Raw genomic sequence first — 140,643 nt, 5'->3', positions numbered from 1 at the left:
AGAGGGCAGGTGAGCCTGATCAGGGGGGCACTGTGAAAGGACAAGGTTTTGAGGTGCTCTGGAAACACACCAGGAGGAATTAAACCAACACCCCATCTCATGTGCTCTGCTCCATCAGTCACTTTGGCACCCATTGTACAGGCTGGGAAAATAGGGCAAAAAGTGTGGGGAGTGAGGTCCAAAGTGCATTTCTGGGCACTCCCAGCACACCCCGTGTCCCGCCTGAGCTGGTCCTTCACTGCAGACACTGAGTCTGTGGCAGAGCTAGGAATAGAATCCAAGCCCTTGTTCCAACTCCCAGATCCTCAAGAGTATTTTTAGGCACTTAATACCATTAATTTCATACTCTTTTTGGCCAAGGATCTTAGAAACAAGATCATGCTTCCTTCTGAAATAATTTTTAAAATCCTACTTGTGTGCTCTTGGACAACTTTTTTTTTTTTTTTCAGGGATCATGTACAGTTTAGTGCTATTTAGGAACAAATGGGCTTAAAAATTAGTTTTGGGGAGAGTTCTGCATGGACTGTGCTTTTGCAGAGTCTTTGTGTTCTGCAGGGCAGACAGTGCCTGTTTGGCAGAGGCAGCAGGGGCTGGGGCAGCTCATGTTGGCATGTTCAACCTGACTGAAAAGGAGGAGAAAAAGTTTTATGTCTACAAATTTCTACACACAATCATATTTTTTCATTGTGCTAACTCAGCAAACCCCTTTAAGCCCTGCTCCTGCATCCTATCCATTATTAATTAATTGATTTCCTATAGGCTCGTTATTTAGTTTGCCCGAGTTCCTGACAGGGTGCTCAGCTGCAGGCAGTGGAACAGCTCCTGTCACAAAGCACCCACACATGGAAAAGGCCAAAGGGGAGGGTGAGACTGGACACTCAGGAAGTGCTGGGAAAAGCTCTCAGGCTTTTGGGATGGGATTCTTGGTGTGGTGGGATTCTTGGGTCTGTCCTGTGCAGGGCCTGTAATTGCCCTCGATATTCCTTGTGGGTTCCTTCCAGCTCAGGATGCTCTGTGATTTAGTGATTAGGAAAAATTTCTACACTGACGGTGCTGTCCAGCCCTTGCTGTGGCTGCCCAGGCCAGCGGTGGAGCCACCACCCCTGGGGGGGATTTAAAAGCTGTGTGGATACAGCACCAGGGCTGTGGGTTCCCGGTGTCCTTGGCAGTGCTGGGGGAACTTTCTCAACCCAAAGGATTCCACATCAGGGTGGGGGAGCAGCTTCCCGTGGGGCAGCCACTGTCAGGTGAGGGGATGAGCAGAGTGTGGCTGCCCTGTGGCTGCTCAGGAAGGGAAGGTCTCGATGGGGCTTTGGGGACCATTCCCAGGGACAAGGACCTGTGGGACAGGCTGCAGTCACTGCTGCAGGGCAGGGAGGCAAGAAGGGCTCTCTCTCTCTCTGTGGCGGTGCTCTCCATCCTCTGGAGGGGCTCCTGGCCCTGCTCCATCCTCTGGAGGGGCTCCTCTCCTCTGCTCCATCCTCTGGAGGGGCTCCTGGCCCTGCTCCATCCTTTGGAGGGGCTCCTTGCCCTGCTCCATCCTCTGGAGGGGCTCCTTGCCCTGCTCCATCCTCTGGAGGGGCTCCTTGCCCTGCTCCATCCTCTGGAGGGGCTCCTTGCCCTGCTCCATCCTCTGGAGGGGCTCCTTGCCCTGCTCCATCCTCTGAAGGGGCTCCTCTCCTCTGCTCCATCCTCTGGAGGGGCTCCTGGCCCTGCTCCATCCTCTGGAGGGGCTCCTTGCCCTGCTCCATCCTCTGGAGGGGCTCCTCTCCTCTGCTCCATCCTCTGGAGGGGCTCCTCTCCTCTGCTCCATCCTCTGGAGGGGCTCCTTGCCCTGCTCCATCCTCTGGAGGGGCTCCTCTCCTCTGCTCCATCCTCTGGAGGGGCTCCTCTCCTCTGCTCCATCCTCTGGAGGGGCTCCTGGCCCTGCTCCATCCTGTCCCGGCTGGTCCAGCTCGGGTGGTAAAGGCGCTTATTGCGGCGCTAATGTCCTGCAGTGGGATCCCACCTCCAGGTATATTGGAGTAATGAGTTCACACCTAACTAATGGAGACTTAATAGAGTTACTAATAGGCTGCCTTTTTCCCCCCACGGTTTATGACCCGGGCCGGGGCTGCCGGGGGAGGGAGAGCAGAGAGAGGCGCTGTCAGCCCCGGCCCGTCCAGGGACAGCGTCCCTCCACCTTTCCGCGAGGAAAAATAAACAGTTTGAGGCTCCTGTGTCTTTATTAAACATTTCCTTTGAGCTGCATACTTTGGCTCGCTGCCCAAATGCACCAAGAAAAGCCTCCACAGACAGAGCGGCCCGGCCCGGGCTGGGGGAGCGGCCCGAGGGGACGGACGGGCACCTGGGGACCGAGTGCCCCCAGCCCCGAGAGCCCCGAGCCCGGGGGAACCGAGTGCCCCGAGCCCCGAGTGCCCCGAGCCCCGAGTGCCCCCAGCCCCGAGTGCCCCCAGCCCCCTGTGACCGGCCCCGAGCCCCGGGCGGCCGCTCCATGGGCGCCCCCGGCCCGCCCGAGGCTGCGACCTGGCAGCCAGGTGTGTGGGCAGAGGAGTGTGGGCACGGGTGTGCGGGCACAGGTGGGGGGGCACAGGTGGGTGGGCACAGGTGGGGGGGCACAGGTGGGGGGGCACAGGTGGGCAGCCCCTGTGCCTGTGCCGGGCTCGGGGCAGGGATGGAGGGAGGGCAGGAGGGAGGGGGCGCGGCGGTGATGTCAGCGCGGCCTCCGGCCGGCCCTGCCAGGTAAACAGCCGGGAACAGCCGGGAACAGCCGGGAACCGCCGGGGAGGGCGCGGGGCGGGCCGGGCCGGACCAGCCGCCCGTAACCCCTTCGCTCCCGGCCCGGCGGCGCACACAGCCCGGTGTCACACACAGCGCGGTGTCACAGCCCGGTGTCACACACAGCGCGGTGTCACAGCCCGGTGTCACACACAGCCCGGCGTCACACACAGCCCGGCGTCACAGCCCGGTGTCACCGCGGGGCGCCCGGCCGGGGGGTGCCGGGGGTGCCCGGGGGTGCCCAGGGGTGCCGGGGGATGCCCGGGGGTGCCCGGGGGTGCTGGGGGTGCCCGGGGGTGCCGGGGGTGCCCGGGGGGTGCCCGGGGGTGCCCGGGGGTGCCCAGGGGTGCCGGGGGATGCCCGGGGGTGCCCGGGGGGTGCCCGGGGGTGCCCGGGGGTGCCGGGGGATGCCCGGAGGGGTACCGGGGGTGCGGTCCGGCCCAGGGACCCCCCGCCCAGCAGGGCACAGAGCCGGGCGCTGGTGGCCGCAGCATCCCCGGCAGCCCAGCCCCAAGCCAGGTACGGGCAGCGGCTGAGAATGTCCTCAGCCTGCTCTTGCCTCATTCCCCAGAAATGCGCCTTCTCTGCGCCGCCCCCGGAGCAGTTCAATGAGTAACTACGATAAAAGCCACCAGGGCTCTTTGGGAACAGGCTCTCTAAATCCCCGTCACCCCAAGAACGTGTGGATGGGGCCGTCCTGGAGCCCCCGGCCCCTCCGGCAGCACATCCCGGCACAAGGGATGGATCACAGCTCCCTGCAGGCTCTGCGGGACTGGGACTGGATCTGGATCTCGGGCAGGGCAGGGCGTTTTCCCAGACATTGTCTGGTGAATTCTGTGCATCCTCTGTGTGTCTGTCCTGCCCAGAGAGGAGCTGCAGGACGGGGACCCGAGGAAACCCCCCGAGGCGCTGCTGCGGGCCAGGGGCTGCTCCTCCCTGCCCAGAGCTCTGCCTTCCCCAGAAAACAACGCTGCCGTCATCCCGGTGCCCATAAAACACGAGGCATCCCGAGCGCAGAGATTAGCGGTAATTTTACAAGGACTCGAATAACGCCGGTCTGCAGGGCGCAGCACTGCCTTGAAAGGGAACAGCAGGCATTTCCCCTGGAAGCAAGTTTCCTCTTTGGAGCAGTTTACGGCCGAGGTGCAGTGTCACATCGTGGCACAAACACACTGTCAGCCTTCGCTTTGGAGGATGGACATTCGATACCTCTTTCCGCTGCCAAAACGCGCTGCCCGGCCCCGGCTCCCCGCACGGTTATTTTTTGAAGCATTATGTAATTGGATTGCATGGTCAGTAGTGCTTCCTTAACAAGGCTTTCAGCAAACCCTGTGCCTGCTGCAGCCAATCCTCAGCCCTTACACACACACTCACTCACGCAGGCTCAGTCTGGAGTAAACCCGCTGCTAAATACAGTTAGGAACAGGCGAGCCCAGGCTGGGAATAGCTCATCTCCTTCCCTGTGCTGTGTGAGCCCAGCTGGGCCAAGCCCCGGGTGCTGCTGCTGTGAAAACGGGTCACACTGACCTGTCCCCGCTGAGGGGTCACTCTGCTGTGCCTCTCCCTGACGGGGTGAAAAAATCTGATTTTTGGAGCACAGAGAGTCTGCTGTCTGCGCTCACCCTGCCCTGAGCACTGGGGCCAGCTCTGGGATTCTCTGAAGGCGCTCAGGCCCAGGGCACCATGGCCTTTGTGCCGGGTTTGGGGTGAGCTGAAGGGCTGAATTGGGAGCCAGGGCTCCTCACGGCTCCCCCGGCCTGTCCAGCACCATTCCCCGGGTCCGGCTGGGCCCTGGCCGTGTTTTCCAGGAGTGTCCATCCCTCTCCTCCGGCCGCTGTCAGCCCACGGGTTGTGGCTCTGCTGACTCACGGCTTCCTGTTTGTGATTGCTGACTGGTGGCAGCAATTGCAGAAGCAATAAGAGATATTAAAAAGCGTGAACTTCCACTGGGACCAGGAGATACAATTAGGGCCGTGCCAAGAAACACACTGCAGCGAGCTGCGGAGCCCCCCGTTCCCTGGCTGCAGGAAGTAGGAAAATGAACATCGCTGGCCTTTTATCATCTCTGAACCCAAATAAAAATTGCATTTGACTTCTGAAGCTCGCTCTGGCTCTTTTCCATGCTCCTCCTCAAAGCCTTTGATCCAGCCTTCTGTCTGGGTCTCCTGTACCTGCTGCTGCTGCTGAGATGTGGGGATCCTGTTCTGTGCCTCCACCTGACTGATGCTCTACGAAAAGCCTGCATGAGGCTGTGTAAAGAGGCTGCTTTAGAAGGCATGCACAATGTAATATTATTTCCATTCTTTTTTTATGGGAAATATCTCTGGGGAGAAGCATGAAAGTGTATGGAGAAGGTGCTCTTTGATCAGTGAGGTTTAAATGCAGCATCCAAACTGCATGTCTGTTTCTTCGTATTGTGCTGAAATTCATCTTAAAGTGCTACTCCTGGGTGGGCATTTTCCTGTTTCTTCTTCCTTGGCTTGAGCATTTGGAAGCATTGCCATCAGTTTTGTCTCCAGCCCTGGTGGGGATTGTCCCCAAAATTATTTCGCCACCCCATTGTTACTGTACATATCAGTCTTTCATTGTGTATTTTAATTCCAATTTTAGTCTGATTGTCAGAATGTAGGTTCTGGTTATTCAACTGAGGACAGGAGGTGGAGGATGGTGTTCTATGAACTGTGTGTCACTGGAGGACAGAACATATGCTGAGACTGGTCTTTGATGAATTGGAGCTACAGTAGTTTGCAGCTAAGAAAAAACCACTTCACTTTTGTACAGGCATTAAACTGACTTTTAATATTTTTTTTAACTCTGTGACAGACATAGGGCCGAGAACTGGTACAGAGAACAGACATTAGGGGAGGAAAAAAATCCACCCCAAAACCTCAGTTATTTCAACACATACCAAAAGTGGATTGACAGTGGATGAAGAGGAGGAGGAGGCAATAGTGAACACACAACACAGTTCAAGCTGGCAAGGAGCCCTTTCTTGAAGAATGTAAGTTTAACCTTTAGCATTCAAGTGTCTGGGCTTAAGTGTCATTATGAGCAATACTTTCCTCCAGCACAGCCTCTCCTGCTTGGAGGAGGGTTCTGTGCAACCTCTTCCATTTCCCCCTTTCCCATATATATAAAATATGTGTTTCTGGTTGTGTGTGCTCTGCCCAGGCCCTTGTGGTGGCAGAGCCTCTGGCACAGTGTGGGTGGCCCTGGATGGGTCCAGGGGAGGGTCTGTCTGGCCATGGGGCTGTGGAGACTCTGCCACAGCTCTGGGCTGATGGACTGAGGGCTTTGGGGTTTGCTGGTGGAATTCAGGTTAGGGGTTTTGTGCCTTGCAGTCACAAGTGGAGGTGGCTGTGCAGGAGGCCCCCAGGGCAGGGCCTGCAGCAGCCCGTGCCCAGGCACAGCACACCAGGTGTCTGTTTGTTGTGACACGGGAGGAAAGGGAAGTGCTGGCAAATGGCTTTGGGGAGAACCAAACTCAGAGGAGGAGGGGGAAGGGATGGACCTGGTGTTGCCATTGTCGTCATCACCCCCTCCAGTGCCCAACCTCACCTTTTGATGGAAAGACAGAGAAAAAAAATTACAGAGACAGCAGCAGATGAACATCAGACCTGGCTGTGGACAGGCTGCATGTGCCCCCTCCCTCCCCCCCTCCCAAATCATCTCCAGCTGTAAAACACTCCAGGGCTGACAGAAACCACACGCAGCCCAGCCATAACCCAATCTGCAGAGCTGCATTCCAATAAAAACGCAGCATGGACCTAAAAGGAACAGTGTCCAGGATTCCCGCAGCAGGGAAGGGTGCTGGGGTGGGAGCGATGCCCGGGGCTGGTGCTGGGGGCACATCCAGACCCCTGTCCCCAGCTGCTGGAGGCACTGGCTCAGCACAGCCCTCCGGGGCAGGAGAGGAGGCTTTGCTGGCTGGGGATGCTGCGGGGGACACGACCCAGGCCCCGGTTCCAACAGGCGCCGCCGCAAATGTCAGATTGTTCATGTCCAGTACAGGTGATGCCGCAGCTCCCGCACATTCCTCCCTTGTCTGGTGAATTTTGCATCTCGTGTTTGTGATTTTTTTCTGTGCAAAGTACAGGTTTTAGAGGAGTAAGAGCAGATATTTGCAAAGAGATAACGATGAACTGTTTGATTAACTGCAGCAAAGATGCCATGTCAGGTCTGCTTACAGCCCAGGGGTGGAGGACCTGGGTACTGTATAGTAAGTGCAGCTGGTGCTGGTGCTTAACTTGGTGAATAATTCAATGCAGACTTTCCTGCAAATCTCCAGCTTAATTCTGAAATAAGTCGGAGGGAAAGAAGGCTGATGGAGTATTTTCTAAGGAGAATTTGGTACCTGGCTGGCAGGGAGATGAGAGGGTTGCGTTGCTGTCACTGCTCCTGGCCCCAGCAGGGGATGAGCACAGGAAGGGCCAGCCCTGGGCCGGGGTCCCTGCACAGCCTGACAGACCCTGACCTGCCCCCAGACAGGCCAAGGGAGCTTGGTCTCCCTGCTGACACACTCTGAATTATGTGGAAACCACCCTGTAGCCCAGAATTCTTCTCAAGGCTGAAAATGTGGGGTTTTTCCCCCTAATTCTGGGGGAACTGTAATTTTATTTTGTAACTTATTTCCGTCTTTTTTTTCCCTTTAAGATGGTTCCCAAACATTTATTGTGGGATTTTTCATTTAAAATAGTTTTCTAGGGAAATTACTGTGACAGTGATTTAATTGTTTAATTAAAATCTGACATTGATGACAACATAAATACAATAGGCACGAGGTGATGCAGGCATTAAATAAGTGCAATTGTGGAATACATCCATAGAGTACTCTGAGCACATGGAGCTGCTCACAAAGAAATGATGTTCAATATTTATCAGGTTAGTGCCTCGTAATTAAATGCCAAGACTTTTTTCTTCATTTCTCTCAAAAAAGCCAAGAAACGTATAGATGTGTTCCAAGTGTTTATTTCCATGGCAAACACATCCACTTGTGTTCTGGCCTGCAAAACAAGCAAACGCACGTTACAAACCTGCTGTCTGACTGAGGGGTGTTTACTCAGCCTGACTGCAGCAGCCTTGCCAGGTTTGGGGACAGCTGGAATAGCCCACAGAGGTCCTGTCACCCCCACTGCCTAGAGCACGGTGTCTTTTAATAATCAGGTAAAACCCTGAAATAGATTGGAGACAAAAGAATAAACGTTCCTTTGAACATCCCCCCCAGCCCAAACCTCCCCAAATCCTACAGCATTTCTTCTAGAGCAATAGTCTGTCCCCTCCAGCATCCCCCTGTCTCAGGAATAAGGGCAGCAGCCCCTCCCCAGTAACTGAGGAGTCAAACATGACTCCAGAAGAAATCCCTGCTCTCTGGCTGAAATTGCTCAGCAGTGTGGCTCTCCAGCCGTGCTGCATTTTTGCATCCCAACAATGACTGTGCTGCTGCTGGAATATCCCTTTCCATGCTTCGTGCTGGGCGTCTCTAAACGGTTTCAACTCAGTTGTGCGGCTCAGCGAGCCCCGTGCAGTCCCTGCTGCTGCCTGCCTGCCCTTTCCCCTTCCCAGCCCAAACAAACGCATCTGCTCCAGCTCCTTTCCCCGCAGCCTTCCCCCCTTCCCTGCTCAACTCCACACAGAGTAACTTTCCCAAGGAAAAGCTGGCTTACCTGGCCAGTGCTTTGGGCAGGGAGTCATACAAACTGATCAAGGCAGACATCCTAACTCCAGCACAGGGATTTGATTGCAAATTTCCATTGCAAAGGAGCAGAGGGAACTGGAAATCTGACAAATGCCTTCAAATTGACCTGTGTTTCCACAATGCACGCAGTGTTTAAAATGAATGGCAGACTTTATCATTTGGAGCTCCTTCAAGGACTCTGGCCTTCCATGCTTTGTTCTGATTCTTCAGACACATTTCCAAGAAGCATACAGCTATGGAAGCGGGTGATATTATGGAGACTTTTTCTAAGCTGGATCTACCCCCTCTCAACAATAATTTTTAAAGCCTGGATTTTAAAAGAAAACCTGGAACTTTTTTTTTCAGCTCTCCCCATACATCAGCCCCCTGTGCCCGTCAGCCTCGGGCACGGCAGAGCCTTGGCCCAGTCCCCCCGTGCTGGGCGGCCAAAAACGGGATATGGATCCCTAAAAATTCAGCCAAGCCCAGGTCTGTCACCACAGCCCCATGCAAATCTGGCCCACCCCTGCCTCCTGAGCCCCTGGCAGCCAGGTCGTATCTCCAGGGGAGGACCTGATCTCCCTGCAGGACCCAGGGAACCGGAGCTGCTCACCCCCATTTTGCATGTTCAGCATAACAACCGCTCCTGCTGAGAGTCCTGTCCAGAAAGCCATATCCACTGCCTTGGAAAAACATTTTGCTTCAAAGTTGTTCCTCTTAATTTGTATACATTTCTACAAATAATAACTTCCCTTTAAAGCGCCGCTATTCGTTCCGTCTGTTCGAAATAACATAGAAATGAAATGATACAAATCTTTGCGCAAATACATCAGATATGCCGTGAGACAAAAAAAATGGGTTAATCTAATAATTCAGCTGTGTCTTTAGCAAGTTTCCTATGGGAAAAATCAGTCTTATTTTCCCTGCAGATCTGATACTAAGAGCTTCTTTCTGCTAAGCACATTAAAAGCTATTTGAACCCAAAATCCCATCTATGCCTATGCAGAGATACACATATAGAAACAAGAGGCACCCACACAATTGCAGATGAGGCTGTATCAAAATTTCTAATTTAAAGTAAGGGAAGCCCCTTTTTTACATTTTAGCAACCAGATTGTCTTTTTGCCTAGAACAAAGAAATCTTATGGGAAGTAAATATTTTAGAGGACACACACGTGCACACAGATGTAGCCATACCTAACGGTTTCTGTAGGAATTATCCCCCAATTCCTTGGCCGTGTTTCGCTGTTGGCGCGGTGGTTTATCCGCCGGTCCTGCCGCCGTCACTTGTTCCTTCCCTTCTTTTCACACTCAGCCTCCCCTCATCACCTCTTTTTGCACCCTGGAGAACTGGGAACTCTGTCATTCCCCCAGCCTCCAGCCGTCCAGGATGAGGGGCCAAACCCCTGCCCTCTGCTCATCTGCTGTTTCCCTTCCCAGCCCGAGCTCTGCCTCGCCAGGAGGGGAGGGAGAGATGTCCTAGGACTTGACCCCGGGGCAGAGCCTGCTCGGGCTGGAGCAGCTCCCGGGAGGGTGGGGGGCCGCAGGGCGCAGCCCCTCTCCCCGTTTAACCCCTCCGCTGCTCCGGCCCGCTGCCCTCCTCCCCCGGGGCCGGTCCGGGAGCATCCCGGGGAGAGGAAAGCCGGAGGGGCTGCGGCAGGAGGGTCCGCGCAGCGCGGCCGGGGAGCGGCGGGGTCTCCGAGCGGGGGATGTTTGGTTTGTGTTAACTACCCAGACAGATGCACTTCGGCATGTTTGCCTTTATGGGATCCATATGTTGTCACGGGCAATGGGAGGACAGCGGTGCACGGCTGGGATCCGCGGTGCGAGCGCACAGAGCATCCCCGGCTGCAGCCCGACCCTCTGGAGGTGCCTGTTCCTGCAGCCCGACCCTCCGGAGGTGCCTGTTCCTGCAGCCCGTGCCCCTGGAGGTGCCTGTTCCCGGAGCATCCTTGGCGCTCCTGGGCTCCCCAACTGCCCCACGCCTTTCCTTTTGCTTTGCTCTGCAGAAAAGTGCGGCCAGAGGCAGCGCCCGCAGCCCGGGCCGGCAGAGCCACAGCCTCGGGGGAGAAGAGGCACTTTTCCAAGTTATCCCAAGTGCTCAGACAAGGGTTACTTTATTCTCGCCTCAACTTCTTCCTCAGCCCACGGCTGGTTCACGTTCAGCAAGAACAACAGCGACAAATGACATGCACCTTTCCCAGGCAGCCCCGAAAAATTCTGAATTCCCACAGGGCTCCATGATTTGGGGCTTAGTTGGTTTTTGATGTGGTGTTGTTTATTTTTTTTAATTTAATTATTTTTGCCTTTTTTTTTTTTTTTTTTTTTTTTTTTTTTTTTTTTTAGGGCTCAGGGTTTTTTTGTTTTGTTTTGGTGGGGGTTGCTTGGTTTTCTTTTGTTTGGCTTTTTTGGGTTTTTTTAAAAAAGATGAGTACATTAACAATTATTCCATAAAGCCAGACAGACACGCATCAAGCAGGGACCGACAGATTTTTAAAGCAGCTTTTAAAGGCAAAGTGATCCCCCTGTGGGGTCAGTGCGAGCACCAGGACTGACAGCAGCCCTGCTGGGCCACCGGGCACACCAGGGCTGCAGGTACAACACCCACAGAGCCCTGACCCCAAACCCTGCGACTCCCCCCAACACAAGAGACACTCCAGCAAAGCATCCCCAGCACAGCAAACCCCTCATCTCCCCCATCCCGCCGAAAGGGACTTGTCCAAACCCCAAATGTCAACCCCCACGATAAGAAACAAGGAAAGCTCAAGACATTTCATTATAATAGGTGCTAACAAACATGCAGTTTATTACCTTGCAGTATAAAATACATGTACATTAAGGTTCTCCCAAATGGAAAAAAAACTGACCGCAACTGCATTCCTTGTTCAGAGCTATGGAACAAACCAGGAAGATAATTATTTGAGTTATTATGAAAATTAAAAAAAAAAATAAATAAAACAAAAACCAATCAAAAACACAAAAGGAAAAAAAAAGGTTTAAAAAAGGAAAAAATAATAATAATAAAAAAAAAAACAAAGCAAAAAAGGAGCTTCTTTAGATTTTCAAGACATGATTTAATTTAGATGCATTTCTGCTAATAATAAAAATCGCTTCTTAAGAGAAAGATGAAAAAAAACATATTCCTGAAGGCTGGATAGAGGTTCTTTACTGGTTCACCTCCTCCAAAAATTCAAATCCCACGTTCCCAGCGATCATCTACATTTCTCACTGGGGCTGGAACGGGGAGGGACAAGCTCCTGGAAATAAAAATTTTAAATAATAATCGGACATGGAGACCCGAGCAGAAAGTGCAAAACGTTACCGTTAGGATAGAGAAATATTTATTTAATCAAAGCAGAGGTTCTGGTGGGACTGGAGGAATGTTGCATCCTCTCCTAAAAAAAAAAAAAAAAAAAAAAAAAAAGGAAAAAAAAAAGAAGGAAAAAAAAAAGAAAAAGAAAAAAGGGGTAAAAAAGAGGAGGGGGGTGGGGGGAAGAAAAGAGAAAGCAAGAAAGAAAAAAGGCAGAGGCACAGCCGCCTCCTGGAGTTCCCCATTGTCCGGGGCCATAGAGAGCCCCAGAATGGCATTAAACTCACAAAAGCCACATTGTGCGGGGGACAAAAAAAGCCCCTTCTTCTACAATAACTTTTAGCTTCTTATTTTTAGAAAATGACAAAGCTGTTGCCAGCGATGGCTGGTGAAACCTGTAGCCGGGGCTCCCGCATTGATCCGCCGGCCCGCGCGGAGCGGAGCGGAGCGGAGCGGTGACCGCCGAGTCTGAGCGGGGCCGGGGAGGGGACACGGGGGGACACGGGGGGACACGGGGGGACAGCCGGGCGGGGACAGGCGGGCGGGATGCGCCGGGCGGGGATGATGCGCCGGGCGCGCAAACTTGCGCTCGCTGCCGGACGGAACTTTCCCGGCGCCTCCCGGGGAAACTCCGGCGGTACCGGGGGGTCGGCCCTGCCCTGCCCTGCCCTGCCCGGCCCGGCCCGGCCCGGGGGCAGGTGGCCCCGCGGAGTCCCGCCGGCGCGGAGCGGAGCGGTGCGGAGAGGAGCGGATCCCCTGGCCTGGCCTGGCTCTGTGCGCGGGGCAGCGCGGCGGGGCGCGGAGCGGAGCGCGGAGCAGAGCGGGCCGGGGTGGGCCCCCCCGGGCTGGGGGCCGGCCGCTCGCCCCAAGTTTCGGTGCGCTGCCGCCGCCGCCGCCGCTCCCCCCGCCCGCTCCTGCGCGCTCGCTCCCTCCCCCGCCGCCTGGGCTGAATCTTATTGATCCAGAAGGTGGCTAATTAGCCCTTCCCGTCGTGCCTGGGTAATGAGGCACATGCGCACTGCACTAATCAGCCATTTTTTGCAGGAAACTAATTAGCAGAATAAAGATCCAAAGAGTTTTTTTTCTTCCCAATCATCAGATCTGAGTCCGGGCGCTTCCTGCTCCGGCGACCGCCAGCCCCGCCAGCCCCGCCGCCCGCCCGGCCCCGCCGGGCTCCGCTCCGCTCCTGCGCCGCGCTCCGCCCCGACCCGCCGCCGCCGCCGCTGCTGCTGCCGCCGCCCGCGGCCCCCTCTCTCCGGGGGGCTGCAAACTCCCCGACAACGATGCTGCTGCTGGGCAGCGGCGGCGGCGGCGGCGGCTCCCCCCGCTCGGCTCCGGCTGCTGCTGCCCCCCGCTCCCCGCGCTGCCGCCGCTGCTGCCCCGGGCCCGTCCGCGGAGCCCCGCGCTCCTGCCGCAGCCTGCATGGGATCCGGAGCCCCCGCGCCGCCGCCGCCGCCGCCGCCCGGGATTAAAGAGCAGCGCCGCCGCCGCCGGAGCAGCGACCGCGTAAGTGGCAACTTTTTTTCCGCCCTGTCGTTCCCCGCTCGGGGCTCCTCCTGCTCGGGGAGCAGCCCGGGCTGCTTTGCATGGGGCTGGTCCGGCCCCCCCCTCCCTCCCGTTCCCGTCCGCTCCCACCCACCGCCGCGGATCCCCCGGCAAACTTTGTGCCGCCCGCTCGCCGTCCCGGGGCCGCTCCATCGCCGTCCCAGGGCTCCTCCATCGCCGTCCCGGGGCTCCCCCATCGCCGTCCCGGGGCTCCCCCATCGCCGCCGCAGGTGCCGGGCCCGCGGGGCCCCCCCGCCGCTCCCGCCCGGGCCGGCCATGGCCGCGGGGCCGCTTTGTGCGCCGGGCCCGGCCCCGCTCCGCCCGCGCCCCCCGGGACCCGCCGGGCCGCACAACAAAGGGCCGGGGAAAAGTGCGGAAAACTGCCCCGGCGGCGGGGCCGGGCCCGCGGGGAGGAGAGGAGAGAGAGGAGAGAGGAGAGAGGAGAGGAGCCCCGCGGCCTGGCCGCGCACACACACACACACACACACACACACACACACACACACGGCGGGTCCGGGGCTCGGGGCGCGGCGGCGGCGCAGGCCGGGCCCGCCCGGGGTCAGCGCATTCACCGCCCGGGGCCGCACGGCCGGCGCGGATCGCCCCGGGAAACGCGGGGCCCCGCCGCTCCCGAGTCCCGCTGCCGCACGCCCCGTCCGGGGAGCGTGTCCGTGTGTCCGTGTGTCTGTCTGTCCCCGTGTCCGTGTGTCTGTCCCCGTGCCCGTGTGTCTGTCCCCGTGCCCGTGTGTCTGTCCCCGTGTCCGTGTGTCTGTCCCCGTGCCCGTGCCCCCGCTCTCCACGCCGTCCGCGGCTGCCACGCACACGCGGGATCCGGACTCTGAATTATTTATAATTTGGGTTGCGTTTGTGTCTTTGTCTTTTTTTTTTTTTTTTTTTTTAGTTTAGTTTATTTTGCGCCCCCCCCCCTTTTTTTTTCCTTTTTTTTTTTTTTAACAAACAAACAAACAAAAATTGGTTCCGAGCAAGGTTCTTGTTTCTTTCCCCCGCGGTGTTTGGGGCTGCTCTCGGTGTGTCCTGGGCTCTCCCGCAGCCGTGTCCCCTCTGCGCCGGCTGTCTGTCTGTCTGTCTGTCTGTCTGTCTTTCTCCTCTTCTCACTCCTGTTTAATATGGAGCAATTTTCTGGAGACTCGGTGACTCCCTCCTTAGGGTCACATTGAGTTCGAATACGACTGAAGGTGCAGGAATCCTGCAACGGAGGAAATAAGAGAATAGAGAAAATGGGGTCAAGTTGGCTGCTTAGAGGCCAAAACTCCCATAGCTGCCTTTAAAAATATATGTATAATATTTGGCTTTCCTCGCTGTATTAGGGATTGCAGCTTCCCCTTTCAGGTATTTTCCTTACAGCTTAAAGCCCTCGCTTCCTTTTGCCTCCCCCCACACCCTCCCCCTGGTAGGGGAGAAAGGGGAGGGGGGGGAGGAGGGAAAATAAAAGGAAAAGAAATGGGGGGGGGGAGAGAGGGGAAAAAATAAAACCCATTGAGTTTAGGCAAATAAGGTTTGGTCTCCGTATCCTATTACAAAGCACTTTGAATATGCAAGACATCACACAAGACCAGTTATTCCAGTTACGACAAACTTAAAAAGAGAAAAAAGCGAGGCATGTTTAGATTGTAATTTGTTAGAGCAAGATCCGTATTTAAAATTCCGTCTTTTAAATATTTTTTTTTTTTCCTAGCCTCGCTTTATAAACCAGCCTTTTCTGATGTCTGGGCTGGGTTTTTGTTTTTGGGGTTTGTTTTTCTGGGGTTTTTTGCATTATTATTATTAAAATCTTTCCATCGAGTTTAGGAAGAGCGCTGCGAGCAACACATTTTCTGTATTTTTGTTCCTGTATCTCGGAGGAGAGTTGGCAGGGATTCTGTGGTTTGCAGTTACACAATATGTTATCATGTTTTTAATCACTAAATCATTGCAGTGGTTATAGATTTACAGTCTTAGGGTATTAGCGAGCGGCGCGGCGCAGCCCGTGTGCGCGGGGACATACGAGAGCATGCCGTTAACATGCTCGTGAACTTTGCTTTTAAATCATTTCCCGGCCGAGCCGCGGCGGAGTGCGGAGCCAGCGTTTTGGCATCACCCCTCCACGCACTTGAGGAAAGTTTGTGCAACCCTCCCGGCAGGGCAGGAGCTCCGATGGGCGTCGTGCGCGCCCCGTCCTGCGGCGCTGGCGGTAAGCGGCGGGTCAGGGGGTGCCAGGGGTGCCAGGGGGGATCGGGCTGCCCCGCCGGCCGCCCTCTGCTCCCCTTCCCCCCTTTATTATGTAACAGAGCCCTCGGCAGCATTAAAAATTCAGCATTACAAGCTGATTGTAATGCTCCCTCATTAGGGAGCACTGTCTGGTCCGGCACCGAGCGAAGACGGAGCGTGGCTTTTCGGCTGCCGCAGCAGCGGGGCCCAGGAGAGGCCGGGAGGGGGGCGAGGGGTGTCCCAGGCCCCCCAGAGCAGCACCACGCTGGGCTCCCCAAGGCCGTGGAGCTCCGGCCCTGTGGCCAGGCCCAGGGCTCGCCAGGCTCCTGCTCCGTCACCGGCCAAGGCTTTTCCCTGCGCCGCTGCCTGAGCCGCCTCCTGCCCGGTCCCTCTCCGCAGGCTGCCTTCCACTGGAACAAAAGCAAAGAAAAGGCACGTTTAGAGGGGAGTGAAATTCTGCATCTGGCCCCAGAAGTTGCTTTGCTGTATTTGTATTTTTTTTTTTTTTTCCTCCTCCTCTTTTCTTTTTGACGCGGTCATTCTGGGAACAGAGGGCAGCAGGAAGTTGGCTCCAGCCCCTGTCGCGCGCAGCGGTGCCGGCCGCACAGCGCTGGTCCTTTGCTGCAGAGCCTCCGGACCCTCCCTCCCACCCTGCCGCTGCCTTTTGTTCCCACAGGACCCAGCCAAGGTGCTGCTTGGCAGGGCAGGGCCATACGGGCGGCCCCGTGTGCCTGGCACCGTCGCCTGGCCTGGTGCTGGTGGCTGTCACACCGGGGCCCAGCGGTGGCTGCTGTGACAAAAGCGGAGGCGTGTGTCCCTCTTTCATCTCCCTGCGCTGACCCCCCGCCCCGGCTGCTGTCGGTGTCGTGCCAGAGGCCGGGAGAGGCAGATTTGCTTTGGGCCTGGCCAGTGGTTGAACGGCTTCAGCAGGAATCGCTGAATCCCAGACTGATGGACGCACAGCTGGCTGTGTCAGCTTCCCTGTTTTAACACCTCCTTCCGCTCTCCAAAATAACAGTAATAGCAGTAATAATAATAAATTAAAAAAAAATTTGGATGGGGAAGCAGAGAAAGGACTAGTGGGCCTTTTACATCAACTTTATTCACTGTTTTGTTCTGCGGGGGCTCGATCCCTCGTGGGAGCGTTTCCCTGCCAGTGTTGCTTTCTCGTCTGCGGTGGGAGAGTTTTCGGCAACCATCTTCTGTGGGCGCTGGCGGCGGCGTGCGCCGGCCCTGCTGGGGCTGGAGGTGTGTGTGTGCTGCGGGGATCGATCCCGGGGGGACAGGCTGGGGACAGCTCAGTGTCTCACAGCTCCTGTGTCCCTTCACCAGAGCGCGGCCAAGGTTTGGCCTTTGTGTGGCTTTGGGGGCCGTGTACCGGTGGGTGCGCCCGGCTGGCAGGAGAAGTGGGCTGTGAACAAAGCTGGGTCATGACAGGTCCCTCCAACCCGGCATGGGCAGGACCCCTGTGCTGCTCACAGGCTCCTGCAGCTGATGGCTGGGGGGGCTTCGGCCTGGGAGAGGCCTCTGGGGCCACAGCAGGTGCCTGTGGGGGCTGTCCCCGCTGAGCTGCTCCCGTTCCCTAAGGGTGGGTCATCCCCCACGCCGCCTGGGAGCCCTGCGGGAGGCTCTCCATCCCTGGGGAGATGATGCAGGGGGAGACTAGAGAGAGGAGCTCCTCCCTGGGGAGCAGGGCTGCCCTTCTCTCCCGCCTCCCTCCTCGACAGCCAGAACCCAGGCTGGGTGTCCAGCGCATGGCGGCAGCGCTGGGGCTGTCGAGGGCTGTCGTGGCAGGAGAGTGGGAATCAAAACATCTGTGCGCAGGCCTGGGCGCCGCAGCCTCTAATGGTTTTGACGGAGCTGTTGTGGTCTGTTGTCTGGAAAATCTGCATTCTGCGCCGTGCCCGAGGGGGCCGCGGCACCGCAGACCGTGGCGGTACCTAAATATAACCGCCTCGCGCCGAGGGGTGAGGTGAGGGCAGCCCGAGCAGGCCGCCCGCTCGCCTTCTGCTTTGTCTCTGATCTGCGATTCAGGCATTTTTGTTTGCTCCCGAGGTTGGGTTTGTGTGTAGGCAGGGATTGGAGAAATAGATAAATTCCAGCTAGTTTAAAAAAAAAAAACAACAAACCAAAACAAAGCAAACAACCAAACAGGGCGGATGAGCCGGGTTTCCCTCGCTGCCGGCAGCGGTTCTGCTGCTGGGCTGGGGATCCCACCAGCCCTGGCCACCCCTGCGTTCCTCTTTCCCCTCGGAGATGCTGCGGGTCTTGCTGAGGTCTCGCGCCGGCAAGAAGCCAGAGCTCCCAGCGCTCCCTCGCTGGCTGTGCCGGACGGACAGACAGACGTGTCCATCTGTCGGTGCGGGAGGTGGGTGCTGGTCGCCACAGCAACGCCGGCTGCGCACGGTGCGAGCGCCAGGTGTGTGTTGTGTGTGTGTGTCAGAGGTGCCTGCCAGCGCTGGCCAAGTTTGTCCCCACACTAAATTGTTTTTGAGTTGGGGATGTCAGGAAGGGGCTTCAGCACAGGCCACGGCTGGCGGTGGCTGCCACCATGTTCCAGGTGGAGGGACAGTGGCACGATGGCGGGTGCTGCTGGCAGGCTGCGGCCACCCGCCTTTGCCCTTGAGTTTGCTGCTGGGAGAGACACTTGGCTGTTGATTGTAATTTCATTATGTCACAAGTGCCAAACATGCCTCTCACTATGAAAAGGCAAAGAGGGCCGGCAGTATTTTTCTTTTTTTTCCCCCCAGAAAACAAACATTTCGCAGTGTGTTCTGAACTGTGTGGTGCATGTTGCTGCTGAACACGAGGATGCTGGCCCTGTGGTAACCAGGCACTCGGGTATTAAACCTGGTGAGGGCTGAGCTGTGCGGGTTCCTTGGCTTGGCAGTAATGCTGGAGCAGACAGTGTGCCTGGCAGCTCTGGGATAAGGTTTTTTCCCGTCCTCCACCTGCCCCGGTATCCGGGAAAAGCGGAGCCTGCAGCGCCTGTAATGTGTTAGCTCGTAGTGTTTGTTTTCATGGCCCAAGCCATGTGCCTGCTGAAGCATCGGGTCTCTGCCCAGGGAAGATCAGAGTTACTCCCAAAGCTTCAGGTCCCAACAGCAGTGTACCCTGTGTCCTGCCTTGGGCTCACCTCGAGCTTCCAGCCACACTCTCCTGGCTGGTGGCAGCCTGGCTCCAAAATGGCTGGTTGGTTCAGTTGGGTAGCAGGAGGTTTACCCGTCCTTCCACACTCCTCCAGCGGCGTCCTTGTGCAAACAGACCGACACTGGGTGCGGAATTCAGCGCGCAGATGGAATTGCTGGTGGTGACATGGCAGCGATGTGCTCGGTCCTGCTGGGTCGGGCCCTGGGTTTCCTGAGTGACCGTGATGTCTGGTGGTGGGCTCGGAGGGTTTTGGTCTTCGTGCTGTAATGGAGTTGAGTGAAGAAGGGGGCGGTGAGGTGGGTGCAGAGGCACAGCTGGCTCGGCTGCCATCAGGTGCAGGTTGTTTGAGATGATGCAGAATCCGGGGCTTCTTCCCCAAGGTGTGTTTGCTGAGGTACCATGTGCTGAGAAAGCATGTCAGCAGGCCTCAAGGTTGGCTCAGGAGACTGAGCAGGGGAAGTGCACGGAGCTTACTCGGTGTCTGAAGCACAGGTTTGAGAGCTGCAGAGTCTGCAAACCAGCCCTGCTCCTGCAGTGTGAAGGTATTCTGGATTCAGGCTGTGCACAGCAGCTTGTGCATTTCAGCTGTACCTCTGTTGTTGTTGCAGAGGCTGGTGCCCAGCCCCTTGGATCCCTGGAAAGCAGAGCAGGGCTCTGCCGTGCTGGGTGCAGGAGGTTCCTGCACGAGGGCTGCGGAGGCGATGCTGCAGGGCTGTGGCTCCTGGGGTGTGCAGTGCTGGACAGTGCTGGGTGTCAGTGCCAGCGCAGGGGCTGGTCCTGGCTGGGCTGTAGCACTGTGCTGGTGGCCTCTGGAGTGGTGCTGCCGGGCGGATTTTGCTCCTGGTGCTTGTCCCCTGATGGGGCTGAGGCTGCTTTGTGCTGTGCCGTGTGGCTGAGGCTGCTTTGTGCTGTGCCGTGTGGGTGAGCCAAGGCCGGGGAGCGGAGGGCAGCCGGCCACCACGTCCCCGTGTCCTTGCACGGTTCCCACCGCAGCCCCTGACTGTGCCAGACAGAACTGTAGATGTCAGGCTTTGCACAGAAAGGAGAGCGGGGAGGGAGGGCGAGGAGGAGGCACAAGCGCGCAGCAGCAGGGCTGTGAGGTTCAAATTAACCTTCTGCTTTGTTGGTGTCGGAGCGAGGCGCCCCGGCCGCCAGCACAGTGCAGGCCCACTGTCACTCATGCTCAGCTGCGTGGAGCAGCAGGGCTGGGAGCAGGGCATCCCTGCCAGTGCTGCTGGGGACAGCAGGTGCCCAGGACAGTGCTGGGCCCAGGCACTGGAGATGAAGGCACCCAGTGGCACTCAGGGGCTGGCAGGGCTCACCCTGTCCCCAAGGTGCTGCAGTCAGTGCCTTCACATCTGGCTGGAGGAATGGGTGCTCTGGCCTTTCTTCTGCAAGCTGGGTCTGCAGCACCCCGACGTGTGCTCCTACACAGATACTTCAGATGTCAGAGCCTAAATTTCTCCTCTTTAATTTTCTCCTGTTAATTTTGTCTCTTTTAGTCTTACATACTTCCTTCCCCAGTTCCTTTCTTCTTGCTGTTTTTCATCTTCCATAGAGACAGTTAAAAGCAGCTTAACACCGTGAGCTTGTTTGGAAGTCAAAAGATCCGTTTCAGCTCTGACGCTGACTTTGGGCAAGACACCAAGTGTTTGCCTCAGCTGGAGGATGAAATGGGATGATGCATAGTTCGCAGGCAGGGACTGTAAGTGGGGGTTGATTGTGAAAAATCATAACGTGTTTCAAATCCCCAGAGCATTGTTGCATCCTTAAATTTTAAATGGGAGTACTTGCTGTGCTGGGGGCAGCTGTGGAGCAGGGGGATTGCCCAGAGCACCTCAGCACCTCCCAGCAGGGCATCATGCTGGAGACCTGTGCTGTGGTACTGGAGAAATGGAGCTGGTTGGTCCTTGTTTTGTGACATCATCTCGTTCCTCCTGGTGTTGCTGCTTTCTGGGGCACAGAGCACTGGGGTGGAGGCCTGGTTGTGTTAGTGAGGGTTTGTAGCCCTGGGGAGTCCAAGTCTAGGTGGAGGCACGTGTGAAGGTGTAGGCAGGTGCACAATCTCAGCTCCTGTGGGCACAGCCTTGGGCCTGCAGCACAGCTGGAGGAGGAGCAGCGTGTGGGCTGTGCTGGCTGGGTTGGGTGTGTTGTTGGTCAGGGGTCAGGATGGTGGACAAAGAGCACACACTGCCCCACAGCAAGCTGGTGCTGGAGGAGGAGGGCTGGCAGGGTGGGCTTGGGGCAACACCTCAGGGCTGGCAGGGGGGAGAGCAGGTGGTGAACTGGACATTGCTGCCCTTTGCTGGCCTGGGATGCCCAGCCCTGGTGGTCAGCACCACGTGCCCCTCTGCTATTTCAAAACCAGCTACTTGGCAAAAGGCAGTGCCTGTCTGAAGGAGCTGCCACAGATTTTTTTTTTTTTTTCCTTGCTTGCTTTATTTTAACCAGCCTCTCCTCTGTTTCCTCTTTATTTTGGGCGACGTGGAAGTCCCGGAGGTTTGCATGAGATCCTGGAAATGACCCAGGTGGTGGGTCTGGTGCCAGCAGAGCCCTGTGTGAAAAGCAGCCTTCATGGCAGGCTTGCAGCGGTTTCACCTGGAACTGCAGATGTGTGAACAGCAGAGCCAGGCTCTGGAAGTGCCCGGGGGATTGCTTGGAGCCCATGCAGGAGGAGGAGGAGGGTTGAGCTCTGCTCTGCACAGCAGTGGCTGGGGTCAGCCTCACAGGAGGAGCAGCACCACTGACTTCTCTTCTCTTGAAACCTCCCAGCTGTGCCTGGGGCTGCAGACCTGGTTGCCAGACACCCCCTGAAAGGTCTTCTGGCTCTTGGCAGGGCAACTGGAAGTGTCCAGCCACTTCTCTAGCCATCTAAGCATCCCTTTGTGTCTCTGCAGTGATGGGATGCTCTCTTGGGACTGGAGGTTTTCATTCCTTGGGTCCAAGGAGCCGCTGTCTGTGTGGATGTCTGTTTACTTTAGGCAGGAACTGCATGTCAGGACTCTGGCTTTTATCCCCCCCAGCAATCTTTTTCTTGGCCCCTTCTTGCTTCTGGGTACAAAGCCCATGAAGTAGCAGTGGTGGGTGAGATGCATTTGATAAGATTCCTCAAGAAGCACTGGCTGTCCTCTGGAGATCTGAGGTTCTCTCCCACTGGAGAAATGAGTGGAGGGGTGTCAGGCACAGGCATGGGTACTTTGCTGTTGGTGCTGCTCAGTGGGTCTTCTGCATTTTAAAAGGAAAAAAAATGTGGAGAAACCAAAAAAGCTCCAGCTGCCATTGAAGCACAGCGTGTTAGGGGGTGGAGGGGAGGAGCATTTTGGTCACAGTTTTCCCCTATGCAAATATTTGGGATGTTAAAAGCTCTGTGTGTGTCTTGTTGAAGGCCTTGCTGGACTATGGAGCAGGACTGGGTGATTTCTCAACCATTGGCTTGAATTTACTTTTGTTGAGACTCAGCTGTCTCCATTAATGGCATTACCTGGGTGTTGAACAGTTCCAAGTGATGCCCTTGGCTGTGTGTGACCAGCACAGAGGGGGATGGGGACCTGAAGTCAGCCCCATGTCCAGGTCACTGTGAGGGGGCTGGGGCAGTTCTGAGCCCAGAGATGGCTCCTGGCTCCCTGGTGACTGGAAATAAAAGGACTGAGAGTCTTTAGTGTGCAGGTCGTTTACAGAAGGGGAAGAAAATGGTAAAATAAAGCTTATTTTAGTAGAAATAGCTACAGTGAGTACTGTGGGAGAAAGGACAGAGCTGTTGTTCTTCAGTGTTCTCACGGTGTCTTGAGTGTGAAAGTTTTTTTGTTTGGTTGGTTTTATATTTTAAAGTTCCTTCTTCCTTGTACGAGCCTCTTGCGCAGCAGAGGAAGAGAAACACTTAACAAAAATAGAGCCTGTGTTTGCCTAAAATGAGGTTGCTGTGGCATGTTTAGGACTCGAGACTGTGACTTTGAAGCTGGCTGCATTTCACGCTGCTGATACTCTTTTAACTGTCTTAGGTAAACAGTGCAGTTGGGCTGTGAGAAGTGTCTGGTGAAAACTGTGCTTGGCTTCTCATTCTGACTGTTTCAGAGGTTTTCAGAACAAATACCCTCTGCTTTCCAGCACTCTTCCTGCTTAGAAAAGTTTGCGTTGATTTATTATTATTTTTTCAAAGGATTTACTTGCACATTAGAATGCCCCGTGGACATTATTTTCAGTTCAAGGAGGGTTTATTTTAGTTTGGCTTAATTGAATTGGAAACAGTTACGAGCTGTACCAAAGCAATTTGATTTCAAACCAAAACAGGAATGTCCTGTTCACACGAGCAGGTTCACACTGCTGTGTGCAGGCGCCTGCCCTGAATTCCTCTTGTTTACCTGTGTGTGGGGACTCTTGGCAGGTAAATCACCACTGTGAGGGCTCAGTGGTGCTGAGGCAGAGGCAGGGCCTGGAGAGGCTGCAGGGGCTGGTGTCCTGTCTGTGTGTGACCCCAATGCTGCTGCCAAGGCCAGCCTTGCCCTGGCTGCTTTTTCCTTTTGCTGACACAGAGCTTTGGGGCAGTGGCACAGGGAAGTAGTTTAGGGAAGGGACCTGGGCTAAAAAAACTGCTAAAGGATGAGAGAAAAAAAAGCTTCCTCAAAATGTTTTTATTTTTAGTTGTTTTTTTGCCAGCTTCCCTTTAATTTGAAATAATTCTATGATACGGGTTGAAATGGCTTTGCTGGAGCAGAGGGGAACAGGCAGGAGGAGCACTGACTCTGCTGCTGCCCCAGCCTGAAGCTTGGTCCCAGTGTGGGGCTGGGACATAAGTGTGCATTTGGTGTGAAAGGCACTGCTTTTAATCATCTTTGTTTCATTACTATTTTGCCCTTTCAGGAGTACAGCATGGTTAAACTTAAAGGATCCCTTTGCAGCCCTTTCACCCAAGGAAACTGAGCTGTGGCTTAGGCTTAGGCTTAGCTGAAGGATGAGCTCCTCCTGCCATGGAAGGACAGGCTGGTCCCTGCAGTGCCCTGGCTCATTCTGAGCATCCTGGTCCTTTTGGGAGCTGTGGCATGGGGAGCTGGGTGGAAATTGCTGTGCTGTGGGTGAGCAGCTGTGGCTGCTGGCAGCCAGGGCCTGGTCCCTGGGCTCTGCCGTGTGCTGCTCTGGCACAGCTCCAGGGCTCCATGCCCCGCTGCGCTCTCTGTGTTCCCTGCGAGCCCAGCACCTGCAGCTGGCAGCCTGCATGGCTTCTGGCTGGAGTTTCACCTGCTTAGATAAACAGACAGTCTGTTTGCTCCCCTTCCACCCCCTGTCCCTCTGCAGCACCACTGCCCAGTGCTTTTCTGAAGGGTCTGGATCCTCTCCTCAGAGGATTCCACACCTGGCCTCAGGTGGCTCTTTCTCCTCCCAGGGCAGCTCCCTCCTCCCCTGTCCAGTGCTCTTTGCAGTTCCAAACCAAATATTTGCTGCAGTTTTTGAAACTGATTTTGGTTTTATTTAAGCAATTGCCTAATCTCATGTCCAAGAGGTCTCTTTTGTGTCTTTCTTACTTTGCAGAGTTCTGGGATGTAACGGGTGGCAGAGGGCAGGGTGGCTGGGCACACAGTGTGCCCTGCCCAGGTGCAGCTTGTGTTGGGTCTGGGTGCGCTCCTGGTTCTCAGCTCTGTGTGTGTGGAGTGTTCTCTGTGTGTGTTTAGGTGTGTTTAGACTTTGCACTGAGGTCTGTCTGCCCGTCCACATTCAAGCACCAGAGCAATGGGGGCTCTGCTGGGAACATCTTTGTATGGAGGCCCCTTTTCCAGAGTGATTCCTGGGCAAAACCTCTGATTCTGATTGTTCCCATAGACTGATGATTTCTTAATGGTTTATTCTCTGTAAAGTCATTAGTAAAGCGAAATATCATACCCCAGAGTGAAAATGTGATCTTAGCTGGCTCCCAGGTGAGGACAAGCAGAAGTGATTCCTCCTGCAAACAGACACTCAAAAGCCAGAGTGATGGTTTCTCAACCGGATGCTGCAGGACCTGAGTGTGGGAATAGCTGTTAGAGCTGCTGGGATTTCTGCAATAATGTCTTTTCTGAAACTTTGCATTTAGGAGTAAAAAATCTAGTCCCGACTATTTCTCCTGTGATGCTGTTTCAGTTCAGTCCAGGTTCAGCTGTGTGTTGTGCTGGGAGCTCCAGTGCTGTTCCTGCCTGCTGGCTCAGGCTTGGCTCCCGTTTGGATGTGTCATGCTGCAGCCCAGCCCCGGCTGCTCCTGACTGCAGATCCAGGGCTAGTGCCTCCAGCTCTGCTCTGACACTGCGCCCTTCCCCTGTGCACAGGGCTCCAGGTACCCACAGCAGGGCCAGGCTGTGCTCTCTGCCTCAGCTGATGGGCTCTGCTCAGAGCTGCAGCCATGAGAAACTTGCTTTTAATGAAAGTCACTGTGGAAGCATTCTTGGGATCTTGCCAGTGAGAGTTTCCTATTTAAAACTAGAAATCAGATTTTTTTTTCCTTCTTTTTGTTAAGCCCTGATGTGAACTGGTAGTTGCTGGGGTTTTCTTTTAATCCTGAGATCCCAACCGAGGGGACTGGGGGGGAAGAACACACAGTTAAGCAAAACCCCAAACAGAAAATGGCAGGTTTTGTCTTTTTGCAAGAGGAAAAATGGTAAATTTTGTGTAATACTGAGCCCTCCGCAGTAATAAGTGACTCCTTAGGCAAATGCAAAGTGTATAAAGGCAGGGAGCTCTGAGTCCATCAGGGTGCTGGGCAGTGTGCAGGCAGGGCCCGAGCTGGGAGGCTTTGCCAGGAACACCTGCAGCCTCTGCTGGGCCAGGAGGAGAAATCTCCAGAGCAAGAGGCTGAAATGTCTGATAAAGCCTCCTGCTGTACTGGCTTTTGGAAGGCTGGACTTGTTGAACTGCGGCACTAGCTGGATTTTGTTCTGCTCAGGTCACTTGTTTCAGGCTTTTTGCTGCAGGCAGGTGTGATTTGTTCTTTGTGATGTGGGTCTGTCCATCCCTTCACTTCCCACCGTGGAGGGAATCCTGCCCTGCCCTGCTCTCATCCCTGGTGAGGAGCAGCACAGCTGCCAGAGTGAGGAGCTTCCAGTTCAGGTTTTCTCTGGCAGCTCTTACTTCACTCTTGCCTGGGATTGAAGAATTCATCCCATTCCTTTGTTTCACATGGAAGGAAACCTTCTCCCTGTGGCTTCTGTGGCTGCTGTTGGAGGGGTGTTGGTGGAGATAAGGGCAAGCTCCCCGTGCCCCCCAGAGCAGCTGCAGCCCCCTGCCATCACCCACAGGAGCAGGGCTGCATCCCTGGGCACCAACGGGCCTGCCTTGTCCTGCCTTGTTTGTCCTGATTTGTGGCTGCATTTGTATGCAAATACTAACAACTTGCTGCTGAGTTAATTAGTGTTTTTTTTCTCTTTGCTTCCTGGAGCTTAAGCAAAAGGTCTTTATTCTCCCCATTTCAGTGGTGTGAGCTCTCCCACTCCTGCTGCCTGTGCTGGGTGTCCTTGGGGGGGCTCAGGCCCAGCTGCATGAATTGGACACCTCAGGACAAAGGTGTCTGTTGGGGGCTGAGGTGGCCACTGTAGCTGGATGCTCTGGATGTCCAGAGGAATGTTTGCTCCCTGACTCTGGCAGTTGCTTTGTGGAGGAGCAGAACCAAGCCAGCCCCATGTGTCCTGGAGGTGCCAAGTGTTTGCTTTCTGATGTGGGTATTGAGCACCTTAAATGCCATGGGATGGGTGGTTCTCACCAGATGAGAGGCTCCAGGGGTGGCTCTGGTGACCTGGACATGGCAGTGATGGTGGGAATTGCTGTCCTTCAACACCAGCTGGGTGTTGGTTCTTTGCTTTGACAGAGGGGAGGGCAGGCATTTCTTCCCCTCCCAAGAATGGTATCCTTGTGTCCTTGTTTGGGCTCAAGGATTTTTTACTCATTTTAATCTTCATTCCATCGGATTTTCTGTGGGCCCTGCAGGTGTTTGGGTCTGGCAGAGCTGCCCAGAGGTTGGCAGGGGCTGGAGGGGTCAGCAGCTCTGGGTGATGCTCTGGGCAGGTGGGGTGGGCACCAGGACACCCTGGGCAGGAGCTGGTCCTGGGCTGTGGTGGTGGCTCCCGGCCATCCCATCCATGTCAGGAGCCCAGGCAGTTGTGCTTGTCTCACCCTGCCTCCGTCTGCCCTCCAGCCAAGGCTTTTTCACAGTTATTGCGTCAGAACTTCTGTTTAGTTTTTAAGCCTTTGTTTTCCCCCTGAAGGCAGGGCTGTGGCTTCTCAGTAGCAGGGGTGACAGCCTCCAGCCTGAGGCCAGGGACTGGAAACCACCTAAAACCAGAGACCCTTTGCCCCTGGGTTGGTGCTTATCACCACCTTATTCATTTGGAGCCTTGGTGCTCCTTTGTGTGAGGCTGGACTGGAGCTGAGGTGCAGTGGTAATTTGTGCAGAATTGCATCCAGCTGGAAGAGGGGATGTACCCTGAGTGTGCAGCTCCCCATCCTGTCAAGGGAAGTTCCCAGGAGTGGCAGCTCCCTGGTCAAGAGACATTTCCTGGTCCCAGAGCCCAAATTGTTGCATGTTTTCCAGTCACCTGAGGACTAATGAAAGAGAGGGGAGTTTGGAGTATTTTATTTTGGTTTCCTGTTCCAGCGCCCCTCTGAGGTGAAGAAACGCTTCTCATACCTGGCAGTGTTTGTCATCGTTGGATATTTAGACCTGGGAGATGTGTTTTTTCCTTTCCATTTCACACCCTGCAGGGCAAAGGGATGTGGCACTGCAGACCCGTCCTGCTGCCATGCTGAATTTCTCTGGGGAAGTTCAGAAATGCCGATTTTTCTGCAGTTCCTCTGAGCAGATTCCCAATGCTGTAGTGGACTTTTAACTCCATAAAGCTGAGACTTCACAGGAAGCCCAGGTGAGCCTGGGCAGGGTCCAGGCAAGGAGGGGTTCAGTTTAGGACCTTGCGGAGTGAAATAGGAATTTTTCCAGTTCTGTTTGGGCTGGTGGGATTGTGTCTGTTCCAGTGACCGTCTCAGTGCAAAGGTCTGAGGTGAGAAGCAGCTTGAAAAGGCTGTGTGGCATGTGAGGAAGCAAGTTAGCTCTTAATCATATCATATTGGCCTCCTTTGCGGCTGATACATCTGCTGTAAAACGCTTAGTGCTGAGTGCCTGATTGGGCAGCCCATGCTAAGTGTTCAAACTCCTGCTGCCTTTTTTCTTCAAACAATATCTTCTGGCTTCCAGATTTCTGATAAATTGATAAGAGGAATTGCGTGAGTCAATAGAGTTGTAGACACTTTGCCAATATAACCCTAGCGCTATTGATCTGCCAGTAAATTAAAGTCTTACTTAGAGGCTGCCGATATTTCTAATCTCCTGCCTCACCAATTACACCCTCCCAGCTACCTGGGAAAGACAGCGAGGGGAGACGAGGCTGCTGAGGCTTTTCCTGGCTGATGGGGCAGGGGGTTTGGGGCTGGGGGTTTGGGGTTTGGGGCTGGGGGTGGCACTGGGGTGGGTTCCTGCTGGGAATGCTGCAGGAGGGATGCCCTGGGCTCCTGGACACAGCCCTGGCTGCTGCAGGATGGGGACAGTTCTAAGGGCAGTGAGCCCCTGTCCTGTCCTGTCCTGTCCTGTCCTGTCCCTGGGCTGTGTCCAGCCAGGCACCTGCCCCAGCCCTTCCCTGGCGTGGGGTGGTCTGTGCCATGGAGTCCTGATGCCCCTGGGACTGTGGGCCTGCAGCAGGGACTCTGAGGAGGGATCTTGCTGGAAGACAGGGCTGCAGGGAACCCCACTGCCCTAGGGCTCCTTCCCTGCTGCCTGCCCGGGGCTCTGCCCCTTGGCTGCTGGGCTGGGGCCTTTCCCAGAGGCCATGGATCAGAGAGCCCCCCCATTCCCCCCACACACCCCCTCCCCTGTGAAGTTTCAGTGGATTCTTGCCAGATAAGCCCCTTTCAAGTCTCATTTACGTTTGAAAGTCCATAGCTAGCTTTGGGAAGAAATCTCCAGATAAATGCTGTGTTCTTTCTAATACCCCAGAGCGAAAATCAATGGGAGGGATAATTCCTTCCCTTGTCCTACATGGACTTTCATGTGTTTCTACCTCCAGCAGCACCTTTTAAATAAAGAGAAGCAGCAGCCACTCTCCCCTTTCTACTCTGCCCCTTGGGTCCCAGGCCTCCTGAGTGTAGTGGGGTGCAAGGTTTGGGGGTCTCTGTGAGGAGGGGGGTACCCAGCTGGGGGGTTTCTCTTGGCCCCTTAGGTCAGTTTGGGCTTTTACTGGGAGAAAACTGTGCACCTGTCTGGATTTACAGGGCTGGCAGCAGGGATGTTTCTGGGAATTCACATGTGGAGTGGTCTGTAGCTGGAGCAGAGGACTCAGGTCTTGGAGGTGGTGACAGTGATACTGTGGTGAAGGGATGTAAAAAAACATTCCTTTCAGTAAACCCAGTGAAATCCAGTTATATCAAACTGCTGCCAGGTAGAAGATGGGCCTTTAGTGTTACAATTTTTTTATCCTAAGCTTGTGCAGAGCACTCTGAGCAGTGATGTCTCTTCTGCCTGGCAGTGCCTGCTATGAGGCAGATCCACTTTCCAGAAATACCTTGTAGGAATTCATAGCTGGGACTGCTCTGAGACAGCTCTTCCAGACTGCCCTGGAACATGCTTGTAGCTAAAAGCTGCATCCTCCAGCAATGAAGTTCTTTATCTGGCCACTTCCTCGCTGGCTGCACTGAGCTGCATTTTCCCTGATGTTGTGAAGTTATCATATAGACTGTACATTAAAATTTGTAACTATTCCAAGTCTGCTGTTCTGGCAGGGAATCGCTGAGTCCCGTGATTTGTAATGGAGTGGAGATGCTGAGCTGCAGCAGGATATATTTACACTGAAAGCTTTTTCATGGAGGAAACGTCTGAGGGGCCAAACAGCCCAAATGATGTCTTTAGATTCCTGGTACAGTCCTGGCAGTGCTGGGCAGCTAAAGAGGAGCAGCTGTGCAGGTTGTCTCCCCTGGTTAGAAGAGCTGAGGGAAATCCTGTGTGGACCAGACCCTCAGAAAAGATGCTGTTAAAAAGTGACTCAATCCTTACTGTACTGAGGTACTTAACTCCTGTTTGTGCCTGGTTTGTGCAGGTTGGAGCAAGGCTTTTCTACTGTTTCCAGGGAAAGTTTTCAGGGTTTCCTTGGGGCTTTCTGCTCCCTCCTGGCCACAGCTACGAGTCCCACAGTCCAAGTTTGCATGAAGGGTTTGTGGAATTTTGTGGATGACAGATAATTCCTCACTCCTTTTAGCTGGAGAATGTAAGGGATCAGGAATTCAGCTTGTTTTTCCACCCATTTCTGTTGTCCAGGGCTGGAGCTGCTCTCTGTGGAGCAGGGCATCACCCGGGGTGACTTCTGTCATAAATAGTGCCCTGCACTCAACAGGGGCTGACAGCATCAGGGGGGAACCCGTTCATTAGCAGCATCTCCCTGCCTGCCCAGGTTTGCCTTTGGGACTGAGATCAGCCAGAGCTCTTCCTGGTGGGTCACTGATGATTTCTCTCCAGCTGTCAGAGACAGAGGTGACTTGGCCACTGGCCCGTGTGTTTCTCCTTTGCACCCTGAAATATTTAGTGTTCTGTATGTGAACTTTAATGACTGAGCAGGAATATTAACGGCTTACAGTCTAAAACCTCTAATTCAAATGTCTCTTGACTTGCAGGAAGTCTAAGTTTGGGATTTTTGTGCTTTCTGCCAAGGCTGGCATTCGGACAGTGTTCCTTAATTTATTTCCACAAATTGGAGAAGGCTGTAATTTACTATTTTAAGAAGCACATGTTTCAATAGACCTTTAATTAAAAAAAGAAAGTTCGGTGCATGTCTGAAACTGTAAGAATCACTAGACTGAAGCAGAACAGTAACGTAGTAATTTGACCTTTGCAAAGTGGACAAATTCTTCTTAATTTTCTCCTCTGACCCGTCTGCAGAGCAGTGTGTTTATAGTCACAGAAGCTCAGACTCAAAGGGGGCTCTTGCTGTACCAGGAGGGATGTTGCTGAGCCCATGGTGGTTCTCCTTAGAATTTGCTTTTGGGATTAGGGACCCCGTGCCCATGCTTCATCATCTGTAGTTAACAGAGGGGAAAAATTTAACTGCTACCCTAAAACTTGGCCTGCAGTGATACAAGAATGTGGTTTTCTGGGTGGATAGTGAGTAAAATAGGTCACAGCTATTTTTTATGTGTTTGGAAAACTTACTACTCTGTCTTTTCCAAAGCTTTACAAGACCAATTCCCACATAACCTTCAAAGCAAACCTTGAGGTGTTTTACTCCACCTCTCCAGTAGCTCCAGTTTGGTTGAGCCTGTGAGCTCCTGTTTTCAGGGGTGAGTGAGAGCTGCCCTGCAGTGTGGCTGAGCATTGCTGTGGTTGTGGTGGTGTGAGGCAAGCTCACAGGCAGCTCCTTTGTGTGTTATCTAGCAGAAAAACAGCACATGAACCTCCTTTCCAGACATCTCTGCATGTGGTGATGTAATTGTTTAAGGTACAGGTTTTGCTCCCTGGCTGTTGAGCTGTGCTCAGGCATCACTGGTGTATTGGGAACAAACCCCTCTGGATTTGGGGCACACAGTTTGTGGCACTTTGCTGCCACGTCGGAGCACGTGGCTCACTGATAGTTCCTGTATTAGTCACCCAACTTTGTGTTTCACCTCAAATATTAGAAAGGAAGTTGAGGCTAAAAGTAAAGTGTTGTCTCTGTAAAAGAGTAAAAGTTGTGTTAAGGTAGACACTCCCAGAGGAATAACCTCAGAGGGCAGGTGCTCACCTCGGGTGCAGAGTGGTGACTGTACACAGGCTGTGAGGCCATGTCACACACTGTCCACTGTTGGAACACCCCTCTTCACCCCAGGTGTTCCAGGGCAGGTGTATAACACCCTCTGGAGCACAGGCCCCTGGTGGGGTGCTGGGGGTGCAGACCTGCCTTTGCCCCTCAGGCTGGCTGGTGTGTAACCCAGACACAGCCTGACACACACTGTCCCTGCCGGGCCAGCAGGGCTGTGCTGGGAGCTGCAGCCAGTGCCAGGTGCCCAGCAGTGTATTAAACACTAGTTGAGTACAGGAGGGCATATCACAGGAGAGAGATAAGCAAAGTTCTCTGATTGTGGATCAATAAAGGTTAGTGACATCATATCTCAAAGTGAGAGAACCTGCTTTCTGCAGACCATTTATCAGATTGCAGGCAGGAGCAGTGTTAACCTCTTCCTAACTAGGGGTCTGCTCCTCATCTGCCTCCAGACCAAATCATCTTCCCTGTCTCCCCAGAAGGCTCCTGACCCTGCCTGTGAAATTCCAGCAGTGGCACATTGTGTGGCCATGCCAGAGGGGCTCTCTCTCAGACCCTTGTGCTCAGCTCCTGCACCATGCCTTGTCCAGTGGGAGAACAGGGTGCCTGGGAGCAGGGCTGGAGCATCCACTGCTGTTGGAAGTGCTTCCCATCTCAGTTTGTCTGCTCTTCTGCAGTAACTGGATGCTGTTATGGCCCTGATGAGTGGAAGATTGCTACGTGTCAGTGCTGGGACATGATAGGGTTGAGTTGGTTAAAGAGCTGGCACTGTGCCAGCCACGTTGGGATGTGGATGTAAAAGGCATCCCTAGTTTCCTGGTTTGGTCCTTAGATTATCCATTTTTCTGTGGCAGTGGAATCGTTGTGGATGTCTTCAGAAAGTCGTGTGGGGCAGCAGGAGGCCCTGGGCTGGGTGTGCTGCCCTCCTGGAGGTGTCTGTCCTGGTGGGTCTGCTGTTATTGTTCCCAGAATGGATTAGAGCCAAAGGAGGGGATCAGCCCATTCTGCAGCCCCGTTTGTGTGCTGTGTGCACTGGGGCACCAGCTTTCCACATGAGTGCAGGCTGTGAATGTGGGAGTGTGGAGCTGTGGGTGACCCCAGCTCTGCAGGGACCCAGCCCAAGGCACCCACAGTCCCCACCAGCTTTGTTAACAGTTTTCCCTTTTTGATCTTGTCTTCAAGTGGCTGGTAACACGAGATACCTGCAAATGAGCAATCCTCCCTCTTCTCCAAATGCCAGAGGAGTATTAAGGATCTTCCAGAGCATCCGTGCCCTGCAGTAGGGAGCACGGTGTAGGTTTTTGTGCTGTGTAGGTCTCTTGTTTTCCATGAATGAAAGGATAAACTGCTGCCTGGAGGAACGTGTGGTCAAGGTTTAGAGATAAGATAGTGAGGACTGGATGACAGGCAGAGGGTCAGGGGCAAGAACAGAGTTAATTCCCTGAATGAACTTCTCTTGTCTAGCAAGGAAATACCAATTTTTTCCAGAACCTACAGAGACTTGAGCCATAAAGACTTTCTGATTAGCTTTCATCCTTTTTCCATTGGTGATTTCTCATGGCAAAGAGCCCTTTTCTGTGGTGCCCTAGGCTGTGCCCCAGGAAGTGTCAGGAGGCCACGCTGCTGCATGTCCTGGTGGGCTGGGGGGACACCGGTGATGAAACCCGTGCTAATGGGCTGGTGTCCAAGTAGAGAGTGTATTTTCAATGAGGAGGTGCTGAGATATTAGTGGGGCCTGGATTACCCTGTGATTGTGCTGTCAATACTGCTGTATTGAGTCAGAGAGAGCCTGCACGACACAGGGAAACACTTAGCTCACTGCTGCTGCTTATTGAGAAGCCAATAGCAATTTACGTGCTGACACTTGACACCGAATCCATTCCCAGAGGTGCAGCTCCTGCTGAGCCACTGCTGGGCTGGCCCTCACACCTGGGCCCTGCAGCTGCAGGTGTGAGGATGCTGAGGCTGCTCCAGACACACCCCTGGAGCTCCAGTGGGACAGGCAGGGGGGACCAGCTCGTGGAGAGGTGGGGAACCTGCACCCCAGAGAGCTGGTCTCACATGGGATTAGCTCTGCTCGTGTATTCAGTGAGGAGGAGGAGATGTGGGTGCCCGAGGTGGCTGGAGCAGCTGGATTCCTTCTGTCCTGTTTTCCTGGGATGAGCACAGCTGAGCCTGATGGCCTTTCTGGCATACACACACACCTTTTAAGAAAAACTTAAGATCATCTGCTGCCAAATACTTTCAAGAGAAATAACATCCAGGATATTTCTCTGAGGCTGAACTCCCCAGAGCAGGAACTAAGCCATGAAGGAGTGAGGATGGGATGAGAACAGAGCTGGAGACTGGAATGAGGTGGCTGGAGGTGGGAAGCAGAACATGGGGAACCTGTGTCCTGGTGATGTGCTCAGCAAGGAGCAGCAGGTGCTGGTGCTGGAGCACTGCAGGAGGCCTGGGGAGTTGTAGACCCAAGTGGATGGTCTTGCCAGCCCCAGTGCCAGGGCAGTAAGACTCCTACTGGTTTTTAAGTGCAGCTCTTCCCATTCTGCTGCATTGCCTGGCAAACAATTTTACACATTCTCTGTTGGCTGTGGTGTTGCTTTTTGGTCACCTTCCCTTTGCAGTTCCCCTGTGTGCCTGAACCTCTTGGGAGGGCTAGAAAACCTGTGTCCTAAATCTGAGAGGAAACAAAGTAAGTGCTGCATTGAGGGAGGTGCTTGGAGTGACTCTTCCTTTGGCAGAACTAGAATTTAGGTCGTGTTCCAGGTGGTGTTTCAAGTGTCTGTGTTGCTTCATGCTGCAAGTGGCTGTAGCCAGTGTGTGGTGTCAGGGCTCTGCAGAGTGTGGGGAGAGGAGGGAGCAGGCCTAGAGCAGTGGGAGTTGGGCTGTATCAGCCAACTGGGACAGGTACCAGCCCAACAACTCCCCGGGATCAGCCCAACAACTCCCAGCTATCAGCCTGCCGAGGCTGGGGATGGATTCCCTGCCAGGACACCCTGGGCACACTGTGCCTGTCCCCTGCTGTGCCAGGCTCTCCTCCCAGCCCAGGTGTTCCCCTGGGCACTGCAGAGCCAGGACAAGCACCAGGTGCCTGTCCCAGAACTCTCTGCTGTGTGTGGTGGCTGTAACCAGAGCTGGGACACGCTGTGGCTGGGAGCCCACCCAGACCCAATCACTCCATGTTTGGGCTTTCTTCAGACACTTCAGAAAGTGGCAAAAAACAATACGAAAATAGGTTTGGTGAGAGTGTAACCAGGGCAGCAGTGGCACACGATGCAGGGGAGCAGAAGGAGGAGGACATGTCTGCATGCAGTGCCTGTTGAACCTCAGTGGAGGCAGCAGGCATTTCTGCTGGGATGGCAGGTGTGACACCTTGGCACGTGCTTTTGTAGAGGTCCCTATTGCTTATTCTGCTTTGTTCTAGTCTATTGCTAATCTTGTTCAGCAGTTGCTCCTCTTAATTATTGGAGTACTTTTACAGAGATGTAGCAGATTAATCCTTTTAGTTCTGCTTGCTGCCAGCAGAGATTGCCACCATTATTCCTGTGCTATGGAAGGAGAGGTTGGAGCAGGAGGAAGCAGGGCTAAATTTAGAAAGCTTGTGCTCACACATGCTGCTCTGCAGCTGTAGAGGAGCCTGTGGTGGCAGGTACCAGTGTGGGCAGTGAGCAGGTATGCAGGTAGGTGAGGCTGGGGCAGCCCAGCAGGGCTCTGCAGGTGTCACAGCTGGGTCATGACCTGCTCCCAGAGCTCCAGCAGCTCCAGGCACGTTTCCAGCAAGGATGGGCAGCTCCAAGGCATCGCTTATCTGGTCCTTGCCATGCTGGAACACAAATATTAACTGACAAACACTTGCATAATGCATGGCACAGTCACTGTGGCCTGTCCTTATCTTCCTCTATAAGAAATAAAGAGGGAAAAGTAGGAAAGTTAACTTGCAGATGAATAAGCCTCTCCTGAGCTGGCATTAGTGAGGCCTGAGGCTGTGTGAGGCCTGATGAATTTGTGTCCCAGGAGCTCAGCTTGGAGGACATGGAGAGGTGTTACCCATGCAGGGCAGAGGGGCGTGTGGGCACTGTGGGGTGGCACACACGAGTGCCTGTGCCAGCTGCCTGACACTGCAGGGCTGGGCACTGGGAGCCTTTGGTTTGTGCTGGAGAGCTCTGCCCCAGCACCTGCTCTACCTGGGACCCCTCTCTGCTCCCAGCTCAGGTGTTCTCTCTAACATGGTCACAGTCATACATGTCATTCCAGCTGAGACCTTGCAGTGCTGTGAATCTGCCCTTTATTGCTTCCTTGTCTCCACAAACAATCTGAGCAACATCCTGGAGGTTGTGTGCCACTTTTTCAGCTGCATCCTTTGGTTCATCCTGACCAGTGCATTAGTCTGTCTCCTCCTGTGTAATTCCCGAATTTACTGCAGAAACTCAGAGTTTTCCTGTCATAACCTTGGATTTAGTTGCTTTCTTGTTATTCTAGACTTCATATCCTTGCTTTTTCCTATGTAACATTCTGATCTTCCAGTGTGTTGGATGTGCTTCTCGATTTAATTTCATCAAGGCTCAGTGGTCTCTGCTGATTGCAGCAAGGCCAGCAGACACGTTAGTGCAGAGGCTCCCAAGGCCTTTCAGGAGGGGAAACCTTTATCCAGGGCAGTGTTTTCTTTCCATCGTTTTGGTGTCAGCTGCTCTTGGCCTAGTTTTCTGCCTTTTTTAGATCACAGCTACTGCCCATCCTCTCCAGCACAGCTCCCCTGTGCAGTGTGGAAGAAGGGGCAATAGTTCTTTCAGTCAGGGGAGACACAGGGTTAGTTTTCACAGCGTTTGATAAATGCACTTTGTGTTTGATCCTGGTCTTCATTTATTGCTCTCTGTTTTATTCTTCTTGCCTTCACAGTGCTACCAGCTCTCTGTGTTAGGACAGAAATAAACCCCACAGCAGTGTCTCCCCAGCCCTGTGTGAAGCAAACTGGTCTGGTGGAAGGTGTCCCTGCCCATGGCAGAGGCTGGAACGAGCTAAGCTCTAAGGACCCTTCCAACCCAGTCTGTTATTCCATGACAGCTGCTATTTTTAGCTCAAATCGTGAAACATTAAGAGAAAATGCAGAGGTGGGGAAGGTATCTTGAAGGCTGAGGTGAATGGTCCCCTGGGGCTGGAGCTGCTCTGTGTGTGCTCGTGGGTTTTGGTTGTCTGAGCTGATCTCCCTGGCTCTGGGTGCTGCTGCTTTTGGGGTGGTTCCAAAGCCTTCATACCTCTGTGTTTTGGAACAGCAGCAGGTCTGTCCTTGTGCTGCTGTGCTCCCAGTTTCCATTCAGTCTCCCTCTGAGAGCTGGGGGCATTCTGGACCTGGGTGGTTCTAGTTTGGAAAGGCTCATTCTTGGGTGACAGGTCTGAGAGAGCAGTTGAATGTGAAGTCATCTGTGGCTGTTTCACAGTGCTGGCAGGTGCCAGTGCAATGACAGCCAGGTGTGAGGTGGGAAGAGGACAGTGCCATGCTGCTGTGCCTCAGGGTTCAAAGGGCAAGTAATGATTTGCCTTTTCTCTATACTTGGATTTGAGTCTTTAAACTAGCAGTAAATTCTTACAAAGAATAATGGAAACTGAAATGAAATAGATGATTATTACTGAAACCTTTGATAGAGTGCAGAGCATCCCAAAGCAGACATTCCTCTGCAGGGCTGTCCCAGTCCTGTGCTGGAGGTGGCTGAGAGGCAGCAGCAGGTCGGGACCAAAGAGATCCCACTTCACACCCCAGGTTTGTTTTGGCACGTTCAGCACCAGCTGTGGTGTTGTGCAGGGCAAGAACGTGAGCACTAGGGGTGGGTGGGGAGCTGCTTGGCACAGCCAGCAGTGCTGGGTCTGCCCTGACAGCTTGTCCTACTCTTCCTTTTACCTTTGTTTCATTTTACTACTGCCTGACTAGAACTCTGTCAAATTCACCGTCTGTGATTTCCTGTGCTCAGGGCCAGGGGTGTCTGTCCCGGTGTGTGCTGGTGCCCTCTGCCATGCACCCTGACGAGGTGTTTGTGGAGCAGCATGTTGTGCCTGGCCCGTGGGGCTGGCTGGCCCTGGCAGCTCCTGGCAGGCACCAGCTCTCGTTTCTGCAGGAGCTCCCAGCAGTGCGTGATCTGCAGGCTGAGCCGTGGCTGTGACGGGTCATTCTGGCAACTGCAGCTTATGATTAAAAAGAAAATCAGTCACTGTCATCTTGGACCCCAGCACCGGTGATCTGACAGTCCACGATGCATCAGCTTCTTCCTCATCAGAGGATCTTAGACTCAGGACTGCCCCAAGGGTTGTCCTCTGACTCAGGCTGATAGCAGAAAGCTCATCTCATTTCATGACTAGCACAGCCAGCTGCACCATTTCACTGCCTGAAGATGGGAGACCCAGGGGATCTTCAGTCCATTTCTCATCTTCTCAATCCATTTGGTTGGATCTTCAGGGCCTCCCCCATGTGCGGCTGACGGAGCACAGGGTTGGACTCTTAACTGCTGCTGTGTGGTCACACCCTGGAAATTCCCTTCTGTCCTCGGGGAACTTGGAGGCTTCACATTGGCTTTCAGGCAGGGTGGGAGTGCCTGCCGTGGCCTTCAGCCTCACAGTTCTTGTGCCAGACAGTGGCTGCTGCTGAGATCATCTTCCCTCCTTCAGAAAAGGGAACTGGTTTGCAGCTCTGCTTTGGGAACCCCTGTCTCCCATGGCCACTGCTGGGGGCAGCCCTTCCCTGGCTGCCCGAGCTCTGCCAGGGGGGCTCCTTCCTTCTCCCTCTGCACACCAGGGACCCTCCTGCAGCTCTGGTGTCTCTGAGGGCAGTGCCCATGTGTGGGGTGAGTCAGGGCAGAGGGGCTGATCCCTCATCCTGCCTGTTTAAAGGTCCAGGTGTCCGTGTATCTCACACAGAATGTGCATCTCTGTGCAAAACAAAAGCTGATGTGTTTTCCAGACCTGTGTCCCTTGGAAGAAAGGTAGATGGGACTGAACTCTAGGGAGATGGTGTGTGGATGCACACAGAGGAGCAGATTTTAGGGAGCCTGGAAAAGGGGTCTGGCATCATTTGTGGCTGTGTAGTCCACCAAACACTGCTGTCATGGGCTGGGCAGGTTTTCAGAGGTCTCATGGCTGATTTTATGTTCTCATGGAGCCTGGAGCTCAAATGACAGCTGGCTGGGCTCCAGCTCCTCCTGCTATGGTTTGGCTCATTGTCACTGAGAAGGAAAGACCTGAACTCATTGAGGATGAGGGGAAGGATATTGTAGAGGACCCTGGAACTCAGAAAGCTCAGGGACATGCCTGTAGAAACCTGTGCCTTGAAAATCATGTACTTAGTATTTTTAGTGATAACCAGAGTGTACAGGGCTACTTCTCAGCCTCCCTTCCAGACTGATCCTCTTGGATCAGCTGATGGAGAGTCAGTCACTCAGCTTTTGATGCTCTAGAGGCTGGGCTGGATGAGTAATGATTCCTTTAGGCCTGGAGTTATCTCTTGTCCTGCTGCACCCAGGTAATTACAACCTTGTCAGCGCATGCCGTGGTGTGGCAGGGTGCCTGCTGCTGCTCCTGGCCCTGGGGGAGGGATGTGCGGGGAAGAGTTTGTGTGTCAGACACTTGTTGTGTAAATGAGCTCATTCTTTGTGGCTGGGCCCAGGGCAGCAAGGGAGAGGAAGGAGCCCTAGACAGACATTGTTGTGAGGTGGCAGGCTGGGTGGTGGGGTGAAGGATCAGCTCCACAGCCCTGTGTGGGCACAGGCTGCACGTGGGTTGTCGGGATGCAGAGCAGTATCTTTCTGCAGCTCAAACTCTTTCTTTTCCCCCATCTTTTCATGTATCCTCTGCTGCAAACCTTTGAAGAAGGCCTTCATAATTAAGTTTTTCCCAATTGGGGTTTTGCTTTTGAAAGAAAAATCACTGCATTTGGGATTTTGAATTTGAAAGAAAACTAAGGAAGAATTTTCCCATTTAATTTCTGTTCAAGCTCTTTTAAAGTCACTTGGTATTTACCATATTGAATTTTCTCTTAAACCTCTGTTCCTGTTGGTCTGTATATTGCCCCTTTTTATTTTTTTAAAATAAAATCAAGCATGCACATTCTGGTACAGCACTAATTCTGCTCTCAGCATGGGCAAGACGTGGTTCAGTTGGGCCAGTGAGTCCTCAGTTTTCCTGAGGAAACTGTTAGAGAGCAAATGCATCTTCACTGGCCTGCAATAATGAAGCTGCAAGTCCTGGAAAAGCTTCACATTGTTCCAGACTATTTTATGACTGAGAGATTTTTATTTTTTCCCGTTTGGTAAAGGTGACCTGTCTGACTTCTGCCACTGTCAGGAGTGTTGGCCATGGTCACCGTATGTACATAGCTGTGTTGTCCCTGGAGCACACGGGCAGGGCCAGCAGTTGGGTGTGATTCAGGCAAGAGTGTTGCTCGTGCTATTTGGAACTTGGGTGAAGAGGAAGAAAGAAGCTGCCTTTGGAAATGAAGACTGGATTTCCAGCCTCCTTTTCAGATGGGCTGTCATGTAGAACTGGACAGTTTCTCATGTCATTCTCTTCCTGCGCCTTCCATTGCCGACTCCAGTGTGCACATCAGTTGAGAATCAATTTCTTCCTTTCCTACCTACACACAGACCTGGTCACAGGAGATGGATTTATCAGATATGGCTCAGCCCTGTTCTCTCTCTGAGGGGTTTGGCATGGAAGAGTCAGACTAAATCTTGCAGTAGAGGCTTTCCCCGTTGCTCTGCCCAGGAGCTGCCGGAGCTCTCACCTGTTGGAGAGCAGCCCTGTGTTTGTGGGGTTGGGAGCCAGCGCTGTCGCCCCTGGGGCTCTTGGAGCACATCCCAGCCTCTGTCTGTTCCAGTCTCCTCTCGCTCTATTGTGCACCTTCCCTTGCCCAGAGCTAAATCAAGGAGCCAAGAATTAATTGTTTTGTGTCGTTTTCCCCCTGTGTTGTGTTGTGGTCTGATCATATCTGGGCCCATTGGGCACTGGAGGCATTTGCTTCCCCTCCTACGGAGGCAGCTGTTGGAGAGCTGAGCAGAGGCTCCCAGGCCCTGCTGATTGCAGGTGCTGAGCAGAAGAAAGGCTGTTGGCAAGCAGGGATGCCCAGGGTGTGGGTGGGAGGGCAGGGGCTGTGGGTGGGCACAGGGAGCACCCTGGGCACGTACAGGACACGGGGCTGCTGGACAAGGTTTGGCTGTTCCAGCCTGGCCACAGCTGCCCTGGCTGCCCTCTCTGGGCTCCAGGGCAGGCCACAGGATCCTCTGGTGCTGGTGTTCTGTCCATTACCACAGGCTGCACACTGCAAACCATGTCCCCCCGAATGGCTTAGGTAAACTGTCCATGGCAGGAGGTGTAATCAAAGGTTAAATAATTAAGTAACATTTGTTTGACATTCATGTGAAATTCACTGCTGTGGAAGTTAACTCAGTGCTGGCTGTAAAGGATGAGGAGGAAGGAAAATGTTATGGGGCATAGGGGAACCAGGGTGACTTAAAGGATTCCAAACTGGAGTGGAAATTATAATATTGGTGTTATTGTAAGCCATGTCATTCATCCAGCCATAGGATTTCTAGAATGGTTCTGGAATGTCTCTTGAACACAAAGCTCAGATTCCAAGTCCAGCCTTGGGAGGTGGAAAATGCAGCTCTGCTGGGTGGCTGCAGTGGGACTCTGTGGGGTGCAAGGATTTGGGGATGCTGAGAGGGAAGTTCTTGGTCACCTTTCCGTGTTCTGCACTGCTGGGGCAGAGCGGGTGCTGGGGCTGAGTCTCACGGCAGCACTGAGGGAACAGCCAGGGGTGCAGGAGATGAGGTTTTCATCAGTGTTGACTGAAGAGTTTTGGAGCTTCATGGCTGGTTCCTAATTAAAGGCTGCAGTGTGTGGGTGCTGTGCTCGCAGAGCTGCCGGGATGGCAGCGCTGGCCCTGGGATGGCCCTTTCATCCTGACACTTCACCTCTCTGTCCTTCTGCTTTCTTTGGAATGGCTGAGGCTGTCTCTGGGGGCTTTTATGTGCATGTTTTTCATTGTTGAGTTTCAGAGAAGCACTTGATCAGGAGTCCATGTTTCTAGTAATTATGCTTCATAGGGACCTATTTCCTTATGCATTTAATAGGGCTCTGTCTTTCAGCTTATGCTTGGCCTGAACTCTTGAGCAGGGGCCTTGCACAAGTGAGATGGGCATTAAAGTCTTTGATTTTCTGCAGGGCAATTATTGTGGCCGGGTGAGGAAGAGGAGCCATTCATGAGCAGTGAGGGTAGAGGTGTTGAGACCCTGACATGAGTAATCAGTTCAGTGTTTCAGGTTCCTGAGTACAGTGGCCGTTCACGCCGCAGGGATCCCCAGGTGACCTGCAGGCTTTGAGCCCTGCCTGAAGAGACCTCTTCAAGGGAGTTCCTTTAACCAGATGGTTTGTCTTTGAGCTCTGCTGAAAAACTGGGTTCTGAAGATGAGAAAAAAATTCCCTTAGTGCACCTTTTAATTGTTCATTTAGGAGCAGAGCTCTCCTCCAGCTGGGAGGGCTCAGGGCTGCTGTAAAGTGCTAATTAAAAGTAATAGTGATAATGAAAACAGATGTTTTCAAGAAAAGTAAGTGCTACTGGGGCCCCAATTCTGCTGTCCCTGCCTTCTCTGCAGGAGGAGAGTGAGTTGTGTCTTCAGAGCTGCAGGTCCAGGGGGCTGTGGAAGGGGACCAGATCCCAGGTGGCTCCTGCTGCATTAACAGCCAGGGATGGCTCTGGGTAAAGCACAGAGGTGCACCCAGGATTGCCTCAGAGCACCTGCTGCCTCCCTCCTTTATGGAGGAGTAGAACAGAATTGTTGAAGACACTGAATTGTTTTCTAGAGTGTTGTTCTACAACAGGAGGGGGAAAACTCTGATGGAAGATGGCTCATGAGAAGGGTGGCAGGGAGGGAGATAATTTCCCTTGTCTAGATTTTAAAAAGAAGGGATGGTTTTAATCTTGTTTATAACTGATTTACTGATGAGCATTTGAAAGAACAGCCACAGCTCTCCAAGACCTCTGGAATAAGTTTCATTGGGCACTACAGCCCATCACCAATGTTTGGGCTGAGAGGGGACAAATTTTAGAAGCTCATGTCCAAATCTCCAGCCTGTGAGGCAGCAGCTGTGTGGCATGACGTGCTTGTTCCTTGGGCTGCTGGGTTCAGTTGTGCTGTCAGTTCCATCACTGCCCTTCTCATTGCTCTGCAAGTGAGCTGGACAGGTGTGACATCACCCTCACCATGTCCTGCAGTACAGGTGTGCAGGGGAAAGAGCAGCTGAGAAAGGAGGGGTTGGTTCAGCATGGGAGGATGAAGCAGTTGTGGAGGTGTAAGGTTTTGTCTTTCACCCTGAAAAACTTGGCTTGAGAGTCTTTGGCTGACCTTGCTTGTGGGAGAAGTGGCATCTTTTAGAGGGTGGGAGGCACCAAGGCAGAGGGGGATGAAGGAGGGACAGCAGGGTGGGTTATTCTGGTCCTGGCAAGAGGAGGCATCAGGAGAAGGAGGAAGGGCCAGAGCATCAGCCAGAAGCACTTCCTGTGGTCTTGTCCACATTGAGGCCAGTCCACACACAGTAAGGCTGCTGGTGTAAAGTTTGTTTTGCAGATGTCACCAGTGATTAGTTAGAGAAGGCAGTTCAGCTGCACAGGAGCAACCAGCCAAGGCAGGGGAGGTGGCACCGAGTGCTGCCTGCAGCCCACAGCAAATGGTCCTTGGGGTTAACACTGAGATGGAGCTGTCAGAGCCTTGTCTTACTGGGAGGTAATGGGACCCAAACTCCTTAATTACTGCCCATGGAGCTGCTGACAGAACCCTGGAGCTTCAGCCCTTGTTAAACTCATTTTCAGCTGTCACTTGGCTGTGGTGGCAATGGAGCCCCGAGTGTGTTACAGGTCCTGCTCCTGTGGATGGAGGAGAGGAGATGCTTTTCCAGAGCATATCCCATCGAGCAGTTTGGCATCACTTCTGGAGACTGGGGCATACCTGTTACTGAGTTAATCCAAGATAAACTGTTTTGATATTTGAAACTACTTCAGAATGAAAATGTTGCCTTGCTGTGTGCTGGCTGCTGGCCCTGCAGACACGCAGTGGCAGGTGACAAGCTGCAGTGTGTCACCTGTGCTGAGGTATGGCCTGCATGCACATACACCTGCTGGATCTTCCACACTGAGTGTATCCAGAGTTCAGTCTTCTCAAAAAGAATTCCTAATGCATTGCACAAGAATTTGGGTTCCAAAGGGATAAATTCTGTTAAATCTCATTAAAACGATGTAGGAAACTGTACAAAGTCCTGAGGAGAGGTAAAATGAGTTGAAATACTGAAGGAAATGTTTTAGAGTGGGAAATGGAGTTTAATTTTCAGCTGATCAGGAGGAGGATCCAGAACTGAAGTTACAGGTTTTGGTGTTTGAGCACTGGAATGGATGCTGCAGCAGGAGGGGCACAGGGGCTGTAGGGGTAAGCCCTGATGGGGTGTGTGTAAGATAAACACTTCAGGGGCTGTGTCTGATAATGTGCCCCTCTCCATCCCAGTGGTCACTGGGCTCTGGGCGTGCCTTGGGGTCAGTGTGTGGGCAGGGTGGGGTGTGAAGGGTCTCCCTGGGGCTGCACACAGGTGATGCTCTGGCAATTCCTCTTTTGGTAAAAAGCTCAGGACAGCACCAGGAACACCTTGGAGGCACCCCACAATTACCATAATAAACAGTTTTATCATCTGCTTGGCAGTCAATAATGTGGCTTATGCTGCTTTAGTATCTCACTGGTATTGATCACCTTAACAACTGTGCCACGGTCAGCTCCCGTTAACCCTTGCACTGCCGGCAGCCCCGGCCATCCTGCCAGGGCCTCGGGCTCACCTGTCACCCAGGTGTGTGCAGCAAGGGACAGCAGCATGGGCAAACCCAGCTTTCAGTCAGAGGCCTGATGATGGGATTTTGATGCAGGAACGAGGGATTGAGTCCATATCCTGTGTATGGGGGGGTTAAAATAAAAGGTTTGATATCTGGTTCCCAATTTGGGCTTGTTTGGTGTTGTGTGGTGTGTGGTGCTCTCTCAGAAGGGGGGTTCCCTGACATCCCTGTGTGCTCCCAGGGCTGTATGTCCCGAGACAGGGGCCCTTGGAGAGGGAGGGCTGCTCTCTGCAATGACACTGTACTGCTTTACTGTGGCCTCGGGCTCCAAATGGGGCCATGCCCTGGACATCCCCTTGGCTTTGGCTGGCCCTGCTGGGACTGGCTGAGGCATTGGCACACCAGCACCACTCACACCTGCCTGGCCTGTGGGAACACAGACTGTGGAATGGGCACATGCTGGGAGGCAGCCTGGGCCCTGCAGCAGCTGCTGGGCTGAGCTGGGGCAGTTGAGTGCTGCAGGCTCTACCAAAGGCACTGTCTGGGCTAAGTGAGCCCTTGGGGGTGCTCTGACAGCATTGCCTCCGCTTCTGGCAGTGCAGGCAGCAATTAGGAATATCAGGTTAGTGGCTGACTCCATTTTGGGAGGAAGAAAGATGATTTGCTGTCCACATCCCGATGGGGCTTTGAGGAAGGATGGGACATTCTGGGATTTGGTTGTACCTGGGTAGTTGGGTCTTGTGGCCCAGTATTTCTCCTAATGGAATTTCCCATCATTTACTGCCCTGCTGATTCCTGATCAATGAAAATAAAATTGCATTGCCTCCTGAGAGGCTCCATGTATGGCTGCAGCCTCCAGCTGTGTCAGTTCCGGTAAGATAATCTCATCAGGCGTGCAAGAGGGTAATAGGAAATAAAAATAAAACCCACAATTAGCAAGAGGCCAGGCAGCTGAGTAACACTTTCAGTCCTGGAGGTCTGGAGACGTGCGCTTGGCAACTTCCTCATTGCAGGGGTGCCAGTGTCCCTGTTCACAGTGTGCTGCTCTATGGGGCTCACTGGGCTGGGAGTGCCTGCAGCTGCATCAGGCACATCCTTTGGCACCCCCATTTACCTGGCTCTGTGTCAGCTCTCTCAGGTTGAGGTAGTTACATGTTTCTCAGGTGGTGGTTCTGAGGTGCACCAGAGATGAAGCAGCTGATGGAGAGACTGCGCGCGGTGCACGTGGAGAGTGTGAACTTGAGACTTTGAGCTGTCAGGTGGTCCATGGGTGTTGAATCCTGATGGTTGCTGCAATCAGGAGGGTTTATTTTGGCCAGATAAGGAACATGCTTAGGCTGCATATGAAGTCTGGAGAAGGGTGCAGTTTTGGAAGCAACAAATGTGGATGCTGTTGACAGGAGTACGGAACCTCTTGGATCTGCTAAAAGTTGGCCTAAAGGTTGCTCTAAATGGAGTGGTTTCCCACCTATACCAGCGAGTTTAAATAAACTGTTTTAGGGGTTTTTTAGATTATCTTCCAGTGGTACGGCTGTATCATCCCGGTGACCTTCGTGATGGGACTGTGCAAGCCCAGTGTGTAGCTCAGAGCTGACGTATCAGCCGTGGTGATTGTCTGAGCAGCCAGTGGAATGGTTACAGAATGACCTAATACCTCTAAGCCTGCTCTCCCGATCCAAAGCATCGGCTTTCCCAAAGGGTGGGAAAGAGCAACTGAGCCCAGAATGTTGCAGTGAGTCTGCTTCCTAACAAGGACTGGATCTGAGCCCTGGCAGAGGAGATCTGCATGACTTACGAGTCTAACTCTTACCCTTGGCTTGGCCCTTGACACTAGTCTGGAGCGCACATGTTGTTTGGGTAGACCCGCAGGAGGAAGGAGCCTTGGCAGGGTGTGTGGGTGAGTCCCTGTGAGTGTGGAGCACAGCCTGGCAGGGGAGCAGCAGCTCTTCCACCACAGGGGCCACGGGGGCTGGCTGTGTCTGATCCCAAAGCCTGGCAGGGCTGCAAACCAGAGCATTTCAGGGCCTCTCAGTTCACAAGCATCACCAGGGCTCGGTGGGGGTAGGGGTTGCCCAGTGCAAGGTCTTGTGGATGTTCCTTCCCTCCATGGAGGGACATGGGGCCCAGACAGAGCTGTAGCAGCTGGAGCTGGTGCAAACCACTGGACAGGCAGTGGGGAGACAGGATAAACTGCAATATGGCCAAATGGGGGCACAGGCATGGGCTGTTTCCTGAGGCACTGAGGCTTGGGGGGGCCATGGGGTCTGTGTGACAGAGCGAGGCAACTTGTCCTCAGCAGCTCTTTGATTAATTTTGGAGTTGGATCAACAACGGTGCACTGAAAATGCAGACCAGATGCAAATGTAGTCAGTTGTGCAGCAGCATAGGCTGAGAACACCATTTAACAAGATTGGGGGTTTGGAGTGAAGGGGTGAGTTGCACAACAGCAGAATCGTGAGATGTGTGACATTTTGAAACAAAACCTTGAGCTTCTGTGGTGTTGTACTCGAGGAGAGGATCCTGCAGAACCTGGGAACAAGTTCTGTGCCCTGGGAGTGTATGAATGCCTTGTCATATATGAGCTAAGCAAGTGCTTCTGTTTGCTGTGTAGAGGGAAATGTGACTGAAGCCAGTTTACCTCTGCTGCAAAATATTCTTAGTGCTGAGAGTCTCCTGGAGGAATCAGCACTCTTGTCCCCAGCTGCTCTCAGAGAGCCTCCTGGCCCTCCGTGGGATCACTCCACTCTCAATGGCAGCAGGCTGAAGATTAGATAAGTATTTTTGTGTGTAGTGCAGTAGCTGGCTCAAAGGGATCAGCAAACTTGGAATAATAGTTCATAATAAAATGCCTCCTGAAAAGCTGCCTGACTTGTGTTACTCCCATTGGCTCAGTTTTAGCTGGTGTGAGGGGCAGAGGGAAAACATGGATAATGCAGAAGTTTCACCTTTTCAAGGAGCCCCTTTCTCTCCGTTTCATGCCAAGTGCTTGAGCCCTGCAGCTTCCAGCCCTGTTCTGTTCAGCATTTCCTTTGCTTCCTGCTGCTTGAGAAGCTGTTGATGCTGCTGATGCCGGGAAGATCTGAGGGGCCAGCTGTGCCCTGGGTGTGAGCCCGTGTCAGCCTGGCACCCTGGCCCTGCTGAGCCTGTTCTCAGCTGCAGCGCTGCCAGGGCGACCCCTCCACACGCCTGCCCTCCTGCAGGGGAGGAAATCCTGCCCTTTTAGGTGCCTGGTGATCTTCTCTTCCAGCAGGCCACTCTGTGCCACATCATCCCCTCCGGGGACCTTGGGCCCTTCACGGTCTGTGGGTTAGAATCCCTCAGAGGGGAAAGCTCATAGTGTTCATGGAGAATTCACAGAGGCAAATTTTTTTCATTCAGAAGGTGGTCAGGCACTAGCAGAGGCTGCCTAGGGCAGTCACCACCCCAGGGAGGGATTTAAAAGGTGTGCAGATGTGATATTTGGGGACATGGGTTAGTATGGCCTTGGCAGTGCTGGGTTAATGGTTAGACTTGATGATCATAAGGGTCTTTTCCAACCCAAATGGTTCTTCAATTCTATGAATTCTTGGGTTGTTGGGATAACAACCAGTTTGTGAGGACTTGCAGCCCCAAGACTCTTTGGTCAGTGTTGTTTGGCTGTGTCTTCCTTCCACCAGCAGGCAGGGCTGGCTTGTTAATTCTGCTCCCACTGCAGAGGCACTGAATGTGGCCAGATGGAAATAGTCTGGCACAGAGCAGAATGCTGGAAGAAGTCAGAACTGAACCTGGGCTTTCAGTTGGTAAAGCCTCACTGCAAAAGAGGAAGAGAGATGTGAAGTGTTCAGGATTTGGCAAGACTGGTATCTTCTCATCAGGCCGTGTTTGCCACTGAAACAACTCCACCATGATCAGAGTGTGTGCTAAAACACAGATTGGTCTCACTTGGAGAGGTGCAAAATATGACTTGCTATGTGAAAAGGAAATCTTAGTTTGTAATTGCTTCATTAAAATGTTGAACTTGGCAAATAAATATCAGTATTTTCAGGTGGGTTTTTTTGGTTAGGAATTGCATAAGAGGAATCCCTAGGTACTATGTTGTAAAATACTGGCAGGAAAACCCCAGCTAGAAATCATTCTTCACACTGAGTGTCCGTGTTCCCTGTTGTGCTCAGGTTTTGGCACATAAATACCGTTTTATCCTAATATTTCAAGTCTTGTTGCAGGGTTTTCAGCACTTCCCTTAGGCTGGCAGGTATCTTGCTGCTTTCTGGCACCTTAATGAATGTGAGAGAGCTGGGATCTGTGTCTTCTGTTTAACTTAAAAGGTAGAAGCATTTTACGGAACTGAGAATTGAAACTCTTGGTATTGCCACAAGAATCTCCAGCCAGTGTTGCTGAGGAAACTTGAAAAGATCTTTCTATTCTAGGAAGTAACTCTTCACATATTTGTGTGATAGCAGCTGCTGTAGAAATCACATAAAGTGACAACATGCTCCTGCCACCTTGTTTTACCCTCTTCTGTGACCGTCCTGCTTGCCAAGAGAGGCAGCGTGTGCTCACCTAATTGCAGGAAGTAGCATAATTCATATGCATAAAGGAGCAAAATTAAAGTTGCTTTGGCAACATACGTTCTGTTCTTCCTTAATTTTGGAATCCTTTATCCTAGGCAATTATTTTTATCATGTCTTCCCATTTGCAATTTCCTCAGTGTTACCCGTGTGCTGTGTAGGGGAGGCAAGACAGAAAGCTTTGGTGCTCCAGATTCGTTGTGTTGCCACTTCAGAGGGTCACAGTGGCTGCCTTGCACCCCTTGGCTGGGCTCCTGCTCTTGGGAGCTTTGAGCAGACCTGTTCCCAGGGATCTCCAAGGGCCCTTACCAAATATTCTGTGTTTCTATGGCCGTGAAGTTGAGCTGGCTGCTCACTCACCTTTGGTATGTCCATCCCCAGTTTTCAGGCTGGAACAAGTGTCAACGAGGGCCATTGCTGAAACAGGAGCTTTTTGGCTGACCTGGACACCACACTTGCCAGGCATTGTCCTTGTGAGGATGCTGCAGAAGGCCAGGCTGAGTGTGTGAGGAGGGGTGTGGGCAGAGTGTCTGAGCACACCGTTAGTCCTGTGCTGTCCTTGTCCTCCCCACCTCTGTCCTTTTTGGCTTTCCTGAGCCACTGGCACCCTGGAGCTGAGGGCCTGAGCACTTCTCTGTGCCATGCAGCTGGGCAGAGGGAGGGCAGCCTGCAGGGACTGTGGGCCAGGTAATGGCTGCGGGTGTAATGCATCTGCCTGTATCTGCTCCCTGTCCTCAGCGCCCTTTTTTCCATGGTGCCATGTGGGTCATTAGCTGAGGGAACAGTTTCTCACTGTCGCTTTCTCCTTTTGTTTTCCTCCTTCCTCATTGCTTCTAGTCTTGGTTTACTGCCAAACAGCCTCTTGTGAAAGGGCCGCCTAATTAACCCTGTGCTAATTAACAATTTAAAATTACACAGCACGGCTGTTCATATTTAATTCTCGGGAAGCCTGGGCAACAGCAGGAGCCCCCTCCTCCCTCCCGCTCCCTCCCTGCTGCCCGCGCCGCTGCCAGTGTCCCCAGGGGAGGAAACAGCCTGGTGCTGTGGGCTGGGGGTGCCCAGGAGCCACAGCTCACCGGGGATTGCAGGGTGCTGCTTTAGGACCTGCCATCCTTGGTGGAAGCATTGCTGGAAGGTGGAATGTCTGTCCCTTTGAGGATGGGGCTGAGGGCTGGGAGGAGGTGGCAGGACACAGGGACTGACTCCACGCGTGTTCTGCACAGTGTGGCTGCCAGCTGCCAGCCTGGTTGGTGGGAACATGGCACAGGCATGGGGGACACACTGCTGTGCTGTCACCTGCATCTGCCTTCCAGGCACAGCTCCATTCTGGGCCACCGTGGTGCCACATCAGCCCCAAGGGACTGTGAGATGCACTGGGGCCATGAGGAAGGGGCAGGGGCTGGGATGGGCCAGGGCCAGAGCAAAGTGGGCACAGCAGTGGTGGGATGTGAGGCTGCAGAAGGGACCAGGAGAGCCCTTCTCTGCCACTGGGGCAGTGTGAGAGCGCAGAGTCTCTGACACTCAGGCTGTTCTCTCTGTAACTGGAGTTCATTGATTTTACGGGAAACCATGTTTACAGACAGAGTGCTGATCGACCTGACGAGTTGACTTCTGCCTCCTTAAGTAAGAACTACCTTTTCTTATTGACTGGCTGATAAACAGCAGAGAGGGCGGCAGGGGGAGCGAATGGGAGGTGTGGAGCACACCACAGTCTGTCCATCCGAGCTCTCACACACTGTGTCTGTCCCCACGCAGATGGCCTAGGGGCAGTCCAGGGTGCTGCAAGACACAGGGCCCAATAGTGGGCTAATAACTGCATTGTGCTCCTGCTTAGAACCTGGTTTGCTTTAGCAAGGAAAATTGCTGGTTTCAGTTTAAAGAAATGATTCCTGCAGCTTCTGTGTGAATAGAAACAAATATTTTCATGCCTTGTGCTCCCTTCAGGAACAGCTCTGATGGTGTCTGAACCATCAGAAGAGCTTGGGCTTGTGCAGGGGCTCAGCCTGTGTCTGGGACATGGGCTGGCCATTTTGGCTCTGGGTTTTTCCCATGCCCTCTAAGGGCTCGTCTGTGTTGAGGAAAGGGAGAGGAGAGAAGATTCCTTTGGCATAGCACATCTCGAGCTGGTTAACTTGGAGTGAGTGGGAGAGAGCTGTTAAAGCAAGCCAAGGCAGAAAAGCCCACCAATTAATTGGAGCGTGCGGGTCTGCCTGGCCGGGCCAGGCCGGGAGAGAGATTGGCTTTCCTGTCAATAAACAAGTCCCCAGTGCAGCATCAAAGCTGCAGCCCTTTATCAATCGCGGCCTCCTCTTCCCGCATGTTCCTGTAACTTACCAAGCATTTATTACATTGATTTTCCAATCAGGCTGTTAACCCTCCCGCCCCTCCAGCCCTGCTAACCCTTCCAGCCTGGCTGTCAGTCAGGCATCTCCTGCCAGTCAGGAGCTCCTGATGGCAGAACTGCTGTGACCCTGCCTGTGTCTCACCTGGCTGTGTCTCACCTGGCTGTGCTGGCCCACAGTGCTCCATGTCTAAAAGAATTGGTAGGGTGTTGTCATTCCATTTTGCGCTTTGAAGTCTGTATAGATATTCCTAAAACTTCACTTGGCAAAAGTGTGAGGCTTATAGAGTTTCTTTTTCCTCATTTTCCCCAAATGAATCTGTTTTGGTTCAATTTGGATTGCAGTTGCCAGTGCAGAAGTAGCAGTGAAAAGGGAGAGAGAGTAGGTGTGTTGTGGGAAGGTGAATGTGCAGGCTCAACAGAGAAGGATATGGATCAGGGATCACGGGAAGGGAGCTGGTGCAGTAGGAGCCATTACATGGCTGGAGCATATTTTAGGCTAAGGGAGCAAAACCGGCTGACTGAGGACCCAGAGCCTTTTGGCAGTGGGATTCTGCTTTTCCTTCTTTTTCTGCTCAGTGCACCAGATTGCTGTTACTGCAGAGCAAATCCCTGTTCATTCCCAGTGCCACTGCCCAGGCAGCTGTGTATGGCATAGAATCCAGGGAAGGTGAGGCTGGAGGTGCTGTGGAGTAATGTTGTATGTGATCACATTGGGTGGTGTCTCCCTGTGTGTCCTTCTGCAGGCATCCTTGCACATGGGCTTTGAGAGTATGACTTTGCCTTCAGTGCTAGTTGTAAATGCTTTTTCTTTGAGCTTCCCCAGAAGTCAGATGTAAAGAGAAAGCACAAACACATTACAGAAATCAGCGGAAGCGCAGATGGCTTTGTGTAGTAAAGGAAAATAAACTGGGAGATAGTGAAACCAGAAAAAAAATGCTGATTGTCACTCAGTTTTTTTTTTTTGCTTGAACTAATTCAGGTAGTTCACACAGTGCTGCTGTGGGATGTCACTGGCTTTACAAGTGGTCGTGCCTTCTCTGGCAGGTTTCCAGTTCTCTTCACACTTTCTGTACGAGCTGAAGAGGGCTGTAGGATTGCAGTATTGGAGTCATTGACCAGATGCAGCAAAAAGGGTCAGGATTACAGGGGGCCCTGGATGTTGGCCATGGTCAGCAGCCCAGGCCCCCTGACTGCCTGGCAGTTGGTTGGAATCCTCCAGTTGATTTGATGGAATGTTAGTAGTGGGAAGAGTGTGCTTCTCTTCCAGGACCTGCACCCACCGTTTGTCTCCAGGGGTGAGAGGAGGCAATCTGTGCGCAGAGGATGTGCCTTGCAGGAGCTCTGGGAGGTTCCTGGAGCATGGTGGGCTGACTGCTTTCCAGTCCCCAGGATGCAACCCTTGTCAGATCTGGAATTTCCTGTTTGGTTCCTCTCCTGACATCTCTCTGTTTAAACTCTGTCCAGAGCGGAGCAGTTATGTCTCAGTTATGCATACTGAGCCCTGTTACACCAAAATCGCTGTGAGTTGCTGGGGTCACGTGGTGTCCCATTGAGGTGCACGTGTGGTGGTGCTGGGTCAGAGCTTCCCAAGCCATGAGCAGAAGGGCGACACCCAGAAGAACAGCATCTGCCTTAGGGGGAGCCAGAGAATAAGAGTTTTACCAAGTTGTAAAGCCACAGAACTGTTTTCTCCTCTTATCTTGTTTCTGTCACAAGCTTTCCCGTGATGTTTTGTTTTCTGAGGACCCAAGGCCTTGGTGGTGACACTGCAGGTCCTACAATCCTCCTGCTGGCTCCCTTTAGGAAAGATGTTAAGGAGGTTTTTGCCACCTTCCAGGCCTCTCCAGTGTGCCTCTTGTGTTGCTGCTGCCAACACGTTTCCATTGCCCATTCCCAGCAGTACCTTCCCCAAGGCTGGGCTGCCTGTCCCTGGAGCCCTTCTTGGTGCAGCACTTTGGTCCTGAGAAGCAGGGATCCCTTTGGTGGTGGGGTGTTGGTGGGAGCAGCCTGACTCACCTGCCTGTGTCCTTCTCTCCCGCAGGTCGGAGCCGTACCGGGTGCGATGAGCGCTCCGTGCCGGCCCTGCCATGGAAGGCTGTGACTCGCCCGTCATCCCTGGGAAGGACAATGGGTGCGCCATTCCTCAGCACCAGCAATGGACTGATCTCAACAGCGCACACCTCCCTGACCCGGCCGGCAGCATGGAGCAGCCCGCGGCGGAGAGCTGCAGCCCCCTGGACAGCTTGAGGGTGCCCTTCCCCGAGCGCGTCCCCGAGAGCAGCGCGGCGGGCGCCGAGCCCACGGGCAAGGAGGTGAGCTGCGGGCAGTGCACGGCCTCCTTCGCCGGCCTGCAGAGCTACATGGAGCACCGCTGTGCCGGCGCCCGCCCGCCCCCGCCGCTGCGGGGGGAGAGCGGGAGCGACAGCAGCGAGGACGGCGAGGAGGAGAGCGACGTGGAGAACCTGGCCGGCGAGATCGTCTACCAGCCCGACGGCTCAGCCTACATCGTGGAGAGCCTCAGCCAGCTGGTGCAGAGCGGGGGTGCCGGCAGCAGCGGGACTCTCCCCTCGCTGCTCCCGAACTCTCTGCCCAAGCAGGGAGAGCCCTCTGCTGCCGCTCCCGTCTACCCACAGATCATCAACACTTTCCACATAGCCTCATCCTTCGGGAAGTGGTTTGAGGGCTCAGACCAGGCCTTCCCGAATACCTCAGCCCTGGCGGGCATCAGCCCCGTCCTGCACAGCTTCCGCGTCTTCGATGTGCGACACAAAAGCAACAAGGATTACCTGAACAGCGACGGTTCTGCCAAAAGCTCCTGCGTATCCAAAGATGTTCCCAACAATGTGGACCTGTCCAAATTCGATGGCTTTGTGCTCTATGGGAAGAGGAAGCCCATCCTGATGTGTTTCTTGTGCAAGCTCTCCTTTGGGTATGTCCGCTCGTTCGTGACCCATGCCGTGCACGACCACCGAATGACTCTGAGTGAGGAGGAGCGGAAAATTCTTAGCAATAAGAACATCTCCGCTATCATCCAAGGGATAGGCAAAGACAAGGAACCCCTTGTCAGCTTTCTGGAACCAAAAAACAAAACCTTTCAGCACCCTCTCGTTTCCGCAGCTAACCTCATAGGCCCTGGACACAGTTTTTATGGTAAATTCAGTGGCATTTGCATGGAAGGTGAGCAGGCCCTCCAGGCCGGGGCGGCCAGTGGAGCTGAGCCGCCGCCAGCAGCGGGTGTCCTGGCCCCCAGTGCACTCCTCAACCTGGGTGGGCTGACCAGCTCAGCTCTGAAGACTCCCATTACCTCAGTCCCCCTAGGCCCGCTGGCTTCCAGTCCCACCAAATCCTCGGAGGGGAAGGACCCTGGGGTGGCAGGGGGGGAGAAACAAGAGGGGGACGACCAGGACAGCCTCTCGGGAAAGGTGGAGCCAGCCGAGGAGGTGGAAGAGGAGGAGGAGGAGGATGTGGAAGAGGAGGAGGAGGAAGAAGAAGAGGAGGAAGAGGAAGAAGATGAGGATGATGAGGGTTGCAAAGGACTATTTCCAAACGAGTTGGAGGATGAACTGGAGGACCGGCCCCAGGAGGATGCTGGGGCTGTGGCAGGCAGTGGCAGCAGCAAAAAGGACCTTGCTCTCTCAAACCAAAGCATTTCTAACTCTCCCTTAATGCCTAACGTGCTCCAGACCCTGTCACGGGGCACGGCTTCTACTAGTTCTAATTCTGCTTCTTCCTTTGTCTTTGATGGTGCAAACAGGAGGAATCACTTAAGCTTTAACAATGAGGGCGGCGGAGCCAGTGTGGCCGAGGGCAGCAGGAGGCTGGACTTCATCGATGAAAGTGCCAATAAAGACAATGCCACAGCACCAGAACCAAATGAGAGTGCAGAGGGCGAGGACGGGAGCTACGTCTCCCATCACCAGCATGCTGGCCCCCTCTGTGAACTCGGGGGTGGGGAGTGCCCCTCGGGGAGCGGCGTGGAGTGCCCAAAGTGCGACACGGTCCTGGGCTCCTCACGGTCGCTGGGTGGCCACATGACTATGATGCATTCTCGCAACTCATGTAAGACACTCAAGTGTCCCAAGTGCAATTGGCACTACAAGTACCAGCAGACGCTTGAGGCGCACATGAAGGAGAAACATCCTGAGCCGGGCGGCTCCTGCGTCTACTGCAAGAGCGGGCAGCCGCACCCGCGGCTGGCGCGGGGCGAGAGCTACACCTGTGGTTACAAGCCCTTCCGCTGCGAGGTCTGTAACTACTCCACAACTACCAAAGGCAACCTCAGTATTCATATGCAGTCCGACAAGCATCTCAACAACATGCAGAACCTGCAGAACGGAGGGGGAGAGCAAGTCTTCAGCCACACCGCGGGGGCGGCGGCGGCGGCAGCTGCAGCCGCGGCAGCCGCTGCCGCCAACATCGGTAGCACCTGTGGGGCTCCCTCCCCCACCAAACCAAAAACCAAACCCACGTGGCGGTGCGAGGTGTGCGACTATGAGACCAACGTGGCCAGAAACCTTCGGATTCACATGACCAGTGAGAAGCACATGCACAACATGATGCTGCTTCAGCAAAACATGTCCCAAATCCAACACAACCGGCACCTGGGCCTGGGCAGCCTGCCGTCCCCCGCCGAGGCCGAGCTCTACCAGTATTACCTGGCGCAGAACATGAACCTCCCCAACCTGAAGATGGACAGCACTTCCTCAGATGCACAGTTCATGATGGGGGGGTTCCAGCTCGATCCCACCAACCCCATGGCAACGATGGCTCCATCTCTAGGTGAGGCTGAAGGGGTTTCCACCGTGTTCGTGTGAGAGAGCCAGCAAAGGCATCTGGCACTGTGGCCCCGTGAGCTGCCTTTGTGTGGTGGTCAAGGATGGAGGCTGCGCAGTGCAGATTTCTCATCTGTGTTCACCCAGAGCAGTTTTTCCTCATCTTGTGGCTTTTATAGTACATTTTCCAAGAGTTTTCATAGGGAGTTAATGGAACAGCAGACATGAGTTACAAATGCCGTGGTGCTCAATGTTCTTCCTCATTGTGGAAAGCATCCTAACTACAGTGTTTCCTGAGAACTTCTCCTGGGTTTGGTGAGGAGTGGGGATGGTTTGGTGAATAGCTTTGAGAGAGGGTGCAGTCACCTGCTGGCACTCCCAAAGGCAGGTGGATTTGTTTGGGGTTTGTTTGTTCCACGCTGTGTTGCCTTGAGAAGACAAGGTAAGCAGGTTTGAGATGGGTGGAAGGGGTGGTGTTCCTCTGCTGCCAGTGACAGATGGGTTTGGAGGCTTTTGGAGCTCAGAGCCCTTCCCCATCCAGAAGCATGGGGCAGCTGTAATGAGTTGGGAATGTTTTAACTGAAGCTCCTAAAGTAAGTGACAGGGCCTTGGCTGTCCAAGAGCTGCCTGGAGAGCAGTTTGGGAACTGTGTGCATGATGGTTGCAAATCTCACTCTGAGGGTTGCAGAGGGAGGCCCTCCCTGTGTTAATAAGTACTTGACACCAGGTTGGCCCTTCTGACTCGGATATACACACTGTGACCTTTGCAAGAAGTGAAGCAGATCTTTCTCATTCTTACACTTCGGTCCAAAACTGAGCAGAACATTAATAATTCAGAAGAGTCTGCTTTTGGGTTTTTCCTTCATGGTGAGTTCAGGAGAGAGTGCCTTAAAGAGCATTTGTTTCTCAGCAAATAAGTTGCAATGTAGGAAATGAAAAGTTAAAGAAATAACATCTTTTTCTGATTAACTGAGGAATTGTTGACCTGATTCCTTTTACAGAATTGTTAAGCTGAGCTGTGACATCAAATCAAGGTAAAATACCAAAACACTGTAGAAAGAGCGTGAATGTCTTAAAAATGGAAAAAGAGAGCAAAGTGTCACAGGGCTCCTGGTTTGTCTCTGGGCTTGTTTAGATTTTCTCCATCTGTATCTCTCAGGGCTCTGGTGTGAGTAGGAGCCTGTTGTGCTCAGTAGCTGTGAGTGAGCAGAGCTGAGCTCTGGTTTGTAGAGTTGACAAACACAGGGTCCTCTTGGCTCTCCCTGACGTGCTCTCACACCCTCTTTATATGTTGTTGTCTTTACCTTGTCAAAACTGTTTTTAGAAGATTCTTCACCATTTTGAATTCTTGGACAAGAGATGAGATATAACAGTGCAGGAGTGGCACTTCTCAGGTTGTTTCTGTCCATGCCACGTTTGGCACTGTTGGCAACTTGTGGTAGGAGTGTGTTGACCTCCCTGTGATGTGCCCATCACCTGGGCTGGTGACTGTTGACCTTTGTTTTATGTGGTGGGGACTGTGCTTTGCTACTGCATGAGGCAGCGTTTGCTTCTCCAGGAGGCAAGAAAAAGCAGAATGAAGCGTTAATGCTGTTCTTGAAATAGCCACAGAAACTTTCAGTGTGGTGCTGTGGAATTCTTCATCCTCTCAAAGTCTGTGGGGATTTTCTTGCTGCCTTTGGCAGGTGGAGAGCTGGATGATCCTTCTGCAAGAGGGCAGCAAGGGTGATAGCAGTCCATTCCCAGCCTTCTATGCTGGCTGCAATAACTTTTTTCTTCAGCTCTGGCGCAGACCAGCAGCACAGAGGAGTGGGCAAAGGGAGACACCAGCTGCGTGGTGGCCTCACTGTCTGTTTGTGGGTACACAGGTGGCACTTGGGAGCAGCTTACGTTCTGCTCTGTGTTTATCTTCTGGCGAGAATTCAACCTTTCTGACTTCTTCTTCCCTTTTTTCATGTGCAGTGGGCGGCGAGATCCCGCTGGACATGCGGCTGGGTGGTGGACAGCTGGTGTCTGAGGAGCTCATGAACCTGGGCGAGAGTTTCACGCAAACAAACGACCCGTCGCTGAAGCTCTTCCAGTGCGCTGTGTGCAACAAGTTCACTACAGATAATTTGGACATGCTGGGCCTGCACATGAACGTGGAGCGAAGCCTCCCCGAGGACGAGTGGAAGGCGGTGATGGGGGACTCGTACCAGTGCAAGCTGTGCCGCTACAACACGCAGCTCAAGGCCAACTTCCAGCTCCACTGCAAGACGGACAAGCACGTGCAGAAATACCAGCTGGTGGCACATATCAAGGAGGGGGGCAAAGCCAACGAATGGAGGCTCAAGTGTGTGGCCATTGGGAACCCGGTCCATCTGAAGTGCAACGCCTGTGACTACTACACCAACAGTCTGGAGAAGCTACGTCTTCACACCGTGAACTCGCGGCACGAGGCCAGCCTGAAGCTCTATAAGGTAAGGGTTGGCTTTGCTTCATCTCCTTTTCCAAGGAAAATCTATGTTGAGCCACAGTGGGCTGTGACCCTTTGGAGATGAGCTGCTGAGAGCTCTCCGTTGGCACCCAGTCTCACTGCCTGCTCTTCAACCTGCGTTCTGTTTAGTGACTCTGGTTGTCCAGGCTTCAGACCAGTAGATGTTCATGCCACAGTGCTTTAGAGGGGCTTCATGTGTCTTATGGCACTGCAGCTGAGATATTCTGCACAGAAATTGAGCAATCACTGTTAGAAAAGTTGTGCAAGGTGATATTTGGCTGTGGTTTGTTGGCTCTTTCCCATAGGAGTTTGTCACTTTGTGTCACTTGGAGGCTTTCAGTGTGGTCCATGTGCTGGTCCTGGCAGTGGGTGGATGGAGGGGCTGTCCCTGCAGTGCTGTTGTGCTCTGTGTATGTCAGTGCTGGGGTCTGTGAGCAAAGCCCTGCTGGGTGCTGGGCAAGGGAGGAAAGAGGAGCCGTGAGCCTGGCCCTGCACCTTGGAGGCATTGAGTGTTTTCATCCACAGCAGTATTTGGGCTGTCACTCCCATCTTGTTGTCTTTGTTTCTCCTCCCACCCCCCTGGTTCTGTGTTGTCTTTATAACCATTATAACCATCTTCTCTTTCCTGTCTCATCTGTCTTGTCCCCAGCCCCCTCCCCTTGCTGGCCCAAACCCTGTGGGCTGTAACCCAAGAGGAGCTCCGGATACAGTAAATAGTCCTTTCACTCGTGCAGCAGAATTGCTCCAGACGTTTCTATTGATTTTCACTGGACTTAAAGCTTCACCTTTTTCTCTAATCATCCCATAATAGCTTTAGTATGAACAATCAGGTACGAATTGCCATAAATCTCAGCAGCCGCATCCCCTCCATTCACACGTGTTCTCCTGCTCATTGTCTGCTCATTCCTCACAGGTTTTTTTATATTCTTTCTGTCGTCATCCTTTTCTTCCTGCTTTCCCCCAAATATGCTGAGGCTTCTTTATATACACACAGAGTGTACCTTGCACTTGCCAATTATTTTTTTAGCAACTTCTCTTTATGTAATAGGAATTTTATACCTGACGTTGAGCTCTGCTGTACCCACCCACATCACAGTATAGATACATTTTCAAAACTCCTGGATTTTTCCTAGGAATTACCAGTTCCAGCAGATTCAGGGAGGAAGGCGATAACCAGGAGCATCATAAGAGGTTTACCTTGAGCTGTGGTTGTTGGACCTGCCTGGAGCTGGTGGGGAACTGCCAAAGCAATGTTGTGTTTCTCTGAGCTCATTGTTGAGGCCAGGATGGCTGCGACAGCAGTTGTTCCATCTTGAGCTGGGATCCAGCCTCACCCAGCAGGATCTGGCTCTGGAAATGATCAGGTCTGCACATACTCCTTTGCTCTCTGGTGGGCAGGAGACCTGAGAGGGTTACACAGCTTGGAAACTGGGGGCAGGAGAGTCCCCATGAGACTTCAAGAACCCAATTGATGGAACTGAATCTCCTTCGTGGAGGTCACTTTGGGGTACAAGAGAGTTGTCTGAAAGCTGTATTACTACTTTTTATACATAATATTGTTCTTTTAAGTATACATTGCAAAGGTTTAAAGCTTTCTGTATCCAGGTCCTTCATCTACAGTGGGTTCCAGTGGAGAAAAACAACTGAAGGCACTGGAACTCTCTCACTGAGGGGAAATAAAAGGGAAAAAAAAAAAAAAAAAAAAAAAAAAAAAAGAGAAAAAAATCCCACCAGCATCAGGGGACAGGCATAGGTTCTTGTAATAAAGATTCCTAGGATGTTTTCCTTGGGCAGGCAAAGAGGAATTGTCAGTTCTCAGTTTTGTGAGAGGCCTGGGCAGTCTCAGTGCTGCTACAGCCCTGTGTTTTCTCTGACTCAACAGCAGTGAAACACCAGCTGCAGGATAACATGTTCCACAGTAACGGATTCCTTTGGAATGCTCCGTGTATTGGCCTTCAAGTATGGCTGGATAAAGCTGGGAGGAGCAGAGGTGGGTGGATGGGTGGATTCACGGTGTGTTGCTTTGGCATGGCTGGGATCAGGGTTGGTTTGGTGGAGAGGGCTCTGTCTGGAGCAGGGAGAGCAGGAGGCTCCGGTCCTCGGGCAGCTGTAACTCCATGTCTCTGCTGATAACTGGAGGGATGCAGCAGCTCTGGGGGGAGTTCACAGAATGGTTTCTCTTCTCTCAGGCCTTGGTGTGGTCTGCAGTAAATTGAGATTGATTGGATGTTATTTTTCCTCTTGCTAATGTAATCCATTAGCCTGGCACATGCATAATCAGTTTAGAGCACAGTTAACTGGATGTAATCGAGTTCTTCCCTGCCTGCTGGAGAAAATCCTCTCCAGATGCTGCTGGGTGAGAGCACACACTGGGCTTATCACACACAATCCTCCTTATTCTGCTGCTTTTGCCATTTTTTTCCTAAATCACATGTTATTGGCTGCTTGCATTGCCCAAGTGCCACTTCTGTCAGTGTTACTTGCTGCCAGAAAATGTGATCTGGAGACACTGTCAGTCTGCAGTCGGGTGAGCCTTTTAGTCTTCTCCTGCAACACTCCCAGTGCCAGGGGAGAAGGTCTGGTCTTCTGCTGCCATCTTCATCCTGTGCATTGCAATAGCTTCTGTCAGGCCTCCTCCCTGCCAGGGCTAAGGGGAGAGGAATGGCAAAAAACTGGAAGGGTCTGGTAACCTTTCCTTTATTGTTGTGTACTCCCAATTCCTTGCTGTCCCCCTAAAATTCTGTGACTAAAGTGGAAATCCTGTTTATCTGGCACTTGCTGGGGGAACCTGATGCCTGTACCTCTCCTGGACTGCTGTGACCACCTTGGGTGACTGAGGGGGTTCATATCCTGGGGAACTCCCTGGAAAGCAGGAGCACCACTGTCAATGCATGGCATTACAGTCTTGAGATGGATGTTCTGGCTCGAGGTAGATGGTGGGTTTGAAGACCCTTCCTCCATAGCTGGGACATGGTGTGGGTGGCAGGGTGGTTGTGGGCAGAGGCAGAGACAAGTGCAGCTCCCTGGAGCAGCAGCCCTGCCTTGTCTCCTCGTGGACACAGAGCTTGGCACTGGGCAGAGCAGCAGCTCCACACATCTGGAGGAGATTGAGCACCAGTTCCCAGTCCACTGCACAGGTGGAGTTTCCAGAAGGAATTAATCTGCTTGAGAAGGAGCCAGGTTTGGACATTTCCTACAACTTCCTGACAGTCTCTAATTCAGAATGTGCAGCTCAGAAGAAGTTTAAACAAAGAACTACTGAAGAAACACACTGCTGGCCAGACTGCCAACAAGTGCCTTCAATGAGTTCATTCAGTGTCTTCCTTTTCAGTGTTTCCAAGTGCTGAGTTCACTTTTTTAGGGAATAGGGAGTCTGAAGGAGCGGGTTTGGGTTACATGGTGCCATGCATAGAGGCTCTTTGTTAGCTAGAGATGCAGAGCCTGCAGGAGAATGACTCTTTAATATCAGTGCTAATGGTGATGGAACTGTGGATCTGTGCTGACTGGGACAGCAGCAGAGCTGACGAAGGGAAGGGAAGGGAAGGAGGATGTGCAGCTGCACACACCCAGCAGAAGCCTCAGTTCCACCCTGGAGCAGCACTGGCCCATCGTGTCTGTCCCACAGGAGCTTTTGTCTCCTTTGCTGGTCACAGGATTCTCAAAGAAACCTGCTGGAAAATCCCCAAAAAGCTTTAATCCCTGAGGATGTGTGGAATATTGTATGAGGTGTAGTTACAGAATGATGATAATGTATTCAAATTCAGTGTCCTTCCTTAATAGAACCAGGCAAAAGGAGTACCTTCTGTAAGAGTAGCTAACTTTGAAGTTAAATATTATGTGAAAATGGGTGAGCTACTGTTGGGTACAGTGAAGGGTGTGATGTGTGCAGGTCACAGAGGAGTTACCAAAAAGCACCTTAGGTACTTGTGTTAAATGTAACAACCCCTGAGAAAACAGAGCAGGGGGAACCTGGCCAAAGTCCACGGAAAGTCCAGAGTGATCAAATAGGAAAGTACTGCACCTGGAGGTGGGGGAAGAGAAGAAGGCCTGTGTTACAGGGAGGGGAAGGAGGAGAGAATTCTTCTCCTGTGTTTAAGAGCAGAATTGAAAGGTACCTCTGTATGGAGGATAAATCCTGAAGGGTGGTCTCACGTGGAGGAGCCATGAAGGAAAAAGTCACTGACTGAGCAGGACTCTGCTATGGAGGGTTCTGGAGGAGCCCCACAGGAGGGGACAGAGGCTCCTGGCAGAGGTGTGGGCCAGAAACTGCAAAGCATTAAGTCAGAAAATTGAATGAAACTGTAATAGAAAAGTCCTAGGAGGCACATGGATTAGGAAGGGGAAAAGCAGACTTTTGGGAGTGAGGTTGTTGCAGCACTCAGTTGTTTGAAGGAGCCAGTCAGGCTACAGCAGGGCTGGGCTGGGCTGCAGGAACAGGGGATTCCCAGGGTCTTTGATAGGATTCTCCATGAACAAACTGGAAGGATTACATGTTTCAGAGTAGGGCTGGGCCCAGGTCTGGGCAGGGGTAGGGAGGTGAAGGATGAGAAACAGAAGGTAAAATGAAAACTAACTTTCCAGGATGGAGAAAAAGGATTGGAATATACAGAGGCTTTCTGTGCTTGTAAATGATCCAAAAATGGAGTTAAAGGCAAATTTAAAAATCAGCTATAAGGTAAAAAGAGTCGACCACTTAGCTGTAAAGCTGTGACAGTTGCAAAAGAACTTTACAGCATAAAGTGATTTCACAGGAAATGGTTGATGGAATTTGGTGTCACAGTGTTAGAGGGATGGGGGGCAGACAGCCCCGGTGGAGGGATGGGGGCTAGGCTTCCTGCTTCCCCACATGGTAAAAAAAAAAAAAGGGGGGGGGTTAAAGTTGTTCTTCCTGCAAGCAGGATGTGGGATATTTGCCAGTCTTTTTGAAGGCATTGCCTCAATGACCAGTGGGATGCAGAAGGGCAGGGGGATAATATGTGAACTGTGTAAATCCTCACTTTGTCTGATGGTTCAATACTGTGTTCAATTCAGATTGTTTTAGGAAGGCTTAATAAAAACCCCTAGAAGATACCAGAGAAGGTTGCAGGACTGGCAGGTGGCTGGAATGACTTGGGTAAAGACCATTGGCTTTGGAGTTGGCTTGACACAGGAGTTCAGGGTGGAGGGGAACTTGTGAATTTCATAAATTTCAGTGCTAAGGAAATCGCTGGATTAATAAAATACTGCTGCATTTGGATTGGTGTGAGTTAGTCTTGCCACAATTCTGCAGTAAGGTCAAGCTGAGAGTCTTCTCATCCCATCACTTGGCTGACAGGAGATGTTCCCTGTAGGACTTGAGTGTAGGAAAGCTCTGGGGACCAGCCCAGCTCCAGCCCAGGGAGAGCTTCCTTTGGGGCTGCCAGGAGCTGGGCTGATTCAGTTCTGAAATACCCAGATGATGTCGTGGGCAAAAGGAGATGTGTTTGGGTTTTCATTTTTATCACAAACTTCCTCCCGTCTCTGCCTTTTAAGGTTCTTGGGGTAAAGTTGCTCACAGAAAGTCTGTCATGCTCATTAGGAGATTTAGAGCTCTATTAACCTTTGATTTACTTGCTGTCTGCCTTCAGTGTGTTTTGGCTTTATTTTTGCAAGTTTATCTCTTGGAATACAGATGCAGCATCAGAGCTCTGAATTACACTCTTGAGCAACACAAATTGTGCCTGAAGCCCGTTTAAATTACAGCATATGAGGGACTTTGAACTGATTTCCTACAAGGTTTAAGACAAATTCCAATGGCAGCTTCACAAGGGAAATAAATACTCATTTAAGTCTCCCTAAAAAGTTGTTTTTAAAGATGATCTCCAAAACCTTTAATTCAAATCTTCATCCTCTAGTCTTGGATAAACTCATAGGGAAAGAAGTTTATGAACTGCCAGTGTGAGAAGGACAGGCCCTTACAATCCAGTACCTTTGGTCCTGTTTGGATTGACAAGTATTTTGATATAAAAAGCTCTACATATCAGTTTAACCCTTTGAGATACCTCCCTCGTGGGGTTGCACATTCCTCTGAGTGACAGATTTCTCCTGGCATTAAAAGATGTCTTTACCTTCCTTTAGGTATTGAATACCAGAGTCTGTTGGTACAGGATCACAGAACTTTTCCTTTCTCTGCACTGCTTTTTGAAAGGGTTGGAATCAGAACTGCTGAGAGCACACAGCATTGCTTGCTCTATGTTTTATTTATGGGCCTCTGTCACTTAGGTTTTTCTTTCAAGTTTTCCAGTAAGTGCTGAGCCATGTGCAGCCAGCAGCTTAGTAAAGAAACCAGCCTGTAAAAGCAATGTAAATAACAAAGGAGTGAGAGTGCAGCTGGAACAGGAGCCCTGCAGGAACCAGGAGCTCCCCAGAACATGGAGCTAAAACCCTTTGGTCAGATAGGTTTAGAATTCAAAATATTTGTGAGAATGGGCTATAAAACCCAACTAAACAAACCAAACTCAAGAAAAAAAATAAAACAGAAAAACACCTTGTCAAGCTTTACCCTAATCTATATAAGCTGAGTTTATCCTGCCTTCTGCAGCAGCCTGTGGGCAGAGCAGCAGGAGGGTCTTGGCTCTCTCTGTTCACCCAGAGCTGTGGGTCGGCTGGGACAGAGGCTCAGCACAGGGCAGGGAGGGTCTTGCAAAGCTCTTCTCAACCTCAGGTGTCATCTGAAAACAAGGTGTCATCGTGTTGATGGAGTGTCAGTGTGCATCTGACCCTTTCCTGTGCACAGTGCCAGTTCTGTCTGTGTTTATGGTTCATTCTTTTATCCTGATAATTTTGGAACATGTGGATGGGTATTTTCCCATGTCAGGTAGTGCTTGTTGTTGGGATGTTCAGAGGCAGGACAGAGTCCTCAGCTCCTGCCCCTGTCTTTCTGTCCATCCACCTCACTGGTGTTACTGGACTCCCATCTCCTTTGTTATCCGAGAGGTTGGCAATTCCCAGTCCCTGCTGTGTCTCCCAGTGTCCATTCACCTGGCTGGTGTCACCTACATTCGTGCCTTTGTTATCCCAAAGGTTGGCAGCTCACAGCCTCTTGTCCTGGGCTGGAACTCAGAGCTCAATTGGCATTTCAGTCTGTGTTTTGAGCCCAGCTGCCTGGACTGGATGGATTCCTCAACACAGGAATATGCCTCGAAGACCTCAGAATGCTCTTAGTTCCTGTCCTCGTTGGGCAGGGTCAGGTTTTCAGTGCCTTGGGTACCAGCCCTGGCCAAGCACCAGCTCTGCAGCTTTAGGCTCGCTGGCGACGACCTCGTTAAATAATGGATGGGCATTCATTAGCAACCATCTCTGGTGGGGGCTGGTTGGAAGGCCAGGAAGGGGCCCACAAGGTGCTTTCCCCAACCTGTTCTGTGTGACCAGCATGGACTGCTGGTTTCTGTCTGGCTGTGCCAGTGCACTGGGCTGCAGGACGCTGTGTCGTCCTTCTCCAGCTTTAACTGAACTGTTCCTAAAGTAGCTGTTGTAACAAAGTCCTCAGAATTGCTGTGGAAGCAGCATGGGAGGTTCTGTGTTTGCTATCTCACAGGGAATTCATTAAATTACAATAAATAATGTATGCAAGATACATAACTTAATACCATAATGGGCTTTTTCCCCTTCTTGCCAGTCGTAAAAATCCTGCTCCTGCACTGTGACGTGGGCAGTAAGTTCTGCAAGTCAAATTAGGTAATAAGTTGCACTTGTGCAACAGGTTCTCTGGAAGTTGAGCCTTGGGGTACGGTTGGAAGGGCTCTGGCAGGCCTGGCTGCAGCTCTTGGGAGATCCTTGGCTGCAGGTGGCTTTGGCAGAGAGGCAGGGCTGGGTGCCTACAGCCCAGGGCTGTGTGGGGCAGAGCCCAGCACGCTGTTCCCCCACACATCCCTCCTGTTCTGCTTCAAAGCAGGGAGATACCTGCATCTGCCATTGAGCCATGAGTGCAGTGCAGCTGTTCCCAGAATCCCAGGTTTCCTCTTTTCTCCTGGAGATTACCTTGGGATTTTTCTGCTCTGCTGAGTTGGCCATGGCTCAGGTAGAAGTGCAGTGGCTGCTGTGTCCCCCAGCTGTTTGAGCTGCTGTGACCCCTCGTGCTCTGGGCTCACAGGCAGGGGAGGTGGGGAGCTGGTTGCAGGAGGCAGAGATGTTCTGATTTAATTGGGGAGGATATAAATGCCTGACTTGTATCCCTGCCTTTCATCTCTGGGCAGACCTTGCAGAATGTGCTCAGGCTGATGGACATTCCTCTTTGGGTTCCACCACATGGATAAAGCATTTGGGGTTCTCTGAGCCAGTTACTGCCCCTCAGCTGCCCCTGGTTCAGACAGTGCAGCCCCATCTCACCCACTCTGCTCCTCCCTGTGCTCAGGGAAGGATGGATACAAAGAGAATCACCTGGGGAAGTTTCAGGCAGCAGTAACAAAGCCTGTCTCCACAGAGGGGAGGCTAATTACACAGCTAATTAATCCAACAGATGTCACTTTAAATGCCTGTTTCTTTGTGATTCTGTTGCACACATCATGCTGGTTAAACAGACTTCATGGACCCCATTCAAAATGCCTGCGCAGGCTGCTGGGAGCTGCCAGGGAGACCCCAGGGTGTCCTGTTCCACAGGGAGGAGCAAGTCCCAGGCAGCCTGGTCTGGGCTGCACTGTGCACAGGCTGCATGGGGGAAATGCCGTGTAATAGCTCTGGTGAGTTAAAAAGTGAAATAGCAGCTGTGAGGATTGAAGGAGTTGTTTACATTCTTGCTGTGAGTACAGGGCTGAGGCACAGGGGCTGGGGGGGAGGCAGAGGGGACCCCATCCTGCCTCATCAGCTCTGCTGAGGAAGAGAGTTTGGAAACCTGAGCTGCTCTGGTGAGGTCAGCAGTTCAGACCCAAGGCAGCGGAGGGCACACTGTGCTGTCTGTCTGTCTGTCTGTCTGTCTGTCTGAGGTGAATGTGGTCTGTCTGGTTCCTTCAGCACCAGAAGGGCTCCCTGCTCTGACTCCTCAGGGAGGAGGCAAAATTAACATTTCTACAACATTTTAAGCAATTCTCTGCTCGTGAAGGCACAGCCATGATGTGATGGCCCTGCAGAAGAAGGGAGCAGTTCCATATCCTTGTGTGGAGCTGTTCCTGTGTGCTGAAAGCCTCTGTGTGACAGCTGTCAGCCTCAGCTGAGACTCCCCCTGTTCAGCATCTGGCTGCCAGCTGGGGGAATGGGGACAGCCATGGCACCACAGTGGTGTCAGTGCTGGGGGCTTTATCAGGGGAAGCTGTGGTATCTCCCCCCCTTTGTGTGGTTCTGCAGGCTGGTACCTTTTGGGCACATCTGTCAGCTGAGGCCAGCCCTGCTGTGCTCAGGTATTGTCATCACGCTGCATGGGCATGTCCCCGTGGAAGCCTGGGCTTGGGAAATGCCCCATGTTCTGTGTGTCTGCTCTGCTGCCTTGGCCTTTTGTTCTACTGGGATACTAGAGGAGTCAGATGGTTCCCTCTGTCTCACTGAGCAGATTCCTTCTGGACATAGTGGACTTGTACAGCACTGGGCTGCAGTGTGGGACCACAGCCCCCAGCTGTGTGCTTAGGGGGAGCTGCTGGGATGGAAATGCAACCCCAGCACTCTGGAAATGCCCCATGAGAGTGTGCTGCAGGCAGTGGTTGAGCTCCCTGGTACAGCTGCGGGGGAAGAGCATCTTCCTGGGGTCTCAACATCCTCAGTGAGTCGCAGTTGGCGGCTTGATTCAGTGTAATGGATGTGTGCTCATTTCCCACAGCTGATGAGGATTATATCAGCTTGGTTTAACAGTCTCATTTGCTGCTCCCAGTGCACACTTGTTTTAATGCGTTTCAGTTAATGAGGTAGAAGAGAGAATGAGGTGTTACTGTTTATGTACAGACAGCGAGGCTGTGCCGAGGGCTCTGGAGCCCAGCAGTCCCTGCCCAGTGCTCTCCAAGGGACAGCATTAGCTGGCATTTATAGAAAATTTATTGGCTGCGGTTTATCCAGGTAAAATTTCTCCCAGTGGTGCATGTTTCCCTCTCCTGCCTACCTTATGCTTTATTGCAAGCTACAAGACATGGGTCCAGCAGCCTGTCCATGGCAGGGGATGTCAGCAGGCTGAGAGTGCCGGTGTGGAGTATCACAAAACAGCACAAGGTATTGGTGTGGGCAAAGATGCTGCCATCTACCTGGGGTAAAAGGTTCAAGTGTGCCCCAAGGGGGTTTATGGCTGGGACACTCCATGCTTTCATTGTTCACTGCTGTGGTATTTTCAGGGCCCTGTGGGGTCAGGGCCATGCAGTGCCAGGCACTGGGTGAGTCGGTTCCTTCACTGGTGCCCTCAGAGCACTTCCCTGCTGTGTCCCCTGCAGAGGAGGAGTGCTGTGCCCAGGTGTAGAAATGGACACCAGTGCCCTGACCAGAGGGACTCTGTCTTCCTGAAAAACTGGTTGTCCCTGTGCTGATGGTGGATATTTGCCATGGGGTGGGCTGGAGCTGCGTTCCTCAGAGTGGCAGCCCATGTCCCCAGCCCATGCTTGGTGCCAGAGGATGGTTGAGGCCACTGGCTGGGTGCTGGCTGAGGGCCAGGCTGGCACCAGGGCTGACAGCAGCCAGGGCCGTGCGTGCGGTGCTGCTTTGAAGGTGAAGCTGCTGTTGGTTTAAGCGGGAATTAAACAATTACCGAGTCTTAGTTCTCCCCACCTCCGGTGGATTGACTCTATAAATTGTCAGCCTGTTGACATTTTAATGTGAATTATGTCATATGGTATCCCCTTTGATTTCAACATGCCTTAGTTTGTAAATACACGAGCCTCTCAAAGGGCTGTGGTTAGCGCACACGCGGGAGGCCTCGGGGGTTTTGGTGGGGAAGGAGAACAGCGCTCGTCTGGCGGCAGCTCTGGTGCCTGGCACGGCACCGCAGCCACGGCTCTCACAGCCAGGGCACTGCAGCCACGGCACAGCTCTCACAGCCATGGCCACGGCACCCACAGCCACGGCACCCACAGCCACGGCACAGCTCTCACAGCCACGGCACCGCAGGCACAGCTCTCACAGCCAGGGCACCCACAGCCATGGCACCACAGGCACAGCACCCACAGCCACAGCACTGCAGCCATGGCACCCACGGCTCCCGCAGCCAGGGCACCTACAGCCACAGCATCCATGGCACTGCAGCCATGGCTGCCTTGGAGCAGCCACAGCTCATGGGGCTGCCCTTGCTGAGGGCTCACACAGACCTGGGGATAACCCCACTGAGGGCTCACACAGCCCCGGGAACTTCTACAGGGTCCCTCTGCATTCCCTGGCTCCCTCCCTGTGTGGCTGCTTCCCTGCCTTCTGTGGGGTGAGAGCTGCCCACATCAGCATGGGGTTTCTCCCCTGCCCATTGCTGGTCAGCTTCTCCAGCCCACTGCAGGAGCTGTGTCTATCCCCTTGTCTGGCTCCTGCTGGGTCTCCTCACATCCCTGTCCCATCCAGCCCCCAGTCTGTGCTGCAGAGAAACTCCTGATTCAGCAGGTCCTGGTCATTTGGGTCAGCCTTCCTTTATGTTCTTTGCAAACTGTCCCAGAGAGTTGTCACAGTCTTCACATGTGTGCCAGAAGAGGGAGGGTCTTTAGGCAGGGTCAGCAGAAGAGCAAGGAGCTCTCCTGGGGTGACCCCTCCTGCCTTCAGGTGAGACTCACCTCCTTCCTCCCCAGCACAAAGCCAGAGGGTGTCCCAGTTTGAGAATTCTGATTGCCTTCACTTTGCCCCCAGCATTGGTGGGCCTGTTCTGTAAGTCTGGGGTTATGTGCAGGTGTGTCACCTTGGGGCCACAGCTGTACTCTGGGGGTGTCTGCAGGGTGCACATGTTGTGGTACCTGCTGCTGAGCCCAGACCTGCCCATGGGGGGAGGCACAGAAGGACAGTGCCTGGCTGTGGATTTTGACCACTAGCAGCAGTGATGAAAAGGGACCAGATGCTTGAAGTCCCTCAGAGAAGGGACTTGCTGTCCCAGAGCAGGTTCTCAGGCATGCTGTGACCATAGGTGGGAGAGGTTTAAAGGCTTTGGAGTCCTGCAGATGTTTTCATGTTGTGGGGTCTGTGCTACAGACACCTCTGGCTGCCTGTGAGTGTTTTTCATGGTCCCACAAAGCAGGAATTTTGCTTTTATCATTTTCACACCTCCTTGGCTCTGACTTACCTGGATTTTCCAGTCCATGCACTGCAGTGCCCAACTAGGCCTATCAAAGTGTCTGACTCTGGGCAGGACAGGGGGATTATGAAACCTGCAGCCTGACCTCCTGGTAGCATATGGTAACCCCACTTCAAGCAGGTATTTTTGCAGACAAGTTAATCCCATGTGGTCACAGAAATGAGAACTTTGGGGCAGTTGGAGTAACTGGAGTTACAGCTGCAATTTCATAAAGAGGGTTTAGAAATCTGTCATCTCCTCACACCTTTCTGCTGTGAGTGGATGCTGCTCCCCAAAAAAGGTTTTGTTGCTTGTGTTTTATTTTTGAATTGCAGTGGTCAGTACACCCTCCTAATGCTGATCAGTGCTGCCTCCACAGTGTTTGTCATTACCCCGTGTGTGTCTCTGCAGATTGCCCACTGGGACTGCAGAGCCACAGTGGCTAAAACCAGTAAATAGTGGGCCTGGTTTTTCCCAGGGGTGTCTGTGCCTGAGAAGGCAAATGCCAGTGGATGCAGATACACATGAACAAAGAGAGCACCAAAGAGCAGAGACATTTATCATCTCGGGTTTGCTCTGTTTGTGTCAGTGTGCTTCTGCACTCTCCGTGTTTTCCATTGCTCTAGTCTGTCTTGGAGGGAGTAGCTGCAACTAATGCTCAGAGCCGTTCTATTCTCTTGTAGATATCTCTGCAGAATAATACTACAGTGGAATTAGATTTTAGATAGACACAGGAAATACAGAGCAGCAAACCCAACTGTTCATAGGCTGCAAACTGCTTGGAGGCCGTGTACAGAATCCATGAGACAGACAGTTGTGCTGCTGTGGATTGCTGTGGGTCATTTCCTGAGAACCCTTACATGCCCAAGGACTGGAGAGGTCTCCCAGTTAAATTTGGAGGAGGCTGTGTTTGGAAGGCTTCTCCTCCCCAAGAGCTTGGTGCCTTTCCTTACAGGGTAGTTGCTCAGGGGTGTGGGGCAAGGAGAAATTGCCTGTATTTCTGTACACAGTTCTTAGGGCACATTAGTGTCCATTGGCTTCATGGAGCCCTCACAACCTTCTAGAACATAGGAAGTAGCAGGTTGCCTTAATTCAGCCCTTTGTGTGCAGACATTATTTTGGTTCTTAATTATAAGTAGTTCCATACATATTTTTCCAGCAGGATCCTTGCCTCATTCTGTGAGTAATTATTCCATTTCTTTTTATCTTCCTCTTTCATTACATTGCCCCAGGCTTTGTCTAATACAATCCAAAGCTTTCACTGAATGAAGAATTATTTATTTTCTCATGGGCATTTCCATGGTGCTCCGTGTTCTGTTTGTGTTTCACAGACACTTAAAGAACTTACCTTGGCAGCACGGTCTGACATCAGCTGTGCTCCTGTCCCCGTGTTCAGGGTAGGCTGATGCACAGTCTGTGCCCCAGAGGTTGTGCTCTGGCTGCCCAGCCCTGCAGCCAGTGCCACTGGAGAGGAGCTGCTCCACTGCTGGGCCTTCCCTGGCTCTGCTGGTTTCCAGCTCACCTTCAAGACTCAAGTATTATGTATTTCCTCTTTCTGCTTCCATTGTCATACTAGTCCGTTACACCACACTTTAGTTTTCCTTCCTCCCTTATCACCTGATCCTGAGAAATCCTTGCTGTGCACTGTGGGCAAAGGATGAACTGAGTCTTCTGTTTTTCCATGGATCTCTGTTGGCTTCTGCCTGGGGAGGTTGTGTCCTCCGTGTCTGTGATACTGATACTCTGGGATTTATGGAGAGGATTGAAAAATTGTCTTGTGCACTATTGTTACTGTTTTGGTTATCTGGTGGGAGTTGAGGTGGTACAGTGCTGTAAGAAGTTATAAAGAAGCAGTATGAAAACAAGGAAAGCTTCAGTCCATCACAACTTCCCTGGAGATGCATGAAACAATAAATCCCAGGCAAGGGGAGTTAATCTGTGTCTGTAGTGTTTTGTTCAATAGTGTGAGCTCAGGCTGGGTTTCTGTGGCTGCTTCAGTATCCCACATGGTTTCACGGTGCATTATTACAGCAGTCCCTGGCTGCACAGGGGTGTCCTCCCCTGTCCCCCCCTCCTGACCTCACCTCTGGTGCTGCTGGGGCTCTGCACTGCAGCCCCTGGAGCACCTGGAGCCAGGGCACCCCTGGGTGCCCCTTGGCTTGGGGATGTGGGGCAGAGCACAGGGGTGTCAGACAGTCCTCAAGCCTTTCCTTCAGAGACCGGAGGTTCTTTTCCAAAAGACTTAATATGGGGGAAAATTCATTTTCATTTGAACCCTTAAAGCAGACTCCACACAGAGAGAAGGGTTTGGGTGGTGGAGTCAGAGCTGCATTATCAACACAGGACTCTGGAGTGTGTTGCATCAGAGCCTCCTCAGAGAGCCCTGTGTAACACTGGGATCATTCCCACGGCTGCCAGAGGAAACAAAACATCACTGGTATGGAGAGTGCTAGCCTGGCTCTGTGTTACAGAAAGCTCTCTTCAATCACTCAGCAGCTAAACAATTACAATATGGACAACAGATTTCGATCCTGCTGTCTTTCCAGGTTCCCCCCAGACCTTTTGATTACATAATTTACTTTTTATCCAGTGTTTTTCCATATTCCCAGGCTGCTCTAGTTCACCTGAGTGTTCACAGCTTGGTAACTCACACTGAACTGATTATTTTCAAGCTGATGTGCAAAATACGTTATAAAGGTCTGGGCAGTGGCATTTTAAGGCCTGCTTATGGTTACTGTCTTCAGTTGTTTTTTCCCCATTTGTTTTCCTAACCCTGGAAAAGATGAGGCTCCATGAATTCCTCAGCTCCTGCCTGTCCCAGCACTGAGGAGGGAGTGGGCTGGAAGCCCTGAGCCTCTTCCTTGGTGATGTTGCTGCATTCTGGCACAATTGTTTTTTTTTTCTTTTTTAATCACTCCATCCTATTGCTGTCCATACAGTGCTTTGCAGGCAAAAGTGCAGCTGTTTCTGCCGTGTTTCTCCAGGGATGACAGCATCCATGGAAATATGAAGTGACAAAAGTATGCTTTCCTGAGGATCAGAATGTCCCTAGTCTGGGCTTTGGTTCAGTTGCAAGAGGAGTTCAACCATTCCCAAGCTCTGTGCTGCTCCACAGGAGCTCTGGGTGAGGCTGGCTCTGGGTGACATCCCTCACATCCTGACTGTTCGTGGGAGGGGTCACTTTGTGTGAGGTTTGCTGGTTGCTGTTGGTCACAGGTGCACAGGTGAGCAGCAGAGGTGCCCTTGCAGGGCTGTCGTGGGCCCTGTGGTGGAGCCACAGCCAGGCAGGAGCAGCGTGCAGGGTTGAGGGCAGCACTTTACAGGGCAGCTGATAGGAAATGTACTCTCCTGGTGCTTTGGTTTTAGCACTCTAATTAGTGGGATCGATACTCACACTCCTGTGTGCATCTCCATGTACAGCAGCACTTGTGCCTCTGTCTCCCGGGGGAGATTTTGGGGATCTGGAACATTCTCTGCAGCTGAAGTTGCAGTTGCCCAAGAGTGGATTCCCTGTGCTGGCAAGACTTTGCAGAGCAGTTGTGGGAGAAGAGAAAGTTGGATGCTGTAGGAGAGTGCCCAGGTATGGTCAGGCCTGTTGCTTTCCCTCTCTCTGGGCTGCTCAGCAGGTGTACAGTGACCCAGCTGTGCAGGGGATACCTGTGCTATGGAGTTGGGGACTGCAGCTGCAGAGCAGCACCTCTGGCTGGTCCCTCACCTCCCTTGGCATCTCCTCCCTCCCTCGAGAGGTCTTCAGCCAGCCTCCCACTCTGTTTCCCCTGCACTGGGAGGATTGGCTGGCCTAACTGGGCCAGTGCTGGCTCCCCCATGGACTTTGTCCTTCCCCAGGACATGGGAAGAAAGTCTTCCACAGGAGGAGTCTTAGTGAAGCTCTTGGCTGTCAGCTGTCCCCATACAGCTTTGCATCTTCAGGCACCTCCTCCCAGGAATGATTAATTGGTGCTTGCAGGTCTGTTGCACAATTAAAAAGGCGTGGGGGATGTGATTACAAGTTCAACCTTTCTTGGCACTTGCTTTCTGTTAACCTCTGTTGTTCTCTGTCCACGGACCCCATGGGACTGTGGGTGTGCAGGGATGCTGCTCATCATGGGCAACATAAACAATGTCCTTGTTAGGAGCTGCTCCAAGACCCTGCAAAGAAGTTGGCTGCTGGAGTCAAGCAGGAGCTGGGACTGTGCCTCCCCCTGGGCTTTAGCCCCTCCTCATTAAGCAGGTCCGGGCTATTGATTGGGAGCTTGTGTTTGGAAGAGTCTTACTTACTCTATGCATTATCTTGACAGATTGATCAGACCTGATTGAGAACCTCTTAAAGGAACGAACAGCTGTAATGGGAAAGTTGGACTCTGTCATCCGTTAGGATGATTCTGGGAGCGAGAAGAACGAGGCTGACATCTTGGAGCAATTGTATTTACAATTAACATGGCTGAAAACGATTGCCTCTATTGATCCCCCCTTCCTGCAATTACAGCCCCATTGTTTACATTCCAGCACTTCAGTTATAAAAAGGAAATTCAATAATTATTGCATTATTTAAAGTTAAAGTGCCACAGAGTTTGCTGGCTATGCTTGCTGGTTGATTTAACGTTCAGTAAAATCCATCCTGAGCTCTCCATCCTTAGACTGAGCAATATTTGGCTTTTAATGAGACTTCAAGGGCTGGTGGAGCAAACCCCATTTGCTGGGTTGCTTTTGGGTTTGTAGGGAAACCCAAAACGTTGCAGCATGGCTAGCACCAGCCCCGTGGCTAACAAGGAGAGCATCTGTTGCACTTATTGCCAGGCAGGGCTGGAGGGCTCAGAAAATACAGATATGGTGGGGTGTAGGGATGGGCTGTTAATGGGGACAGTTGTGGCTGTTCTTAGGCCTTTCCATATGGTTTGGGGGCTTAGATTCATACCTCAGCCTCTATGGCAGGAGGGAGTGCTACATTTCCTGCCTGTGGGTAAGAAAGATCAGGATCAGAGAGCAGTTACTACAAGCTGAGCTGAAGAAACTCAGGGCAAATGACCCTGAACCCCACCACTGGCACTGCAGCACGGAGGAGTGATGCACGGAGGCTGGAGGAGGGAAGGGCTTGTAACACTGCTCCTTTGGAAGCTGTAAACAATTCAGGATGTTGGATATATGAAAGAGCAGAAGTTCAGCTTTTGAACCTGCTGGATGCAGAATCAATTTTCCCCCCTCCAGGAGGAAGGGGGAACACTTGGCACTGCAGCTGTCTCTCCCCAGAGCGCAGCCAGCGTGTCCCACTGCGCGCTGCGGCCGCTCCCGGCTCCAGGAAATTCCAGCTGGGGCTGCAGGTGTGAAAGGAGAGCAAGATGGATTGGCCAGCCCTGACTTTTATGGAGTACTTGGAACAGACCAGGATCAGACAGCTGCATCCACATGACTTTCATTAAAAATTCAGATTCTTCTCTTGCAGGGCTGTGTGATTTATCTCGTGCAGCACATCAGAGGCACGCGGGGGCCAGGAGATGCTCAGAGGGCTCTGAGGTCTGCAGCAGGGTCGGGTCCCTTTCTGTGGTGACCCATAGCCCCGCTCCAGCTCCGCTGTAAGGGTCACCTCCTGTCCCTCCCCAGGGAGAGACAGTCCTCACTGGCACCTGAAGTGTTTTCTACCAAGCCTGTGACTAATTACCCCTGTCTGACCTCACCCCGAGGAAGAGTCAGTCCCTGGGTATTCTCCTGCGCTGCAGATCTGCTGGCAGGGCTGAAGTGGTTCCAGTAGCTCCTGAGCCTCTCTGAGTAAATACAGAGGAACTCCCTGGTTCCGTGTGCTGGTTCTGATCACTGGGGCTGCTCAGACATTGGTGCTTGTAGGGGAAAGCCAGCTCAGTGCACTTCTGTGGTGCTGCTTCATTCCACAGCTTTTGTGACCTTCCAGGAGACTTTTGGCTCCTTCCTCCCCACTTGCATCTGTCAGTTCTTTGAAATCACTGCCAGCTTTACCCATCCTAACAGAGCTGGGTGCCGAGTTCAGTGGTAGGAAAAGTGTTACATGTGGAGAAAAGCTCTGCCAAAGATGTTGAAGTCTGACAACTTCTTTTTCAAGAAGATCCGGGTAGTGGAGTGGCCTTTGTTTTGATGGCAGGGTGGCCTGTGATGTGAGAGTGCTCGGAAGTGGTGTGGAGGAGGTTTCTGCAGACTGTGTGTCAGTGACCCACACAGCACCTGGCCGTACAGAGTGGTCAGAGTGGTGAGGAAGAGGATGTTTGTGCAGGCAGGAGGGCGGGGAGCCGGGCTGTGCACAGCCCTGGAGTGCTGTCAGCTGAGGCTCTGCAGGGCTGCAGCCGGGGCCCTGTCACAGCCAGAGGGAGGAACATCATTCCTTTTGTTCCTGCTGGTGTGCTGCTGTGTAGCCTTTATGAGCTTATTTTCCCACTTTGGGTTCTGGCCCCCAGTCCTGTTACCTCATCTGCTTCTCCTGCCCGGAGAGACCCCGGCATGTGCAGGGGATCTCGCAGGGCAGCTGGGGACCACCATCTGCCTGTCCTTGAGGCACTGGCAGAGTTTCTGCTGCTGCTTGTCCCGTCAAAGCTGCAGAAGAAGGGGCCATCCTCGAGTCTGGAGAGAGTTTTCTCACATGTTCTGCTGCTTTTGTAGCATGGACACCTCCTGGGTGTGGTGATGGGGTGTTGCCCCTCACAGTGCAAACCAAAGATTGAGGGGTTCCTGGTGCTGTGAGTGTGGGCTTGTCCTGAGCAGCATTCAGAGCCCTCCAAAGGGTAAACTTTGGGCCAGTTAAAACTGCATAGGAACTGGGCCCTTTTCTATTGAGTAATAAATGTCCAAAGCATGAGGTAGTTCAAAGAGTTGTCGCATCTCTCTGGTGGGTTGAGGTTACAGGTCAGATGTCCCCCAGAACAGCAGCTGAGCTGTTTAACATGGCACAGAGGGATTGGAGAAGCCCCTGGTGCCCCTGGCAGTGCTTCAGGGGGGTTGTGTCCTGTCATCACTGGAATCAGGTTCATTGCACCATGGCTGAATAAACTTTGTGCGGGAGAGATTTTGAGCAGATAGCAGTTTAACATCTTTTAAAATTTAAAATATTTTTTTAAATTTATAAGATGCAGAAAAGCTTAGAAATCAGATGGTGAATATGAACTGCAGGAACAGCTACAGAGGTGTTCAGGAGAGTTTGTTACCTGTGTAAGGGCAGCAACTCTGAGTCTCAGTCCTGTGTACTGGAGTCTTAGCTCCAGGGAACATTGTGTGGTGTGTGGCATGGGCTGAGGGGGGCTGTCTGCACTCAGGCAGGGTGATACGGTGTCATGTTCAATTCCATGATTATTGTGAAGTACTGTGGGTGAGGCAGCATAGGGTGGGGAAAGGGGAGATGGTAAAATAAACAAGAGTTTGGGGTATGTGAAGGATGGAGGGAGAGAAACAAGAACTGACTGTATCATCATTCCTTACTTTGTTTAAAAATCAGATTTCCATAGTCCTATCCTGTAAGCATTTACTACTTGGCAGAAGAAAACAGTTTTGGGGCAGATGCTGGAGAGTGATGGGTGGGCAGTCGGTCTGGTGGTGTGGTGGGACCAGCCTGGCCACCCTGTGGGGTCAGGGCAGGGCTGGGGGACACTGAGGGCTGGTGGCACCGAGCTGGGGGACACTGAGGGCTGGTGGCAGGACTGGGGGACACTGCAGGGCTGGTGGCACCGAGCTGGGGCAGAGGAGGGGGCCGAGGGCTCTGGGCAGGACCCTCCTGTGCAGTCACTGTGAGCACAGAGCTCCCTGCCCGCAGACAGGCGGGTTGGTGGGTTGGTGAGGGTGGGTTGGTGGGGATGGGTGCTGGCAGCCCGCGGTGTTGGGCTGCAGTGGGTTACACACAGGAACACCCGTGTCCCCCGGGCAGCTGCTGCACTCGTCAGCCGTATGGTTTCCATCAGAGCGTTCCTCTCTCTGTTTCTGATTTAAAGAGTAGCTTTGACTCACCCTGATCAATATTTTGCATGCCATGCGTGAAGAACCAGATGTTGGAAGTTTCCTATTGTGGAGAGGGAGGGGGCAAACACCCCCTCAGACTCACAGAAATCGATGTTTTCTGACAGAAGTTGGTTGGTTTTCCTTGGAACAATATATTCTTTTGATTTTCAAGTTGATTTGTCTTCTAACAAGGTTCTGGTTTAGTATTTTGAATTTGTTTCCTGTGATACAGATAAATTCTCACAAGGGGGAAGTTTAACAGTGTGATGGGCAATAACTACATGTACTTGGACAACATTACATTGCCTCCAGCAGCTCTCAGCTTGGACTGGCTCAGCCCTCATGTCCTCTTTCTTTGAACTGCTCCTTTCCTCCACTGGAGGATGGGTTGAATCAGGTGCATGGGATGCTGTGCCCAGGCTGGGCTTGGTGGCACCTGTGACCCCTCCAACGTGACAGGCAGGTGAGGCTGACCCCGGCACAGGAGATGTTTGAGAGGAAGCAAGAGAAGAGCATAAAATAAGACACATTTATTAAACCGTTTAAAACAAATGTTTTCCTAAAACCCCCTTTTAAATGAGAGCAGCGCAGACTGTGCCTCTGGTTCCACAGAGACCATGTCCTTAATATTTCCTTGAACCCGTGACCGGATTTCTCTCTAATTGCTCTCTGGGGTTTTCCCTGGCTCGGTGCAGAAGCTGCGGCTGAGCCCGTGGGCACTTCCCCAGCTCAGCACAGGGTTTGGGATGGGGACGGGGCTGCTGGAGCCAGAGCCTGGCCTGCAGCAGGGCAGGAGGCTGTGGCAGGGTCAGGGCACAGCCAGGCTGGCCTGTCTGGGGTGGGCTCACAGCTCCAGTGACGGGCCCGCTGACCTTTCCTGCCTTAAGCCATTCGTCTTTTTCTGGCTCAGGAAGAGGGTAACGCATGCAAACAATAGAAATGAGATGAGGAAGAAGTTCTTATAAGGGAAAACAGCAAAAAATCTTTTGAGGGCACCAGTGGGATTAGTGCCCTCGTGGATTCTTCAAATATTACAGTGAATTTAATTAAATACATCGTGATCCCAAAAGAGGCTAGTCTAATTAGCCAGATCTAGAATACATTTATTCTCTTTCCTCGCTCTTCCAATCAGAAGCCTCAGCATCAGCTCATATCCTATTTTTAATCATTCCTAGACTCAGAGGGCTCTCCTTCCTCCGTGTGAGCAAGGCACACAGCGCTGGGTAATATGTGTCTTTAATCTTATCTCAGCTGTAACTGAGATAATAAGCATCAGAATTTTTTACCAGAAGGTCCTGGCTGCACGTAGGCAATATTTTTGATTGACAAACCTCAAGATCATGTCCAAATCACTGTAGTTGTGCCTTGGGCCAAGTGCATGGTGGGGATAGAGTTGCATGAGATGACACAAAGACTCAAGGAGGTCTCGGGGCTGCATATCAGGAGCTGGCAGGGAGTATTGCACAATCGAACTGCTTGGTGTGGGTTGGAAACACCAGAGGCCTTCACTGAGGGATCTCATGTTGTTTCACCTCGGTATTTATTTTTTCTCAACTAGTGACACACCCATGCTGTGGAATTGGGAAAGTTCCTGTGACCTCCTGGTGCCCAAGGGGAAGGGGCAGCAGCTGTGCCGTGGCAGCCAGCGTGGCTGTGCAGGGTGAATTCTTCCCTCTGCTTCTAAGAAATAATTTCCATGTCTGTGGGATCCGTGACAGGAAATGGCTGCTTGTTTCCCCAGAGGCACAGACCTCTGTACCAGGGGATTGATGGGTTTTGCCAAATAATTGTGGTATGATAATCCAGAATTAGCTGTGTTGGCTGTGACCACACAGCTCGGGAGGGGACAGGTTTTTTCAGGTGCTGGTCTCTCACAGTGGTACCCATGGCATGTTCACCATTGGCATTTCAGCCCAGGTCTCTGTCACAGACACATTACAGGCCAGGCTGCTCCTTCCTTCCTGATCCAGGGGAGTAAAACCTGGGTGCCAGGGAGGGGAGAGCTGGGTGATGGACAGGATGGCTGTGCACTCTGCTTCCATACACTGTGTCCAAGACCTCTCTATCTAACGACTTTGTCATGTTCTAGGGTTGCTTTGGTTTTACTCTTCCTAGTTTTCTGTGAGAATTTACCCAATTTAATTTTAAGTTTGCTATGCAGTTGGATCCCCTCCCAGGACAAGCTTTGAGTGTGAAGGAATGAGCCCTGAGTGGGTTGTGAGCAGTGTTACTGCAGGGTCTGGTGCTTTCCCTCGCTGAGGGGGATGATGTTGCCTGTGTCCATGTGTGCTTTGTGCCCGTTTTGGTGTGTTTTGGTTTTCATGCTCTTCAGCAGGAGAGCGTGTAATACCTTGGGAACAAACAGGCGTTGTCTCACTGCATCTGTGTCAAAATATGGCTCCTTAACTAATTCCTGTGGCTTTTGGCAATTTACAGTGGACTAACCCAGGAGACTGGGGGTGATAAAGGACATTGACATCCCCTTGCTTTGTTCCCCACAGCATCTGCAGCACCACGAGAGCGGGGTGGAAGGTGAAAGCTGCTACTACCACTGTGTTCTGTGTAACTACTCCACCAAGGCCAAGCTGAACCTCATCCAGCACGTGCGCTCCATGAAACACCAGCGGAGCGAGAGCCTACGGAAGCTGCAGCGCCTCCAGAAGGGTCTTCCTGAGGAGGAGGAGGACCTGGGGCAGATCTTCACCATCCGCAAGTGTCCAGCTGCCGAGGCCGGTGAGTGCTGCTGCCTGGGCCGGGCAGGGCTGGGCGAGTGGCACCAGACCCCTGTGCTGTTTGGTGACAGACTTGGTGATGTTCCTGTGTCTCTTCCCCGCTGTGGGGTGGCACAGTGTGTCAGTAATACCTTACAGGAACCCCACTTGCCTGAAGTGCGGTTTGGGATGTTGAAGTGTGTGTGTTGGTTCAGATTGGTGTCTTAAACCCTGGAATATTGTTATGAGCATCTAGAGATACTATGATATCTGGATAAGTCAACAAACCAGTGTACCAGCAGATGCTTTGCAATGAGTCAAGTGATGCCCTGAGCACCAGCATAAGCTGTGCCAGCTTGGCACTGATTTCTGGTACTCCAGCCACTCTGGATTGGGAGGGGGAGCTGGGCTAAAGGGGTGGGCAGGACGTGTGAGTTTTCTATGTCTGTTTTCCATGTCTCCTCTTGATAAGGTAAATGAAATGAAGACCTTGCATGAAATTTGCTCACACAGATAGGGATTGCAGCTGTGAAGCCAGCAAGAGCCTAGTGTACCTAAAAGGGGCAGTTAGGCTGGATGGAGCAGAGATGGTACGTTGTTCAGTCACGTAAAGGGTGGAGATGTTTTTAATGTTCTGAAAAACCCAGGTCTCCTGAAGCCCTCTTTGGAAGGAGGAGGAGAATCATCTAGGTCAATTGGTTTGTGTGCTGTCAGTGTGCAGTGGTGCTGGAGATGGGGTGTGCCAGCAAAAGCCTTCACAATCCTTCAAGCAGGAGTTTTCTCTGTGAGTGCTGTGAAAATGGGTAAATCCTACAAATAGCCACTCTGGGGAACTGGCATTCTGCAGTGAATGCACATGGAGACAAGGAAGGTGTTCTTGGCTGAAAGGGTTGAGAAGGGACAGCAGCAGCAGCTGAGAGAGAACACGTGGGGTTTTCAGAAATGTCCCTTGAATTCACATCTGGGTCCCATTGCTGTTATGCCTGTGAGTAATGAGGTTCTGAAATAAACCCAGAACACCCCAAGAGTGAGACAGGAGATTTTTCATTAAGAGTTAAATTCAGTCTCGTGGAATAAAGTGCCCAGCGTGTGACCTTGGTGGCCCAGCGGAGTGGAGAGCACGGAACAGGCTTCCCAAAGGTCACGGTGACAGTGAGAATGTGGTGGCAGCCACAGCACCCCGGGGGACAGCAGCTCCAGCAGCCCCTGTGCTATGGCTCTGCCGTAGGAGAACATTCCCAGTTCACAGGGTTTCTTTGGGCAGGGCTCTGGGTTGTGAGCTGCTTAAATGCAAAATGAGCAGAGGGGGGAAACCATCCGTGCCCTTTGTGATAGACAGAACAACCTTGAAAACCTTGTTTACTCTAGAAATTTCTGTTTGCCTTGTCTTTTACTGTACAAACCTTATCTTTGCTGTCCGGCCGCCCAGATTAGGACATGGCAGGTACTGGGAGAGCAGGAGCTGACTGTCTGGGAGGGAAAACGGTTTGGTGACCATTTTAAAAAATGTAATATTTTTGCAGTAAAACTCCTGACAAGTCACTGAAAGGAAAGCTCGATTTACAAATATTTTCATTTCCTTCAAGCTTGTTGGTTCTTCAGCAAAAACTGACAGCAAACAAGCCACAATTTCTTGATCATACTTTATTTCAAAGGTTATGAATACAAGCAAGAATAAGGCTGGAGAAAACAAAGGGAGTATCTTGGGTCAAGTCACTTTAAGGTGAGATACTTAATTTCAAACACTCCTCCAGCCCATTGTTGAGCTGGTGGAAGTGGGACACCAGCTGGGCCAGGCATCCCTGCAGGGATGGGATCAGGTTTGGATGAGAAGCTGCTGTAACCCCAAGGGGAGAAGGAGGTGCTGCCATCTCCCACTCATTCTGATCCTGGTATATCCCCCCAGTGTGGGAACACTCAGCTGTGGGGCACAGGGACAGTGTGAGTCTGTACCCTGTGTCTCCTCCTGCTCTCTAACAGGGTCTCTCCTGTGTCCCCATCAAGGTTTTTATTGTTGTTTTCTGACCACTGGGTGGACTTTTCCCCGCTGCCTTTTGATAAGGCATCTCTGTGGTATTAGATATCAGGCTCAGACACCCTGACAGACACTTGTCCATGACACTCCTGTGGTCTGTGACACATGTCTGCTGGGGCACAAAGGGACAGGGACTTCTTTGTTGCTTTGCTGCAGTCCAACTGCAGTGGCCTGTTGTGTCCTGTGGCCTCGTGTGGCACAGTGGAGTCGCCCCATTCCCCTCCTGCTCCATCCCATTGCTGTGCACAGAGCTCAGGTGCTGGGGGGAATGCTGTGTGTACCTACTCTGTGTGTTCCTACTCTGTGTGTACCTATTGCTGCTGTGTGCAGGCATGTAGGAGAAAGCAGTGCTGTCTGGAGACGGTGAGTAGATATTTGCTTGTGTGGATGCATCTCAATCTGTTGGAAGAGAGCTCTGATCACACCTTAATTAGTCCTCTAACAATCTGCAAAGGTCAGTGCCAATTGCCTGTTCATTTACATTTGTAATTGTGATGGTTCTTGATTGCACATTAGTTGCAACTCACTCCCTCCCACCCTGCAGAAGCACAGGCAGCCTGAGCAGCCGCTCTGGGGACATGGGGACCTTTGTCCCTGCCTGTGCCAGCCCCTCAGCTCTCCCCAAAAACTGACTGTCTTTTGGGGAAGAGCTTTAGGATCTGCCCTCCACTTCCAGTAAAGGGATGATGAAGTTGTTGGCAGGGAAATTATATGGACATCAGGCAGGAAACCCAATCCTCCTTGAACTGGATAATTAAAGACAATTGAACTTTCCTGCTTGCTTTGGGAAGTGTGCTCATTATGCAGGAGATGAGGGGGGGCGGCTGGAAGTTCAGCTGGTTTGTTGATCAGAGAGAACACAGCTTCAGGGAAGGGGATATTGTCCTCTCAGGGTATTTTTGGACATCTCTTGCTGTGGTATCTGGGCTGCTGCCACTGCAGATGGCAGCCCCTTGCTGCAGCAGCATCTATGTAATGTTACCCATAAGCTAATTGATTTTTAATGATGGGGGTTTAGAGAAGAAAAAAGTGAAGAAAGAGTGACCATAATAAAAACCAAAACGTTCTCAAGACGTTGGATGAATGCACTTACAGCTCATTAGGTAATGACAGAAACAAATGTGAAACAACCTGCATCGAATTTTCATTCTGACTTTGGAAGTTTTTCTTTCATCCCAGAAGGCATCAAGCCCCACACCCCTCTCCCCAGTCTGGGCACCCGTGCATGGGGTCGTTGGTCAGAGCAGGATTTCTGCTCTGTGTCCAGCACATGGTGCCCTGCTCTCCCCATCGTGTTCCTCTCCATGTGCCACCCACCCAGGTGAAGCTGTTGGGCCCCCACTGTTCAGCCCATGTCCCCCTGGGTGAGTGCTGGTCACACTTGATGTGTTTCCTCCTTTTTTACCTGTTTCTCTTGACTCCTCCTGTTTTCCATCTGTGCTCTCCCTTTCCATGGTGTCTTCCTGTGGGAGGAGCAGAAGGCTTTGCCCACTCTCCCCACTGTGTGGGACAGGCATCCTTTAGGTGTCCCTCAGGTGTCCCTGCTCCTTGCCTGCACCAGCCTCTCCCCACTCTGCAGAGGACAGTCCCTGTCACAGCAATCCTTGGCAATCCTCTCCTTCCAGCACAGGAGTCTTGCTGGGGCCCTTGCAGGAGGAGCAGGGTGACGTTCTGGCAGCTCTTGCTGGACACCAGATGCTGTGAACAGCCCCTTTGTCCTGGTGGGGATGTCACCTCTGCCCAGCCTTGCTGCAGCTCCCTCTGCCAGCCCACAGCAGGGCACTGGCCAGCCTCCCTGCTCCGAACAGGTGGATTACAGTTATTTTGAGGAATACTGTCACTGCCAAACTCTGCTCTGAGAACCCCTGGAAAGCTGGCTCCTCGGGCAGGGGGCATGCATCAGAGCCCCTGCTTTCCCCCTCCCTCTGCCCCACAGGCAGAGGTGCCCTGTTTGTCTACCTCTCCCTTGTGTTTCAGTGTTTGACCTTTTGAAGGGCTGGGAGCTGCAGACTGAAATCGGGATGTGAATCTTTAATGAAACCAAGTATGTAAACAGAGCTACAGCACAGCCAAAGCAGTGCTCAGATGAGGAAACCCCACGTGGTTTAAAAACAGTAGTTGCCAACCCCAGAATCGCAGAATCACACCTCAGCCTGACTCTGCCTGTGTCACCTGCAGGCAGCAGGGTGCTCCTCTGGCTGCTGCCCCTCTGTGCCCTGAGCCAGGCTGTGCTCCTCCCTGTCACAGGCTCTGTGGCTGCCCCAGGGGGGTGAAGGCATCACCATCAGGGGCACAGGAGCAGGTCCCCTGTGCCCGGGAGCCTGTTTGGTCAGGGGGTGGTTTGCAGTGTGAGGTTTTCTCAAATGCAGAGTTTCTCTCAAGCAGAAGGGAGGCTGGATGCCAGCCTGGTCAGTTCCAGACTTGGCAGTCCTGCAGCATGCCCTGATACCTCACCTGCTTCCTCGAGACCGAGGCACTGCTGGTTCCCCCCTCTACTGTCCAGGCTCTACAGCTCTCTCTTCCCTCAGTGGCCATTTCCTGGACTGGGAATTGTGACCAGCCCATCTGTAAAATGAAGCAAATGGTGGAGAAAAGGAGAGGGGATCTTCCACTAAAACCTCCTGGAGGGAACCATTGGGTTATTTTCCCACCCTGAAGAGTGGGCAACCATGCAAGGCATTTTTCCTTCACCGTCATCGAGCATGGAGTAATTATTCATGGAGTTTGTTACAGCAGGGGTGTGAGATGTGCCTTTGAAGAGGATTTTTCATGAGAGCAGACTCTCTGCTTCCAGGAGAACTTCAAGACTTTTGAAGTGAAAGTTGGTAGTGACAAACTACATTTCCCCCCTACTTAAAATAAATCTAGTGTGATCTGATGTCCTCTACTTGGTCTCCATTAAAGACAGTGTGGTCACTCTTAATGATGCCTGTTGGTCTCCAACTTCTGCTGGGGGTAATGGAGGTTCTTGGAAAGAAATCACCAGTTTGTTTTGTAATCTCTCTCCAGTTTTCAATGGGACTCGATTTCACACAGCAATTAAAAACTTAGCAAAGCAGATGACCTGTATGGTGCCTGCAGGAAAAGAGCACACAGAGCCCTTGCCAGAGCATCTGCCAGTCAAAACCACTCTGCAGCTCTGGCTCTGGTGATGATGCTGCAGTTACATGTCTGAAATGTGTGGCCCTTGCAGAGGGCTGGGGAAGTAATTTCCAGGCTTGTCCTTGATTGACACATTTAATAATCAGCCAACCCAGGTTACAGCCCAAGCTCCTGTGTGCAAACACCAAGTGCTGCCCAGCTTCATCCATCTCTTGGGCTTTTTACCTCTTACTCTCCAAAACCTGATACTGCCTTTTCCCAGTGTGTGCTCTGTAACCCCCGAGGGCAGCAGCCTGCTCAGCTTTGTGTCCAAAGTGCTGCATGCAGATGCAGCCAAAGCATCAGTATGTGCATGGTCAGAGCTGGGCCAGCAGGGTCACGGGGCACTGGGGTTATGTGAACTCAGCTCCTGGGGCTGTGTCCTGCAGCAGGGCTGGGAGGCAGCTCTTGGCATGGAAATCCCTTCCTGTCATCTCCTCAGACATAGGGAGTGAGACAGGGATTGTCCTGGTTTGAGAAAACATTCACCCGTGGTGCACAGCATATGTGGCCTGGCAGCAGAGGCAAACAGCCCTGGGCAGTGTGCATATTGGGCTGATTGAACTTGCAGTTCCCTTTACTGCAGCAGTTCTGATCTCGCTGCCAACCCCACCAACTACCCCCACATGCAGGATTATCTCTTGTTTTCCAAGATCTTGTGTCACATGTGTTCATTTAGAGGACAGTTTGTTGCCTTCCCCTTTGTTGTTCTGCTGAATCTTGGAATTTTTTCATTTTTTTATGGATTGCATGGCTTCAGGACCTTTTACCTTTCCAGCAAGTTCCCAACAGTTGCAGTATTTCTGGCAGGGTCTCTCCACCAGGGGCCATCCCAAGGCTGGGCTGATGACAGTCTCTCCTCCATGGCCAGGCAGAGAGATAGGGGGAAGCTTTTGGTTCTGCTTTAGTTTCACTCTGCTTTAATGGTCACTGAAATCCAGCAAAGGTGTTTCTGGCACCCATGGATCAGAGTGGCTGCACTCAGCTGGCTCCTTCAGAAGGCCTGAGGACATCAGGAGAATCCAGCAGTTTGAGAAACTTTTAGGGGTCTTTTCTTTCCTGATATTGCCCTTAACATAATTTCTATCTGTTCCTTCTCTGCATCCTTTCTCCCACCTAAATTTTGGAGAACCCCGTTCCCATCCCAGCAGCATCTCTCTGTCCTTTTCCATTTGGGACACCGTGGGGCTTATAAGGTCTGGCTGCACAGAAGGCAGGGATAAAGTTGGTTCTCTTTAATATCTGGCAGAGGAAGATTTCCTTTGTTTTTGTTTGGGGGGGCAGGTTTGAGTTTAAAGTCAAGAGCAGTTGTGCCTTAGCTCCGCTTTGACCAACCAGCAGCAAAGAGATAATCTCAAAAGGATATGAAAGGTTTAATCATTTTAATTTTGTTTTTATTAAAGTTGGTTGTGACTTTTTTCCTGTGCCCCTGGTGAAGGGGGGCAGTGACAGAAACCTCCCCCAACCCTCCAGCATCTGGTTAATGAAACAGGAGGAGCAGCCGGGCTGGGCAGGCACAGCAGCACCCAGCCCTGGCAGAGTCTCAGACACTTGTCCTGGGCAGAGCATGGCTTTCATTAAGCAGAAAGAGAGGAAGCTCTGACAGCTGACTTGTTCTAGAATGTTTTTCTTGTTCAACTGCATCTTAAAGCCCTTTCCACTTAGGAAAAGTAAAGGAGGAAGTATCACCAGATGCTGCAGTGTAACACTGTGAGGCTCCCGGTCCCTCTTCTCTGCTTTTTTCTCCATATTCAAGCAAACTCCAGAGCCAGACTGAAGCCCACCTGTCAGACTCAGTGTCTCCCTAAGCTCCATTTCCCTTGAAACTCAAGAATGGCATCTCTGTCTCTTGGTCCTCTGTCCCTGAAGTTCTGCTGTCAGTGCCCATGATGCCCACTGCACCTTCTGCTTCTCCTCCCTGCTTCTCTTTTCCCCTTTCTCCTGCACAGATTTAGAACAGGGAACTCTTCTCCTGAGGACTTGGAAGTGGTTGTTGCAGTGGGGCAGGTTAAAGACTGAAGGTGTCTCCCTGTGAGGGGTAAATCAGCAAACTCACCTCCTGAAGTGTAGCCAAGCTGCTTCTGTCCCAGACTCATCCTGCTCAGGTGCTGTGTCTGACCCAAAGCCCTTCTTTAATCTTCTGGTGACATGAAGAAAATGAAACCCTCCAAAACCTTAGACACCTGCTCCAGCAACTGTTCCTCCTCTTCTAGCCCTGATTTATCATGTTTCTCTCATAGACTGTGTTGCAGCAGCTCATATCCAGCATCTTCCCACGGGTCTGACTCTTGCAGCCATTGCTGCCCTTCTGTTTTCTCCCATGCTGTGGTACTGGGCTTCAAATTAAATATCTTTGGAATGAACATGCCTCCTCCTGTATTCCCAGGTTCATGAGTTGAAAGAATTGCCTGGCTGCTGTGCTGTTCTTAGTGTATTAGTTTGGAGTCTCTTCTCTTGTTCCACTGTTGACATGAGCAGGGGGAGTTCTGAGTCTGAAGCTCTGAACAGAGTTCTAATGGTACCTCAGTACCTTTTTTCCCTGCTGACATGCCCAGTCATACCCTTGCTGGGGACACTGGCAGAAAGGAAAGGTCAGTCGTGTTCAGCTGGGCACAGGCTTTGTGTTGGGAGGCAGCAAGGATGTTTGACTGGTTTGTAAGTAAGCAGTGGAGCAGGGTGAGACCTGGAGCAGAATGTGCCTTCCTGTTTGGAAGGTGAGTTTGAAGCCTGCTGCCACTGAACATGCCCATTTGGAGTTACAGGCTTCATTGTCCTGTGCAAAAGATCCATTTGTTTATAATAAAAGCTGATACAAGTCTGCAGGGTCGTGCTCAGCACTGTAAGAGAATGTCCTTGCACCTTCCCCTCTTCAGGGAATATCCTTTCAGGGCATCAGCTCCTTTCCTGTTGCTCCTGCCTTGTCCCTGCTGTGGTTCTCTCACAGTTCATTCTGCTGCAGGAGCACATGGTCTTTACCTGGCAGGACTGGAGGAGGAGCCCCCCTGTTACCCAAACCTTGCCATGCAAGTCCAATGCACTGCCCAAAATGAAAAAGTGCTTTGAGACCTTTGTTCAGAGGAGATGTTACGAGAATAGGAAATGCTCTCCTCCACTTCTGATCTGTAGATTATGCATTTAATTGCAAGAGGTACACAGCTTGAGTTCTGAATTAGATTCCTTTTTTTCTGTACGAGCCATAGGCAAAATGAGATTCCATACATTGCCAGGGGGATGATTTGTGAAACAAGGTTTTGCAGCAGCTGGCTCAGGCTGGCAGTGACCCCTGGCCTGGCCCACTCCAGCATTCCCACTGCTGTGGTGTGCATGTTGGACCACTCTCCTGTGTCCCTGCTCTGGTCCCCTGTTTGCCTGTACTTCTGGTATGCACTTGCTTCCTGTGCCTTCTGCGGGGCCTATTGATCCTCTGGTGATGACATTAACATCCTCAGAACTGCCTGGGAAGGAGCTACCACATGCATTTATTTTTCCACTAAAACTCTGAGATTGGCTAATAACGTGCCTGTCAGCAGCAGTGCCCTGCCTGCTCTGACTGCTTCAGAGGGAAATCTGGGGACCCATAAACAAATAATAACCTACCCAAATCAAGGTCTTATCCTTGTTCCTACTAAAATTCAGTTCATGCCCTTAAGCAAGAGCATTTCTTTTTCTTCCAAATACTCAGTTTGCTTTTCTGAGTTGCACATCTTGATGCCTTTGCCATATATTTTGATTTCTTGAGGCCACAAGTTCCAAAGGTTAATTGGGAGCTGTATGAGAAATTATTATCTGTATTTGCTTCCAATTTGCATTTTTTTCCCTTTTCCTTGTCAGTCCTTCCAGGAGTGGTGAGTGAGACAAGCAGTGCTGGTCTGACTCTACTGAACCTTCACTTGGATGCTCCTGTGAAGGCCCCTTCAGCTCAAAGAGCCTGAGCCCTCTCCTTCACTGTATTTCCTCCTACCCCTTTTCAGGCTTTTCATTCATGTAAATAAACAGCAGTGGTTTGGTTTTTTTGGTTCTGTTCTCCACAGGTGCGTTCTCCCCTGTCAGCGTGTCAGGCGCAGGTTTCCTCTGCCCTGCAGGGATGTGCTGCCTCTCCACACGGAGCACCCTGGACATCCCCACTCAGTGCCCTACCTGCACAGCCTGGGGCCCCAAACCCCTAAATCCCAGTGTTGCCCTGGGATGTGCCTCTGGGGCCCTGCATGGCCCTTGCCATCACTCCCCAGGGTCAGGGTTAGGGCACCCCAGGGGCACAGCCCAGTGTGATTTCCCATCTCTGTGTTCCCGTGTGCAGACACTGCTGCACCTTCTCTGGGAATGGCTCTTGCATTTGGTTACCAGTTCAGCTGAAGCATTCTGGCCTTTTCCATCCCCCTTTCATGGTGATGAAGGTTGAATTAGGGCTGAGTGTTTGGAATTGTTCCTTGGCCTCCACTGCTACTTTGCTGCCTCCTTTGTGGCCAAACAATGGGATTAATTTGGCCTTTGCCAGCCGTGCTCAGCGCCAGCCGTTCCACTTCACTGGCGCAGCCACCTCTCCCTTCCACAGCACCTCCACCCTGGCTCCTCCTGTTCTCCCTCTGCGTGTGTGTGGCGTGGAGGGTCGCTCGTGGTTTGTTTTGTGTTGTCTGGCAGGGTCAGGGGCCTGCTGGTCTCCTCCTGCTCCCGAGGACCTGTCAGGCCAGGAGACCACCCGTTCACGGCCAGGAGAGCCCGGGCGCCGTGCGGGGCAGCAGCCCTTCCTCCTGCACAGATTGGCAAGGACTAACCTTGTCACATCCAGTGCGGCGCTCACGGGCGCCTGCCTCCGAGGGGTAATCATGCAGGCATAAATTCGGAAAGTTGCTAAGCTATGAGCAGTCTTATGAGCATTAAAATGTCCTCTTTGCCAGAAAGGTCATTCATAACTTGGCTACGCCGCTGATGTACAGTCAGTGATATTGATTGATTAATGTATAAAAAGCACCAAATCCATTTGCTTCTGTGAAAGAGAATAAAGTGCAGTCGACTCTCTCTTTATTTTCACCTCATCCTTTTGTTTGAAGGACGTTTTTTTTTTCTCTTTTTGTTTTGCCAGCTAGGTTTAAGGGGGTTACAAAAAGCCAGTTTCTGCCAAGTAATGCGTTCACAAAGGGAACATTGATTCACATCAGTGTCGCTTGAATTACCCTTAAAGGTTTGCCAAGGAGTTGTTCTTATATTAACCTTCTGTTCATCAAAGACGAAATAAATAAATAAGTCATAAAATCAGCTTCACTGCCCGTGCTGGAGTTGGATGCAAAACAGGAATTTCTCCTGTTTGGAATTTGTGCTCCAGGTGCTGCGCCTTGGCCCCTCTCCCCAGGCTCTTGGCCTTTTCCCTCCTGCAAAGCTGCTCTCCCAAGGCCCCAGTCTGAGCTGGGATAAGTGTTGATGGTTTTAGGGAGGGGGGCTCCTGCAGGGGAGTATTTTCAGAAGGATATTGTATTAAAAGTTCATTTAATCATTGCAAGCATAACTGGAATGATTTCTGCACAGGACAGTGAGGCCCAAGGCATTCTGCCCTGGCCAGGGTTGGCATTCTTCTCATTCACCCAAGGTCCTGTTTGTTTTCCTGGACTTATTTGGCCACTGGTAATTAATTATGCATTGTTCCCATTTTCCTCTGGTTAATTCTGAAATGGGAGGTACCTTGGTGCCTGTGGAGCTTTGTGCAGCATCATCTCACCTTCCTCTCTCTCCAGGTGCACTGGCACTGTCCATGTCCATCCCAAAGTGCCCTTGCCCTCTGTGCAGACAGCAAGGGAGTGCAGGTGTCTGTTCCTTTGGTAGGATGGCTGGCCCATGAACCCCAGAGATGGCTCTCCTCTGCAGCAGGAGCTCTTGTTGCTTTTCCTCAGTGCTCTTTAACCAAACCTCTGCATTTTCATTCTGTCCCTGTTCCAAAACTGTGCAGTGCTGTTCAGTAACTTCATTCTCTTGAGCATTCTCTTGAGGAATTTCTTTGGCTTCACTCTGCATGTCAGGCAGCTGTGCCCATCACACTTACCCAGCAAACACAGAGCTTGGAAATCAACTTGCCTTGGAAACATCTCTGCACAAGGTGTCCCCACCTGTCACAACCCACCTTACCCAGCACAAGAGCCCATGGCAACCCTTGGGTTCTGCCTGTCATTTCAGATATCCTGAGCCATCCCACCACAAGGGATGCCCTCACTCCTGGCTTCCAGCCTGGCTGCATCTGCTGGGCTCCTCAGCTCCCGAGTTCTGCTGAGACCTGGAAGGACTGTGCTGGCTGCAGCATGAGCAGTGCCCATGGTCACATACGGCAGTGGTGTTCCGTGGTGCTCAGTGGTGCAGTGTGTTATGGTGCTGCTCTGCACTAGTGTGTGAGCCCATGGGTACCTGAGGTCCCAGCAGCCTCCTCAGTGCTGCTGACATGGCACTTTGATTCCAGTGTCTCTCACTGATGAAGAATGATGGTGATCACCCTGCCAGCCGTGAGGGTGCATGCTGGGGTGAACACCAGGAATGGCAGTGTGCAGGATCCCTGCAGGATGTTCCTCCCACGTGTCTCTGCCCCCTTTTCCTGCATGGTGTGTGTGCTGTGGTGGGCCTGGACCTCCCCAAGGGGCAAACCCCCAAACCCAGGCACGGCTGACAGCAGGGCTTGGCGCCTCGTGCTCCCAGGAAAAGCCTTTTCCCCCGTGCCTGCTGTACAATCCGAAAGGAGAATCATCCTATTTTTCAATCCTTCTCTCCGGCTGTGGGAGCAGTGCAGCCGGCCGAGGCCCCCTCCCCCTCTGGCGAGGCAGTGAGGATTGGATCAGATGATACGGAGTGTGCATGCTGAGAATGAATCCATTTTCTCTCCTCCATCTCCCCAGAATAAATTAGAATTTGCCTGATTTAATAAAATGGCTTCATCTCTCTGCCATCTTTTCTATCTCCCATGCGTTTCATCCCCACCCCCACTGCAGAAGAGCAGCTCTGGCTGTGCCGGGTCCTGTTTGGGGCCGTGGGGTTAGTCAGCCCCGCACGCCCCGCCTGCACAGGGTCTGGCCAGGACAGCACAGCATTTGTCCCTGTGTCTCCATTTCCTCATTGTCCAAGGCAGTGGCTGTAATTGCTGTTGAGGTCAGTGTAATTTACTGTCCATCTGTCATAAACCTGCCCTCGCCAGGGATGTGACTGCCATGCAGAGTGTTTGGGGACAGGGAGGGGCTGGGCACGGGGATTGCACAGCCCAGGTTTGCCCCAACGCCGTGCCCTGTAAGTAGCACGTGTGTGTGTGTGTGTGGTGTGTGTGTGCATGGAGCAGGGCTGAGTCCTGCCACAGACCCCGAGGAGGGAACCAAATTTGGGTGGTTTCACTACAGCCAGACCTTTTTCTCTCGCCTGGATCTGGTGCTTTAATTCCTGTTTCCTAGGCTGATTTTTTCCTTTCCGTTCTGACACTAATTGCACCAGGCGCGTTGGGAGTGGCGGCTGCTGAGCGGTACCAGCTAAATGTTAAGAAAGGTTTTAAAAACAGACTGAACTCTTCCTTAATGAGGCTCAATCGTGCTCTCCTCGGGGTGGTTTTGTTTTGCTGATCTGTCAGTTTTTCGAGGATTTAATTGCACTTTTTTCATATTAGTCTTTGAAATGGGGCTAAGCAGCTTTCTCTAAAATGCAGCACAAAAAGGAGAGATGCTTCCCTATTTTCTTGCTTTACTTTCATCACTCCAGGATCATCATCTGCCACGGGCACCTGGGACCCCACAGTAGTAAAGAACAAAATGTGTGAGAGCACAAGAGAAGGGCAGGCTGCACTGCTGTGGTGGCCCCACAAGTGGAAACCCTTGCCAGTGGTTCCCTTTGCCTCCCAGCTCCTGTAGCTATCTCCAGTTGGGTCTCTACTCATGCAAATCCTGGAAGACCTTCCTAATGTTGGGTTTGAAGGGAGAAGTAGGAGGCAAAGGCTGAACTTGTTCGTCCAATGTAGCTCATTTCCTGCAGAAATGGCACAAAAATGAGTCAGAACCAAGCAATGCTACGATGCTCTGGAAATGGTCGTAGCCTCCTGGAGCAGCAAAGCTTGGCAGAGCCTCTGGAGGCCTCTGAGCCCAGGCCCTGCTGGCCAGAGCTGTCTCTGCTGGGGTCTGAAGCATCTCCAAGGTGTGGAGAGCCCCCAGCCTCTCTGGGTCCCCGTGTGCAGCTGCTTCAGCTCTGGGAGTCCAGGGCAGGGGAGGCCAAAGGGATGATGTTGGGGTGGGAGGAGGCGGGAGAGAGCAGGCAGATGTATCTGTGAGGCTATTATCTTTATGGCATAGAGAAAACACGTTTGGAGCAATCAGCATGGAATTGTTAATGGCTCCACTTCCTGGTGCTCTCCTCACGGGACAGGTTGCACAGCAGCCAGGGCTGCGCAAGCGCCGCCCCGCCACGCTCTGCTTTTAACCAGGGCTTTGTTTTGCAGAGATGCACAAAGCTGCTGCTGAGTTTCCTGAGGATGCTGATGAACAACAGAGCAGTGAGAGCTCCAAGCCACCCAGCAGTGACTCTCCTTCCTTAGCCTGCAGTTTATTTTTACGTCTCTTTGCAATTACATTTCTTATTGTTCCCTTTTTTCTTCCTTTCCTCTGGCTTTGTTTCTTTTCCTCTTTCTTCTTTTTCATGTTTATCCCTTAAATATTTCGGTCTCTTATTTCTAATCTCAGCCTAACAAAGCCTGTTTTCTTTTCTTGTTCCAATGTGTGCCTGCCTCCCTATGAGCTCCCAGCACACCTCTCACGAGGATGTAAAATCTAAGAACCAGATCTTTGAGATTTCAAAATAAAATAAAAGTAAACTCTGCTTTAAAAACACTTTAGCAGGAAAGCCAGGCTAATTGTAAATCAATGAGTCTTAAAATGCAGCATTGATCTCCAGTTAGAAGTTTGAAGGGGAAAGCAGTAATTACTGTACTGAAGGTAGATTTTTTTTTCTCTTAGCAAGTTCTGGGCAGAAGGAGGGCTCATTAGGGCAGCACTTCAGAATCTGAGTAATTAGTTTAAAAAGTACTTTTGTGGTGTTATTCCCATGGCTAGAAATTATTGGAGTCCTCACAGATTTATGGTTCTGCTCTGATAAAGTTTGATTTATTATTGTATTTGGTGGGGAAGATCCTTCCTACACCATCACTTGGGTGGAGATCCGGAGTGGGGATCAGGCCAGGAGGAATTGCTGTGGGTACGTGGGGCCTCTTGCCAGCAGGGAAACCTCAGCCCAATAGGATGGGGTTTGAGCTCCTTGTGAACATACTCTGGCCAATGCCCCAAAAGAAAACAGAGCAGACATCAGGGAATCAGAACAGAGGCTCTTACTCCTTGTGGGCATCACTGGCCTCCTGTCCAGTTACCTGCAAGCCCCTTCTTGCTCATGGGGGAAAATGGCTCAGATCTCTCAGTCTTCATCATACCACGACCAGCTCTGTGCTGTTCATTGGGCCATCCCCTGTGCCACCCTCCCCAGGAAAGCAGGACTGGTCTGCCAGCACTGTCAGCCTCACATAAGCCTGTGGCATTTCTCCATGGGTTTTCCAGCTAATTCCTCCCATGAGCAGTGTGATCCTGCTCTCCTTTTCCAGGCTGAGCCAGAGGAAGTGGCTGCAAGCACCAGCTGAGATGTGGGTGCATCCTCATATGACATGGTCTGGGTTTGCTCTGGGAGGTGGGATAGGGCAGAAGTGTTCAGGGCTTGTTGTTCCCTGACAAAATCATGCTAATTTGGGGAACTGATTAGCATTAATCCATGTGCAGGAAGGCTTTGTGGCATGGCTGGTGAGCCCGTCTGTCCTTGGGAGCAGGTTTGTGCTCCTGCCAATCTCCCCAGTGTGTTAAATCAGGATAGCTGCACAGCCTGACTTGTCAATCCCATACCTCTGGCTGTGGCTGTTCCTACTCGCCAGACTCGATAAATATTTTCACAGAAATGATTCTGTTTGCAGGGACTGTCATAGATCTGATTCTGCAGGGGAGGAGAGGGGAAGGTCTCTGGAGGCAGAAAACCCTTGTGTGGCAGAAAGCCTGCTGGGAAGTCAGCTCAAGAAGAATTAGGAACCCTTTAAATAAATGCTTACTTGACATGACTCTGTCTCCCCCAGTCTAACAAGCAGGGAAGCGAATGGCAGCCGCTGGCCAGAAATTGATTGCATTAATTGATATGCCAATAAGAGAGCTTGTTACATCCGCCATTGGTTAGGAGGCCGGCTAACAAGTCCCGCTGATCAATGGAACCAATAAAGATTTCATCCATTAATGAGCAACATGGTAATTAATGTTATCCATAAACCAATTAGCCTGGGTAGCTAATGTGCTGGTTAGCACAGTGAGTGGTGGAGCCGTGGGTGGGCACAGGCTGGTGCACGGGGACATCACCTCCCCTGTCACCTCCCTGGTGGGGAGGGGACATCACCTTCCCAGTGTGGAGGGGACATCCCCTCTCCAGTGGGACCACAGGACTTGGAACAACAGCTAGCTCACTCTGGGCCTCCTAAAGTGAGGGAGCTGGGAGGGTGGCTGGTAGGATAGGTCACATTGCTGGGAAGGGGCATGCTTCTCTAGATTTTCAAGGCACTTTCAATTATTTCTTTCGCTTTTTGGGACCTTTGTGTAACACACGGGCACCTTTCCCACTTCTTCTATGTTTTTGGAGATGCACAAGTTTCCATAACTTGTGTTCCATGTTTAAGGCAGCGTTTGGGTTCTTGCTCTGTCCCTGGGAAGCTGCTGGAACCCCCCGACCCACCACTGAGCTCAGCTGCTGCTGTGCACAGCCCTGCACTGGGCTTTCCCACACCACCAGTACCAGTAACCATGTTAACCAGCTAACACAGCGTGCAGGTTGAAGGCTGCTGCCTAAACCCACTTGCCAGGGGCTTTCCCCAAGTGCCAGCACCACTGTGGCATCAGGACTGTCCATAGGGATCAGGACAGGAGGTGCAGGGGCAGCCCCAAGCCCTGGGCAGCATCAGTCCCACAGGCTCCACTGTGGAGTTACCTTGGATTGTTGGATATTGACCCTGGGAGACCCCTTGTGGATTCCCTAATTGAAAATTAATACCAGATCGATGCCATGGGCAATTTGCATATTGATCATAAACAACTTTGAAGGCACCAAGTGTGTGTTGGATCGATGCTCTCTCGAGCAGGCTGCAGGGAGAGTGTCCCCGTGCCTCAGAGGTTCGTGCTGGCAGAGTTTGGTGAAGGCTGTGGAGGTGCTGGGGCAGGGAAGGTTTGTGCCAGACTGGGGGCACAGCCTGGAGCTCCCAGCCTTTTCCTGTGGCTCCCTTTGGCCGGGGAAGGAGGGGATGGGCTGTTTGTGTGCTTATTTTAAACCTAATGGCAACAGCCCAGAGGCATCCCGGAGAGCAGGGGGCATCACCCTGTCCTGGGCACACAGCCCTCCCTCCACACCTGCCCCGTGCAGCCTGACACTTTCAATAGAGGTTTCCAAAGGCAAAGGCACTGTTTTTCTGAGGACACCAGAAGGGAACTCGGCAGTGATTTTTCCCTGGCACTTTCATCTTTCATTTGCTCTGTGAGGGTGGTATTTAGACCCTTCTCTGTCTGCTCAGGACATTCACCATTATTTCAGAATGGTTTTGGGCTGAAAGGAACAAATATTTTTTATCAAACTCAAGCAAAACCCCAAAAATTTAATCTGAAAATATATAACTCATCCCTGGAAGCTTCTGGCACAGAAGGATTCCTGTGGGCCTGGAGATAAAGGATATGGGCAGGCACTGTGTTCCCTGCCCCTCCACACGTGTGCAGCACAAGGCAATGCCTCAGCCCCAGCAGGGGAACCACCTCTGGCCTGGCCAGAGACAGAGCACAGGGAGCAGAGAGAGGGCAGGGCTGGAAACCCACATCCCAAAGTTGCCACTTATTTTCGGAGCAGCCGGCAGCTCCAGGAAGTCTCTGTGCATCTGATTAGTGTGTTACAGGGCTTTCATTGACTCGCCTGAGCTGTGCTGATGAACTGAGGCTGGGGACAAGCGCCTGTAATTGAGAGAAATAAATTCTTATCACAGGCCTCTGCTGGAGTCACCACCTGTGCGTGCGTCCTGCTCCAGGTTCCAGGAGTGGATCCAGTCCCCAGAGCACCTGATGTGCCCTTGTTAGTGGGAAGGAGCCAGGCTGAAAGGTTCTGTCCACCCAGTCTGCTGGTGTGGCCCACCTGGTGCTCTCTCCCTGCTTGGCCACAGGCTGGCAGCTGGAGAGCCATCAGGAGCCTCATGTGCCTCACTGAGAGCTGCTCTGTGCTCTTCCCTTTCCCTTGATCCTCTGTGTTTCACTTGGGAGCTGGAGCAGCCATTCTCTGTTGTTGCCTGAGATCTGATGACAAGTGGAAGATCCTTCCCTGGTGTGTGTCAGGAGACATGGGCATCACAGGGGAAAGGGGTTTGTGATGCTGCAAAAGAAATAAGAATGAAGATATAATTTCCTTGAAAAGAAACCCATCTGCTGGTTTAAATTGAAAGGAAAAAAAAAATAATTCCGGGGTCAGCAGGGCTCTGCAGCTCGTTGTGGTGCAGGGCCACAGTGGGCAGCCCTGTCCCTGCTGCACTGGGGCTGTGCTGGGTTCCCCTGGCTGCTCACAGCCCCTGTAATTTTGCCTGTTCTGAGGCCGTGGACAGGCTGCCTCTGTGAGTGCAGCAGTGGGGAGGTGAGTGGAAAGGCTTCACTTGACATTCCCTGACCTCCCGGTGCAGCTGAGTGCTGGAGAGCCAGTGCTGAAATTGCAGTCGCTTTCAATTACCCAAAGCCAAGAGAGTGGAGAAAAAGGGGCTGTTGGCTCCAGGAAGCTGAAGTCACTGCTGCTGAAAGCTCGTTAGTACAAGGGGAAAAGCAATTAGTGACGTTTTGCCAGTGCCACTAACCCAAACCCGGGGAGGAACAGCCCAGGCCAGGCTGTGGCATCTCTGCCATGCAGGGTGATGTGGGACCCCTCAAGCAAGGACATCTCTGTGGCTGCAGAGCCCTGGGGTGTCCCCCGTCCCTGTTCTCCTCAGCAGGTGTTTGTGGCACATGCAAGAGCTCACCTGTGTTACCTGCCCGCTGTTCTGCCCCAGCCCAGGTGGTGTTTGGTGTGGGGGAGCTCTGAGGGTGCTGGCAGAGGGGTGATGGTGTGGGAGGGAAGATCCACGGGCTGTTGACTGACAGCACTTGGAACTGGGGCTCTGTCTTCAAGGGGCCTGACTGCCATGGCCTGCATTCTTCTGCAGTGAAGTGAGACCATTCACACCAAAAACTTTGGTACTGCAGCTCTACCAGGCCAATTTTTCTCCCTTTTGAACCTGCACAGGTATTGCCCTTGTAGTAGTACCAACATCCAGCCTGCTGGGTGTGTTTGCCCTGTCCTTCTCAGGGCTCCTGGGCATGCTCAACCCCTACTCTGAGGTCCCCTGCCCTGGAGCAGCCCCAGCACTCCCGTCCACTGCCCCATGTCTGTGTTGGGAACTTGTGATACAACAGGCTGCTGGGATATTTTAATTGTCCATAAACCAGGGCACTGCAATTATGGCTCTCCCAAGTTTTTAGCTGAGTTTGAAAGAACTCGAAACAGTTGGGGAGGGGGAGGAAAGAGGGTCAGCAAGACATTAATTTACTTTTCCTTGGAGCAATACCATGGAGAGGGAGAACTGAGTAGGAGTTGTATATTTAAAAAAAAACTAAACAGAAAGAGGACATTTTAGTGTTTCATTTAAGTGTGGTTTGTGAAGATGATGGGTTAAGGTTGTTGGGAGCTCTCCTGTGCATATTCAGCCCCTAAGGCTAAGCATGAATTAATTATAGCTCATTTTTGTTATAGTTACAGTGTTCTCAAGATGTACCTTGCTGTGAAGTTGCTAAAGTTGGCTATTAACTTCAGCTTGGCATTGGCACTGGTTTTGTTTGTGGATCTCCACAGTTTTTCTGAAGTGAGCCTATATTCCCAGTGAGCACAAAGCATCTCTTGCTCTACTGGCACAGTCTGCTGAGGGCCTGCAGTGCTCTTCTCCCAAGAACAAGTGACAAGATAAGGGAAAACGGCCTCAAGTTGTGCCAGGGGAGGTTTAGGTTGTGTATTGGGAAAATTCCTTCTTGGTAAGGGCTGTCCAGCCCTGGCACAGGCTACCAGGGCAGTGCTGGAGTCCCCATCCCTGGCAGGATTTAAAACCCGTGTGGATGTGTTACATGGGGACATGGGTCAGTGGAAGCCTTGACAGTGCTGGAGGCACAGTGGCACTCAGTGATCCCTTCCAACCCAAATGGGTCCGTGATTCTACAAAACCTGCTGTTGTCTGCTGGAGTAGTTCCACCATGTGTCTTTAGCAGAAGGCCAGGGTTGCCTTCCCTCACAAAGTGGGGCTGGGCACCCATCCCCTGGGCACCTTTCCTGTGCTCCTGCCTTGGTCCCCTCTGCATCCAACTCCTCCATCCTCTTCCTCCCACGGGTCCCCTTTGTCTTTGGACCTTTGTCCTGCAGGTCTCTGTGTGGAGATTGCTCTGTCCTCTCCCTGCAAACCTGGAGCTGGAGATGGGCTCTTTTGTTTTGCTGTTTGATGTGTGTTTGTGTTTTTGCATGCATCTCCTTTCCAGCTGATTCCAGTTTGGAGCTAGGTTAAACTGTGCAAAATACTGTTTAAAAGAAAAAGAGAAAGGAACTTGTCAAGATGCATTTGTTAGATCACATTTAAAATGAAACAGAATTGAAGGTAGTTTTTGTCCAAGAAAGGGAAGGCTGAAAAGCCGTCAAGCCGCAGGAGAAAGCCCCTCCTTTGTTGTCCTCCTGACATTGAAGTGTAATTTTTCATGGTTATTTGGACTGGAAAATGGGGGGAAAGGGAGAGATGGGCTTGCGATTATTTCCCATAAATGACAACACAATCACATCACGCTCCACTACAAACATGCTCAAGGAATTTGCCTTTTTTTTTATGTTTCATGTGTGAAAATAACAGCAACCTTTCTAGTCCTACTGAAATTAAAGGGGGCAAGTCCCTGTCGGGTTTCACTGGCTTAAAATAGAGCCCAGTTTGCAAAAAACATGGTCAGCCTTGTTCCCAGGGAGTGGGAGAATGGTGATGCTCCCCCAGGAAAGGGGCTCTTGGTTGTGCATGCTCCATTCCAGGGTGTGTTCGAGGCCAGGTTTTATGGGGTTTGAAGCAACCTGGTATAGTGGAAGATGATCCTGCTTATATCGGGTTTGGAACAAGATGGTCTTGCAGATCCCTCCCAAGCCAAAACAATTCTGTGACTCTCTGATGTCTGTGTCAGCTGAGCACGCTGCAGTCAGCAGTTTCTGTTTGTCGGTGAAAGCAGCAGAGATGCTCTGGCCATGCTCTGGAGTGGAGCTGTCTAGGAAATAAGTGTCATTAAACCAAGGTACGTGTAGCATCATATCATTTTCCTGCAGCCCTTTGTCAGGTGGGACTCATCCACCAGCTTTGCATCCCAGGCTGGAGCTCCATGGCATTGCTCTTGTAACCTTGCTTAGTGCTGCTTTTGCACTGCTTGGAGTCCTGCTTTTCCTTTCAGGAAAACAGTAGGAATGAACAAGCTGATGTAGAGTAATCCTGTTAGGAGCTGGCACAGATGGTGTTGCAGCACATGCATGCATCCGGAGTGGGAGCCGAGGTCAGACCCCCATCTGGGCTCTATCTCTGCTCTGTTACCAAGCAGAGAGCACTGGGCCCAGGGGCATGGTGTGAGGTGGGACTGCCCTCCCTGTGCCTCTTGGTGACCCTTCCTGAGCCAGCTGCACCAGGCCCTGGCACAGCTCGGGGGCAGCTGAGCTCCTCCCTGGCTTCCAGGATAGAGGAGGGCATCCACCTCCTGTGGACCTCCCTCCTCCTCCATGTGAACCCCAACCTTTCCTCCCAGGGGGACTCAGATTTGCACCAGTTGGAAGCAGTAGCAGTGTGGCTCAGGTTTGCACCAGTTGAGGGCAGCTGCAGTGTGGCTCAGGTTTGCACCAATTGGAAGCAGTTGCAGTGTGGATGAGGTTTGCACCAGTGGGAAGCAGTTGCAGTGTGGATGAGGTTTGCACCAGTTGAAGGCAGCTGCAGTGTGGCTCAGGTTTGCAGCAGATGAAAGCAGTAGCAGTGTGGCTCAGGTTTGCACCAGTTGGAAGCAGTTGCAGTGTGGATGAGGTTTGCACCAGCTGAAAGCAGTTGCAGTGTGGATGAGGTTTGCACCAGTTGGAAGCAGTAGCAGTGTGGCTCAGGTTTGCACCAGTTGAAGGCAGCTGCAGTGTGGCTCAGGTTTGCAGCAGTGAAAGCAGCTGCAGTGTGGCTCAGGAGGGTGGTGTGTCTGGCAGTGGGCAGCCCCTTGGCTGTGCACAGCCAACCCTCACCTCCCTGACAGCCGCCGCCTGCAGCGGCAGCCAGGGCTCAGGCCTGGCTCTCTGTCGGCTTTTTTGGCTACTTATCCTGAAAAAGGGAGCGTCAGAGATTCTTTTTGTTCCAAAGGAGAGACCCTGTGTACAATTAAAACTTGTTTCTGGTAAACCTCATTCCAGGAAAGATGAGCTTTTAACAAAAGGCTTTTGACAGCTGCAGGGTATTTCATTTTTTTAATGCCGAATGAAAAATCAATACATTTTTCTAGGTTATACATATTCAGAACAGGCTTGATATTTCCATTATAATGGAAAATGGGTGTCTGCACATCTCGCCTGTCAGAGCTGCACCGCCACATTTTCCAAGCCACTGCTAAATATTTCAAACCTGATTTGATTGTGGTTCATGACAGCTAATGTTTCTCAGCTCTCAAGCCTGCCGGAGGGTGGAGAGGCAGCGCACGCTCTTTCCCATGCCTACATTTCCGCCACCCCAGAAATGCCCTTTATCCCTTCGGATTAGAGATCTGGGTTTGTTAAGGAAAACCTGGCTGGGAGAAGAAGAGGTGAGAGGTCTTGGGCTGTTCAAGCTGGTCTGGATCTCATCAGCATTTGCCGACTTCTCCAGCTCTCAAACTTCCAGGGTCTGGGAAGGGACTGACCTCAGTGGGGTGATCCTGTGCAATTGCACGTGGCAGTTTGGGTACATTTTGGTGTGTGACTGAGTCAGAGGTTCCCTGACCTCTGCAGAAGTCAGATGCTTGTGATTTTCCAGACTCTTCTCCTGCTCTTCCCCCTCCCCGCCCCAGCCCCTCCTGCCCCCCTCTTAGTGAATGGTTTCATTTTAAATTAAAAGGAAATACTGCTCTCTAAAATGATTTATTCATGAAGGAAGCAAAGACTTTGCCGAGGATTTTGTGTGGGGCAGGTGGATTGGGATAGAAGAGCAGCTCCTTTGGCTCCAGGGGCTGCAGTTCCTTGCTCTCAGTGTTGACCTGAGCACTGGCAGTTGGAAAATTCCTTTTAAAAGTTATTAATAAAGCACCATGGACTCAGGGATGGAGCTCTGGCATGGGAACCATTGCACAGTGTGTGTTGTTTGGGTTTCCCAGGGGCATGATTCCCCCATACAAATCCCACAGCAGCAACCCTTGCACCTCTGAAGTCCAGACAGTGTGTGCAGCTTTGGGGAGAAGGGGTGGGGTGGTAGTGAAAAGGTCATGGTTATTTGGAAGTAAGTGCCCTGTGTCTTGCTGACCACTGCTGGTTCAGCCTCAGGAGCTGGTCCTGGTGAGGTCTGCACACTCTGCTGCAGTGGGGCCTGGGGCCATTCCCTGAGGACAGCAGTGGGCTCTGGTCGTGTGCAGAGTGGCACCAGCTTGCAGTGGCCATGGGAGCTCCTTGTGGTGTGCAGTGGATTGAGGGAGGAGCAGACATTTCCTTGCCAGATGTGCTGCTGGCCTTGTTCTCAGAGAGGGATGCCCCAAAGGAGTGCAGGGGATGCATGGTTGGGTGCCTTCACACAGGAGTTTGTTTTCCAGACCTGCACTGCACCATGGAGCTGCCACTGTGGCTCAACAGCCACACAGCTCTTCCCTTCAGAGACTGGGCACAGACCCTTCAGGAGCTGGGGCTTTGCTGCTCTCACTGTCAGTGCTGAGGTCTGCTTGGAGGAAGCTGGGTCAGACATGGGTGTGAGTGTTGGAGGCAGGTTCTCAGCGGGTCAGAGCCCACAGTTCGGGGGTGGGGTGGCTGTCCCCACTGTCCCTGGGCACAGTGGGAGCACTGGTGGTGCACCACAGGCCAGACTGAGCCTGGTGAGCAGAGCAGCCTCAGCCTTCCAGAGAAGTCTGCTGGAAGGGGATCACGAGGCAGATGGGGTTAGTGCTTCCCCCTCCCGGGGCTCTGTGCCAGAGGCCCTGGCAGCAAAGAGCTGAGCAGGGATGGCACGAGGACCTACCCAGTCTGGGTCAGAACCTCCTTGGGTAGATGTCTTAGACTCTGCTCCCTTCCCATCCTGTTCTAGAAAAATTACTTTCCAGAAAAAAGACAGCTCAGGGTGGAGCAGGAGGAGGATTTGCAGCTGGATCAGCTCCCTGCCCTCTACCCAGCAGGGAGTGTTGAGCCAGGGGCAGTTTGTGTCCTCAGAGGGGAGTGTTCCTGGTGCAGGACTGGAGTGCTCATTGCAGAGATGGGGGGGCTCAGTCCAGGCTGGTGGTGGATGGATGCAAGGAGCTGCAGCCCCAGCCGTGCTGGGGACTTGCTGTTTGTAGCCTTGTTTTTTAATCATTTTCTCCCATTATTGGTATTCATAGCTCACATTTTTCCGGTTACTGTCAGCCTGGGCTTTCATCCATTTTAAAGAGCTATTTTTTCCCTTGTTGATGATGATGATGGTATAAAGACAGATGGTGTAACTGCTTATGAATGTCCTATTTTATTCCCCTCGAACCAGACAGCACACTGGAAGACACGTATTATTTCCACATGCTCAGGTTAGAGCCCAGACAGCGGCTGAGCCTGGCTCGCCCTTCCTCTTCCTCCCATGCCGATGCTGACACCTCCGGGTCGCAGCTGGGAGTGCTGCTGCTTCCAGCGCCCTTTGTTGTTCAGCCAGGCTGGGGGGCTTGGGGCAGGGGGCTCGGGGCTGGGGGGTCGGGCCTGGGGGCCTCTGGGTTGGGGGCTCTGGGTTGGGGGCACAGGGCTGGGGGCTCTGGGTTGTGGGCTCAGGGTTTGGGGCTGGGGGCTCTGGGCCAGGGCTGTGCAATGGGGGGCCAGGGCAGTGGGTGATGGGCAGTGGGCAATGGGGGCCATCTCTTCACACTGTCCGGGGGGGCTCTGAGCACCTGAGCCAGCAGAGAATGGTTAAAATGATGATTTAAATTAAATACGAAACCCATTACCAAAGGTTTTTAATAAAACCAGCTAAAATCTGCTTCCACAGCAGTTGCCCCAGCTGAAGGGGCAGCCTTGCCTGTGTGAAGTGGTTTGAAGGCACCAGGGTGGTGAGGTTGGAGTAGGGATGGTTTGTTGTGTTTTTTTCCCTAGAGTGGAAAAAAATTGGAATTTTAATTTCTGAAATGTGAACCCAGCTGCTGGTTTCACAGCCTTTCTCCCAGCAAACTTGAGCACTTGGCTCACATGGCAGACTGCCCAGCTCACCCCTCCACCAGTGATATGTGTCCCTCTACATGTTGGATGCCTTTGTCAGCACTGCCACCCATCTCCCCTCTCACTCTCAATTTAGGCTGATACCCTCAAAGGGCACTGCTCAGTCTCTGCAAGCTGCTAGTATATATTTTTAATGTGAATTTCTAGCCCTGTCTTTGTCAGGAGGAGGATGGGCGTTGGTGCCTGAACCCATTAAGTGGTTCAGGTAAATCTCAGCATGGATTCATGGGATTTATCCATAATGTGAGTTAAAATTCTAAACTATCCTGCCTGAAAATGGGTGTGATGGCCTAAAAGTGCCCTTTTTGGCCCAGTGGTGGGGTAACCCCTGTCAGTTTCAGGGACTGTACATTAATACCCATAATAGTAGATGATAATGTGGCTGTTACTCTCTGGTGCGGGGGGTCTGGCAGCCGCAGCTCCACCATGGTGCTCTGTGTTTTGTTCTGAGCTTTCAGCACTTCACCAAGTGTTTCCTCTGTACTTTTGCACCTGCATGGTGCTGCCTGAGTTTGCAGGCTCTTCCCCTTCCTGGGGTGAAGGCAAGACTGCTGGAATGTTCCTCCTGTGCCTCGTGTCTGCCCTGGGGCTGCAGCAGACCAGGCTGCTCTGAGCTGGGTCTGAGCAGGAGGGATGTTGTGTGTCTGCAGTGGACTCTGGCATCGTGGTGACCAGGGTCAGTACAGCACCCTGGCACTGGGTCCAAAGAGCTTGAGATGAGGATGAGGAGGAAGGATGAGGCTGAAGGTGCTGGAGGCTCTGATCACTGATGCTTCTGTAATACCTGATGTGGCTGGATAGAGCCTTACAGTGTAGACAACCATGTCACTGTACATGACACCTTAGGGGGACCTCAGTAGTTCCAGGTGGCAGAAGTAAGCAAGGTTCTTCATTTTGTCTTCATCTCTCAGTTCTTTACAGTTTCTGTCTTGACCAATGAGCAGGTGTGTTGGGAGAGCACTGGGTGATGTTGGTACCTGCCACCCAACACTTGTGCACAGCCTTAGCTGTGGTTCTTACTCATCAGCAGCTACCTGTTCTGTTCTGCCTTCCAGGTCTGAGTCACTTTATTCTTTTCTTGTTTCAGAAGAACCCAGTGAAGATGTGGAAGGGCCCAATGAAACAGCTGGTGATGTTGAGGAGCCTGCCAAGGAGCAAGAGAGTGGAGGAGACAAGGACCAGAGTAAATGGACAGGTAAGATCCTGTGATTTAGCAGAGGTGGCATTTGGTCCCTCATTTTCTTAAAATCCAGGAAGGGGAGGTGAAAAAAACAGTGGTCCACAAGCCCCTGTTTAGCTGACCACAAAGTGGCAGTGTCAGCGTGACAGAAGTGTCATCCTCTGTGAAGGCTTTGGGTGTAGCTTCTTGAGATACTCAGTAGGTTGAGTTGTGGTGGGCCTCATGTCCCCAAGGCCAGGCTGGCACTGGGTGCTCTGGGACCAGATCTGTGCAATGGGGACCAACAGCTGGGAGAGGAGGAGGAGGCAGAGGACGACCCCTCCTGCCAGCAGCCAGCACGTGGCTGGATCAAACACACCGTTTGGTGATTTTGTGATTGTCCTGCTCTGCAGAGGGCTGTCCATCTTCCACCCTCATCTGGCCCTTGCTGGCCACTTCAGCCTGGGCCCAGAACCCGAGGTGCTGCAGGTGGCATTCATTTTCCTTGGCCCAGGACACAGCAGTTCTGGCTCCAGGTCCCATTTGGTTGGCAGGCTCAGTGTTGGTCAGTGCAATGCCTCAGTCCCCTTCATCCACTCAGCCTTCTCCTGCTGCCTTCATGGTTGCCTCTTGGTGAGCCCCAAAGATACCTTGTCTTACATTGTCTTCCCAAAATGGAATGTGGTAGTTGACCTGGACAGGTATAACTCAGCCCCTCTCAGTCAATGGAAGGTGTGTCCTAACTGGTGAGGGGAGCCAGCTGGGCCTTGTGGGCTGTTGAAATTTGTGCTCTCAGTGTGGGCTGCACTCACTGGGGTTGATCTTTGTTCCTTCCCATCACAAACTGATCCTTAAGCCTTCTGTGCCCTCACTGAGCAGAGCAGCACAGCCCATGTCAGCAGCAGCGTGGGGAGAGCCCGTCCCCAGCTACCAGGGAATGAATGAATGAATGGGCTGCAGAGCACCTGGTGCTGCTGGACATTGTCCCTGACCTGCTGTGCTGTACCTGGGTGTTGGGGGACGGTGCCTGCAGCGTTTCCAACCTGCCAGATGCTCTCCCTTGTGCTGTACAGAGGAGAGGGGAGTGCAGTGAGGGACAGACAGGGGCTTGTCCCTGAGTGAAGGAGTGGCTGGGGAACTGTACACCTGCCATCCCTGCCCCAGATTTTCCCGGGAATTGACCAAACAACTGCTTGTAAGTGCTGATGGGAAGATAATGAGATGAGGAACAGTCGACACAGATTTGTCAAGAACAAATCATGTCAACACGACCCAATTTCCCTTCATGTGAAGAAGGTCCTGTTTGGAGTCAGTGTCTCCTTGGGAAGGCTTTCGATGCCACTTTTCAGGACAGGCTGAAATGAAGCACAGATGTCAGTGTAGGTGACAGTATTGTACCATTGGTGGGTTTCATTAGTACTGGAAAGCTCTCCATTCCTGAGCTGGGCTGTTGGGGAGGCTGGGCAGCAATTTCAGAAAGCCCAAACAGCAGGAACAACCCAGAACAGAGCAACATCAGTCGGGAGGAGAAAATGGAATGAACAGGTTTATTTGACCCAAAAGAGGACCAAAGAGGAGGACAAGATAAGTCTTGTGCATGAAATGCTTCTGAAAGGAAGGAAGTTATTTGTTCTCCATGCTGAGGATACAGACAAGATACAAATGGCTTAAACTGAAGACAGAAAGATTGATGTTAGATAACAAATTTTTTAAAGTCCTCCTGTACAGCCTGTGGCTTAAGCACTGGAGTGGGTTTTCTAGGAAGGTTCCTCAGAGGTCTTTCAAGAAGATCAGAGGAGCTGCCATCAGGAACGAGGCAGGCTCAGTCTAACCTGCTTTGGATGGACTGGCTGACCTTCAGAGAAGCCTCTGAGCCAGGTGACTCTGAAGATGGAGATGGGGGCAGGAGAGGTGTGGGCTGAAAGCCACTGATGGGGCATGTGAAAGGGAAGGGGGACAGACCTTTTTGCTGCTTGTCACCTGCAATTTGATTGTTACATTCCTCAGCAATTTACTCCCCTTTGTGCTTCAGTTTCCTCACTGTGCACAGGGGATTTATTTCTTCCACTTTCTTAAAAGTTTGCAAGATCTATAACAACACTCTGAGTTCCTTTGCCCATCTCCCTGCCCCAGCCCAGGGGTGAGGGTCTGCACTGTGGTGGGTGCAGTCCAGGTGCAACCTGTGCTGGGGTTAGTGTCAGCACCAAGGGGAAAACCTCTGTGTTTCATTCTAAACTTGTCAAAATGTCTCAACTGCAAAATAAATGTACTGATTAATTCATTGTATTTATTTTAAAATGCAATAATGTGAAGCAGAACCATTTTTTAGGTGATACTTTGCAATTGAATATAAATGAAGGAAACTCCATCCCATTGAAGGACTCGCTGGACCTTGATTTTTACAGACATCTTCAGTGGTTTCTGGAACATTCTGGAAGAGGGCAGTGCCTCCACACTGGAGCAGGGAGATGCTGTGTGCCTGATGACTCAGTATTAGACTATCTCATCATGGCTAATATGAGATTTACCACAGCAGACCAGCAAGGGGGAAAGGAATCGTGGCTGATCCCAGCTCCATTTTTAAGGCAGGATGTAGATGATGGATACTCAGCTGAAGCCCTGCTCATGGCAGTACAAGGCCTCTCAGTTTTGGGGTGGTGCTGGTTCATGTCTCTGATGGAGAAGGCCATCACCAGCAGTAACCCAGCTACCAGAGTCTTCCTTAATGCACTCTAGGTTGGGTACGTGAAGAATATCAGAGGGTTTTCCACAAAAACAAGAAACAAAGTCTACTTAAAATATAGATTGAGATGAAGTCTTTCTGGAGGACTGGCCTGAAGGGCTTTTATTTTTGTTAATGATTTTTATTTTTTTTTTAAGTCCATGATGCTCACCTAACAGAGCAATTAGTGCAATGGACCGTCCCTGATTCGAATCCGTGGTAGATTGCTATTAAAGGAAGTATTAATGGATTGCTGAGAGCTGGGAAATTGTTGCAGAAAAGTGTGTTTATGGAGTATGGTGCTGGCAGGCATGATTTCAATTGGATTTGACATGTTTAACATAAATGTATACTGCACAGCTCCTGCAGTTTATGAATAATTCCTACAGGCCGACTGCCTTTCTAATTACTGAAATTGAAAAAAACAGGTCAGGCACATCCTGACGGAAATCTATTCCTGCTCCTCCCCCCGGCTGCTTTTTGCTGCTTTTTTTTTAATATCTGGCGTTTGGAGCACTTAATGGCTGGGATGTTCTGGGGGCCTGAGAGGCTGGAGGAAGGGAACGAGGGGCATGATGGAGCCATTCAGCACTGGTGCCTGCGCCAGGGAAACCTGGGAGAGAAGGACTGGGAGGTTGCCTGTAACTGTGTTTTTCCAAGGATATGCAAAGCACAAAAGGCTGCTGGGTGGCAGCTCCAGCCCAGAACCATGGCTGGGCTGGGGGGCTCCATGCAGGAGCCAGCTGAGCTCCAGGCATGCTGGGCTCTGGCAGCATTGGAGGTGCTGCAGGAACTGCTGCAGGTGAGGTCTGTGGTGCCAAGCAAAGGCCACCTCCAGGAGCCCCTGGTGCTGCTTAGCACCTCACAGAGGCGTCTGCTGGGTGTTTTCATGTTCATATGGAGCAAGACAGGGAAGTCTGGTACTGGCTGGAGCTTCTGGACATGAATATTTAATAGTAATTCAGCTGTGGGTACATGCTGCAGGTGGGAAGGTATGACACAGCATTAGAAAAAACAAATTATTTGGCCATTTTGGGGGCTGTGAAGCAGCAGCAAGGATGAGTGCAGGGTGTGCCAAGCGTGGGGCATTTACCTGTCAGTTGAGTTACTGTCAAACACAGAGCTGAGAAATGCTGCAGAGCAACCGGTAGTGCACAGGCCTGGTAGTGTGGCTACAGCAGGTGATGGGAACAGAAGTTCCTTCAGGAATGGGGAATTGAACAGTGTTTGGGGAGGAAATGCTGGCTGTATGTGACTGAGGGGGTGGCAGTGCTCCAGCAGTGCTGGGTGCCCCGTGCCCCTCAGTCCGTGTGAGCTCTGGCCATTCCTGCATCGTGGCAGTTTGTGGAGAATATATGAAATGGACAATCTAGCCCTGGATTTCAGGAGACACACAGGTGCTGTCAAGGCACAGGGGGCAGAAGCTTTGGGCATTGATGGCACAGGGCTGTGTGGCACAGTGGCACAGTAGCAGCTCCCTCTGGTCCAAGGACTTGTGGTGCTGAGTGATGGCTCCAAGAGCACATTGAGGTGATTTGAGGAAGGAGGCACCACCAAATACAGAATGCTATTTTCCATCAGGCAGTGAAAGCACAGTTCCCTGCTGTTGCTGAGAAGTTTCCCAGGCCAGTGGCTGGACTTCATGGCAAGGAGTTTTTTGGAGGCTGGTGGTGTTTAAATCAATGGCAATAGCAGAAACCCCACTGTAAATTTCTAGGGCAAGTGGCAAGCTGGTTTACGGAATGCAGGGAGATGAGAACCTCTGGCTTACGGAAAGCAGCATGAATTAATAATCATTTAATTGGCTTTTCCATTATGTTGCTTGGTTGGGAGATGGAAGTTTAGATGAAGGGGCTGTCAGTGATACTTTAGCTAAAAGAATCTGATGGGGAGGAGGTGGGTGGTGACTTCCTTCCCACCAAGATGGAGAGCAGCAGTTTAGGGGGTCCCTGCTGGCTTTGCCTCTGGAACCAGTAGAGGAAAGGTCCCCACTTGCAAGGAAGTGCCCTTCTCACCTCTGGAATATACCCAGGGAAGATCTCTCCTCCTCCTCTGAAAAGCAGCAGCTGCTGAGGAGAGTGAGAAGATGAGTAGATCTCCAGAAGTGCTGGGACAGCCCTGCCCCATCACACTTGGCTTTTAGGGGACATTTGTTGAGAAACACAGGTCTCCCTCTAAGTCAGTGAATCTGACCTAAACCCATTTAAAGAGTCAAAGTAATAACAATACTATTGATATTGATATATTGATATTATATAAATCATCATTTAAACCAAATTCCTTTTTCTGCCCTGCAAGGCCTGGACCTGGAAGCAAGATGCAGGCCATGGTCACAGCACAGGTATTGTCTTCCATGTGCTCCAGTGTCACTCAGCCCTTCAAGGCCGTGGCCTTCTGGGCATTTTGAGCTCAGGACATTCTGTCCTGTCCTCTGTGCACAGACAGAAGGTTCCAGGCTGTGCTAAGAGCTCTGCAGGCAGACGCCAAGCCGTGTCCTCATTTCTCCTGGTAGCAGAGAGTTCTTAATTCCTCTGATCATCTGTGATGTGGACTGAATGTGTCATTTTGTGCATTTGACTGTTTATCAACAATAAACTTCAGTCTTGGTGTTCAAATTCCCAGATGAGCTATCAACTCAAAAACTAATACTTAAAATAAATATCCTGTGTGCAACAAATCAGTTATTCTTGGGTCTGGACAATCATCAATAATTCTAGTTTTGAAGGATTAAGGTTATTGGGGTTGGATCAAGTGATTTAATGAAATTAGACACTTAGGAGATGGTACATTTTAATTACCTGTTACTAATTCTAAGCAGGCTGCTTCGCAGTAGAAAGGAGATGAGAAAATACCCTGTTGTGACTCCCAAGGTTGGAGCTGGTGTTCAGCACTCTGGAGTAGCTGATGGTTGGGCTGAATTCAGTCACTGCATCCAAAAACACTCCAGTGGTGAGCAGCTGGCAGTGGTCAGTGCCCAGTTCAGGGATACAGTGTGGACCACACGGGAGCCACAGTCACCACCCAGAGAGGTCTAAAGGGACCCAAAGCCATGACTGTCACTGTCATCCCTGCCCAGTGCAGGTCCAGAGCAGCACTCACATGGCTGTGCCAGACCACCCTGGCAGACCTGGGGTCTCCAGCTGCTCATCCCAACACCAGCAGCCTGATGGGGGCTGGCAGGTCAGTGCCTGAGGTCACACTGAGGACTGGACAGTGTCAGCAGCAATCAGGCTCCTGACAAGGGCCCTCACATCACACAGGGCTCGGGCAGGGCACTTTAAGGCAGGGTGGTCCTTCACCCACCAGTGCTGGCTCTTGGTGGTGGTCTCTCCTCCCCAAACCCTCTGGGAGGTACTGTGTTCCTCAACAGAGGAGCAGCAGAGTGGTGCCATGTCCCTAATGCTCCAGGCACATTTATTATAGGAAGCAGGGAAGGTCAGCTCTGGCCCTGCAGATTTCTTTAAGCCATTTGCAGTTCTGGACCCCAGGGAGAGTCTCGGTTCAAACTGAGCTGAGCGGAGCAGCCCGTTGTTCTGTAGGGGCAGAGCAGGGTCTGTGGTGGTGTCTGTCAGTCAGCACTGACACTGCAAACTCATTCCACTCCTGGTTTGGATGTTTTTGTGGAGTTGGCAGCACAGCAGAGTCCTGGGGGCTGGGTTTCAGGTACAGCTGGGACTGGACATGCACACATGCAGGCTGTGCTGCCCAGCCAGGCATGAAGCACCAGGCATGCAGCCAGCAGTGCTGTGGGGAGCAAGATCACTTCCAAGCCCATTCAGTATGGACAAGCCTACCAGGAGAAATTCAGCAGTCCCAGATCAAATGCTCTAATCCCTGCCTCGCTCTGGCAGTACTGTTACCTGTTTGTAATACTTGTTTTCTCTCTTTGGAACTTATTTTGCCTCTATTCAGCTGCATGCAGAGATGGGGACTGGCAGGGAAGGTGGTTAGAAATGGGAATTGTATTCTCTGCTGTGATATGGTAGGTTTGGAAATGCAGCTCATGGCAGTGCACAGAAGGGTCTTTGGAAAGGAAGCAGTTTGCTGGGATCTGACTCTTGATGGTATCATCTGAAACAAGGAGCAGATACCAGCGGGTTCACAAGTTGAGTAGGAGAAAGGGGGAAGAGTATGGGGGCCTGGCCTGAGAATGCTACAGCGCCTTGTTAATCGGCAGCTGATCCATCATATTAAATATCCAGCTGTCAGATATTACCTTTCAAGTGAAAATGAATAACTCCCATTAAGGGCGAAATGGGTTTGAAGTCGATTCGAGACAGATTAAAGTACCGTTATGAATGTGTGTTCGGGGAGGAGGAGATGGGGGCTGTGTATAATATACTTGTCCTTACAGTTTTTAAATAATAGATGTCCCACAAATTTATGTAGTGAAGGCAGCCAGGGTTCGGGGGAGGAGAAAGGTCAGGGATGTGCTTCTCCCAGTGCCACAACTCGTGGAGTGTTTTGCTGTTGACTTTAGGGCTCATTTGCATTTCTCTGTTTGGCTGGGATAAAGTGGCCTTTTCTCAGCTTATCACAGTGGGAGCGTTTGGGTCCCCTTGGCTGGGTCCTGCCAAAATTGGCTAGGAAGCACCAGATATGCACATCCCTCTGGAGGCGTGGGCTGAGCTGGGCAGAGCCTTCCCAGCAGCACCACTGCTGCCAGCATGGGTGCCACCAATTGGGCTGGCAGCCACCAGCCCTCTCCAGGGCAAACACATTTCAGGGTGTCTATATGTCCTGGGTCAGACAGGGGTATGACTTCTTCCTTACTGAGTAAGTCCAGCTGCTCCTGGAGGTGGCACATGGGCCTTCACCCTCTGGCCAAGCATTTGTGTGTCCAGTGCAGCCACAGGCCCAGAGTCTCCTGCACGTGCAGGTTGTAAGCATCCCCTAGAAACAGCTGAGGTTTTTCTGCTTCTGGCCACCAGTGACACAGTTCCCTTGCTGTGGCAGATCAGCAGGAAGGAACTGGTTTTGGTGAGGTTTGTGTTGCAGGACGTAGGTCAGTCCTCAGATTCATCCTCCTCCAAGTCCTTAGGGTGTTTGTCAAGCAGTAAATGGAAGCCCTGTCACTGTCCAGCCGAGGCCTCTTTGGGGTGTCCTGATGTTAATTGCTTTCTGTTGCAGCACCAGCCAGCCAGCCAGAGAAGGAGCTGACAGAGCCTCCAGCATCCTCGAAGCGGATATCGTTTCCCAGCAGCTCTGAGTCACCTCTCTCCTTTAAGTGGTCAAAAACTTCAGAGGAGACCAAATCAGAGCAGGTAAGGCGGAAGAACCCATCTCTCTGTGCAGGTAATGTGTTTCCAATGTGCCAAAAGCAAAGAATAAAATGGGAGAAAGAGGATGAAAGGAGATAACTGGTGGTAGAAGGCATCAAATTATTAAAGCCTGGCTGTAAGAGAGGAAAATAGCACCTGTAAGAGAGCTGTGTGGTTCATTTGTGTGCTCCACAGATGTACCAGTGTCCGTACTGCAAGTACAGCAACACCGACGTGAACCGGCTGCGGGTGCACGCCATGACCCAGCACTCGGTGCAGCCCATGCTCCGCTGCCCTCTCTGCCAGGACATGCTCAACAACAAGATCCACCTGCAGCTGCACCTCACCCACCTGCACAGCGTGTCCCCTGACTGTGTGGAGAAGCTCATCATGACGGTAAGTGGCTGTGTAAGGCAGGCAGGGCTGCTGCCATCCCAGCGTGTCCACTGCCATCCCCACAGAGCTGAGGAGCAGGGAGTTGCTGTGGTGCTCAGCTCCTCCACCTGTCAGAGCTCTGCCATCAGGGTTTGCTGCATCCTGGTGTGTTGTGTCCCCTGCTCGAGCCCTGTGAAGCTCAACTGTTGAGTGATTTCCCTGTGAAATAAGGATAAATACAAATTTCCCTGACCTCATGAGGTCAGCGCTTGGGATGGCAGCTTGTGCAAAAGCTTCTGGAAGATGCAGCAGCTGATGGGATATATTGTCCCTGTTGTTTCTTTGGTATAATATTTGATGCAAGGTTGTGTCTTCATTTAAGAACTTGTCATCATGTGTACAAACTAAGTGTTTATTTTGACTCCTGTGAGTTCTTTCTCTGTTGTTTTTTTCTTGCACCCTGTTTCTGCTTGTTTTCTCCCTTCTTTGCCAGTTCTTGGCACTGGGGTGAATAACACAGTGTTTGTTATAACACTGATGTCCTTCACCAGTTCCCTCCTGTGACGTCTGAGCAAGCACACACAGCATGGCCCAGCTGTTCTCTTACAGTTTTCTTGTCTCTTTCTGTCACTCTTCCTCTCCACAACTCCCCAAAAGGAGGTTGGAGCCGGGTGGGGTAGGTCTCTTCTCCCACATAATTAGTGGCAGGATGAGAGGACTAGCTGCAAACAGTTTTAATGATTCTGTGATTCCTTTTGTGACTCCTCGAAGGCAGTAGTCACAGTCCTGGAATCAGGAGTAGTCCTGGAAGGGACCCCTGGAGCTGCTCCAGTCCAAGCTCCCTGCCCAGGCAGGGTCCCTTGAGCATGTTGCTCAGGATTGTGTCCAGACAGCATTTGAGTATCTCCAGGAAAGGAGACTCCAGAGGCTCTCTGGGCAGCCAGTTCCAGTTCCCACTCCATAAAGTACCTTTATGCTCTTGTCTTCCTGCTTTGCATTATTAGCTGCCTGTTCCCTCAGGGCTTCTCAGGATGTAGCTCTGCCCTGCCTGAGCACCTGGGGGACAGAGCTGTCCTGTCCCACAGCCCACGGCCTCTGTGACCTGTGTCTGTTTCATTGGTGCTGCTCAAGTGTGGAAATACCTTCTGAGGGTTTAAACAGCCCTTGTTCACCTCCTAACTACATTGATGGCAGGTGTTTCGGCTTTCTAAGAGCAGAAGCCACCCCCTTCCCTAGGCCGGTGGGTGTAACCAGTTTGTTTGGGGTAGCTGTCATGCTGGTCTGGAGGGGTTTGTTTTCAGCCAGGCAGGGGCACCTGGGAGGATGTGTGGTCTGGAGCAGGAGTGTTGGGCTGGCCTGTCCTCAGGCATATCTGTGTCCTCCAGGATACGAGGGAATGGGAGGAGCCCCCATGATGGAGCTCAGGACACTCTGCAGAGCAGGTCAGGCACGGTCCCTTGGGTGAGCCCACCTGCTGTGCTGGAGTATGGCCACAGGGCTCTGCGAGGATCAGCAGAGACTGGCCCAGACATGATGCTCATCCTCATGTGTGTTCCTGGTTTTCCCACCTTTCTTCCCTTTGGCACTTAGAGACACACATGGGATGAGGGTTGCCTCTCCCGCTCCAGGTCTCACAGCACAGGTGAAGAAAGTGGGTCTTTTTCTATTCTACGACAATATTTTGAGACATCAGTATGGTTTGTGCAGAACATGGCAGCATCAGGGTCCTAATTTTGCTCCTTCTCACGGGGATCCATCTCACTCTGGGGCACACGTCGGGCGTCAGCGCTGCGGCGAGGGACGGGCAGCCCGTGGCTGAGAGCGGGTCCCTCTCCAGCAGCGTCTGCGCTCGGCGTTGGAGGAGGCTCCAGTTAATAACACCTTATCAGACGCCGTTCAGGAACCTGCAGTGTCTAATATGTCTGTTGCCATGGCAACGGCTCCTGCTCGCGCTCAGCATCTCGGAGCTGCCTGGCCCTGCTCCCTCCTTTTCATATCACCAGCAGCCGGGCGGGCTGTCCCGTGGGACCCCCGTGTCCTCCCACTGGCCCCAGTGCAGGGACAGGGGCTGGTGGGGCTGCCTGGGCAGGGACAGAGCCTGGGGCACACACTGCTCCCCATCTCCTGCAGCTTCCTTTGCGTGGGGCTGGTGGATGAACGTGGCCAAGTTCTCTCTCTGAGGCATCTCTGAGCTGGGCCAGGCACCATCCATCCCATCACAGCCTCTGCCTGGGCCCGCTCTGGGCTGCAGGGCCCGAACTGAGGGATTGACAAGACTGATGGGCTGGAGCTGGGAGAGAGGGGAGAGAGGATGGCTTCCCAAGGGCCTCTGGGAGTGGGAGCTCTCCCTCCTCCCACAGCCAGCCTTATCCTTCTGCACATTTCTGTCTCATCATCTCTGCTGTCAGCTTATTCCTCCTCAGTTTAGGGCATCTTCCCAGTGTTCCAGTCATCTTTCCATCTTTTTCTTTTCTCCCTTGCTCCAGGAGTCATTCCTGCCCATCCCTACTATCTCACTTCCTCCTCCTGCTATCTTTACATTTTTACCCTCTTTCCCATTGTCTTTTCTTATTGCTCTCTCCCTTCTGCTGTCACTCAATTTTTCTCTCTCCCTCCTTTTCGCCCCCTCCCTCTCCCCCCTTTCCCTCTCACTCTGTGTCTCATTCTCCATCTCGGATGAAGGTAATGAAAATAATCGGGCTTCATTAATTCTGAGCCCTGTGAGATGATAGCCATTTGGAGCCATGTTTGCCAATTAGATGGTCTAAATTAGAAGTGACCTTGGTATACTGCCATCACTTTGCCTCTCGGAGTCTAATGAAGCTTTTCACTCCAGCACCCTCTCTCTCTCTTTGTAATGGAAATTACCTCCTTTGTCTGGTGGGGAACCTTCCCTCCTGTCTGTAATTCCCCTGGTTTCATAGACATGGGGACAGTGATGTATCTCCTCAGACCTCTTCTAGAGGTTTTCTTTTCAGAGCTACATGATTTCAGCATTTTGGGGTATATTCAGGGGAACCATCTCCTCGTTTGGTGTCCATAGACAGTCAGCACAGGCAGGTGCAGTGTGAGAGGAGCTGGCTGCTCACAGCAGCCAGGAGTAATTTTTTGGACATGTCAGCAATATACAGGTGTTATATTGATGGGTGCTGGGCTCTGAGCCTCCAGCCCTGCACACAAGCAGCTCTGCAGTTGGTTGTTTAAAGTCCAGTAGATCCAGTGGTGGCCAAATCTGTATATGTCATTGCTGGAGGTTGTCACCAGTGAGGAGTGGACCCACTGGTTGTTCTGCAGAGGGGTGACAGGTTTGTAGGTGGTATGTGGATACTGGTGGAGCAGGGAGGCAGGAGACCTGGCCCATCAGCCCTCAGGTGCTCTGTAACAGTCCTCACTGGGCCACTGTGTCCATAGAAATGGCCACTCAAGTGGGGTGCACCTGCCTCTGCATGGATCTCATCATCATATAGACATTTAGAGGGATCTTAGCCATCAGAGCTGCAGGGGATGGTGCTCAGACTGTGCCCAGGGGTGGGTCTGGGGTGGCTGAGACAGAGATGCTGTGCCATAGTGAGCTTTGCTGGTGACTCATGGGCCAGGAGATGGTAACTGCAGCCACACAGGGGGTAGGGTTTGGTGTTGGACAGAAAAGAACAGGTGTGAACAGGAGAAGGGAAGGGAGGAGACAAACTACATTTGTTGAACTCACAGCTGGAGGGTTGTGTTTTAGTACTGGCTCACACTGACTGATGTGTTGCTGTTGTAAAACACTCTTGGAGCCATTGAAACGGGGAGACAGGGGCTGAGCAGGAGAGGGGTTGCCAAGCTGAGAAGGGATGCCAGGATGACACACCAGGTATCACCTGTGCAGGTGAGAGGGAGGTGGAGAGTGTTTGACAGCCACACGCACTGACACGGGCTGTGCTCCAGATAAACACACTCCTTTCAATCCCTGAACAGTCACTGCCATGAAATACATCTGCAGTACAAAATGCTGTGTTGCAGAGCGCCGCTCCTGTCACACCTGCCTGGGAGCCGTGGTCCCCTGCACCCTCCTGCCCCATCATGTCCTCACTCTCAGTTTATACAAAAAGCAGCCTCAGAATGCAAGGTGAATTGTGCAGGTCCAAAGAAATGATGTGTCCTCGGATGTTTTTGCAGTGTAAAAGGACAAACCCTTCAAAAAAGGCAGTCTGGAATTCCATGTCAGTGCAGAGTGATTTGGGTGCAGCCCATTTGCACTCATTGTATCTTTGCCACCTGCTCGGGGCTGGTCCATGGGGTTGAGAGGACAGAGGGTCCAGCCCTGGATCATAGTGTAGGAAAGGGACAGGAACAGCCTGGATGGAGCCAGAGGACTAGAGTGGGTCCAGTTGCTGACCAGTGCCTTCTTTCCAGTGGTCTGCTCCCCAGGGCCAGCCCATGTCTGCACCACCACAGCTCCTGCATCCATACCCAGAATTTCTAGTTCCCTGCACTTATTTCCAAGCTTTTTTTCTGTTTGCCTTTGGGAATTTTGTGCCTGTAGCAATTTAATGTACCACAACCTTTTTTTTTTTTTTCCCTTCCTTTTTTTTTTTCCCTGTGGTGGAGGGAAGATGGAAGGAAGGGAAGGAATGGTGGCTGTGGAGATGCAGGTAGATAAAGGTAATTACTTAAACACATATAGGGCAGGACTTACAGGTTTGGAGCCCCAGATTAAGATGCAGAGGAGCATGTGAGGTTGATGATTATATTTCGGGGAGAGTTAATTGACGGAAGGTGAAGGCAGACAAAGAACCGCTGCTTACTGCCTTCTTGAATCCCAATCAGGAATTATGATTAAAGACGCGGCGAGACAACAGAGGCCTGATGAATTGGTGTCTTTTTTTTTTTCTTTTTTGCCGTCATTCACACTTGATTGACTTCAACCTTTCAAGTGCAAAAGTCTCTCTTTTCCATTATTATTCATAGCCATCTGAGTTTTTCTAATTAAAGTGTATGAAAACAATTACTGATCCGTCGTACTGAGCGTGGTGGTGGGGACGGCTGCCGTACTGTAACGCCTATGAAAAGCCACAGCTCTATAATGATGTGCAGCTGAGGTGTTAGATAATTTTATTCTTTTTCTACTCTGTTGGGGTTTTTTTTAATTTCTCATGATTTATTTTTCATAATTCCTAAAGATCCTAGGAAAGCAGGCTCTTCCTGCTGCTAGAGCTGAGAGGGACATTTTCCTCTTGCCTCCCCTTCCCGGCGTCCCTGCTCGTCCCCCTCCTCTGAGCCCAGCTACTGGAAATTGCTCTGTGACCTTTCACGTCTGCCAACCAACCACCCACAGCCTTCAGATGCTTCTGTTTAGAGTAGAAGGTGGAATGAGTTTGGTGTGCTCAGCTCCCCTCCTGGGATGTGTCAGCTGCTTTCTCTGCTGCTCCACGGGACCTGGCACTCAGGGACCTGGCCCAGGAAGGGGAGGGAGCTCTGTGTCCCTGACAGCTCAGATCACAGCTCTGCAGCCACTGCTGTGCCACCAGTGCATCCTGAGATTTTCCATGAGCTTCAGCTTCACCACAGGTGTGCTCCTCTCTCCTGCAGTTCACTCAGAGCCTTATGGTCCTTGGCTGTGCAGAAAGCTGGGTGCATGGCATGCAGCCACCACACAGATTCTCTCTCTCCTGAAATCCAGGGTTCAGATGCCCTCTCCATATCCAGTAGAAGGATGGAGAGGCTTGTTTTACCTTACACCTGAATGGGAGTGTTTAGTTGTGCCTCACCTTCCCAGCAGTGGGAGGCTGGGAGCAAGAGCACCACAGGCATGGCCAGGAGCACCTGTGAAAGGGGAATGCCCCCTGGGTGTCAGCAAGGTGTCATGGGCAGCTGCTCAAGGCTGTAGAAGAGTCTTCACTTGCCACAGGCATTGGCCAGCACTGGAAGCCCTGGGCTGGAAAACAGGGATGGTGACAGTGACGTGGGTCTGTCTGTCCTGGTGCTGTGGGGCAGCGTTCCAGCAGTGTGAGACATTGTCTCCAGACATTTAAAAGGACATTTATTGTCCTGCATCTGCTGCCAGCCATGTGCAGGCTGCTGGTGTCCCAGCACTGCACTGGTTTTGATGGTGCAGGATCTAGCCAAATACTTGAAGAGGAGCAAAGGGAATGTATCAGTCAGAGCAAGGAAAGGGTTACCAAAAGCTTTTTATTTCACAATTTGCTTTCTCTTTAGTCCTTTCTTATTCATCCTTTCCTTTGTCACCTCTCTCCTTATTTGTACTTTTCTTTCTCATGCCCCTCCTTTCCCTGCATCGATACACTTTGAAAACAGTGCTGCAATGCTCCCTGGTTCAAGATTACAGTGTACTTTACTAGGTATGATTTAATTAGGGGCCTTATTATGTTTTCAGCAGCTTAAGGTGGGCCTTTCAACTTATCTACCTAATTGGTTGCACAAGAAGTTTCACAGCCCATGACAAAACATTGTCAGTGATCAAAGTCTGAATTCCACATAAAGGAAAAATATTAATAATAAGATTATTCTTCAAGTGTGCACTGCTAATTATGTCCAGAATGTAACTGTAGAAACACTTTTGACTGATTTGAGCTTTGTCTAATAAATACGAAGTCTTCAGTGAGCTGTGAAAAATGACGCTTCTGACTTCACAATGCTGATGTCTAGTTCTGGCACTGGAGATGTTTAAAATATTTTCCTGTGTTTCTCCTCTCCCTATGTACTTTCCCCCTGTCTCTAGGTGACAACCCCTGAGGTGATGATGCCCAGCAGCATGTTCCTCCCAGCAGCTGCTCCAGAGAAGGATGGGAACTCAGGTGCAGAGGAGCTGGGGAAACAGTCCGGTGAGTGCAGGTCAATGAGATCCGTGGTGCCACCACTCCCCCAGCTCCATCACCTGGTCAGGGACCAGTTTCATTCCTGTTAATCCTTGCTTTGATAGGACCTAGACTCAAATGCTATGTTCAGTTTGATCAGCCTTGTTTTTGGAAAATAGGCAGGACATCAAAAAGGAACAGTGAAGACAGAGGTGGCTGAATGGCTTTTGCTTGAAAGGGAGAATTGAAGGTGATAAATGCACTAAGGGATGTGTGTGTGAATAATTACCAGATATTCAAAGTGGGCAAGGAAGTAAATTGTGTAGGTTTATGCAATGGGCCATGATGAGGTTAATGGGCTGGTATTGAAACAAATGAATGAAGATAGAGGAGAAATGTTAGAAATACTTGTTGTGTTGGAGATTAAAAACCACAGATTATTCAAGACTGAAAGGGGGTGTTGATCTGCTGTGGTGTGCTGGTGGGTTTGCTCTAATTTATGGGTTTGCTGTAATTCTGTTTCCACAGAGATCTCTGAGGATGCGGGGAAGACCCTTTTGCCGTCAGACAGTGCGGAGCACAGCGGGGACCCCAAGCCCACTCCAGCTGATCCGAGCGCTCCCCGGGAGGACTCTGGCTTCCTGTGCTGGAAGAAGGGCTGCAGCCAGGTGTTCAAGAGCTCAGCAGCCCTGCAGACACACTTCAATGATGTCCATGCCAAGCGGCCTCAGCTGCCGGTCTCTGACCGCCACGTCTACAAGTACCGCTGCAACCAGTGCAGCCTGGCCTTCAAAACCATTGAGAAGCTGCAGCTCCATTCCCAGTACCACGTCATCCGGGCAGCCACCATGTGCTGCCTCTGCCAGCGCAGCTTCCGAACCTTCCAGGCCCTGAAGAAGCACCTGGAAACCAGCCACCTGGAGCTGAGCGAGGCTGACATTCAGCAGCTGTATGGTGGTCTCCTGGTCAACGGGGACCTCCTGGCTATGGGTGACCCCTCCCTTGCCGAGGACCACACAATAATAGTTGAGGAAGATAAGGAAGAGGAGAGTGACCTGGAAGAAAAGCAGAGCCCAACAGGCAGCGATTCAGGGTCGGTGCAAGAGGACTCTGGCTCGGAACCAAAAAGGGCCTTACCCTTCAGGAAGGGCCCTAACTTCACTATGGAGAAATTTCTAGATCCATCTCGCCCATACAAGTGCACAGTCTGCAAGGAGTCCTTCACACAGAAAAACATTCTCCTGGTACATTACAATTCCGTTTCTCATCTGCATAAACTGAAACGAGCCCTCCAAGAGTCTGCTACTGGGCAACCTGAGCCTACCAGCAGCCCAGACAACAAACCTTTCAAGTGTAACACCTGCAACGTGGCCTACAGCCAGAGCTCGACTCTGGAGATCCACATGAGGTCTGTCCTGCACCAGACCAAGGCTCGCGCGGCCAAGCTGGAGGCGGCCAGCGGCAGCAGCAACGGAGCCGGCAACAGCAGCAGCAGCAGCAGCCTCTCCCTGGGTTCATCCACACCGAGCCCCGTCAGTGCCAGCAACAGCAATGCTTTTGCAACCACCAGCACGAGCACTTCAGGCACCACTCCCGTTCCCAGCCTACTCAACCAGGTCTCCAGTGACAGTGTGGGAATTCCTCCCTTGGGGAATGCTGTAAGCACTAACATCTCCTCCCCTGCGGAGCCCAAAGAGGTGAACCGCAAGAAGCTGGCAGACATGATTGCATCCAGGCAGCAGCAGCAGCAGCAACAGCAGCAGCAGCAACAGCAGCAGCAGCAGCAAGCTCAAACCTTGGCACAGGCACAGGTCCAGGCCCACCTGCAGCAAGAGCTGCAGCAGCAAGCTGCTCTCCTGCAGTCCCAGCTCTTCAACCCAGCACTTTTACCGCACTTTCCAATGACCACTGAGACCCTTCTGCAGCTGCAGCAGCAGCAGCATCTTCTGTTCCCATTCTACATCCCCAGTGCTGAGTTCCAGCTCAATCCAGAAGTCAGCTTGCCTGTCACCAGTGGTGCACTGACATTGACTGGGACGGGTCCAAGTTTGCTGGAGGACCTGAAGGCACAAGTTCAGCTTCCTCAGCAGAGCCATCCACAGCTCTTGCAGCAGCAGCAAGGTCAGCTGTCCCTGTCACAACCCCACTCCGTCCTGTTACAGCAGAGCCAGCACCCAGAGAAGAAGAATAAATCTGTCGTGAAGGAGAAAGATAAAGAAACCCCACGGGAAAGGGAAAGTGCAGAGAGGGGAGACAATAACATAACACTGAAGGAGTCTCTTCCTGATAACTTAAAGCCCAAAGAGAAGAAGGACTTTGTGCCAGGCAGCAGTTCAGAGCCCTCCATACTGCCTCCACGGATTGCCTCCGACGCCAGGGGCAACGCCACCAAAGCCTTGCTGGAAAACTTTGGCTTTGAGCTCGTCATTCAGTACAACGAGAACAAGCAAAAGGGGCAGAAGAAAAATGGGAAGACAGAGCAAGGCGAGAACTTGGAAAAGCTGGAGTGCGATACCTGCGGCAAGTTCTTCTCAAACATCCTCATCCTGAAGAGCCACCAAGAGCACGTTCACCAACATTACTTCCCCTTTAAACAGTTGGAGAGATTTGCCAAACAATACAGAGAACACTACGACAAGCTGTACCCGCTGCGGCCGCAGACCCCCGAGCCTCCGCCCCCGCCTCCTCCGCCCCCGCCGCCGCTGCCCCCGGCCCCTCCCCAGCCCGCTGCTGCTCCTGCCATCCCTGCCTCTGCCCCACCCATCACCTCGCCCACTATCGCACCAGCCCAGCCCTCTGTGCCACTCACACAGCTCTCCATGCCCATGGAGCTCCCCATCTTCTCTCCGCTCATGATGCAAACCATGCCCCTGCAGACGTTACCAGCACAGCTGCCACCTCAGCTGGGCCCCGTAGACCCCCTGCCCGCTGACTTGGCCCAGTTGTACCAGCATCAGCTCAACCCCAGCCTTCTCCAGCAGCAGCAGAACAAGAGGCCACGCACACGGATCACCGATGACCAGCTCAGAGTCCTGCGGCAGTATTTTGACATTAACAATTCCCCGAGTGAGGAGCAGATCAAAGAGATGGCAGACAAATCTGGGTTGCCCCAGAAGGTGATCAAGCACTGGTTCAGAAACACCCTGTTCAAGGAGCGCCAGCGCAACAAGGACTCCCCGTACAACTTCAGCAACCCTCCCATTACCAGCCTGGAAGAGCTGAAGATAGACTCCCGGCCTCCTTCTCCAGAGCCCCAAAAGCAGGAGTACTGGGGAAGCAAACGGTCCTCTCGGACACGCTTTACTGACTACCAGCTCAGAGTCCTGCAAGACTTCTTTGATGCCAATGCTTACCCAAAGGATGATGAATTTGAGCAGCTTTCTAACTTGCTGAACCTCCCAACACGTGTTATAGTGGTGTGGTTTCAGAATGCCCGTCAGAAAGCCAGGAAAAACTACGAGAATCAGGGAGAAGGCAAAGATGGGGAGCGACGGGAGCTCACAAATGACAGGTACATTAGAACAAGCAACTTGAACTACCAGTGCAAAAAGTGCAGTCTGGTCTTTCAGCGCATTTTTGATCTCATTAAACACCAGAAAAAGCTTTGTTACAAAGATGAGGATGAGGATGGACAGGATGATAGCCAGAACGAAGACTCTATGGATGCAATAGAGCTCTTGACTCCAACCAGTTCCTCCTGCAGCACACCGATGCCCTCACAAGCTTACAGCACACCCACATCTTCAGCCAATGCAACCTCCTCAGCTTTTCTGCAGCTCACAGCAGAGGCAGACGATTCCTCCACCTTTAGTTCTAAAGTAGAAGCTACAGATGAGAAACCAAAGCAGTCTGAACCTCCAAGTACACAGCAAAACCAAACCCAAGAGAAGCAAGTGCAACCAAAGCAAGAGCCTCAGCAGCAACAGGACCAAGGAGAACAAAAGACAAGTTCAGCACACCAAAAGATTTCACAGTTATCCTCCCCCTCTTCGCTGCAACAGCCACCTCCTCCTCAGCCCCCTCAGTGCTCCTTGTCACAGTCAAGTCCAAGTCCATCTCAGCTCTCACACCTCTCCCTCAAACCCATTCACACGTCCACCCCTCAGCAGCTGGCAAACCTACCTCCTCAGCTAATCCCATACCAGTGTGACCAGTGCAAACTGGCATTTCCTTCCTTTGAGCATTGGCAAGAGCATCAGCAGCTGCATTTTCTGAGTGCACAGAACCAGTTTATCCACCCCCCGTTCCTGGACAGAACACTGGATATGCCATTCATGCTTTTTGATCCCAGTAATCCACTACTGGCAAGCCAGCTGCTGTCTGGAACGTTACCACAGATTCCAGCAAGCTCAGCCACCTCACCATCGACTCCAACATCCACCATGAACACGCTGAAGAGAAAGCTGGAGGAAAAGGCCAGTGCAAGCCCTGGAGAGAATGACAGTGGGACTGGGGGAGAAGAACCCCAAAGGGATAAGCGTCTAAGGACAACCATTACCCCCGAGCAGCTGGAAATCCTGTACCAGAAATACTTGCTCGACTCCAACCCCACCCGGAAGATGCTGGATCACATTGCACATGAAGTGGGCCTGAAGAAGCGCGTGGTACAGGTCTGGTTCCAGAACACCCGTGCCCGAGAGAGGAAGGGGCAGTTCAGGGCAGTGGGGCCCGCCCAAGCCCACAGGCGGTGTCCCTTCTGCCGAGCTCTCTTTAAAGCAAAGACAGCTCTGGAAGCTCATATCCGATCCCGTCACTGGCACGAGGCCAAGCGAGCTGGGTACAACCTGACGCTGTCTGCTATGCTCCTGGACTGCGACGGGGGACTCCAGATGAAAGGAGACATCTTTGATGGAGCCAGCTTTTCCCACATGCCACCAACGAGCAGCGACGGACAGAGCGTTCCCCTCTCCCCGGTGAACAAGAGTATGGAACTGTCACCCAGGACCCTGCTCAGTCCATCCTCCATTAAGGTGGAAGGGGTTGAAGACTTTGAGAGTCCCTCCATGTCCTCAGTCAACCTGAACTTTGACCAGACGAAGCTGGACAACGACGACTGCTCTTCCGTCAACACTGCAATCACAGACACTACCACGGGGGACGAAGGGAACGCAGACAACGACAGCGCAACAGGGATTGCAACCGAAACCAAATCCACATCGGGGCCCAGCGAAGGCCTGACTAAAGCAGCCATGATAGCAATGTCCGAGTATGAAGATCGTCTGTCCTCTGGCCTGGTCAGCCCAGCTCCCAGCTTCTACAGCAAAGAGTACGACAATGAAGGTACTGTGGACTATAGTGAAACCTCCAGCCTTGCAGACCCCTGCTCCCCCAGCCCTGGTGCAAGTGGTTCAGCCAGCAAGTCTGGCGAGAGCGGGGACCGGCCTGGGCAGAAACGCTTTCGCACTCAGATGACTAATCTCCAGCTCAAGGTTCTTAAGTCATGCTTTAATGACTACAGGACACCGACCATGCTGGAGTGTGAGGTCCTGGGCAATGACATTGGACTGCCAAAGAGAGTTGTTCAGGTCTGGTTCCAGAATGCGAGGGCGAAAGAGAAGAAGTCAAAACTCAGCATGGCCAAGCATTTTGGTATAAACCAAACAAGTTACGAGGGACCCAAAACAGAGTGCACTTTGTGTGGCATCAAGTACAGCGCTCGGCTGTCTGTACGTGACCATATCTTCTCTCAACAGCATATCTCCAAAGTTAAAGAAACCATTGGAAGTCAGTTGGATAAGGAAAAGGAGTATTTTGACCCAGCTACTGTACGTCAGTTGATGGCTCAGCAGGAGTTGGACCGAATCAAAAAAGCCAACGAGGTTCTTGGTCTGGCAGCTCAGCAGCAGGGCATGTTTGACAACACGTCCCTGCAAGCTCTGAACCTTCCTGCTGCATACCCAGCACTACAGGGCATCCCTCCAGTCTTGCTCCCAGGCCTCAACAGCCCATCCTTACCTGGCTTCACTCCATCCAACACAGGTGGGTACGGGTGTTACCCTGCCTAGGCACACCTTCACTTGGTGCAGACCTAGCACAGGCAGTTGTTCACTCGGGAATAATTGATAACAGGATTCCTGGCCCATTAGTTCAGCATGTTGACTTCACAGCAAAAAAGCAGTAGGTATTTTATCTAATTCCTGAAGTCAGGAAGTTTTATAGCAAAGTCTGAACTAGAGCAATATCTAGGCATGTTGCATATCCCTGTGTAGAAATCCTGAAACTCCTTCAAGGAAGTGGAATATAGGAGATTTATCCAATGGAACAGAAGGACTAATGTGCTGAATACAGTGTTCATTATTTCTCTTTCCTTTTGACATTCATTTTACGTGGTGCCATCCCAAGCATTCACAAATTCAAACTGTTTCTAGGGCAAGGCATGGTGTGCGTGGTAGTGCTGGTGACAGATGCCCAGAGCATCTCTATGTGTCTCTGAGGTGACCTCTGGGACAAATCCCAGAGCAGCTGAGGATCAGTTTTGAGTAATGGCTGGGTATGACCTGAAAGCACCTCCTCAACAAAAAATGGTGTAGTGGTGGGACAAATCTAGTTTGTATTTTAGTAAGATTTTTCTTAACAATGCTACATAAAAATGAAATTTGTCATAATCCTTTGGGTGGCCTAATCTCAGATACTGGGCTTCATCTTTTGAGAGTGCTCCTTTATTTTTACCTCGTGGATAGGTGGAAAGTCTGTGCCATGTAGCAAACACTGGCAGTGGAAGATGTAGCTCAATGACCAGCAGTGCCCTAAAAAAAGTGATCCAAAAGCCTTGTTTCATTATGTGTCTGAAGGGCCCCTGCACATGTGAGGAGTTTTCCATGTCACCCTTCTCACCACAGATCTTGTTTCAGAGCACTTGGCCAGAAGTATCTCCCTGGCAAATCATATCATCACCCTATTGCAGGTTTGCTTAGTGCCCCAAGTTTATAACAAAAACTAAAATTACTTATTTGCATTTCAGTCCATATTGTTGCTTTTATTTTTCTCCAAAGCCCAGGATGTGTCCTGGGGAGATGGGACTACATCTGATGAATCTTAAATGCTGTCAGTGACTGCCTAGACAGGACTGAGCTGTTTAGAAAGTCAAACAGTCTGTTTGTGGCCTTTAGATAAAGCTCCAAAGGTCAGGCCACGGCAGCTCGGGGCCTGTCAGAGCAGATAAGGCCACGCATCCAGGAACGCTGTGAATTACCTCCTGCTCCTTCACTTGAACCTTTCAGGGATGTTCAGCTGGGAAACATCCATTTCAATGGTGTCCACCTATAACATGCCCTTATCCAGCATCTCCAGGGCCACTGCGTGGAGCCTTATTCCATACCTGACCTGTCGTCACAAATCATTCTTGTCCCAGCTCCCCATCAGGAGCAGACACAGGTTTCAGAAGGGTTTGGGTCAGCCATGGCTGAAGGCTCCCAGCTGCAGCCACCCTCCTTGTGGCCCTCCTGCAGCTCCTGGGCAGTACAGCCTCAAACAAAAGTCACCTCCACAGCTGGTCCCAGGCTCTGCCACTGTTGCTGCCCAGGCTGGCTCTGAGCAGCCCCTGCCCCAGTGGTGGGACTCAGGTTTGTTACACACTGCTTGGGTTTTGCTCGTGGGTTTTACAGCAGATTCCTGCTCAGGAGCTGGGGGATGTATGGGGCTGTGCCAGCAGGACACTGGAGCTTTATTTTGTTTTGTTTTTCCAAAATGGCATCACAGGAGTTGCCAAGCAAAACGTTCCTCTTCAGGAGCACATTTGCCAGCTGCAGCAGCCATGACTAATGGAGGTGACTCCTCTCACCCCCAGCCACTGTGAGAGCAGAAATTGGCACCAGGGGCAGTGGTGTTAGTGGCTATTCCTGCTGTTGGGAAGAAGGACAAGGTTCACCATTCATTAATTCCACCATTAATCTATCTCCTTGATGAGGAAGCATCACTACACTTGTAATCCCACCCAAAACACAATGCTCATGCCCTGGGAGGATGTCTGACCACCACATAAACTCTGGAATTGCTCAGAAGATGAGCATCCAGAGCCCCTGATATTACAGAGAAGGAAGGGTGTTAAAAATAAAATAAAAATAAAGTAAAATAAAATAAAATAAAATAAAATAAATAAGGTTTAGCCTGTTCAGTCTCCAGTTGCCATGACCAGGGCTCCCCAGTCTGTGAAGATTTCTACAAAGTGAGCAGAGCATTCTCAGCCTTTGGCCTGGCACCATCCTGCTACTGGAGTCCTTTGGGCCAAGGACCCGTTAGAGCAGGTGCTGACAGAGTGTTAATCATTTGGGAATTTCAGAGGAGTCGGGAGAACATCAGCCGTGTTGGGCATCCCCTGGGGGCTGGTGGGTGTCCCCGGCACCTTCATGGGCTGTGCCACGGGCAGTGCAGCCAGGGCAGCCGCAGGCACTGGGAGCTCAGGGGACACGTCCCCTCCGTGCAGGGCCTGGAGTGGGACAGGAGCTGTTCTCCAGAGGGAGCAGCAGCAGGAATGGGCTCTCAGGGCAGTCGCTGCCCTCATCCAGAGGAGATGGAGGCTCCAGATCATGGGGTCACCCTCCTCTTGCTTTCTGCCTGCCCAGCACAAAGTGACTTCTCACCTCTCTCTCTCTCTCCCTCTTGCAGCTTTAACTTCTCCCAAACCCAACCTGATGGGCCTGCCCAGCACAAGCGTCCCTTCGCCCGGCCTCCCCACCTCTGGATTACCAAATAAGGCGCCCCCGGCCGCGCTGAGCTCGCCCAGCCCGGCCCAGGCCTCGGTGGCCCCGCAGGCCCCGGCCCAGCCCCCGCAGCCCCCGCCCGCCCCGCGCAAGGAGAAGGAGAGCGACAAGGCCAAGGAGAAGGAGAAGGCGCCCAAGGGGAAGGGGGACGCCGCGCCAGGGCCCAAGAAGGAGAAGGGGGAGGCGGCGGCCGGCCCTGGCCCCGCGCTGGCGGCCCCGCTGCCCGCCGTGGAGTACGCGGTGGAGCCCGCGCAGCTGCAGGCGCTGCAGGCCGCGCTCACCTCGGACCCCGCCGCCCTCCTGACCAGCCAGTTCCTCCCCTACTTCGTCCCCGGCTTCTCCCCGTACTACGCCCCGCAGCTGCCCGGCGCCCTGCAGAGCGGGTACCTGCAGCCCATGTACGGCATGGAGGGGCTGTTCCCCTACGGCCCCGCGCTGTCACAGGCGCTGCTGGGGCTGTCCCCGGGCTCCCTGCTGCAGCAGTACCAGCAATACCAGCAGAGTCTGCAGGAGGCATTGCAGCAGCAGCAGCGGCAGCAGCAGCAACAGCAGCAACAACAGCAGCAGCAGCAGCAGCAGCAGCAGAAAGCGCAGCAGCCCAAAGGAAGCCAAACCCCCGTCCCCACGGGGGCCGCCACCCCGGACAAAGACCCTGCCAAAGAACCCCCCAAGCAAGAAGAGCAGAAGAACGCACCCCGCGAGGTGTCCCCCCTCCTGCCCAAACCCCCAGAAGAGCCTGAAGCGGAAGGCAAGGGCGCGGACTCTCTCTGCGACCCTTTCATCGTCCCAAAGGTGCAGTACAAGCTGGTGTGCCGCAAGTGCCAGGCGTGCTTCGGCGACCAGGAGGCGGCCAGCGACCACCTGAAGTCCCTCTGCTTCTTGGGCCAGCCGGTGGCGAACCTGCATGAGATGGTGCTCCACGTGCCCAGCGGCGGCGGCCAGGGCGGCGGCGGCTCGTACCAGTGCGTGGCGTGCGAGAGCACGGTGTGCGGGGACGAGGCGCTCGGGCAGCACCTCGAGTCCGCCCCGCACAAACACCGAACAATCACCAGAGCAGCAAGAAACGCCAAAGAGCACCCCAGTCTATTACCTCACTCTGCCTGCCCCCCCGACCCCAGCACCGCATCTACCTCGCAGTCGGCCGCTCACTCAAACGACAGCCCCCCGCCCCCCCGGCCCCGCCCGGCTTCCCCCCCCCCCGCCTCCGGATCGCCCTGGCCCCCCCCGGCCGCCCCGCGCCCCCCGCCCGGGCAGGGGCCGCCGCCGCCGCCGCCCTTCCCTCCTCTCTCCTCATCTTCAACGGTTACCTCAAGTTCATGCAGCACCTCAGGGGTTCAGCCCTCGATGCCAACAGACGACTATTCGGAGGAGTCTGACACGGATCTTAGCCAAAAGTCAGATGGACCGGCGAGCCCGGCGGAGGGGCCCCAGGACCCCGGCTGCCCTAAGGACAGTGGTCTAGCGAGCATAGGAATGGACACCTTCAGATTGTAAGCTTTGAAGATGAACAATGAAAAATGAATTTAAATAATAAATAAAAAAAAAGTTAATAACAAACCAATTTCAAAACAAAAAAAAAAAAAATAGACTAACTGCAATTCCAAAGCTTCTAACCAAAAAAAGTAAAAGAAAAAAAAAAAGAAAAAAAAATGAAAAAAAATGAAAAAGCGTGGGTTGTTTTCCCATATAACGATGCCGGTGGGTTTTACATTTCTTTTTTCCTTTTTCCTTTTAATAAAATAAAACTTTAAAAAAAAAAGAAAAAAAATAAAATTAAAATAATAATAATAATTAAAAAAAAAAAGATCTGTTACATTTGTCCTCTGGAAGGTACTGTTGGTCTGGGAGAGAAGGCCGTGCTGCCTCCTGTTGCCTGCGGAGCTCGCACCCCTGTACATTGCCCCGTGGTCCCCCTCGATAGCACAGCAGAGCCCGGCAGCGCTGTATGGGAAAGCAGCCCACCTGGAGACAGTTTTAAATTTCTTGCTATCTTAGCATTCAGATACCAATGGCTTGCTAAAAGAAAAAAGAAATGTAATGTCTTTTTATTCTCAGGTCAATCGCTCACACTTTGTTCTGTTTTCAGAATCATTGTTTTATATATATATATATATATATATACATATATATATAATTTCTTTCGTTTGTTTCGGGGGTTTTGTTTTGGTTTGGTTTTGTTCCAGAAAAGGATTTTTTTTTGTTTCATTTTGGTTTTTTTGGGGTTTATTTTTGGTTTTGTTTTTTTGTTTTTTTTTTTTCTGTTAATTTAAAATGGGCAGAAAGTATTCAAGAGAAAAACAATGTGAACTGCTTTAGCTTTTCGGGGATTTTAAGGGTAGCTTTTCTGCTGAAGCCAATTCCAAGGGGAAAAGTTAAGCACTCCCACTTTTCAGAAAAAAAAAAAAAAAAAAACCCACACAAAGAGTGTTGAGGACTTGGAGCTTAAAAAAATAAGTTTTAAAACAACTGACTTTCTGTATTTATGATAGATATGACCATTTTTGGTGTTGAGTAGATTGTTGCATTGGAAATGAACTGAAGCAGTATGGTAGATTTAAAAGAAAAAACCCTTTTGTGTACATTTAGCTTTTGTATGGTCCAGCTGACGGCTTCTCATTTGATGTTGTCTTGTTCATTCCTAGACAGATAGATTGCGATCCATCGACTCGCCTGAGCTTTTCTCCCCTTTGTACCTTTATCCCCGTCCCCATCCTGTAATCTTCCACTTATGGTCGCTACCTTCATTTCTTAGAGGGTGGTTGCATAATTATTTTATAAAAACTAAAGAAAGAAGTTCAAAGGGTTTTGGGGGTCAGTAGGATCCCTTGCAGAATATTTTTTGTTGGGGGTTTGAAACTTTTTAAGGCATATACATGCGATTTACCTATGTCTGTTACCCTTGTGCACTTATTTTATTCTTATTTTCCATTTCTCTTTTTTTCTTCTCTTTTTCTTCCCCTCTTCCTTTACTCATTTTGTAAATGCTTCAAAGACTCTGTTCCTGACCTCTGAGCATCGGTTCTGTTTGTGTAATTAGGCTGCACTCTGTTCCTTCTTTTGGAAAAAAAAAAAAAAAAGAAAAAAGGTTTTGTTACATTTTTTTCTCTAAAGAAAATTCATGCTTTAAATAAAATCCAAAGACATACCCTTCACCACTGGTGCAGAATGAGCAAAAAGGATTCTTTTTACTTGAGAATTTGTTTCTGATTTAAACAAACAAGTCTAAGTTTAAATAAAGAATAAAAAAACGTACCCAGGTTGTTATCTGTGCTTCTTCTGCAAGCAGAGAGACAACTCTTAGCGAGCACCCAGTGCACCCCAGGCAGGTTTCTCTTTCCAAGATCTCTCCGTGGCAGCACCGTGTGCCAGGCTCAGGGAGGCCCGGAGCCCCCTGGCCCCCCCAGCCCTCACGCACCTCAACTGGCCCAGACTTTGAAAGGAAAACTTTATGCTGCTAAAATGTAGATTTTGGAGACGTAGATACTTTGCTGTTCCCTTCCATAACCAAATGCCAACAGAAACAACCTCTTCTCCACCATGTTTCCTCTGCCCAAAAGCACGAGAGCCTTCTGCCCACCATCATCATCCTCCTCCTGCTTCAAAAGGGAACGTCGAAGACTGTGAACGCAGGTTCCTCCGGCTGCTCCTCCCCGGGCCGAAGCCGCTCGCCGCCTCCGCGAGAGACTGGAGCATCCGAGAGACCAGCGCGGGTTCGGTTTCTGGCGGGACACTTATATTTTTATGGAGTTTTGGTTTTAGTTTGATGAAAGACTAGATCCTGAACTGTTGTACATATTTCTGACTAGGCTAATGCACAGTGCAAATTCCTTTTTTAATTGTTTTTTAAGTAGTTGATACTAAAGCGCGAACCACCGGATGTTCCTCCCGGGACCCAGCTGTAGCATAAGGTGTCAAAAAAACAGAACCACGTACCCATGGAGCGTTTGCTGTTTTAACAAACTGTTTTCTTTAACAGAAGTTCTTGTATTTCTCCCTGTGTTTGAGATGAACATTTTTTAAATTCTAAAAGTTGTACAGTTTTTTTTTTTTCCATTATTTTATCTTGTTTGTAATTCTATGAAATATATATATATATATATTTTTTGCCATTTAACTGTTGTATGTTACTCTGTCTGTATCATATAGAAATTTTTTTGTTTTGTTTTGGTTTTGGATTCTCTCTGTGATGCCAGTTCCCAGTTTAACACGAGCTTTATCTGTCCAATTCCACAAGGTCTCTTTTGGAAATCTTTTTCTTACGTCTCGTTTTGTTTCGTTTTTGTTTTTTTTTTTTTTTTAATTATATTGCTTGGTCATAGTGCAATTTCTCTCTCCTCCTTCCCCCCTCCTCCTTCCTACCCACTAAAAGGTTTTATAAATTCATTTCCTTGTATTTTTTCTAAATGTTTCTAGAGACTATTTCAGTGCGAGGTTGCCTCCTCCTCCTCTTGCAGCGCGGCTGCAGGAGCCACCCCCGGCCCACGCGTGGCCTTCCCAGCAAGCGGCAGAGCAGGGCCAGGCTGGGCACGAGGAAAACACTTCAGACTTAGCATTAAGCAGGTTTCTGTTTTATTTTTAATAAAAAGCTTTTTAAAGTGGTGAAGATGGCCAAAGTTTCCTACAATTGAGAATAAAGAGAAAGCGTCAGGGGTGTGCGGGGCCACCTGGGGCTGGTGGGGGACAAGGTGGGTGGACACAGCCAGCACACTCACCAAAATATATTTTGCTTTAAAAAAAAAAAAATAAAATAAAAGCTTTTAAATAGAAGCAGAAGTTGGGTTGGTTGGTTGGTTGGTTGGTCGGTCCGTCGGTCCGTCGCTTGGTTGTTGGTTGGCGCTGATACTGCCCACTGTGAAACAAAACTTTGACTATTTTTTTGGTTTTATTTTGGGGGGGGGGGGCAAGTTTGGGTAGAACAGAAAGCATAAATGAGGTGAAGAGGGTTATGAACAGCCTTTGCAATGTACAAAAACTAGAGCAAGTGAAACCAAAAATGATGTTCTTGGTGTTTTTCTATACTGTAGTCTTGTTAGCTTTTTTGTTACTGTAACAATGCTGATCTTGAACTGTACCAAAACACATGAGACTGACAGAAACAAACCACATGGAACTTTCAAAACTTTAAAAAAAAACTTGTCACAAAAGACTTTGTTGTCATAGTTGAGTTGACTGTAGATGGTAATTGAATATACTCCTTTGGAACTATTTCATCACGTATGTTTCCTGCTCATTGTGATACATTAAAAAAAAAAAAAATGAGCAAAAGCTCCAGTCTCGATGTCCCGCGTGTGCGGTGCTGGGTCCGTGTCGGGGGGGTGTGTGCCACGGGGCACGGTGTGGCGTGGCCTGGCCCAGCAGGGCACAGGTGCTGGCCATGCAGGTGGGCACTGCCAGAGCCCCGTGCCCGCACACACGTGTCCTCCTGCACCGCTGAGTGCCCAGGCTGGCACACACATCCCGTCCCATCCCTCCCATCAGGGCCAGCCTGGGCTGCTGCTGTGAGTTCCCCTCCCAGGGGAAGCAGTGAACCGAGCAGCACCGTCCGTACTGCAGCCTTGGGACACTTCGTGTGTGAAAAGGAGAACATTGTAAGTGCATTTAATTTTATGAAATGACTGCAAAAGGATCCCGGGTGTGGTTATGTAGTGAATGGTTCGAGGGAAAGTGCAGTGCCTTTATGGTCCATCCTGAAATTTGTGAACTAAAGAAATGACATCTGTTTCTGCTGATAAATGGAAAGAAGATGCAGGTAAGTAGGTAAGTGGCGACTCGTAGCACTCCCTCTGCAGCAGGGAAGGAGCCCAGAGGAACTGCTGAGTGTTCAGTACACAGTTCTCTTGCCAAAAACTGCCCCTTGCCGCAGACAAGGCTTGAAATTCGCTAACAGGGACCACATCCAAAAGGAGTCACAGGGGCCACAGCTCATCTCTAATTTATAACTACAGTGATAAATAATTTACACCTACCACTGCAGGTGGGGCAAGCATCTGCCAGTATGGGGTGTACTTGGTGTTGCCAGGACAGCAAGGGGCTTCCTCCCCCTCCAGGGGAGTAGGACTGAGCTCCGTGGTCTCCAGCAGAGCAGAGGGCACAGGGAGGAAATCCAGCAGTTCCCAAGGGTTTGGAGCATTCTCTGGTTAACATTCATACTGACTGACCTGGGCTCCACAGGCCCTGAATTACAAAGGTGTGTCAAAATCACCAAGGTCCCCACGGTTCTGGATGCTTTGGTGTATCTGCCCCAGCCCCAGGAGCAGCCTCAAAAGGTGACCCCCTGCCCCATGGGTGCCCAGGGTGGCAAGGCCAAGAGCCCCTGGACATGATGCAGCTCAGGACTCTTAAAACTTGCTTCTGGCCAGGCTGCCCAGTCCTGTCCCTGGCTTGGGCGCTGTTCTTCTGGCATGAGCCTAAACAGACAAGGATCTGGATTGTCTCTCAGCTGGCTGGGGTTTTATTAATAGGAAAACTCCATCCTGGCTTTCTAACGGGCAGACAGGACTGCGGCAGTGACAGGGTCGCCAGTGTGACCCTCCTGCTGCTGGTGTTTGCACTGTGCTGCATTAACATCTCTCCTGTTCCTCGAACAGCCGTTTCGTGAGTTTATTATATAATGTTGCTATTTATTCTTGGGTTGAATTCCACTGCAAAACAGCCACGCTTGAGGAAGTGCCTCGTTATGTTCAGGAAGGTGTAAATGGCCTCGAGGAGCTGCACAAGCTGCAAGCTAAAAACCTCTGCGCAGCATCCTGCACAGAGCAGCCCATCCATGGGAATTGTGCAAACCTCTGACAGGAATAAAAAGGTTTTTCCATGCTGTGATTCTGGTAAGAGAAGGCTGGGAGTGATTTTTAATGACCTTTCATTGCCATCACCTCAAAGAGATTCAGCTCTCACTAGTGCATTCTTACAGGCCAAAAAAATGCATATTTATACAACCATAGCAGGACCTGCCTGGCCGATGGATCTGGAGCTGCATTTCCAGCTGCAGGGCAGCTCGTGCCCAGTGCAGTGCAGTGACACCACCCCTGCAGCCAGGCCCTGCTGACAGGCAGAGCCCTGGCTGAGTGACACTGGAAGGCTGCTGAGACATCCCTGACACAGATGGATGTGCTGGAAACTGCCACCGGGCCGGGCTGTGCCAGCAGTGGTGAAGGGTTAACTCCATGAGTGTGGAGCTGGTTCTCTGTTCCAAGCTCGTTAACAAGGTACACCTGATGATCTAAAGCACTAGAGAGTCATTTTAATTAACGCTCTGCCAGAGGGGATGTGGTGAAGACACTGATTTCACTCCAATGACTTTCTATTTTGGTGTTTTGTGGAATCAGTGTGTTAGTCCCCGGGCTGATGTGAGCTAATCCAGTCGCTGCTGCTTGGGCACAGCCACTGCTCGGCTCCCCAGGCTGGTCGGTCAGTACTGAGCCACTGGCACCTTCCACGAGTCGAGGTCACGACCCCTTGGCAGGGCCACGTGGGGCTGGCTCTGGTGGCCTGTCCGGACCCAGCTGTCACCCCCAGCCCAGCAGTGGGGCAGCAGCATCACAGAAATGAGAGATGGCCACACAGTCATGGGGTCCCTTCCACACAGGGCAGGGGACACCTGGCTGTCCCCACTGCCCCATCCCCAGGGACAGCACCTGCCTGAGTTGGGAATGAGCCACAGCCAAAGGCTCTCCAGGTCTCCCCCAGCCTCTGCGGTGATAGAGGAGAGACTTCACAGTGCCCCAGAGAACAGACAGCGGTACCTATAAATGGTATTGTGCTCTTGGTTAGATGGGAGCATGATGTTACTTAATTAATGTTTTAATACCCTAGGCATCTTCTGTGCCGTATAATTCATATCGATTCAGCTGTGAGCATGTTCTGTTAAAAAGACTCTCTTTCCTAAGCAAACTTTCAATTATATTGAATTGTCACAGCAAAAAAGGGTATTTTCTCAGCATGGGGGAGGGAGTTCTCAGCCAAACCGCTGCTGGCTGGGCTGGGTACACACCTGCACACACAGAGGCGTGCACATGCAAACAAACACACACATGGATACACGTGCATGTGCACAGTGCCCACACCCTCCTGTCCCAGTGCTCCCACCCTCCCCCAGCCACTGGTGCCACCCCAGCACAGCTGGTGGCTGCAGCAGTGGGTCAGTGGGGTTGGCCCTACCACAGCCAAGGCACAGGGCTGGGCACACTGGGAGGGCAAGGAAAGTCAGTGCCAAATCAGAGTTGTCAGAAAATTATCATGGGGGCAGGGAGAAGGCAAAGCTTCTTTTCCCCCCACAGTCAGGTTGATGTGTGTGGGAAATGTTCAGTGTTTTACCAGAGCAGTGGCAGTTCTTTTGTAAGCAGCAATTCAGTGTTCATTGTGTGACGTGTCCCTCCTGCTCGGGCAGCACCATGATCAGGGCACACAGTGGGGGAGAGGGACAGGGGACATGACCAGCCCTGCCACGTGTCCCTGGGCCCTGCCACACCCCAGTGAGCTGGAAGGGGTTCCCATGTGTGCTCATGGTCAGGGAGTGCCCAGGGGACAAACACAGGATTGAGACCATGGGTTGCCTTGCACCATTCTTGCTGCGGTTTGTGAGGCTAGGACTTGGCTCTGGGCAGGCAGACAACATCTGGGAGGACACCTGCAAAGGTCCTCTATACCAGGACAGGTTCACTGTGGCACAGAAAAGTCCCTGTGGCACAGAAAGGTCCCTGGCACACACCAGCAGGTTCCCCTGACCACTTCAGGGCCCTCCTGCTGGGACAGCACAGGGCAAAGCAGCTCTCTGTGCTCTGTGTGCAGGACGTTGCTCCCAGGAACTCCCCATCCCACAGAGAGGTGGAGGCAAGAGGGAAAGCTGTGTCCACGCTCTTCTGCCAGCACACCCCAAAGCCCAGGCTCTGGCTCTGTCCCCAGCAGTCACCCTCTCACGCCGTGGGGCTGAGGGGAGGCTGTGGAGTGAGTGGAGGGAAAACAACTCCGGCATTTCTCTGCAGCAACGTGTCTGCCCCCCCAGGACGGGCTCAGCCTCAGCCCCCACCCAGCACCAGGGACCCAGCAGCCCCAGGGGAGCACCGAGGGAGGTGCTGGCAAAATCCTTCATGTCTGCTCTGGGCAACAGAAGAGCACCTTGGCATTCTGGAAGGATAAAAGCAGCAGAGGCACGGTGTGTCAGCTCAGCCGTGTGTGTTACAGCAGCATGGAGCTGCCAGCTGTATCACCAGTCCCTGCCATGATGCTGAGGGCCACCCCTGATCCCCAGCCCTGCTGAGCCTGTCATCCCCACAACGCAGGAAAAGAAGGCTGCTCCCCCACAGACTGTCCTCTACCAGGGAGGCCTTATCAAGGATTTCTGTCCTTTTTTTTTTTTTTAATAATGAGGCAAAGATAAAAATTCTGTATTTTCATTACTACCCATTTTCACAGCCCGCTGAACAAAAACACAAAGCGCTTCTCCTGCTGCCCCTTGCTCCCCAGCCCTGCCTCTTTCTCCCATGGAGTTCAATTAAAGAAAGGCGAAAATTGAAGCTGTTTTACGCAAGGCGATTGCAACATGCATATTTGATTTTTATGATGGATCTAAATTGCTGAATAAGGCCGTGGAACAAAGGGAGACTGCGGCTTCCTGCCCATCACAGCCAGGCAGCCACTGCAGAACAAAAGCGCCAGCCATTAGGAGCTCAGCGGGGAGATACATTATATA

General features: G+C 52.0%; 1 protein-coding gene and 1 long non-coding RNA gene across 3 annotated transcripts; one reads left to right on the top strand and one right to left on the bottom strand.

Annotated features, from left to right (window-relative positions):
* Positions 1-7,294: 7,294 nt before the first annotated feature.
* LOC310914021 lies at positions 7,295-9,890 on the bottom strand. Its single transcript, XR_014590946.1, has 3 exons — positions 9,650-9,890; positions 8,442-8,706; positions 7,295-7,781 (listed from the first exon to the last, which is right to left on the bottom strand). It is a non-coding gene; the product is annotated as an uncharacterized lncRNA (long non-coding RNA).
* A 43,388-nt stretch (positions 9,891-53,278) lies between these two features.
* On the top strand, positions 53,279-132,759 carry ZFHX3 (zinc finger homeobox 3; the record flags this gene model as incomplete). Of its 2 annotated transcripts, none has more annotated exons than XM_083870506.1 (9): positions 53,279-55,970; positions 57,926-58,422; positions 81,054-81,285; positions 107,030-107,137; positions 114,954-115,087; positions 115,280-115,480; positions 122,181-122,283; positions 122,785-128,235; positions 130,861-132,759. In XM_083870506.1, the coding sequence occupies 9 exons, from the start codon at positions 53,279-53,281 to the stop codon at positions 132,447-132,449; spliced, it is 11,007 nt and encodes a 3,668-aa protein (XP_083726632.1). In that variant the 3' UTR covers positions 132,450-132,759. The 2 variants fall into 2 exon arrangements, with proteins under 2 accessions (XP_083726632.1, XP_083726633.1); XM_083870507.1 differs by having other exon boundaries at positions 55,644-55,970; positions 107,033-107,137.
* Positions 132,760-140,643: the final 7,884 nt, after the last annotated feature.

Source organism: Zosterops lateralis (assembly GCF_965231275.1).
Source record: "Zosterops lateralis genome assembly, chromosome: 12".
In the NCBI taxonomy this organism is placed as follows: Eukaryota; Metazoa; Chordata; class Aves; order Passeriformes; family Zosteropidae; genus Zosterops; species Zosterops lateralis.
This window is presented reverse-complemented; position numbering and strand designations above follow the sequence as displayed.